At 59.7% G+C, this 137,916-nt stretch overlaps 4 protein-coding genes across 10 annotated transcripts; 2 read left to right on the top strand and 2 right to left on the bottom strand.

The window, feature by feature from the left end:
• The first annotated feature begins 13,310 nt into the window (after positions 1-13,310).
• On the top strand, positions 13,311-20,693 carry PLA2G3 (phospholipase A2 group III). The gene is made up of 7 exons (XM_048822024.2): positions 13,311-13,907; positions 14,786-14,918; positions 15,570-15,704; positions 17,263-17,798; positions 18,075-18,204; positions 18,572-18,703; positions 19,542-20,693. The coding sequence occupies exons 1-7, from the start codon at positions 13,376-13,378 to the stop codon at positions 19,744-19,746; spliced, it is 1,803 nt and encodes a 600-aa protein (XP_048677981.2). The 5' UTR covers positions 13,311-13,375; the 3' UTR covers positions 19,747-20,693.
• Positions 20,694-21,886: 1,193 nt separating this feature from the next.
• Positions 21,887-52,904, bottom strand: INPP5J (inositol polyphosphate-5-phosphatase J). 3 transcript variants are annotated; one of them, XM_048822015.2, is made up of 14 exons: positions 52,771-52,902; positions 48,278-49,125; positions 45,511-45,621; positions 43,818-43,926; positions 42,115-42,231; positions 41,844-42,019; positions 34,914-35,025; positions 33,682-33,810; positions 28,542-28,651; positions 27,758-27,947; positions 27,495-27,632; positions 25,215-25,292; positions 24,202-24,306; positions 21,887-23,784 (listed from the first exon to the last, which is right to left on the bottom strand). In XM_048822015.2, exons 1-14 carry the CDS (start codon positions 52,873-52,875, stop codon positions 23,107-23,109), a joined length of 3,006 nt encoding a protein of 1,001 aa, XP_048677972.2. In that variant the 5' UTR covers positions 52,876-52,902; the 3' UTR covers positions 21,887-23,106. The 3 variants fall into 3 exon arrangements, with proteins under 3 accessions (XP_048677972.2, XP_048677973.2, XP_048677974.2); XM_048822016.2 differs by lacking the exon at positions 52,771-52,902 and adding an exon at positions 52,342-52,757; XM_048822017.2 differs by lacking the exon at positions 33,682-33,810 and having other exon boundaries at positions 52,771-52,904.
• A 21,207-nt stretch (positions 52,905-74,111) lies between these two features.
• Positions 74,112-78,135, top strand: SELENOM (selenoprotein M). The gene is made up of 5 exons (XM_048822028.2): positions 74,112-74,276; positions 75,878-75,913; positions 76,266-76,300; positions 77,028-77,106; positions 77,474-78,135. Exons 1-5 carry the CDS (start codon positions 74,181-74,183, stop codon positions 77,711-77,713), a joined length of 486 nt encoding a protein of 161 aa, XP_048677985.1. The 5' UTR covers positions 74,112-74,180; the 3' UTR covers positions 77,714-78,135.
• A 1,300-nt stretch (positions 78,136-79,435) lies between these two features.
• Positions 79,436-132,122, bottom strand: SMTN (smoothelin). Of its 5 annotated transcripts, XM_048822018.2 has the most exons (22): positions 132,020-132,122; positions 130,106-130,326; positions 110,966-111,126; positions 110,440-110,533; positions 108,949-109,027; positions 108,745-108,842; positions 107,332-107,431; positions 106,528-106,865; positions 105,764-105,830; positions 102,787-102,888; positions 101,693-102,373; positions 100,789-100,865; positions 93,440-93,598; positions 92,932-93,007; positions 92,221-92,385; positions 90,780-90,842; positions 90,411-90,471; positions 89,616-89,786; positions 89,411-89,534; positions 88,196-88,347; positions 86,324-86,493; positions 80,462-80,602 (listed from the first exon to the last, which is right to left on the bottom strand). In XM_048822018.2, the coding sequence occupies exons 2-21, from the start codon at positions 130,154-130,156 to the stop codon at positions 86,349-86,351; spliced, it is 2,964 nt and encodes a 987-aa protein (XP_048677975.2). In that variant the 5' UTR covers positions 130,157-130,326; positions 132,020-132,122; the 3' UTR covers positions 80,462-80,602; positions 86,324-86,348. The 5 variants fall into 5 exon arrangements, with proteins under 5 accessions (XP_074976274.1, XP_074976277.1, XP_074976276.1 ...); XM_075120173.1 differs by lacking the exon at positions 86,324-86,493 and having other exon boundaries at positions 79,436-80,602; XM_075120176.1 differs by lacking the exons at positions 86,324-86,493; positions 92,221-92,385 and having other exon boundaries at positions 79,436-80,602.
• Between the last annotated feature and the right edge of the window lie 5,794 nt (positions 132,123-137,916).

Genomic DNA, 137,916 nt, shown 5'->3' with positions numbered 1-137,916 from the left:
ATAGCCTCACTCAATGCACACACAGACATTGTGTAAGTGTTAAATACACACCCTGAAAGTTATGTTCTTAACTTCTCTGTTTAGGGGCTGGTCACCAGTAAAGATGTTTATCTAACTGGCGGGGCAAAGAGCAGAGGTGGGGAGAACCTTGTCTTGAGGTGCACATCAAAGTTTCCCTCTGCTACATGTGGGAGACAAAGACAACACCGTCACCCTGCACCTAGGAAGTAAACCAACAGAGCACTTGCTTCATGCAGAGTGTGGCTGCAAACACTGAGGAGAGTTGAGTGAGATGGGCGTCCTGAGACAGGAGGGTAACCAGCTAGTTAAGTTTAGTCTCCAGGAAGTGTGTTTGAATTTTGTTTTATATGTAACCTTTGGTTTCCAGTGTCCTTACTCACCTTTACTTGACACTCTGGTCTTTGAGAACAAACGTATTCTCGTTTTCACTATAAACTTCTCTCAGCGCCGCGGCGCTGAGTGAAGCGCTGGGCCTGGGCCAACTCTTATAAGCTGGTTGTTCTGCTCCTTGGGGAAGACCAGGCCTGGTTGTTCTGTGACCACCCCGTGGAACAGGGGCTGGACTCTGTGTTTAGGACTGGTGTGTGCCTGTCGCTACCCATACAGAGAGAGCGAGGCCTGAGGAGGCGTGTGTGGCAAGCAGTGCTTGTTCCGCCGCCAGAGGCTGGTGGTTTCAGGGAGCTGGTCCACAGCAGGCACAGACAAGGACAGGGGGTGGTGAGGTGCCGCGGCACCCTACATACCCCTAGGGAGCATCAGGGCTGCTAACACAGAAGAAAGCTGCAAAGTCACCAATTATTTCCCAAGCAGGATGGGAGATTTCAGCAGGGTGCAGACATTGCCCGGAGCCGAAGTTCCTTCTGATTTAGTCGAAAATTGTAAGCCAAGCCCAGATCAAAAGGAACTTCAGCTCACCAGGCCATTGCTTTGGGAACAGCGTGGAGTAGTAACTGCCCCTCTGGGCACCACGCCCTGTGATGCTTCGTGGGCACCCAGGGCTGTGAGTCACCTTGTTGCCACCTGCCTCCAGTGCAAGGGAATCTTGCCTGTGCCAGCCGGGTTCTAGCTCCTTAACACAGCCAGCCTGTCAGCCACTTCAGTACTCTCCTCTAGGCTACACCAGCCCTGCCGGGTGACAACAGATGCAACCCAGCTCCTTCAAAGTGTCCCCTGTGGCTTCCAGTCCTTGGTCACTGGATCCCCCCAGAAATCCCAGATCCTCTGTTCCCAAAGGAACAGTATCCCCCATTTTGCCTTAGCCCACTGCTCCTGCCTGGGCGATGCTCTGGAACTGCTCCCCATGAAGCCAGTCAGGACTCTGGGGCAGTCGCCTTTCTGTGAGCAGCCTGTCTTCAGGACACACAGCTCACCCAGCTTCCACCTTCCTGGGTCTGACCTCGGAGCATTCAGCATCCTCTGCCCCTCCGTGCGCTTCCCCCCAGCGAGTCCGCTCAGGCGGGGCTCCTGGGGGGAGCCAGAGGGTCCTGCACCCCAACTTCGCAGTCAGACGTGACTCTCAGCCAGCCAGTAAAACAGAAGGTTTATTAGACGACAGGAACATGGTCTAAAACAGAGCTTGCAGGTGCAGAGAATGGGACCCCTCAGCTGGGTCCATTTTGGGGGGCAGTGAGCCAGACAACCAAGTCTGCACTTCACTCCATGTCCCAGCCAGCCCCAAACTGAAACTCCCTCCAGCCCCTCCTCCTCTGGGCTTTGTTCCTTTCCCGGGCCAGGTGGTCACCTGATTCCTTTGTTCTCCAACCCTTCAGCTCTCACCTTGCAGGGGGGGAAGGACCCAGGCCATCAGTTGCCAGGAAACAGGGTGTCGGCCATTCTCTGTGTCCAGACTCCTGCACACACATGCCCTCTAGGGCTCTGCAATGATCATACACCCTTACTCCACCCCCTAGATACTTAAGAACTGCCTGGGGGAAACTGAGGCACCCCCACACTATTCAGAGGAAACATTAAGAACAGTCCCACTTCGTCACATCTCTCCCCCCGTCGAGATCGAACTGAGCGGGGTCACTTTAGCCGGTGACCTGGGGAAGTTCGAAGCCACCAACATTCCCATGGATGCCCCAGCATCTCTCCCATTCCTTGGTAGGAGTTACACCAGGCCCTTCCAGTTTCACGCCCTCCCTTAGGTCAGGGGTGGTCGATAGCACTTGCAGGCCGCATGTGGGAAGGTTTATGCAGCCCATGCCCTTTGGCCACCCCAAGAATGTCTCCCCATTGACCATCACCTTCTGCTCCCACTGGAGGTCCGGGGGGCCTGGCCCCAGGAAACTCCACACAGACATATAGGTTGGGGTCAGGAGTGGGAGCCTGTCCACATCCCCAACCATCTGGCTGACGGAGTCTAAGGCCTTGGGACCCAGCAAGGGAGCTAGACACCGGGGCTTTTCCGCAGGGTCCCCTTGGTTCAAATCGCCAGCCTGCTCAAAGGCAGTGAGGTGGGCATCCAAACCCCCCCCCTTAACCAGGGGCAGCAATTTAGTCTCGAGGTTCCCTGCGGAACTGGCCCCCCGGGGTCTATCCCCACTCACCCCTGAGGGGTCCCCTAGGCCTCTCCGCTCCCCCACCGCCAGTTCATGCTGCTGCTGCTTCTGCAGCTCTTTCTCGGGCTCTCGCTGTCTCTCACAGTCCTCTTGCTCTCTCAGACTCAGCTCCAATCCCGTCCGTCTCGATCCCCCGATGGGGAACCCGATCGTGAAGACCCTCGTCTGGTCGGGGACAGGAGTCTTGGCGATGCCTGGCTCCCGCTTCAGCTGCTCCCAGATCCTGCTATAGCCCCAGTTGGGGTCAGGAATCTGTTCCTTAGAGCGGTCATCCTCCTCCAGCTGCACGATTAACTCTGCTTTGGTGCACTTTCCAACGCTCAACCCTCTCTTTTTGCACAGGGTTACAATGTCCTTCTTAAGGAGACGGTGACAGGCCATCACTCCGCTCCTCCCAAGTTGTTGTGGACTCACAGGCCCGTGTGTTCTCAGCTCCCCACGGTTTCCAGGGAGAACCCCTAGTGTGCCAGCCCTTCTCGAGGTCACCACCTCTTTGCCAGGGTCGAGCTGCAGACTCCTCCGCCCCTTGGACTGCTTGCTGCAATCCCCAGGGGAACCCTGCTACTGCACAGTCCTTCTCGCTGGTCACACACTCCCAGGGGTTAACCGCCCCCCGAAACCGCTCCTCTCTGAGCCTTCAGCAGGCCTAGTCCTCGGCAATCCCCCTTCGTGTTACTGCTCCCCAGTCACTTACTGCAGGAAGCGCCATCCACGGGGTGCAGTACATCCCACCACTGCCACCAGTTGTCACGGAGTCCCTGGGCGATGCTCTGGAACTGCTCCCCATGAAGCCAGTCAGGACTCTGGGGCAGTCGCCTTTCTGTGAGCAGCCTGTCTTCAGGACACACAGCTCACCCAGCTTCCACCTTCCTGGGTCTGACCTCGGAGCATTCAGCATCCTCTGCCCCTCCGTGCGCTTCCCCCCAGCGAGTCCGCTCAGGCGGGGCTCCTGGGGGGAGCCAGAGGGTCCTGCACCCCAACTTCGCAGTCAGACGTGACTCTCAGCCAGCCAGTAAAACAGAAGGTTTATTAGACGACAGGAACATGGTCTAAAACAGAGCTTGCAGGTGCAGAGAATGGGACCCCTCAGCTGGGTCCATTTTGGGGGGCAGTGAGCCAGACAACCAAGTCTGCACTTCACTCCATGTCCCAGCCAGCCCCAAACTGAAACTCCCTCCAGCCCCTCCTCCTCTGGGCTTTGTTCCTTTCCCGGGCCAGGTGGTCACCTGATTCCTTTGTTCTCCAACCCTTCAGCTCTCACCTTGCAGGGGGGGAAGGACCCAGGCCATCAGTTGCCAGGAAACAGGGTGTCGGCCATTCTCTGTGTCCAGACTCCTGCACACACATGCCCTCTAGGGCTCTGCAATGATCATACACCCTTACTCCACCCCCTAGATACTTAAGAACTGCCTGGGGGAAACTGAGGCACCCCCACACTATTCAGAGGAAACATTAAGAACAGTCCCACTTCGTCACACCTCTGTTCCCAAAGGAACAGTATCCCCCATTTTGCCTTAGCCCACTGCTCCTGTATTACACACAGCCCTGGAGTTCAATTCTAAACCAAAAGGAAATGTATTTAAGAAAGAATCGAGATTTAAATAAAAACCAGCGTGAGAGATGGGAACAAATGTGCACTATTTAACACCTTTATCAGTGACCTGGAAGAAAACATCAAATTATCCCTGATGAAGTTTGCAGATGACACAAAAAGTGGTAAATAATGAAAAGGACAGGTGACTAATTCAGAGCAATCTGGATCACATGGTAAACTTGGTTCAAGCCAACAATATGTGTTTTAACATGACTAAATGTAAATGTATTCACCTGGGAACAATGAATGTCTGCCAGACTTACAGCAGCAATGACTCTGAAAGAGATTTGGAGGTTATGGGGGATAATCAGCTGACGATCAGCTCCTAATGGGACACTGTGGCCAAAAGAGCTGATGTGACCCTGGGATACATGAACAAGGGAATCTCGAGGAGGAGCAGAGAGGTTATTTTACCTCTGGATTTGGCCCTACAGTGACCCCTGCTGGAATCCTGTGTCCAGTTCTGGTGCCCACAGTTCAAGACAGATGTTGCTCAGTCGGAGAGGATTCAGAGAAGAGCCCTGAGAATGGCTAAAGGATTGGAAAACCTGCCTTATAGTGATAAACTCGAAGAGCTCAATTTATTTAGCTTAACAAGGAGAAGGTTAATGGGTGACTTGATCACAGTCTGTAAGTACCTTCATGGGGAACAAATATTTAATAATTGGACTCTTCACTCTAGCAAAGGAAGATCTAACACATCCAATGGCTGGAAGTTGGAGCTGGTCAAATACAGATTGGAAATAAGGCATAAATTTTTAATGATAAGAGTAATTAATATTGGAACAAGTTACCAAGGGCCATGGTGGATTCTCCATCACTGACAATTTTAAAATCAAGATGGGATTTTTTTCTAAGAGATCTGCCCTAGGAGCGATTTTGAGGCTGTTCTCTGGCCTGTGCTACACAGACTAGATGGTCTCAATGGTCCCAGCTGGCCTTGGAATCTATTAATTTATTCTAAAGCTCAAACTTCACTAACACATTCCCCTCCTGGCTAAAGAACTTTTTTCTCACCCAAAGTTCTGTCCAGCAGTTTTAACCAAGCCTGGCTGGGATCCCTTTTTCATGAAGCCAACGCGCTATCCATTTAGTTCCTCAGTGAAGGATGCCAGGGTGACTATTTGCACCCCCAAACGTACCACAACAGCCCTTGGACGTTCACCTCAAGAGAGCATCTCCCTTCCCCTCTTGCTCCTGCTGTTGCCTTTTCCTGGTAGTTGCCTTCTGAAGTCTCCGCCAGCTCTTCATCAGTATTTGACTCCTACTGCATGAGAAACAACAATGCCCACTGGTCCCCTGGAGACAAGTGTCTCCCATGCCCCTGTCTGGAGGAGTTTGTCTCAAGACATCTACCTCTGAGTGACCTGTTTCGAACGAATGACCTAGAGAACATAATTGTTAGTATATGTAGAACTCCTCACATCTTCTCCATACGTCCATCTCAATATGATTATGATGATGAGTGTGTGACGAAGTGGGACTGTTCTTAATGTTTCCTCTGAATAGTGTGGGGGTGCCTCAGTTTCCCCTAGGCAGTTCTTAAGTATCTAGGGGGTGGAGTAAGGGTGTCTGATCATTGCAGAGCCCTAGAGGGCAGGTGTGTGCAGGGGTCTGGACACAGAGAATGGCCGACACCCTGTTTCCTGGCAACTGATGGCCTGGGCCCTTCCCCCCCTGCAAGGTGAGAGCTGAAGGGTTGGAGAACAAAGGAATCAGGTGACCACCTGGCCCGGGAAAGGAACAAAGCCCAGAGGAGGAGGGGCTGGAGGGAGGTTTCAGTTTGGGGCTGGCTGGGACATGGAGTGAAGTGCAGACGTGGTTGTCTGGCTCACTGCCCCCCAAAATGGACCCAGCTGAGGGGTCCCGTTCTCTGCACCTGCAAGCTCTGTTTTAGACCATGTTCCTGTCGTCTAATAAACCTTCTGTTTTACTGGCTGGCTGAGAGTCACGTCTGACTGCGAAGTTGGGGTGCAGGACCCTCTGGCTTCCCCAGGAGCCCCGCCTGAGCGGACTCGCTGTGGGAAGCGCACGGAGGGGCAGAGGATGCTGAATGCTCCGAGGTCAGACCCAGGAAGGTGGAAGCTGTGTGAGCTGTGTGTCCTGCAGACAGGCTGCTCACAGAAAGGCGACTGCCCCAGAGTCCTGACTGACTTCATGGGGAGCAGTTCCAGAGCATCGCCCAGGGACTCCGTGACAGAGTGTGACACAGGCTTTCCTTAGGGACTTTACATGACATTCTTTTAGTGAAGCCTGGGGACCCCTGTATACCCCAGCGCCCTCTGCCAGTTGGCATCCAGGGGTTCTTGGGTCACAGGTGTATGTGGTACCTACGCCTTGGCATGGCCCCTCTGCACAGGGGGAATGTCACCCTCTGCGGGAAGGAAAACTCCACGGCTCTGAGCCCTGGTGCTGGCTGCATTGACCACAGGGTGCTGGTGGATGGGGCAAGGGACCAGAGCCGTCCTCAGGGAGCTGACCCCCAGCTGCTAGGCTAAGGCTCTGCCAATGGCAGGGGGCATATCCCCCCTCTGCTGCCCTGTGCCCAGACCCAGGGGATGGTGAGAGTCCCCACCCAACAGCCACCCCCTGCTGAGGAAGAGGAGGAGCTGCACTCAGGACATGGGACTCCTGCTCCTGAGTGCTAAATGGGACAGACCAGACCAGGCCCTGCTCTAACTCCTGCATGTGCTTCCCTTGAGGAGCACAGCCTGACCCGTTCCCCCCATCCCTGCTGACTGAAATCCACTGTCTCGCCAAGTCCTTCCCACTCCCTTATCAGCAGCATCAGGTTATCTCTCTGAGTGCCACATCACCTGCTCCTTGAACACAGAGCAACCAGCCCCGCACAGCCAGGGCACGGCCTGGGAGGGCACACACAACACCCTGGCAACAGCCCCGACAAACAGCACAATCCCCCTACCACAAGGACAGCACACAAACACAGACCCTCCCACATACAAACAACACCCTCCCCCCTGCAACCTCCCTGTAACAATTCCCCCTTGAGACAACACCCACCAGTATCCGCACATACAGACACAACACCCCCACAAGTAGTGCACCCTCACACAGGGACGACAACCCTGTAACACCCTCCCAACAAACAAACACAGAGACAACACCCTAACAAACACCCCCAACACCTTCCTGGGTAACAGTCCTGTCACAAACTATACAAGCCTGCAACATGAATATCCTGACAACCTGCACAACATGCCTCCAATCACCCTGCCCCCATTGTGCATGCTCACAAACAACAACACCCCCCACACGAACAACACAACCCAGACCCCTGCCAGGAACACCCTCTGAGCTGGTCACAAGCAGGTGCTCCCAGGGGCTGGCTGGCTTGGGGGATCGGTACCAGCGATCGAGCCCACCCAGACCATTGCCTCAGTCTCTCGGGACTTGCTCTTCCTACCACCTCTGGGGAGACTCTGTTTGACGCCTACTCCTGAGCCCTTGATCTTCCAGCCAAGGAAGGTTTCAGAGTAGCAGCGGTGTTAGTCTGTATCCGCAAAAAGGAGGACTTGTGGCACCTTAGAGACTAACAAATTTATCTGAGCATAAGCTTTCGTGAGCTACAGCTCACTTCATCAGATGCACGCAGTGGAAAATACAGTGAAGAGATTTTATTTACACAGAGAACATGAAACAATGAGTGTTACCATACAGACTGTAATGAGAGTGATCAGGTAAGGTGAGCTATTACCAGCAGGAGAGAAGAAAAACCTTTTGTAGTGATCATCAAGGTGGGCCATTTCCAGCAGTTGACAAGAACGTGTAGGAACAGTAGGGGGGGGAAATAAACATGGGGAAATAGTTTTGCTTTGTGTAATGACACATCCATTCCCAGTCTTTATTCAAGCCTAATTTAATGGTGTCCAGTTTGCAAATTAATTCCAATTCAGCAGTCTCTCGTTGGAGTCTGTTTTTTTGAAGTTTTTTTGTTGAAGAATTGCCACTTTTAGGTCTGTAATCAAGTGACCAGAGAGATTGAAGTGTTCTCCGACGGGTTTTTGAATGTTATAATTCTTGACGTCTGATTTGTGATTTTACATAGAGACTGTCCAGTTTGGCCAATGTACTTGGCAGAGGGGCATTGCTGGCACATGATGGCATATATCACATTGGTAGATATGCAGGTGAATGAGCCTCTGATAGTGTGGCTGATGTGATTAGGCCCTATGATGGTGTCCCCTGAATAGATATGTGGACAAAGCTGACAACGGGCTTTGTTGCAAGGATAGGTTCCTGGGTTAGTGTTTTTGTTGTGTGGTTGCTGGTGAGTATTTGCTTCTGGTTGGGGGGCTGTCTGTAAGCAACGACAGGACAGTCCTTTGTTCTCAAGCTGGGGTTTCCGCTCAGCTTTCCTAATGAGAGATGGGGAAATCCTCACCCCACTGGGTCACTGGTTGCTAGGTCTCAGTGTCCTGGTGACTGGGTTTTCCATTGTCTTCTCGGATTTTCCACAGATATCGGTTGGCCTAGGCCAGTCCTTTTTAATAACCCATGGTGTGGAGAAAGTAAATAAGGAAGTGTTATTTACTCCTTCTCATAACACCAGAACTAGGGGTCGCCAAATGAAATTAGTAGGCAGCAGGTTTAAAACAAACAAAAGGAAGTATTTCTTCACACAACGCAGTCAACCTGTGGAACTCCTAGCCAGAGGATGTTGTGAAGGCCAAGACTATAACAGGGTTCAAAAAAGAACTAGATAAGTTCATGGAGGATAGGTCCATCCATTAGCCAGGATGGGCAGGGATGATGTCCCTAGCATCTGTTTGCCAGAAGCTGGGAATGGGCGACAGGGGATGGATCATTTAATGATTACGTGTTCTGTTCGTTCCCTCTGGGGCACCTGGCATTGGCCACTGTCGGAAGACAGGATACTGGGCTAGATAGACCTTTGGTCTGACCCAGTGTGGCCGTTCTTATGTTTTTATGTTCTTATTCAGTCCCCTCAGACAGCGAGGCAACACTCACACACTACGGCCATGTCTATTCTACCACTTCTTTCGGCAAAACTTGCGTCACCCAGGGGAGTGAATAAACAGCACCCTGAGTGACATAAGTTTCGCCAGCATAAGCAGCAGCGTGCACAGTGCTCTGTCGGCAGGAAAGCTGCTCTCCTCAACGTAGCTACCGCCGCTCACTGGGGGTGGTTTAATAATGTCACCAGGAGAGCCCTCTCCTGTCGGCACGGAGCGGCTACACGGGAGATCTTACAGCGGTGCAGCGGCATTGGTACAGCTGTGCTGCTGTAAGGTCCATAGTGTAAACATGGCCTTAGTCTCTACACCTGTCAACTTAATCCTTTTTCCCCAACTGGGTAACAATGCAGAGTATGGGGGAAACCGAGGTACACAAAGAGTTCATACAAATATTACCGAAAATTCCCACTTTGTCACATCTCCTTATTCCGAGTACTTTCCATTTGTACAGCTGTCTCCTGCTCTCTTGGGACTGGTCACGCTCCTTTGCCCTGAATGCATGTCCCACAGAGCTCATCTCATTCAGCCCAACTGGGCATTAGCTCCTGTTGAACACAGGTCCATCTCTTTGTCCCACAGCAGAACACTTCATACTATTGCCCCTTTGACCCAAGCCGTTCACCAATATTCAGGGTCTTGCCAGGTTGTTTCTATTAGGATGAGGAATTGGTGAGATGAGAAAAGTCTATTCTTTGTACAGTCCTCTTTATTTACAAAGAATGTGCACAAGGTCCCACTGCCCTGAACCCAGTAGGAGCAAACACCAGCAGGCAGCTTCCTTGCTCAGAAATCCTCATGTCTGCCCCTCCAGCGAGCTCTGTGCCCAAGCACACGAACTGTTCTGGAATAAAGCAATTTCTCTTTTGGAACAGAGTGCAGGCTATTGGCGCCAGCTTCCTCACATAAAGAAGCCCCAAGGCTCTGCAAGCAATGAGAGAATAAGACCAGGAAGGTTACTCATGAAGAAGTTCTGGCACTTGTATTTCTGCAACAAGCTTCATTTTCTCTGTACTGCACTTTTAAACTTCAAAGAGTCGGCCCACCTGCAGGGAGAGCACACACCGCGCTCTCTCTCCCCTGAGGACTTTGCTTTTGGTCTTTCTTGTTGCTGTTTTCCCTATAAAAGTCCTTCCACTGACAGCACAGGCTGCTCCAGAGGAATGGGAAGCAGAGGTAGGCTTAAACCCACCCCTCTCTGAGCAGGGGAGGCGGCAAGAATCTGAGCTCATTTTGCAGAAGCTAAATATCCAGCATCTCATGGGACACTCTGGCACCTGGCAGCGCCCCTCCCAGCTCTCCCATCTCCCCACAGCCTGGTTGGATCCTCACACATGGCTGGGCTGAAGGGATGATCTTCCAGTGGCTCCTTATGGCCACTTGGGGTGGTGTGGGGCTCTGTAGGCAGCCAGGTGCCCCTCTGCCTCCCCAGTCACAGCCCCCCTGCTGCATCCCAGCAGGGAAGGAGCAGCCAGGAGGAGGCAGCGGCAAGGGGAGGTTGCTGGGGGTGTGGGCAGAAAAGGGAGGGGGAAACAAATGCTGGTCCCAAGCTCCCCCTTGTCCCAGCTGCTTCTCCAGCCTCTCCTGCAGGGGCCACTCACCCTCCTACCCCAGTTTTGTGCAGGGCGTGGGGGAATCAGGGACATCTGCATTCCCATGGGGGCGGTGAGGGAGGATCAGGATTGCTCCCAGCCCTACAGCTCCATTGTGCTGGCTATGCTGAGGAAGGGGATCCTAGGGCAGGTGTCAGCCCCCTCCAAGGAATACCCTGGCACAAAGGCACCCTAGGAGTTGCAGACCCTGGCACAGGGCATGGGCAGGGCTGGCACATCGGTGATCCTGCCTCATGTGCCCCAGAACAAGGGAGGCCCAAGCCACCTCCAGTTGTCATGGAGTCCCCGGGCGATGCTCTGCAACTGCTCCCTACGAAGCCAGTCAGGACTCTGGTGAAGCCTCCTTTCTGTGAGCAGACTGTTTTCAGGGCAAGAAGCTCACACGGCTTCCACCTTCCTGGGTCTGACTTCAGAGCATTCAGCATCCTCTGCCCCTCCGTGCGCCTCCCACAGCGAGTCCGCCCATGCAAAGCCAGAGGGTCCTGCACCTCAACATCGCAGTCAGACATGACTCTTAGCCAGCCAGTAAAACAGAGGTTTAATAGATGACAGGAACATGGTCTAAAACAAAGCTTGTAGGTACAGAGAACAGGATCCCTCAGCCGGGTCCATTTTGGGTGGGAGTGAGCCAGTCAACCATGTCTGCACTTCACTCCATGTCCCCAGCCGGCCCCAAACTGACTCCCCCTCCAGCCCCTCCTCCTCTGGGCTTTTCCATTTCCCGGGCCAGGAGGTCACCGGATTCCTTCGTTCTCCAACCCTTTAGCTCTCACCTTGCAGGGCGGAAGGGCCCAGGCCATCAGTTGCCAGGAGACAGAGTGTTGGCCATTTATTGTTATTGTTGGAGGGCCCTTTGCTCTGCAACAATGACACCCCCTCATCCCACCACCTAGAGACTTAAGAAATCCATAGGGGAAACTGAGGCACCCCTACAGCATTCAGAGGAAACAGTAAGAACAGTCCCACTTCGTCACAACCTCCCCTGCCTCCCACTGGCGCAGGGGTGAATCTGGCCCTGAGTCAGGTTGCTGGCACTCACAAAGCCCTGGCTGGGTTTGTTCAGCTTCAGCTCCCCGGGGAAAGGGAAGGACTCGTGTGTCACAATCTCCAGGCCTGCAGGGTCAGGGTCCCGGGCTTGGACTGTTTGAATGCCAAGTTCAGGCTGTCCGATCTGCCCACTCTGGATGCAATGCCTGCACCACCAGCCCAGACGAGCAGAGACAGGTGCTGGGCAGGGAGTTGCGAGCAGGTGTCCTTGGAGCCCCAGAACTCCCTGGAGTCACTTGCACTCAGGCAAGTTTTATCTTCTAAATAAAAAAATTAAATCCTGGGGCAGGGACTTGTCTAGTGATTTACTGCTTAGACAGGGGAGCGGGTGATCTGGGAGCCAGGACTCCTGTGTTTTGTTCCCAGCTCTGTAGTAGCTAGAGAGCTGGTCACTGTCACCCTGGACAAGTCCCATCCCTGCTCTGTGCCTCAGTTTCCCATCTGTATCATGATGACACTGACCCACCTTTATAAAGTGCTACGCAAGTGCCAACTATTAATATCATAGATGGGGACACTGAGTCACGGAGAGGGGCCTGCCCGTCATACAGAGCCCATGGTACCGATGAGCACAGCCGCCCAGTCTGATGGCAAGTCCATGTTCTCACCACACTAGACAACTCTCCCTGTGCTAACGGCAGCCATTGCATCCTGCCTCCTTATCTCCCCTCCTCCTCCACTCACCTGCCCACGGGACTCCTCTTCCCTTCCTGCTCTCCCGCGCTGGGGCGTTGCTGTGTGCTGTCCAGCAGCTGCCACGGTGCACCCTAGAGGTGACTGCACCCCAGTGCTGGTGAAGGGGGTAACTTGCAAAGTACGCCAGGAAGCTGAGAGACAGACGGGGCTAGGGAAAGGTCAGATAGTGGCCACTGGCTGACCCCACTTCTCCGGCATCGTCTGGCACCTGCTCCCCGGAGGCTCTGAGGGGCCGTTAATTGCTGACACAGCCCTGTGCGCCCGGGGCCATGCGCAGCCCGGTGCCGCAGCCTCCGCGCGCTGGTGCGGCAGGTGCCCTGGGACCTGACCCAGAGAGGAGCAGCTGGGCAAGGCCCATTGGGTAGGGCACCGTGCCAAGGGCCCTGCTGGCTCCTCCTTGCCTGTGCTGAGCGTGGGGCAGCCCACCTGAGTCCCCCCCCACGGGCGCCGGAGAGGAGCCAGGAGACCAGCGGGGGCCCGCGTGCGTGATCCCGGCGGCCAAGCCACATGCTGCCGCCCCAAGCACTGAGGGGGCAGGGATCCGCCTCTCCGGGCCCGGCCATGGCCCGGCGCCTGCAGCGCCGAGCCCGCCGGGGCAGCTCCCCGCCATGTGCCGGGCCGGAGGCGGGCGTGGCCCAATCAGCGGCCGGCCGGCGGCCCAGCCCTCCCAGTGCTGGAGTCGCCGCCTCACCCCACGCGGCTGCCGCGCCGCCTTAAAGCCGGGCAGGGCGCGGGGCTCAGCTTCCTCCGTCCGCCGGCTCCGCGCCCAGCTGCCAGCGCGCCCCGCAGCCCCGCCGGGCGCCCCTGCGCTGGCCGCTTCCCCGCACTGGCCGGCGCCGGCTGGGAACCATGTGGCCGATCCTCTGGGCGCTGATCTCTCTAGCCGAGCCGGGGGCCTGCGGGTCCCCAGGGTCCTTCAGCAGGAGCGACACCTTCTGCTACATAGAGGCGGCGGGCACCGCCGGGGCGGCGGGCACCAGATACCTGAGCTTCCTCAGCCAGCGCTCCGGCGCCCTGGCCCTCTTCCAGAGCGCCTGGGATGGGGATGGGCACCTGCTGGCCTGCTCCATCCAGGAAGAGCCCTGGCTCACGCGCCTGTACCAGGAGTCCTGTGCCAAGCGCCCGCAGAGCAGCCTCTTTGCCAGCCCCTGGAGCCCGACGCGCCAGCAAGCCCTGGACAGCCTGGCCCAGCACGTGAACACCTGCAGCAGGGCTGAGCCCTTGGGGGCTGGCAGGCCCCGGGTGAGGAGAGCGCCCGTGGGCAAGTGGGCAGGACTGGCCCAAGAGGAGCGTGGGCGCAGGAGGACCCGGCGGGGCTGGACGATGCCAGGGACGCTGTGGTGTGGAGCTGGGGACTCTGCAGAGAACCTCACCGAGTTAGGTAAGAGCTGCAACATCCCCAGTGCCCCCAGCTCCCCCGGGCAGAGCTGGGACCCAGCTCCCCCGGGCAGAGCAGGTCCCAAGCTAAGGCCAAAGAGGCTGGAATGAGTTGAAGGGGGTTAAATGAGCTTCCTGCCTTTGCCCTAGTGGTCACCCTATGGCAAACGCCTGGGCCCAAATCACCATGGGGCCTGGCAGGTCTGGGGACAGGGAGACAGCCCCTCGTGGGGCTGCCCAGTCTCCTCACTATGCTGCCTGGAGGAGCTGAAGGGGCTGGATTTGCTGCAAGTCAGTGACTCTGGCCTAGCTGTGGCTCCAGTGGGACCGGGAGAGGTGGGCTCCCAGGACAGCTCAGTGTCCCTCAGTTTGTGTCTTTTATCATCTTGGTAGATGGGGCTGGTCCCTGGTGACCCCAGGGCTGGCTGGCCCTGCTCCCTGGGGAATTCACCCACCCCAACCTGCGAGCCTCTGTGTGTGACCCCTGCAGGAGGGGTGTAAGTATCTGCGGGAGCTGATTCGAGGCTGCTGCATTCCTGAGCATGGTGTCAGTGGGCCAAGGTGCCCCATGGGGCCAGGACATTCCACAGGCTACTGAGGGAGGCCCTAGAGATACCCTAATGGGGCCAGACCTTCAGCCAGCACAGAGCCACCGCCCCTGCATGTCCAGCCTGAGTTGGGTGCTCTTCCCTCCTGGGGATCGTGGCCAGTGTGTGTGACAATAACCCACCCTGCAGGTCCCCTCCTGCACTGCCAATAGGTGCCCCACCCATCGCTCACAGGGGGCAGCAGCGAGGGTGCTGCGGCCTCTGCAGGCTGTTGCTTTGCTTTGCTGGGCAATGCTGCGCCAGTCCCCCTGAGCCACCCACCCCTTCCCTGCAGGAATCTTCCAGGGCCCAGACTTGTGCTGCCGGGAACACGACCAATGCGCAGAGCAGCTCTCTGCCCTGGAGTACAACTACGGCATCCGCAACTACCGCCTGCACACCATCTCGCACTGCGACTGCGATGCCAGGTGAGCGGGCTGGCATGGGAGAGCCTGGCACGGGCCGTAGTAGCCTGGTGCTGCACCAGCTCCCCAGGGCAGAGAAGTTGGGGGCTGTCTGTATCGCAAACCCACCCAGGCACCAGCATTGGCACTTTGGGCTCAGGAGATGCCTAGAGTGGTGGGGCTCTGAGTCAGGATTGAGGAGCATCAGCAGAGCTGGGGGCAGTGAGGCCTGCAGGTCCCCTCTGCCCATTTTGCACAGCCTGGTTGGGAGCCCCCAGCCCCACCCACAGCTGTGCGGCTCCAGAGGGCCCACCCCTGCTCCAGTGTCCAGGGCCAGCGGGAGGCTGGCTGGAAACGACTCAACTCCCCAGGTCCCATGGAGACACCGGCAGACCCCGACTGCCCCTTTCCCTGGCGACTCCTGGATCACGGGCTGTGCGGGGGCCTGTCGCTGTCACCTCGCATGCCCAACAGAGCCGCTAACCAGGGGTTCAGCGTGGGAGGGGGCTGGGATTGGACAGCAGCAGGGCTCCTCTGCAGTCCCTTCTCTGCCCCCGCTGCCCGCCTTGTGCCCTTCGTCTCTGAGCCAGCCCTTCCTCACCCGCCTGCCAGCATCCAGGCTGGCTCCCTTGTACTGCGCAGCCCGCGGCTCTGACACCCCTCGCTGGGTTGTAGGTTCAAGCAGTGCCTGCTGGAGCTGAACGACACCATCTCCAACATCGTCGGCATCACCTTCTTCAACCTGCTGGAGGTCCCGTGCTTCGTGCTGGAGGAGAGCGAAGCATGTGTGGACTGGCACTGGTGGGGAGGGTGAGTACCCATGCAGGGTCCTGAGCCCCTGACCCTGCTCACAGAACCATGCCCAGCTTCTCAGGGGGGCTCTTTGACACCAGGGCCGTCAGGCGGGGCAGGCTGGAGTTGCAGCCGATTTCCCCAAGCCAAGGTTCAGGGAAGCGTCTCTGGGCACTGCGCCCAGCAGGCCGGGCTCCTGACTGCGTCACTGGAGAGGGGGCTGTGCCAGGTTTCTCACTGGTGTGTCCCTGCAATGCCCTTTGCTAGCAGTGCTGAAGGCACTGAAGGTAGAACCGGAGCTGGGCAGCATTCCCATCCACCCCTACACCGCGGGCTCCTCTCCAGGGTGCTCCTGGGGTTGAGAGCCTGCTGCCACGTGATGGGGCGCAGAGATCAGCTTCCCAGGGGCTCTCAGGAGGTGCCCCATGACTCCACGTCAGCTCATCAGACATCCCGAATCCTGCCAGACCGCATGGAGCGGCCATGGGCGTACCGGCGGGAGCAGGGTTGGCTCAGGTGTGGGAGACAGCGCAGGAATAGGACGGACACTGCCTCTGGCGAGCTGTGGAGCAGAGACAGGCCTGGCACCGGCTGGGGATGGCGGAGCCGCCACCTGCCCTGGCAGTGCGGTGAGGTCACTGAACTCAAGACATCTCTAGAAGTGATTCTCCAGCCAGGCAGGGTCTCAGCCAGACTGCTCGCGGCACCGTGCCAAGGTGGTAGGGAGCCCCAGGACTCGGGGCGGGATGGGAAGGGAGGGACAGACTCGCCCAGCACAGGGTGTCCCCTGCGGTTCTGGCTGGTGGTGGGGTGCGGGGCACATGGGGACTCTACCAGGTGACTGTCCTCTAATGGTGGAGGGGAACGGGGGAAAGACAGGTCAGCAGGGGGCAGATAGTGGGCAGGGGGCCTATGGTGGAACCCAGCCCTGCCGGTGGGGGTCCTAGGCTCTGCTGCCATCCAGTGTGTGGGCGATCGCTGCAGAGCTCGCAGGGCTGCCGGGCTAGCGTGCCCGGCAGAGAACCTGGCCCTTCTCCTGCCCTGGGCTGCCTCTTTCATAGAATATCAGGGTTGGAAGGGACCTCAGGAGATCATCTAGTCCAACCGCCTGCTCAAAGCAGGATCAATCCCCAATTTTTGCCCCAGATCCTTGAGTGGCCCCCTCAAGGATTGAACTCACAGCCCTGGGTTTAGGAGGCCTCTGTCACCCCATCTCTCCCGCTGGACATAGACTGCCGGTGTCCATGGCCGTGTACTGGCCCCAGGCTGTGGCTCCCTTGCTCGGCCAGGGCAGGCTCTGGGAAGGCTGTGGGTTGCCTGGCTGGCCCTGGGTGGGGGAGGGTGTGCTGTGGCCAAGCAGCTGGGCACCGGTGGGGTGTGTCCCGCTCCCTGACTGGCTGCTGCAGGTGGCACGACTTGGCAGGTGGGACGGAGCCAGTCAGCTCCGCCCCGGCACTCCCACATGATGGGGGCACGGTGCCAGCCAGGACATGGCTGTCAGGAGCTCCAGCAGCGCAGCCCTGGAGGGAGTGGGAGTTTGGGGGATTGCCTTGTCTCACTCCCCCTCTGCTTCCAGGTGTAAACGCTATGGCCCCGTAGCCATGGCCCGGATGGTGCAGCAAAGCCAGTACCACTATGGCCTGCCCCAGGGGGAGACGGCCAGCCCTGCTCCGCACCCGCCGGGCAAGGGCAAGAAGAACGCCAGGCGGGGCAGGAAGCACCAGAGGAAGAACAGGAAGAGGCCTGGGCAGGATGATGGGGCCCAGGGGTCACAGAGCCCCAGAGAAGATCAAAGGCTTGTCACGCCCCCCCCACGCAGGGGCTTGGGCACGCTGCCCCCTGCCCCTGCTGAGGATGCGGCCACCACCCCACACAGGCGTGTCCCAGCCCGGGGGGGGCAGGAGTCACCACCCCTTACAACGAGGGCCTCCGAGCAGGGCCCCACACCAGAGACTGAGCACCCACCCCCTGGTGGGGCTAGAATGGAGGGGGCAGGGCAGCCCCAGGACAGGGACTCAGCGCGCCCTGCCCAAAGGACTAACTCGCCACTCCCCCCAGCCTTGGAGCCACACCGCACCCCCACACTGCACCCGCCCAAGCTGAGCCACCGGGGTGAGTGAGGGCTCTGGGCACGAGGGCGGGGGAGCAGAGGGGGCTGGGGGGGGGGGGGGCTGCCATGGGTTCTCGGGGGTGGCATGCTCTGCAGGGGAACGCCCAGAGACTGCCCATGCCCATGGTGTGTGTGCGCAGAGCTTGGGTGCCCGTGGCACTTGGCACAGCATTGTGCATACCGAGGCCCTGGGTAGAGTTTCTGGGCCCCTGACCCGCTGGGGGGGGGGGCCGAGTGATGTGCCTCAGTTGACCCCGAGCCCAACTCCCTCCCCCCAGCCCCAGGAAGGAGCTGTGGATGCTACCGGCGCCTTGACCAGTGTGAGCACAAGATCGCGCCCCATGAGGTCAAGTACCAGCTGCGCAACCCAGACTCCCGCACCCTGTTCCACTGCAACTGCACCCGCAGGTGCGTACCACTTCCTCAGGCAGTGGGGCCCCCTCTAGAGCCCCACGCCCTTTGGGGTGCAGCTGGGTGGGTGCCCGGTGCTGGGACTGGCACTGGCTAGCTCTGCTCTGATTGGTGTACGGAGTGAGGGGCCAAGGGCCTGACACTGGGCCTGTTCCTTCCCACGGTTGCCCAAGCTAACCCTGGCTCCCAGGGACTGGGCCAGGCGCTCTCTGCAGCGGGTGAGGGGGAAGGATGGGGTGGAGGTGCTGGGGACTCTGCAGGAGCAGGGGCGCTTGGTGCATGTCTGGAGGGGCGCTGGCCCCTGCCCAGCATTGCCTCTCTGCCCCCAGTGGGGTCCCGCTGTGAGCTGTGCCTGTCCCCACAGGTTGGCGCGGTTCCTGCGCAGGACGAAGGGCCCCAATGAGGTGGAGGAGGAGGTTCTGTCCGACTTCATCTCCACAGCCTGCTTCGTGCTGGAGCCGCCCAGGGGCTGTGCCGATGGGGAGCAGCAGCCCAAGTGAGTGCAACATCACCACCAGGCTCAGAGCCTCCGTGCCCTGGGCTGGGGCTCAGAGTCCCAGGGTGGGAGAAAGGTGGCATGGAGTCCCCTGCAGCCTGGGCTCCCAGTCTGGTGTTGTGGGGAGGTCCCCTATGCTGGTACGTGGGTGCTGCCTGGTTTGGGCTCTACATCTGCTTGAAGATCCCCATGGAAGTGCTGGAAGGGGGCAGCCCAGGCTAGGCTTGCAATGTGGCTTTCTCACCACCGGGTGGCAGCACAGGATCACCCTGCGCATAGAGAGGGCGGGAGGGTTTGGAGCCTGGATCCCCTGTGTAGTGGAGGGCCAGGCTGGGGGCACCGCTAGCATTGAGGGCCCCCATGCAGTGCCGTGGGCATTCGGGGCCCTTTCCCCACCTGGAGCAGGGGCGAGGGCAGGTGCTCACTTGGAGGAGCCCCTTCCCCTGCCCAGCCCCCTGCCCCTCGCGGCTCCAGTTCCCTGCCCCAGAGCTGCCTGGCAGCACTCCGTCATTAACAGCGGCAGTGTCATGGTGGGATCTGGCAGAAGGCACAGCCTGAGTGGGGCACATGGGGCAGGCTGGCCAAGCAGGGGGGCTGGGAGGAGTGCCCAGGCTTAGAGGCCATGGGAGGCTGGAAGAGAAGAGGCTCAGTTCAGCTCCCTACAGCATGCCCCTATGGGCCCACGGGAGCAGGGTGGAACTGGGGGATCTGGGCCCCTGCCTTCCTCCCTCCTCAGCCCCATAGGGGTTGATTCCCCCATGGGCCGAGGGCTGGGATCCTCCCATGGTGCCAGTGGCCTGGCGCTCCCTGGACTAAGCACGCTCCTGTTCTCTCCCAGCTGTATCGGGTTGGGCCGGGCCGTCCTGGCGCCCGCATGGCACCTGAAGAACACGCTGGGGCGGTGGCAGATGTGGCCCGCGGCCTCCGTCAAGGTCAAGCGGCAGGAGTGGGAGGCACAGGGCAGCCCCCCCAGGCTCTACGACAAGTGTCTCCAGCTGGCCAGGGCAGCCCGGAGGTCAGACCATCACCCCACGCCCCACTGAGGCCAGGGCACAGCCTGGACGTGGGACCGTGGAGCCGGCCTGTCTGCAGGGGGAACGTGGAGCTGACGCTGCGGCCAGCCCGCCCCTGCTCACTTCCGGCAGTGCTGGGAGACTGACTGTGCTGGACATGACCGGCTGGGCAGCCTGTAGCCTCCAGCATGGACACTGGGGGGTGGGGGGGAGCATCTCAAGGAGACAGGACCCTCCCAGCCTGCTCTGGGACAGAGGCTTGGCTGTTCCCTCCCTCTCCTTCACCTGATGGTGCAGCTGCCCCCTGCCTCACAGTCCTGTGGGGTGGGCTGGACAGAGCCCAGGCAGGAGCTGTGATGCTTGTGGGGCCAGGCCACGGCACTGTCTCCACTCCATGTTCACCCCTGGGGAGCATCCTGTCCTGTGCAAAGGTCAAAGGAGCCCTGTCCGGGGGAGGGGCTGTCTGCCCTGCTTCAGGGGGCAACCCCCAGGGCTGGGTCCCAGCTGGGTCCCTTGAACACGCCCTCTGGGGAGAAGGTCCAGGATGCTACTTCCTGAAGCTCTGCCATGGGGGCAGGCGCGCCACCTCCTCAGGACTGCAGCCCCGGGGTGGGCAAGACACTGGAAACCAGCCCCATGCTGCAGGGAATCCCCTGCCGGTGGGGGGGCCCTGCCACTAGCAGTGCCCCCCACCCCGACAGGCAGGAGGACCCTCCTGTACCTCCCCGAGGCTATGGGGAGGAGGGAGGTGAGTCAAGAGGTGGGTGCTGGTCCTAGCCTTGCTGAGGGAGCCTGTTAGTGCCCTGCCTGGGGGGGGGCAGTGCACCCCGGCCCTGTGGCAGAGCCGGCCCCTGGCAACTGCAGGGACAACTTTTCTACAGAGCCTGTTTTTTTTTTTACATCTTTCCCCCCAGTGCTGCAGCCCCCCCCCGCCCTCCCCCAGCGCTGCCCCTCCTCTGGCCGGGCATGGGGCAGAGGGGGCTGGGCCCGAACGTGCTTGGGCTGGGGCCATTGCTCTGTAAATAAGGCTGCAATAAAGGGTTCCCTTCACACCGGCTGTGTGCTGGGGCTGGGCTGGGCTGCTGGGGTCCAGGCCGGGGTGGGTCGAGCAGCCCCCTGCTCCTGCGGGGTCTGTGGGGGTCTACTTCTGTCCCATCAGCCTCTTGTGCATCCCGCCTCGTTCTGTACCCTCCCCCTCCCATTCTGCAGTACCCTAGCCTGCCCAGGCCCCCAACAGAAGAGGAGGGGGGGGAGGGCTGCCTGCAGGGGACCGTGGCCCCTTCTCCCACCCCCCAGCTCCCCGGGAAGGGCAGGTGGCCCAGTCAGCTGCTCGCCCTGCACATTTCTTATGGCCCTGGGGGAATGTTGCTAATTTTATCCACAGCAATAGCACAGAGCAGGGGAGCCAGCATGCGTGGGGCGGGGGCAAGGGGACCCAGCGTGCGCATGCAGCTGGGGGGGCTATTTTGCACATGGGGTGAGGTGACCGGACCTAGAGAAAGCACCTAGGGCCCAAACTGCGCCGGGGAGGGCGGGAACAGCACTGGCTTCAAGCTGCCAGCCACTCATTGAGCATCTTCCCCCCCCCCCCCCGAGAGCAGCACAGGGTGGGGGCACCCAGCTCAGGGGAGCCTCAGCAGTGGGGCAGCAGCTGACCTTGGTACATCCTTGTCCGCTAAGAGGCGGGAAGTCATGGTCCCCACACCTTGCCTGGGGCCCCTCCTCCTACCACTACTCTGCTCTGCCAGCTCCAGTCCCCCTGTAGCTCCTGTGCTGAGGGTGGGGCCCACTCAGGGTCCCCCCACATGCAGCAAGTGGCAGACCCAGGGGGCATGGCCACCTGCCCCTACACTCCCAGCACAGGGCCAGGCAGGGCAAGCGGGTGAGGCGGAATGGAGTGACCCACCAGCACTAGCTCCCTGGGGCGGAGCCTTCAGGGACCACCGGTGACTAGCACCATGCTTGGACAGGCACTCTCTGTGCTGAGCTGGGGCCTCGGGGCTCCTGGCAGCATGGCACCCCTTGGTGCTGCACGGGGGCTGGCATTGAGTGCTAGGGTAGTGCCCCCTCCTGAGCCATGCCATCCAAATGCTGAGCCAGCCCCAGGCCTGCCATCCCTGCCCCAGCCCCTCCTGCACATACCAGTTCAGCAAATCAAAGCACAGGGGGGCACCTGGGGGTGGGGCATTTATTCCATCAGCAGCAATGTGGTAGGACATGGTGTGTTGGCTCTGACCCTTGCCGAGCCGTGGGCCCCAGGGCAGCCAGGCCCATGCACTCCCTGGCAGCTTTGGTTTCTTCCCTCCCTCGTGGGCACTTGTGCTGCAGACCCAGGCCAGGCTCTGTGGAGTGAACAGCTGTGGGTCAGTGACCCCCCTCTCCTTGTGCTGCACAGCTCCATCCTGTCCCCCTCTGCTCTAATCTGCCCTGATGCTGTCCCTGTGCCCCCAGCACCGCACCGTGCCCCAACCACCCCTTCGCACCCAACGCCAGCTGGAACCTCAGCTGGGCCCCCACCACTACTGCCCCGAGTGACCCTGACACGCTCCCTGTGCAGCCCTGGGGCCAGCGCTCAGCCCTTCTGGGTGTCTGGCACCCTCCCCCTTGGAGACTGTAGCTGGGCCCCCAGAAGGCTCCTCAGCATCCACCTCCCTGTCCATGACGTTGTCTGGGCCATGGGGCCAGTCCCACTGTCTCTCCTCTTCCTCAGCCTGCTCTGCGTGGGGGTGGGCAGCAGGCTCAGCCCAGCCGTGCGGCAAAGGAAAGGAGGACTTGGATCGCAGCTTGGTCTGTCATGTCAGCCGCTCCCAACCAGCTCCCCCAGTCACATCCTCTTGGCCCCAGGCTGCCAGCCCTGCCCACATCCCCCTGGCATAGCCACTGACTGCTGCCATGGGCTCTGCCATACCCAGTGTCCCGACTCCCTGGCCCTGCTCATGCCCTATGGACTCCGTGTTCCAGGCTGCCCAGGAAGCGCTGGCCAAGCCCAGCCCCAAGGCGCCGTCTCTCAGCTGATGGAACCGGAGCTGGGGCCCAAGCACACAACCTGGGGCGGAGGGTTTCACGACTGGAACAGCGAACAGGAGGAATGGACCCAGCGGCCCTGCTGGGGCCTCACTACACTCACACTACAGGACCCGGCGGGCAGATCACAGAGTGTGAGTGGGGAGTGAGTGTGAGTGAGTGTGTGTGGGGAGCAGTGTCCGTGCAGTGGCCAATGCCTGGACCTGGGCAGGGCGTGTGGGTCGCTAACGGCCGTTGCCTACATCACACCAGCAGGGACGGATCACAGAGCACCTGGGGTGGCCCAGTTTGGGCAAGAGAGGCAGCACACGGGGAAGAACGCGGCAAGCTCTACACGGGGTCACTGCAAGTGGCCAGGCCCAGCATTCACTGCCCAGTGCCAGCTGCTCGGCCCTGAGTGACTCCAGTGGCTGCAGCTGGCAGAGGGTCCTGGCTGTCCCTGGAGCTGCTCCCCTCCTTGGGGGAGGTGCTGAACAGATTGGCGGCCCCAGCGGTGGGGCTGGTGGGGCTCATCCTCCTGGCAGGGTAGCCCTGGTCTGCGCTCGCCCTCCTTGGGCCCATGGCCTGGTCGACAGTCTCCAGGCGGAGCGCGGGCAGCAGGCCGAGGTTCCTGGGCTTGGCTCTGGCCAGGGGGTTGTCGTCAGAGAGGCACCAGGCACCGCAGGGCTCCCCCGCAGTCCTGTAGCCAGGGGCACGGCTGTTCTCCTGGCTCTCGGCAGCCCGCGCTGGCTCCTTGCTCTTGGCGTTGCGCCAGGGCAGCTCCTCCTTTGGCAGCTGGATGCTGGGGATGTCGCCCTTCAGGGGGCGTCGGCTCTGCGGGGACGGGCTGCGGCTGGCCCCCCGTTCGTGGCTCATCGGCCTCAGGATGAGCCCCTGGAACTTGGGGAGGCTGGGGCTGCGGCTTCGGTGGCTCTTCATCTTGCCAGGGCTGGGGCTGCGGGACTTGGGCGCCAGCAGGACCAGGGTGCTGTTGTCCTCCTCCTCGGAGCTGGTGCTCGAGCTGTCTGTCTGGCTGCTGCCATCCTCCGACGTGGGCAGCGAGATCTGCACGCCCACAGAGACAGTCAGTGGGGAGACAAGGCTGGTGCTGCCCCATGGGGAGTGCGTGAGGAGAGGGGGTGTCTCGGGACAGTCCGCCCTCTCTCCTGCCCCTCACCTCCCCACACCGAGGGTTCAGCTGCCGTGGAAGGGGGGGGGGCATAGACATGTCACAGCGCATTTGGGGCAAGGCCAGCCCAGCTTCTGGGCAGCAGCTGGCACCATGAGGCCCCAAGAACCCCCATGTCATTCAGCTCACACCCCCAGAACTCCCCTCCCTGTCACCCTCCATCTCTTCTCCCCCACCGTGATGCCCTTGTACCCTGCACAGCAGCCCCTGCCCTGCACTCCCCATCCCCACCTGCATGGTGCCCCCCAATGTGCCTTGCCCCCTGCGGACGTGCCCAGCAGGAAGCTGCTCACCTGGAAGGGTTCTGTCACCCCAGTGATGCTGCTGTAGTTGTTGCCGTAGTAACCGAGAATGTATTCGCCCTTCCCTTTGGGTAGCGCCTCCTCCGAAAACACCACCTACAGCCCCGGGGAGAGTGAGGGGGCATCAGAGGCCCTGCCAGCCACACAAGATGGGCCCTGCAATCCACCCGTCCCTCCCCCACCCCTGGCATGGCAGAGCACCCAGCGGGGTAGCTCAAATGTGGGCCCATCACAGTGCCCCTGGCATACCCAGGAAGGACATGTGGTGCCCCAGGGCGTTTCTAAGGGGACAGGCGAACGCAGAGCTGGCAGATGGAGAGGACGTGGCACTAGTCGGAGAGCCGGCGCTCCGAGAGGCCAAAGGCTCGCTGGAAGCAGGGCATATTCCAACAGGCGCAGGGAGCCTGGCACCCAGGCAGATCACCGCCACCGGCAGCCGTTGGCAACGGCCTGGCTCCTGCTGTGGCATGGAGTCCAGGCTCCAGGCCGTCCAGTGGCTTGCATGGGATTGTGTGATCATCTACCCACATGGCAGGGGCTGTCTCCATGCTATGAGGGGCTGGTTCAACTGGGCATGTGGCTGTCTCTCTAGTCACCGATCCAGCCCCTGGACTGTCCTACAAGCTCTAAAGCCCCACACCTGGCCTCTGGCCGGTGCTGGTTCTCCAGCTCCCCCCTCCCCACACACACACCTGGTGGCCCCCAGCACAACTCCCCTCTGGTGCAGGATGTCCCGCTAACAATGGCTGCCTCCCACTGGGCTGCATGCTACACCCAGCCTGGAGGGAGGCTGCCCTAAGACGCCATGGGCTGGGAGATCCCGAGAGCCCCAGGCTCTATCGGGGGCTGACCCTCACCTGGCTGGCAGAGCAGGGAGGGCTAGCTCACTGTTGTGGGGGGAAGAGAGTGGGGCTCAGTGGAGTACTTGGGAAGCAGAGGCAAAAGGAGCAGCCAGCGGGGGCCAGCTGGGTACATGGCCATGAACGGGGGCTGGGCTCACACACCTGGTACACACTGCCCTCTGGGTCCTCTTGTTTGGCCCACACGTACGCCACGTAGTCCTTGTAGTGCCTGAAGCCTACCTGCAGGGAGAGAAGTCCCAATGGAGAGCTAGATGGGACCAGGCCCCAGCCACCCAGAGAGTGCCCAGTGCTGACCCCTGCTCTTGCCCACACCACTGGGCCTCACACTGACTCCTAACCCTGCCCACCACCCCTATAACACTCACCTACACGACCCAACCCCCACCAGTGTGCACCTAACACTGACCCCCTAACCCAGCCACACTAGAATATGCTCCATTGACATCAACCGCAACCCCATCACTGGACCATGCCCAACTCTAATCCCTGACCTCTAACCCCAAGGTGCTCGATTCTGACCCCTAACCCCAGAGCATGCTTACCCTAACCCAGCCTGGTCGTACCCCCCGAGCCAACCCTCAGCTCCCAGCCAGCCTCTGCCAACAACCCGGCCTGATCTGGGGGCTCCATTTAAGACACACAGGGTCAAATTTTCAGAGGTGCTGAGCACCTGCAGGCACCCACTGGTCACCCCACCCACCACCACCAGCCACAGCCCCAAAGTCCTGAGCTTTCTGAACGCCCCAGGGCTCGTCCTGGATGCACCTTCTGGGCTCGGAGCTACGAGGGGCTCTCCTCTCCAGCCCTGGGGGCTCCCAATCCATTTACAAATAGTGCACTGTGAGACACCCCTTTGGGCACAACACGAGTCACCGGAGCCGGAGGCGCTCGCCCCCCCAGCCCACTCCCCAGTCCCCGGCTGGGCATCCAGGAACCGAGGATGACCCAGGTGACTGCCTCTTCTCCTCACCACAGGGCAGGTCAGGTGCCCCTGGCCAGCCCCCCAGCCCCGAGCGCTAGCGGGGCATGGGCTCGCCCAGTGGGCGTTGGGGGTGGGGGGACGCATCCCCTCTGTCACTTCCATCCAGGCTCCTGCCATAGCAGCAGTGCCCCAATTTGGAGCTGTTAGCGAAGACCAGGCTCTGCCCCAGACATGTCCCCCCAACCCTCCCGGCTGCATGGCCCCATCGCAGCGGCACCCAGGGCGGGGCCTTGGCACGCAGCAGCTCCCGGCCAGGCAGCTATAACCCAGGGGACCCGCAAGCCCCTGGGGAATCCAGTTAGCAGCAGGGGCAAGGGGAAGAGGGATGGCCCCTGCTAGGAAGAGGGGCCAGATTCCTCCCTGGGGTGAACACACTGAAGCCAGGGGAGTTACCCCAGGGGAGAACCTGGCTCAGTGAGCCTAGGAAAGCCGGGGGCCTAGACAGCAGGGCCCAGGGAGCAGAGGCTGGCCCCACATGGGAAACAGAGATCCTGGAGAGGGGTGTAGGGCGACGCGTGATCCCTGCAGGCTGCTGGAGTCTCTCTGCCAGGGGATCAGGTTTGCAGCGCAGCACATGGGAGCCTCCCCTGCAGCCCCAGCTTGGCACAGGGGGATCTGAAAGTCACATTGCCTGGCTCCTGCGCTGGAGGCCCTCCCTCCCTCCCTCAGCTGTAAGGAGACACCCAGGTGAGATGCAGGCTGCTCCAGAAAGGCTTACCCTGTGAGCCGATTGCACAGTGCCAAGGACACCTGCAGCTCGCCGGGGCTCACCTTGGGTCCATGCTCGCAGAGCCCTGGCACACACTGCAGCTGGCTGCCAAGGGGCGGTGGCTCGCCATGTGGTACAGAGCAGCACTGTAGCTAGGGATGTCAGCACCAGGGGAGTCGGCTCTCCCACTTCAGGCCATGGGCAGCTCGCCCCATCAGGAAGGGAAAGGGCAGCAGGCAGTAGCCGCTTAGGAAGGCTGGACAGCCTGGCTCAGAGTGGCAAAGCCGGTGCTCCCACAGGACAGCTCTGCCCCTCAAGAGGGAACTAACCCCAGGGCACCCCTGTAACAGGCATCTAGCCTTGCAGCGCTCCCCATTCACCTGCTCAAAGATTGCTGACTGCACAGACATGGGGTGGGAGCTACTGCCCTGAGCGGGGAGAAGGGGTAAGGATACAGCTCTTTTGTGGTGTGGGACTCTGGGGGCTAGGGAGGGAGGAGCCCCGTGGAGCCCGCACCCTCCATCTCCACTTCCAGGGGACACCTGCCTGCCTGCTTGCCATCCCCCAGCCATCTGGACCTGCTCCCCCTCACACCGCCAGCCACCCCCTCCCCCTGCATGCCCAAGCAGCAGCCAGGGAAGGACCCAGCCGAGAGGCCAGGAGCACCCACAGGAGGGCCCCACACCCTGCCCCTCTGGCACTCAGCCCCAGCTACAGCACAGCCCCTTACCCGGTAGAGGCCTATCCAGTCCCAGGAGCTCCTGTGGAAGACGGTGGCCATCTTGTATCGGACAATGGCTTGCTCGGGTCTTGACCACTCGTCGGCCACTTGAATCTCAACCAAAGGCTTGTCGGTCTTGGAGGCAAACTGCCATGGAGAAGCACAGGGCATCAGCGGGGGCAGCCGCACCCCTGCAGGGGAAGCTCTGCCAATGCTGTCAAGCACCTCTGTCGAGGGGCTGGGCCCTCAGGACCGTGGCCAGACTGACTCACCTGCACGGCGAAGATGGCAGCCACAGGCTTATGGTCGCTCACCACATACTCCATGTGGCTGCAGTAGCAGAGCTGGGTCACGGCCAGGACAGTCCTGCTGGGCCTCCGGCCGCCGGGGTTGTGCGGGGCGCCGCAGGACTTGATCTTCCAGAGGATGCGGTCGGTCCAGGCTGGTTTCCGTTTCTTGGCGCTGCGTGGCACAGGTGGGCACCGTTCAGCTGGCACAGGGCAAAGGGGTCTCCCCGCAAACCGCCCCCCTCCCCGGCGCAGGCCCTGGGGGAGGGGAACGGAGCACATCTTGGGCATGCTCCCTGGTGCAACTGCAGGGACTCCCTGGCAACATGGCTACTGCAGCCTCCCCCATAACAAACCCCATGCCCCCCGCGCTGACACGGCAGCCCATCCCTATGCCCCCCGCACCAACACGGCCACCTGTACCCTCCGCCCATCCCTATGCCCCCCAAGCCGACACAGCCACCCATATCCTCTGCCTGTCCCTATTTCCCGGTGCTGATGTATCCTGCCATATCCTCCCCCCCACGGGTGTGCCCGCCCTATGCCTCCCATTCTGGAGCCCCTTTCCCAGCCCCCATGCAGAAGCTGCTTCTACTCCCTGCTTGTATTGTGTCCCCCAGCCAAACGCCAGCAGCCTGCAATGAGGAGAATGGTACCCCAGTTCCAGAGTTCAAGACACCCAGTGCCCACTCTCACAGCTAGGCCCCCCAGTCTTCTCCTCAGCCTCTCCCTCCCCGTGGCAGGCAAGTGACTCGCGCTGCACCCCTACCTGGTGTCATACTGGTTGGTCCCCACGTCAAACTTGAAAGTGGGCGGGAAGTTGAGGGGCCCCTCCTGGAAGCCGCTCAGGATGGGCCAGGTGCCTTTGGCAATGTTCAGCTGGGAGAGGGGATCAAGGGGAATGGACAGACATTGGCAGGGTCAGCCCGCAGTGCAATTCACACAGGCCTCCCTTCCAGCCCCTGCAGCCCCCCAGCTCCTGACCCACTCCAAGGAAGGGAACGCAGCTGCTGGCCCTGGGCTTTGGGATAGGGTGACCAGACAGTAAATGTGAAAAATCGGGACGGGGGTGGGGGGGGGTAATAGGAGCCTATATAAGAAAAAGACCGAAAAATAGGGACTGTCCCTATAAAATCGGGACATCTGGTCACCCTACTTGGGGAGGGGCTTGGGGTTGGGCGTTGCTGGAGTTGAGCTCTGGGCTTCAGTGGAGCCATGGCCCTGGTGATTCCCCTCCCCCCTTCATCCTCTTTTGGGGGCAGCCCCATTAACGCCTGCCCTGGGGAGCCCCAGTGGCCATTCCCTGGAGTGCAGGGGAGGACCGGCTGAGCCGCTGCAGACTCAGGGTTGGGGATCTCAGCCAGCACCTGTTCCTGCCCTTGGAGCCCCAGCTGAGAGCACGGACGCAGGCGGCAGTCCCGGGTTACAATGGCTCCAGTGGCTCCATGGAGCCGGGCCCATGCTCAGAAGGGCTCCCACCACTTGCTCCTCTTGGCCTTCCCACCTGCGGCCTCCTCAGCCCCACCCCCCTGCTCCTCTCTGCCCCCTGCCCGGACCCCAGGGCACCTCCGGCTCCGGGCAGTCACTGCTTCCCACCACCAGTGGGGCCCCCCGTCTCCCCAGAGCTGAGCCATCTGGGACTAACAAGGTCAGCTCCCAGACTGCTGCGCTGGGCATCACAAAATGGGGAAGAGATGGCCAGCCCTCTGTGGAGATAGAGGTGGTTAGGGACTATTTAGAAAAGCTGGACGTGCACAAGTCCATGGGGCCGGACGAGTTGCATCCGAGAGTGCTGAAGGAATTGGCGGCTGTGATTGCAGAGCCATTGGCCATTATCTTTGAAAACTCGTGGAGAACGGGGGAAGTCCCGGATGACTGGAAAAAGGCTAATGTAGTGCCAATCTTTAAAAAAGGGAAGGAGGAGGATCCAGGGAACTACAGGCCAGACAGCCTCACCTCAGTCCCTGGAAAAATCATGGAGCAGGTCCTCAAAGAATCAATCCTGAAGCACTTGCATGAGAGGAAAGTGATCAGGAACAGCCAGCATGGATTCACCAAGGGAAGGTCATGCCTGACTAATCTAATTGCCTTTTATGATGAGATTACTGGTTCTGTGGATGAAGGGAAAGCAGTGGATGTATTGTTTCTTGACTTTAGCAAAGCTTTTGACACAGTCTCCCACAGTATTCTTGCCAGCAAGTTAAAGAAGTATGGGCTGGATGAATGCACTATAAGGTGGGTAGAAAGCTGGCTAGATTGTCGGGCTCAACGGGTAGTGATCAATGGCTCCATGTCTAGTTGGCAGCCGGTATCAAGTGGAGTGCCCCAAGGGTCGGTCCTGGGGCCGGTTTTGTTCAATATCTTCATAAATGATCTGGAGGATGGTGTGGATTGCACTCTCAGCAAATTTGCGGATGATACTAAACTGGGAGGAGTGGTAGATACACTGGAGGGGAGGGATAGGATACAGAAGGACCTAGACAAATTGGAGGATTGGGCCAAAAGAAATCTGATGAGGTTCAATAAGGATAAGTGCAGGGTCCTGCACTTAGGACGGAAGAATCCAATGCACAGCTACAGACTAGGGACCAAATGGCTAGGCAGCAGTTCTGCGGAAAAGGACCTAGGGGTGACAGTGGACGAGAAGCTGGATATGAGTCAGCAGTGTGCCCTTGTTGCCAAGAAGGCCAATGGCATTTTGGGATGTATAAGTAGGGGCATAGCGAGCAGATCGAGGGACGTGATCGTTCCCCTCTATTCGACATTGGTGAGGCCTCATCTGGAGTACTGTGTCCAGTTTTGGGCCCCACACTACAAGAAGGATGTGGATAAATTGGAGAGAGTCCAGCGAAGGGCAACAAAAATGATTAGGGGTCTAGAACACATGACTTATGAGGAGAGGCTGAGGGAGCTGGGATTGTTTAGCCTGCAGAAGAGAAGAATGAGGGGGGATTTGATAGCTGCTTTCAACTACCTGAAAGGGGGTTCCAAAGAGGATGGCTCTAGACTGTTTTCAATGGTAGCAGATGACAGAACGAGGAGTAATGGTCTCAAGTTGCAGTGGGGGAGGTTTAGATTGGATATTAGGAAAAACTTTTTCACTAAGAGGGTGGTGAAACACTGGAATGCGTTACCTAGGGAGGTGGTAGAATCTCCTTCCTTAGAGGTTTTTAAGGTCAGGCTTGACAAAGCCCTGGCTGGGATGATTTAACTGGGAATTGGTCCTGCTTCGAGCAGGGGGTTGGACTAGATGACCTTCAGGGGTCCCTTCCAACCCTGATATTCTATGATTCTATGACTGGTGCAAAAGCCTGGCCCGTCTCAGCTGGGGACCGTGTGGGAAGCTTGGCTGGGTCCCTGAAGGGGAAGTGCGTCTTGAGGAGCCCAGCCGGGGCAGGCCCTGGCCTGGCTGATCACACCACTCCTGTGGGGCCAGAGCAATTCCCCACCCCAGGACCAGCCCTGGCTGCACTGCCGGGGGCTCAGCCCGGCAAACACAGTCGCCTCCCAGCAGGGCCAGTGAGTGCGGCCAGAAGGCAGGGCGTGGGGGAGTGGGTTACTTGCGGGGGCACTGCTGGGCTGGGAGGGGGCAGGGAAGAGGTGTATGTTGGGGCACTAGGGAGTGGGGGTTCTGTGGGGGGGTGCTTGGCAGTTGTGGGGGGGCTGTGGGCAGGGGGGCACTGGACAGGGGTGGTGTTGTGCAGGGCGCTATGCATTTGTCTGGGGGGGCGCTGGGCACAGTGGGTCTGGTGGGGTTCTGGCCAGAGGGTGTTGGTGTGATGAAGTGGGAATTTTCTTTATGCTTTCTCTGAATACTGTGTGAGTGCCTCAGTTTCCCCTATGCATTTCTTAAGTATCTAGGTGGGGGGATAAGGGTGTGTGATTGTTGCAGAGCCCGAGAGGGCCAGTGTGATGGTGTCTACATAGAGAATGGCCGACACCCTGTCTCCTGGCAACTGATTGTAACAAAGTGTGGGGGAGTCCAGGCCCTGCACCCCTCTTCCTGGGATTCACCATGACTCTCAGCCAGCCAGTAAAACGGAAGGTTTATTGGACAATAGCAACACAGTCTAAAACAGAGCTTTTGGGTACAACCAGGACCCCTCAGTCAAGTCCTTCTAGGGGGCAGGGAGCTTAGACCCCAGCCTTGGTGTTCCCTGCATTCAACCACCCAGCCCAAAACTCTCTCCACCCCCTCCTCCTCTTGGCTTTGTCCCTTTCCCGGGCCAGGAGGTCACCTGATTCCTTTGTTCTCCAACCCTTTAGCTCTCACCTTGCAGGGGGGAAGGGCCCAGGCCATCAGTTGCCAGGAAACAGGGTGTCGGCCATTCTCTGTGTCCAGACCCCTGCACGCATCTGCCCTCTAGGGCTCTGCAACGATCATACACCCTTATCCCACCACCTAGATACTTAAGAACTGCATAGGGGAAACTGAGGCACCCCCACAATATTCAGAGAAAACATTAAGAACAGTCCCACTTTGTCACACTGTTGTCCTGGGCCCCTCCCCTGCAAAGGTGCTGACTGAAGGTGCTGTAGAACAAAGAGATCAGGTGACCTCCTGGCCTGGGAAAGAGAAAAAGGCCAGAGGAGGGGCTGGAGAGTTTTCAGTTTGGAGCTGGCTGGGGAAATGGAGGGAGGCCCAGATGGGGTTCTGGGCTCCCTGCGCCCCAAGATGGACCTAATTGAGGGGTCCTCGTCTCTGTACCTACAAGCTCTGTTTTAGACCATGTTCCTGTCATCTAATAAACCTTCTGTTTTACTGGCTGGCTGAGAGTCACGTCTGACTGTGAAGTTGGGGTGCAGGACCCTCTGGCTTCCCCAGGAGCCCGCCTATGTGGACTCGCTGTGGGAAGCGCACGGTGTGGACGGGGATGCTGAATGCTCCGAGGTCAGACCCAGGAAGGTGGAAGCTGTGTGAGCTTCTTGCCCTGGGGACAGGCTGCTCACAAAGAGGAGGCTCCCCCAGAGTTCTGACTGGCTTCATGTGGAGTAGTTCCAAAGCATCGCCCAGGGACGCCATGACAGTTGGGCGGGAGGGGGGCTGTGTGGTGCGGCATGGGCCCGCCCCCCAAGGGGAAGGGGCATGTTGGCAGCACAGGGCGGGGCGGGCCACTGTGTGTCTGGCAACTACCAGTTTGTAAATAGTGCCCTCGCACTGGGCTGGGTGGAGCTGGGCCGCCCCTGCCATGCCATGCCCCATTGCCCCTGGTTGGCCCCTGGCTCTGGGGACTGACCTCCCTGTGCCATGCTCCACTGCCCCCCTGGGGGCCCACAAATAAGTTTGGCACCGGGCCCACAAAAGGTCAATCCGGCCCTGGCAGGCGCCAAGATCCAGATCCTCATGCAAATATGTCCCCGCAGCTCCCGGCAACACAGGCCAGGCTGGGAGGACTTTGCCCCAAGCACAAACCTCTAGGAGTGCCAGGCGGCTCCTGTGCTCTCTGCCCAGCCTTAGTGCAGCCCCACGGGGCTCAGGGCCCCCGTGCGGGCCGCATGCCCAGAGCCCAGCAATTACAGCCTCGCATCAACCTTAGAGCCCATCAGTGCAGAGACACGTCTCCCCTGTCTCAGCCCCCACGCTCCCTCCAGGCTCTGAGAGTCATGCTGGGCTTGTGCATCAACCACAGAGATTGTGCACTGGGAATGCAGGGAGCAATTCCCTTGTCGATGCACAAGCCAGGCTGGGCCCCAGCTCCCGCACACCCCACTGGCCCTGCAGGGCGAACGGGACGGGATTAAAGTAGCTGTGAGCCACACCCCAGGGAGCAGACAGAGAGGGAGGAACGAGGCACTTTGCACATCGCTTTCCTGAGCAGCCCCAGAACCCAACCCTCTTACAAACCCCCTCCCAGCCTCCCGGCCCCCGTCAATCTCTTCCTAAGGGGGATTCCGCACTGTGACTTTACCTTGTTCATGGAGCAAGAACACAGGGTGGCCACATCACTGCAGGGCAGCGTGACAAAGTGGAATGTTCTTAATGTTTTCTCTGAATACTGTGTGGGTGCTTCAGTTTCCTGTATGCATTTCTTAAGGATCTAGGTGGGGGGATAAGGGTGTGTGATTGTTGCAGAGCCCTAGAAGGCCAGTGTGATGCTGTCTGCACAGAGAATGGCCGACACCCTGTCTCCTGGCAACTGATGGCCTGGGCCCCTCGTCTGCAAAGGTGCCAGCTGAAGGTGTTGGAGAACAAAGAAATTAGGTGGCCTCCTGGCCTGGGAAAGAGACAAAGGTCAGAGGAGGGGCTGGAGAGTTCAGTTTGGAGCTGGCTGGGAAAATGGAGGGAGGCCCAGATGGGGTTCTGGGCTCCCTGCCTCCCAAGATGGACCTGTCTGAGGAGTCCTGGTCTCTGTACCTGCAAGCTCTGTTTTAGACTGTGTTCCTTTCGTCTAATAAACCTTCTGTTTCACTGCCTGGCTGAGAGTCACGTCTGACTGCGGAGTTGGGGTGCAGGACCCTCTGGCTGCCCCAGGAGCCCCACCTGGGTGGACTCGCTGTGGGAAGCGCACGGAGGGGCAGAGGATGCTGAATGCTCTGAGGTCAGACCCAGGAAGGTGGAAGCTTCTTGCCCTGGAGACAGTCTGCTCAGAGAGAGGAGGCTCCCTCAGAGCGCTGACTGGCCTTGTACGGAGTAGTTCCAGAGCATCGCCCAGGGACTTCGTGACAGGCAGTAGGCGGGGGAGCAACGCTGCCCCACTCCAGGGGACTCTGCGGCGGGGTCATGGAGGCAGCTGGGCTCCAGGGAACCTCTCTCCCAAGCTCAGGGGCACGTCTGCCCTTCATGCCCCATGGGCTCTGGGCTGGCAGCAGCCGGGTTAGGAGGAAGGAGCTTTTCTAGCCTCTTGCCCTCCCCGTCCCCAAGAGCTGTGGGCCCTAGCCGGGGATTTTCATTCCCCGGGGGAGCAGCTCTCCCTGCCCCCCCAGCGGGGGGCACAAGGGATTGGATTTTCATATCTGCCCCAGGGAGGTGCTGGCTCCTCAGCCCCATGTCGCCCTCAGCACCTAGCATGTGGGGCTGCAGGAAAGCAGAAGAGTATCTGCCGGCCCCCCTTCAGCACCACCGAGCGTTAACTCAGAGCCGAACACGCACAGGAAGCAAGCACCTGCCACGTGGGATGCACCTGCCCGGACGGCCTCTCACCTGGTCCTTCTCCCACAGCTGGCTCAGGATGCTGTTGTCGATGGCGTACTTCACAAAGCGGATGTCTAGGCTCTCGATGCGGAAGTTGAGGTCCCCAAACCAGAAGACGATGCTGGGGAGAACGAGGGTGAGAGCAGGGCCAGGGTGAAGAGGGGACTCTGTGCCCCCCACACAGCACAAATGCAGCGTCCCCAGGGGCGGGCCAGCTGCAGCCCACGGAGACGGGACTAGACTCCCTCCAGAACTTGCAGTGACTGAGTGACAACCCGGGGAGAGCACTAGGAGTCCTGGCTTCCAGGCCTGGGATCCAGCCACTGGGCTGTGCTGCCTCAGAGAACTGAGGCCCAGGAAAATGTCCTGGTTAAGGCAGTGGGGAGGGAAAATCCCTGCCCCAGACGCCAGCTCCCGTAGCCCTGTCCAAGAAGGCTCCCCTGCAGCACCCAGCACGATGGGGCACGATTCCCAACAGGTCGCTGTCAGAGACCCAGCGTCACAGGGTCTCGGGGAAGTTTAACCCGGGCCGGAGAGAGAGCTTCGGTCTAGCAGTCAGGGCCCAGAGGACAGGGAGAAAGCAGCTGGGACTCTGGCAGCCTTGCCAGGGCCTCCCCTGGGCCCTCCAACCAGCTCCAGGGTGACAGGTTGGGTGACAAGCAGTCCTGGAGCTGTCCTCTGAGCCCCAATGCGACCTGGACTTGAGGCTGCTCCCAGGCAGGCAGGAGCCAGGAGCCCTTTGCCTGCTAGCGTCTGAGGAGCTGGAGCACGGCTGCGGGCTGGCAGGGTGGGTTCTGGGCTGTGTCTCAACTTTGGCTTCTGGGAGCTTGTGGGCTGCAGAGGGTGTGACAAACTGGGACTGTTCTTAATGATTCCTCTGAATAGTGTGGGGGTGCCTCAGTTTCCCCTAGGCAGTTCTTAAGTATCTAGGTGGTGGGATAAGGGTGTATGATCGTTGCAGAGCCCTAGAGGGCAGGTGCGTGCAGGGATCTGGACACAGAGAATGGCCGACACCCTGTTTCCTGGCAACTGATGGCCTGGGCCCTTCCCCCCTGCAAGGTGAGAGCTAAAGGGTTGGAGAACAAAGGAATCAGGTGCCCTCCCGGCCCGGGAAAGGGACAAAGCCCAGAGGAGGAGGGCCTGGAGGGAGTTTCAGTTTGGGGCTGGCTGGGACATGGAGTGAAGGGCAGACGTGGTTGTCTGGCTCACTGCCCCCCCAAAATGGACCCAGCTGAGGGGTCCAGTTCTCTGCACCTACAAGCTCTGTTTTAGACCATGTTCCTGTCGTTTAATAAACCTCTGTTTTACTGGCTGGCTGAGAGTCACGTCTAACTGCGAAGTTGGGGGGCAGGACCCTCTGGCTTCCCCAGGAGCCCCGCCTGGGCGGACTCGCTGTGGGAAGCGCACGGAGGGGCAGAGGATGCTGAATGCTCCGAGGTCAGACCCAGGAAGATGGAAGCTGTGTGAGCTGTGTGTCCTGCAGACAGGCTGCTCACAGAAAGGAGACTTCCCCAGAGTCCTGACTGGCTTCATGGGGAGCAGTTCCAGAGCATCGCCCGGGGACTCCGTGACAACTGGTGGGAGCGGTGGGATCTACTGCATCCCATGGAGGGCACTTCCTGCAGTAAGTGACTGGGAAGCAGTAAAACGAAGGGGGATTGATGGGGACCAGGCGTGCTGAAGATTCAGAGAGAGACAGTTTCAGGGGGCGGTTAACCCCTAGGAGTGTGTGACCAGAGAGAAGAACTTTTGCAGTAACAGGGTCCCCCGGGGGATTGCAGCGAGCGGTCCTAGGGGCGGAGGAGTCTGCCGCTCAACCCTGGCAAAGAGGTGGTGACCTCGAGAAGGGCTGGCACACTAGGGGTTCTCCCTGGAAACCGTGGGGAGCTGAGAGTTCACAGGCCTGTGAGTTCACAACAACTTGGGAAGAGCGGAGTGATGGCCTGTCACCATATCCTTAAGAAGGACATTGTAACCCTGTGCAAAAAGAGAGGGTTGAGCATTGGAAAGTTCACCAAAACAGAGTTAATCGTGCAGCTGGAGGAGGATGACCACTCTAAGGAACAGATTTGTGACCCAAATGGGGCTATAGCAGGATCTGGGAGCAGCTGAAGTGGTAGCCAGACATCCCCAAGACTTCTGTCCCCAACCAGACGAGGGTCTTCACGATCGGGTTCCCCATCGGGGGATCGAGACGGATGGGATTGGAGCTGAGTCCAAGAGAGCAAGAGGACTGTGAGAGACAGCGAGAGCCCGAGAAAGAGCTGCAGAAGCAGCAGCAGCATGAACTGGCGGTGGGGGAGCGGAGAGGCCTAGGGGACCTCCCAGGCATGAGTGGGGATAGACCCCGGGGGGCCAGTTCTGCAGGGAACCTCGAGACTAAATTGCTGCCCCTAGTTAAGGAGTGGGGTGATGTGGATGCCACCTCACTGCCTTTGAGCAGGCTGGCGATTTGAACCAGGGGGACCCTGCGGAAAAGCCCCAGTGTCTAGCTCCCTTGCTGGGTCCCAAGGCCATAGACTCCGTCAGCCAGATGGGTGGGGAGGTGGACAGGCTCCCACTCCTGACCCCAACCTATATGTGTGAGGATGTGACGCAGCAGGGAGGGGGGAGTGTTGACCTGGGAATGTGCCCTGGGGATGGGAGACCTGAGAGCCTGTAACCTGAGCCAGGAGGGGGAGGGGGAGGTAACACCTCTGCCCAGGAATGTGAAGACAGGCTGCAGGAGAGAGCCTGCTTGGGGTGTGTGTGTTAGTTTCAGTTTGGGGCTGGGTGGAGGAACGCAGGGAACCCCCAGGGCTGGGGTCTAAGCCCAGGACTTGACTGAGGGGTCCTGGGTGTACCCACAAGCTCTGTTTTGGACTGTGTTCCTGTTGTCCAATAAACCTTCCGTTTTACTGGCTGGCTGAGAGTCTCAGTGAATCCCAGGAAGAGGGGTGCAGGGCCTGGACTCCCCCACACTCCGTGACAATATGTCTGTGTGGAGTCTCCTGGGGCCAGGCCCCTCGGACCCCCAGTGGGAGCGGAACTTGATGGTCAATGAGGAGACATTCCTGGGGTGGCGAGACCGTGGGACAGAGAGAACTGTTGTCAGGCCCTGGGTGGTACAGCCTCAGATACTGAGGGGCTGTGTGAGCTGGGTGAGGGTCCCAGGGATGAAGCCCCTCGACCTGCCTATGGCCCAGATCCCTGTGCAAACCCAGGAGGGGTCGGGCTGGCTGGCCGTTGGGGTGCTCCAGGACACCAGCTGCGAGACCCTGTTGTGGGGTGACTGTGTCTCTTTGGGACAGGATCCAGGCCCTGTTCCTGTAACTGCCAAGGGTTTCAGAGTAATAGCCGTGTTAGTCTGTATTCGCAAAAAGAAAAGGAGTATTTGTGGCACCTTAGAGACTAACCAATTTATTTGAGCATAAGCTTTCGTGAAGTGAGCTGTAGCTCACGAAAGCTTATGCTCAAATAAATTGGTTAGTCTCTAAGGTGCCACAAATACTCCTTTTCTTTTTGCCAAGGGTTTGAATTTGAATCCAGGGAACCAATTGGTGGAGAGGGAAATGGTCAGTGAAAATGCAGATGACCTGGCTGGCAGGGGGGAGGAGCCGCTAGGCTCAGGCTACCTGCCTGCTGGTAACCAGACCCCTGGGGCTGGGTGGGACAGAGAGATGCTCCCTGCCCCCTTGCACACCGGAGAGGGGGCTCATGCTGGCTCTGATGCAGTGAGGAAAGCAGCAAGCTCGCTGCCTACCCCCACTGGGACAGCAAGGGCAGCGCTGAGCACAGTGGGAGCTGAGACCCCAGCTGAGTGGGGGGAGACACAGGCAGGGTATCTGTTGGGAGTGGAAGGTGCTTGGTAAGGAAAGTTTGGATGAGCCTAGGCAGCCTTGTGAGCTGATGGCTGTGTCTAGTCAGCAGGGTGGGAAGGCGAGGAGAGTGGAAGATGAGTGTCCCTGGACCTTACCTGTTAGCTGGGTGGAGAATTGGGACAGTGAAGGAAATGTGCCTGTGTCTGTCGGGGGTAGCCTATGGAGGCAGCTACCCCGGTCTCCAAGCAGTTGTCTGTGACCAGCCTTGTGTGCTGAGACAAGGGGAATGAGATCCCAAGCTGTGTGTCTGGTAAAGGAGAAAGTGTGTCTGGCTCTTCTTTGTCCGTGGAGCAGACAGAAGGGGCCTTTCAGCCTGTGATGGTTGAGGGTCGTGCAGTTGTCTCAGAGTTGGTTCTGGATTCAGCTAAAGCCCAGGAAGGGAAGGGTCCTAAGTTTGTGTCTGTTCGGGAGAATGGCCCTGTAACTAGGTTGCATCCAGTTAGTGTCTATGCAAAATCCCAGAGACCAGACAATTCTGGTGCTTGTATTTTGCCTGTTGCTAGTGTGTTGTTGGGAAACAGTGTAGCAACTCTGTCTAATCATGGTGAAATCCTAGCCAGAGCACAAGGAGAGCATGAAGGTGATGTGATTGTGTTACCTACTGAAGGGGTGGAAACCTGTGGCAAGAAGGAAAAGATTCCTGAACTTGTGTGTGGCAAAGGGAAGGAGAATGCTTCTGACCTTTTCTCTAGGAAGTCTGTAAATTTGCCTGAAAGGGGATTGTGTAGGAATCCGCCGGATGGGCCAGAGGTAATTCTGGATGTAAGGGAGACCCGGAAAGAGTCTGTTGTTGCTCAGGAAAGTGTTCCTCCAGAGCAAGCCCTAGGTAAAGAGGGTAAGAGCAGATTTTCTGAGAAGTGTGAATTGTTGCATAGAAAAGCCCTAGGGAAAGGAATCCTCATGGAGTCTTTGCAAGCAGTTTACTGCAACTGAAGGGTGTGAAAGTGATTGAATCAAGAAAGTTTCAGGTCCTAACAGCCAGAAATTTTCTGCTGTGAATGGATCCACTGACTTTCCTGTTGAAAGATCCAGTGTGGATAGCTTTGAGAAGGTCTCAGATGAAGTGAAAGCTGTTAAGAAAGTTAAACAGTCCTATAACCAAGTGGCTGTGTTTGGCCAGCTTGTTGGGGAAAAGATCCAATCCCAGTTTGACCCCCTGGGGTTTTGGAGTGGCCAAAGGGCACTGGCCACATAAACCTTCCCACATGTGGGCTGCGAGTGTTATCGACCACCCCCAACCTAAGGGAGGGCGTGAAACTGGAAGGGCCTGGTGTAACTCCTACCAAGGAATGGGAGAGATGCTGGGGCATCCATGGGAACGTTGGTGGCTTCGAACTTCCACAGGTCACCGCCTAAAGTGACCCCGCCCAGTTAATTCTTGAAGGGGGGAGAGATGTCACAAAGTGGGACTGTTCTTAATGTTTCCTCTGAATATTGTGGGGGGTGCCTCAGTTTCCCCTAGGCAGTTCTTAAGTATCTAGGGGGTGGGATAAGGGTGTATGATCATTGCAGAGCCCTAGAAGGCAGGTGTGTGCAGGGGTCTGGACACAGAGAATGGCCGACACCCTGTTTCCTGGCAACTGATGGCCTGGGCCCTTCCCCCCTACAAGGTGAGAGCTGAAGGGTTGGAGAACAAAGGAATCCGGTGACCTGGTCCGGGAAAGGGACAAAGCCCAGAGGAGGAGGGGCTGGAGGGAGTTTCAGTTTGGGGCTGGCTGGGACATGGAGTGAAGGGCAGACGTGGTTGTCTGGCTCACTGCCCCCCCAAAATAGACCCAGCTGAGGGGTCCCGTTCTCTGCACCTACAAGCTCTGTTTTAGACCATGTTCCTGTCATCTAATAAACCTTCTGTTTTACTGGCTGGCTGGCTGGGAGTCACGTCTAACTGCGGAGTTGGGGGGCAGGACCCTCTGGCTTCCCCAGGAGCCCCGCCTGGGTGGACTCGCTGGGGGAAGCGCACGGAGGGGCAGAGGATGCTGAATGCTCCGAGGTCAGACCCAGGAAGGTGGAAGCTGTGTGAGCTGTGTGTCCTGAAGACAGGCTGCTCCCAGAAAGGAGACTTCCCCAGAGTCCTGACTGGCTTCATGGGGAGCAGTTCCAGAGCATCGCCCAGGGACTCCGTGACAGAGGGCAGGGCAGGAGCCTGGTCACATGGGGAGCCTAGATGCACAGAGCGCTGTTGGGTGGGGCCCTGGATGCACAGGGGTCCTGGGATGGGGGGTGTTGGGCAGGACCCTGGACGCACAGGGGAGCGCCCGGGCAGGCGGGGGCAGAGCAGGAGCCGGTACACGTGTCTCTGACACAGGGAGGCCTGGGGACAGGAGTCAATCTCACCCAGTTGCGCAGGCGCTCTCAGCAGCCCAGCTGTGCGAGCGAGGGAATGTAGGTCAGTGCTTTGCCGATAACGCGCTGGCCAGCTGCCAGCCCCGCTGCGGGAGCAGCTCAGGTGCAGGGCCCGGCAGCCCTGGGGATAATTAGCTGAAACCTTCTGCTCAGATCATCCGACTTTCCATGGATCAAACGGGAGAGCGCGAACCCGGGGTGGAAATTTCCACTGCCAGGCGCTAGCTGGTGGGGCTGTCCCGGGGCCTGCAGCCCTGCTAGCACTGAGCACGAGAGCATGGTGGGAAGTGGGCAGAGCAAACCACAACCTGACAGGCCTGAAGCAGACTCCCTGCCCCCCAGCTAGCCTGGAGGAAGCCATCTGCCAGCACAGGAGAATGGCCGTGTACACACAGCCCTGTGCCCAGCACACATCCAGAGGGGCCACAGATTCAGATGGGTGCTGCTGCAGAGCAATCCCAGCTGGGTTTAGGACTGAAGGGCCAAGGGAGGCCCAGGACCCAAATCCACGTGGGGACCACACAGCACTCCCCAGGCAAGGTGCTGGCTTGCAATTCCCAAAGCAGAGCCCCCGCTGGGAACCCTGCTGGATGCAGGGGTTCAGCACCTGAATCTGGCTCCTGGGGGCGGGACACGGCCCGTTTCAGAGGGGTGGAGCTGCAGACTCAGCTCCAAGCCCCAATCAGAGCCGGTGGGTGGGGCGGGCAGGGAGTGGAAGGAGCCGGGGGGTACATACTCGTGGTCCAGGATGCCGCTGGCTACGTGTCCCTCAAACTGCTGCATGTTGAGGATGGTGGTGAAATCCTCCTTGCGCTGCTCGGCCTTCTCCAAGTGAGCTGGCAGGTGGCAGTTCAGGAAACAGACCATGTGGCCAAAGATGGAGAGCCGCACGCTGACCCCGCCCTTGTTGCCCTGCTCCAAGAGGAACCCAAGCTGTGTCATCGGAGGAGGGGAGCCCCCCCCCCCGGAGTCACATCCCCCCACCCCTGCCAGAGCACCCTCCTCACCCAGTAGCCGCCCAGCCCGGTCCTGGTGCAGTCCGTCTGGATGTCCTGCAGGAAGGGGAGATGATAGTACTTGGCAAACACCAGCAGGATCACACCCTGCATCCGCACCGTGCTCACCTGCAACAGGGAGAGAAGGGCGTGAGGCAGGGCAGCCATTCCAGGGCTTTTCCCCTGCATGGCAGGGGGCATGGGGCTGAGGTGCAGGGCTGGGCCAGCACCTCAGCTAGAATCCCAGCTCTGCCCAGGTGCCCCCCCCCACTCCCTGCCCCTGCCTGCCTCAGTCTCCCCATCTGCGAGACAGGGCTGATGGCACTGACCCACCTTCCCTGGGGCAGGCCTGGCAGGACTGGTCAGCGTTGGCACATGGCACAGCACTGAGGGGTGTTTATGCGCCAGCCAGAGCAGATGGCAGCCACCCCAAGCATGCAGATCTGCAGCTTGCTGTGACCGGGAGCACCCACCCTGTCCTGTGTTTGGTACCCAGCCGGCTCCCTGATCCGCAGCATCCATTCCCAGGCAATCCTTATGCAGCCAGGCTCACGCCAGCATGCCACTGCCCCAGGAATGGACCCTGCAGAGCACGCTCTTGGCAACAGGCGCTATCCCAGAGTCCCAGCGGGGCTTAGTTCCCTGGATGGGGGTGGGCACTTAGGCCCTCGGATCAGGCCAGAGTCCGGCGGCTGCTCAAAGCCCAGGGCTCCACACGCAGTGCGCTGGGGGCTGTGCTAGCCCCCCAAGGGATGGGGGCGGTGGGCCAGCAAGGGACCAGCAGGATGGGGAGGTATGCTGGGCTGGCCGGGCAGGCATGGTGGGGAGTACTGTGAGCCGCAGGGCCATGGGATGGCACAGGGCAGCTCCATGGGCTCCAGGCCACAGGGTAGATCCACTGGAAATGGGGTGGGCTCAGGCCCCCATGGCAGAGCAGCCCCCACCCTTGTGCTTCTGGGGAAGACCTGCCCTCCACTCCTGGGCCCAGGTACAGTTACACCCCCACCCCTCTGGCAGGGGAGGAGCCAGACACAGCACTGCCCACCCAGCATTTGGGGCCCCCATTAGAAGAGTTTAACTGTGCTTGTGACCTCACAGTCTCAAGTTGCCATGGAGACAGCTGTGAGGACACACACAAAGGGGGCCAGGGGGCTGGGAGTGTTCAGATCACAGGCAGAAGCCCATGGAAGGTGCCTGGCACCAGATACCACTGTCATGAGCTTTGTACGTTCTCTGCGCTCCCCGACTTGCCAACCCCAACCCCACTCCTGACTCTCCACCAGCTCCCCTCTACTCTTTGACCTCACCCCAAACTTTAATTCAAAGAAGTAGCCCAAACGGCACTAAGGAGACACCCATGGGACAAGAAGTGCCTCATGTCCCAGATTCTTAGTACCTTGCAAAGGTGGGGCAGGGTGTCACTTCTCCGTGGTGCAATGAGGGAAACTGAGGCAGAGATCAGGGAAGGGTCTTGCCCAGAGTCACCCAATTAAGTGGTGGCAGGGTCTTGCTCTCCCTGTGCATTGTTTAGGCGTTAGAGCAATCTCCTTCAAATCACCACCCAGGGAGACCTGGGATGGGGAACTGTGTCAGCTTGCCAGGCTGGGGGGGCGTAGGGAGGCCCTGGCTGCCTGCACTGCTGGGTGGGGTACCCAGTTTGATTTAATCAGATTTTTGCTCAAACCAAGCAGGCCTTCGAGCCCAACCCCCCCTACCAATACAAAGTTGAAGGGACTCAGCACGTCCATGAAGAGCTCACTCCACTGGTCTGTGAAGAGGGCGTCCTTCAGGCGCTTGTTGATCATGGAGTTCACTTCCTGCAGCCTGGAAGGGAGACAGACAGGTCTGACTGCAGGCTTGGAAAGACTCCCCAGCAGCCCTCCAGCCAGCGGGCACTCCTCCCTGCCAGGAGACTGCCCGGGCGTCAGCTAGGGGCAACTCCCTCAGACAGGGGCAGAGGCCCAGTGCTGGAGGGAGCAGGGAGATGGAAATCCCCCCAGGAGAGTCCCTGCCGCTGGCAGAGGAGGGGGCTTCTGCACTGTGCCCGGCTGGCAGCTCAGGGTGAGTCAAACACTACAGCCAGCAAGGCAGGGCTTAACCGCCAGACAGGGGTCTTGGGGACCCCGCAGGGGTTCTGTGCCCCTATTCACACTGTAGTTCTGCCAAGGTTTGCACCACCCGTGGCTTTGCATTATTAACAGCCTGCCCTAGCTCAGCCCAGGCAGCTGTTAACAAAAGCAAAGGGCGGGAGACACTGCCTCAGGGATAGAATCATAGAAATGTGGGGCTGGAACAGAAGGGACCTCGGGAGGTCAGGTCCTCAGCCCCTGTGCTGGGGCAGGACCAAGTTAACCTAGACCAGCCTTGACAGGCATTGTCCAACCTGTTCTTAAACTTCCAGTGACGGGGATCCCACACCCTCCCGAGGGAACCTGCTGGTTGAAGACGTCGCATCAAAAAGCAGAGAGGAATTTAAACAGTGCCAGGCCCCTGGGCACCATGCCTGTGGGGGCCAGGCAAGTGGGCCAGAGGTGTCAAGGAACCTGGAGAGCCCTAGGAATGGACAGTGATCATAAACGGGTACAGGGAATTGAATCTCCTGTGCTGTGTGCGACTCCCAGCCTGGATGGGGGAGTCCAGCAGGAGAGAGAGCAAGCCCACAAGCAGCCTCATTTGGACTGGAAGGTCTCTGGGAGAGGGACTATCTCTGAACAATGGAGCCCTGATCTCAGTTAGGGTTCCCAGGTACTAATGTAAACCACTACAATAGTACCCAAAGGGCCTGTCTTTTTCTTGCACTTTGGCAACACTCGTCTGGCTTGTCGTGCCAACAAAGTCTCCGTGCGTTGAATTGGAAGCTGCCTCGTTGGTAGCTAAGAACTGCATTAAGTGTTACCAGGGGCTGGCTCCAATCCAGCTTGAACAGAACAATGGATCCATGCCCTTGAGGGCTGCTTACTATGGCCAAGGGCTGATCGCAGAGAGAGAGACTCCTACGAGGCTTTGGAGGGGATGTTGAACTGTCCATGGCCCAGTCCTGAGAGGTGCAGGGGCATTTGTATGGGCTGGGCTCTGCCATGTATAGCAAGCAGGGATCGGGGGAGTGAGGAGGGCTGGAGGGTGGATTTGAGGGGGTTAAAAAGTGTTTGGGCTACATTTTCTGTTATATCTTTATCGTGTGTTTTATTCTGAATCATCTTCCTTGCTGTCGTACGCCGTATGCAGGAGCAGCACGCACACTTGGGGAGCTGGGACTAGAACCTGGATCTTTCTGCTTCAAAAGAGGCTCTATTGCTTGGGCTAGTGGACGATTCCTTTTGGTGACCACAGAAGTAGGTCTCCTGGCCTCTCTGGGACCCACCTACCGCAGGGCAGCCTCCTCCAACACCGGCGCATGGCGCCCCTTACCCAATGGCGATCATGTCGGTGTCGTTTGTGTCACCCGTGTTGAGGTGCAGCAGGGAGGTCACATCGCTCGGGGGCATGGCTGTGCCAACGTTCCACGTGACCACGGTGATCCTTGGAAAGATAAAGGGAGCCACGCTCAGGTTTTGGGACAAGGGTGCCCCTCCCCCACAGTCTGCTTACCCCTCTGCCTCGGAGCTGCTGCCCTGTGGGGAGAGAGAACCAGCCATGGCAAAGGCTAATGAATGAGGTCGGGATCTGGCAAGGCTGTGCCCGAGGAAGAGGCTGCTGGGCACCCCGCCCTGCTGCAAGCGGAGCTCAGCTGGGCTAAGAACACCGCACTGGGCATGCTACGCACCGAGTGCACTCAGCAAGTGCTAGCCCCTGGGCGCGTGGTCCATACCAGGGCGTGGCAGGCACAGGGCTCAACCCTGCCTCGACACCCACGCCTCAGCTGGACTGTCACACACCCGGCTGGGCGGCAGGAAGGCCTTCACCTACAGCAGTGTCTTTTGACACTAGCAGCCTCTGTGGAGCTTCTGCCCCTTGCCCTGTGGGCTCAGGGCCGGGATAGCAACACCAGGCTGGCCCCAGGCTCCCTGCAGCCCCCCACCCCCAGGAGCCTGCTAATCCCCAGTTGTATCAGCAGTAGGGTGACCAGATGTCCCGATTTTATAGGGACAGTCCCGATTTTTGTGTCTTTTTCTTATATAGGCTCCTATTACCCCCCACCCCCTGTCCCGATTTTTCACACTTGCTGTCTGGTCACCCTAATGAGCAGCCACCCACCCCAACAAGCTGCCTGGGGTTGTGCAGCCCCATGATGACTCCTTCTGCCCCACTGCTCAGGGCAGGACTTGGTGGTTCTAGTGACATGCAAATTACTTGCAAAATGTAACTTGATTCATTAGCTTATTTGCACAAGATGACAGAGGTGGGGGGAGGGCAGTGGCTGCATCTGAGTCCCCAGGGACCATGCCGCAGCCATGGGTCACACACAAGGCTGCAGCTGACCCCAGCCAGGAAGTTGGTGCAGAAATGGGGTCTCTCGTGGGTCTCTCCCCTCATTAGGGTGACCAGACAGCAAATGTGAAAAATCGGGACAGGGACTGGGGGTAATAGGAGCCTAAATAGAAAAGACTCAAAAATCGTGACTGTCCCTATAAAAGCGGGACATCTGGTCACCATACCCCTGATCCAGGAGCTTACTGGATTCTGGGTGGTGTGGAAGGGGTTGGGTTTGAGCTCGGGGGAGACATTGGAACCCAATTCCCTCCCCACGGTCTGCCTGAGTTTGCTGCCCTGCCTTAGAAGCATGTGGCAGACCTGGGGGAGGAAGGGAGGAGCAGGGAATGCCTTGGCATCGGGTGGGGGGGGAAGCTGGGCTGTTTCCTCTGGAGCAGCTGCTGGCTCTCTCTTTGTGAAGGGCTGGGATTGGTAGAGGGGCCCGGAGCCCAGGGCATGTGTGTGCTGTCCTCGCGCAGAGCTGCTATCAGTCACGCCATGGCACTGAACGCCAGCCTTGCTGGACAGTTGAAGTTGCTGAAGAAGGTGGGTTCCAGCTGCAGGGTAGATGTATGGGGCAGTGTGACGAAGTGGGACTGTTCTTAATGTTTCCTCTGAATAGTGTGGGGGTGCCTCAGTTTCCCCTAGGCAGTTCTTAAGTATCTAGGGGGTGGAGTAAGGGTGTATGATCATTGCAGAGCCCTAGAGGGCAGGTGTGTGCAGGAGTCTGGACACAGAGAATGGCCGACACCCTGTTTCCTGGCAACTGATGGCCTGGGCCCTTCCCCCCCTGCAAGGTGAGAGCTGAAGGGTTGGAGAACAAAGGAATCAGGTGACCTCCTGGCCCGGGAAAGGAACAAAGCCCAGAGGAGGAGGGGCTGGAGGGGGTTTCAGTTTGGGGCTGGCTGGGACATGGAGTGAAGTGCAGACGTGGTTGTCTGGCTCACTGCCCCCCAAAATGGACCCAGCTGAGGGGTCCCGTTCTCTGCACCTGCAAGCTCTGTGTTAGACCATGTTCCTGTCATCTAATAAACCTTCTGTTTTACTGGCTGGCTGAGAGTCACGTCTGACTGCGAAGTTGGGGTGCAGGACCCTCTGGCTTCCCCAGGAGCCCCGCCTGAGCGGACTCGCTGTGGGAAGCGCACGGAGGGGCAGAGGATGCTGAATGCTCCGAGGTCAGACCCAGGAAGGTGGAAGCTGAGTGAGCTGCGTGTCCTGAAGACAGGCTGCTCACAGAAAGGCGACTGCCCCAGAGTCCTGACTGGCTTCATGGGGAGCAGTTCCAGAGCATCGCCCAGGGACTCCGTGACAGGCAGGCAGGCTAGGCCCGGATCCCAAGCTAGGGAGCTGAATGGACAGACAGCTACACAACTGACCCCGCTGCCCTTTGAGCCCCGCACGGGGATCACATCCCCGGCCGCTGCCAGGACTAGGAGCAGTCGGCAGGCAGGTGGCACACACCCCACCTGCCCCCATGTGCTCCAGCTCCCGAAGGGGCTCTGCCCATCCACTCTGGGCTGGCCTTTGAGCTGGGCAGTTGGCCCTGACTCTGCTGAGCATGCTGCGGCCACCTGCAGAGAGCACCGGAGCGGGGCATTACTCTGCTCCTCCATGCTGGCACTCAGCCAGAGCCTCTCCCGGTTCCTCCCCCTGCCCAGCCGACCGCAGCAGGGCTCTGAGCATGCCCTGGCCCTGAAATAGGCTTCCCAGCCCCCCAGGGATCAGACTGATCCCCCCCTCCCCCAGCGCTGCAGCTCACGCTCACCAGAACGCGCCGTTCTCCTTGGCCTTGCCCAGCCGGCTCACGGGAGCCTCGGGGGGGTCCATGCAGCCAGGCAGGGCGAGGGACGGGCTGCTCCTCCCGTAGGAGGGGAACTCCTCAGACTCGACCTTGGCCAGGGCCATGGACTTGGAGGGGCCGATCCTTCCCCCGGAGAGGAACTCGCTGGAGATGGCTTTGGGGAGGCTCACGGGTCTGGGGGACGAGCTAGTTCTGCCCCCGGAGATATAGTCACTGGACTCTGCCTTGGGGAGTGCCTCTTTCCGCTCCACAGGGAGCATCTGCCCAGAGGGCCCTTGATCCAGGGGGCAGAGTTCGGGGTGTGTGGATCGGCTGGGCGACTGGCTGAGCTTCCCAGCGGGCGCCGGGCTGGGGCGGGAGGAGGGGCTGCCAGTGCCCGGGGACAGCGGGCAAAACTCCACCGGGGACAGCAAGCTGAACAGCTGGGCCCCACCTGAGCCGTCGGGCTGGGCTCTGCTGCTCTCCAGCGCCAGGGACTGGCTGTGCCTGCCCGGGGACCTCTCCTCCGGCCCCACGTGCTGGGAGCCCTCGGGCTGCGAGCGAGGGGAGATGGGATGGAAAGGGTCAAAGAGGGTGTCGGGCCTGGAGCCGCTGTGCCCTAGGGGGAGGTTCCCCCCGGGGTACGCTGCTGAGATGGGCCCACTGGAGCCCTCCGGCTGGAACCGAACTGAGCCCTCCGCCCCGAACGGGGCCATGAGGGGAGCAAACAGTCCCGGGGAGGTGGCGGTGATGGAGCCCCTCGGCGATAGAGACGGGGCCCCCATGGCCGAGGCCGGTCCCTGGTCCTTGTTCCCACGGTGAGCCGGCTCCATCTGAGAGAGAGAGAACAGATAGGGTGCGCATGAGCCCCTGCCACGTTCGCGTCCCCTGGCCTGGATGCTGGCCCTCGCCCATCCCTGCACCCCGAGACGCACTCATGCTGGGGACGCCACCCTTCCAGGGACACCCCGAGATTATCTCCTTCCAGGGACACCCCCTTCCAGAGATACCCCCCCTTCCAGGGATGCCCCCGTATCCTGAGATGAGCTCCTCCCAGGGGCGCCCAGCTTCCGGAGATGCCCCCACCCCGAGACGTGCACTTTACCCACCCATCCTGTGCCCAGCACTCATGGGCCCACTGCCTATGAAAGTGCAGCCCATAGGCCCCAGCGGGCCAGACTCCATTTTGGTGTGGGACCAAGATGCAGCAGTGCATGCTGGGACCTGGATCCTTTGCAGGCCATACCTTTGCTTTCAAGAGGCGAGTGTCTGCCCTGTTTCAGGCCAAGCCTGCAGTAGCCTAGGAGGGCCAGGGCCCATCCACTGGAGCTAGAGGCTCCCCCTGACAGTCACATGGAGGCCAAAGGCCCTTGTGCGGGCCAGAGGTCTCTGCACCAGGTTTGTCCTCTGCCTGTCCTCCCCAGGCTCACCGGGGCTGCGCTGGGACACCAGGCAAGCAGGCACGTACCCGCAAGAAAGCTCCAGGGGTATCTCTGGAGCACGTGGGGGTGGGGAGGGTGGCTCCAGATCTGCCACATGCACATTAGCACACCAGCAAAGCGTGCCCCTGCCCGGAGCCATGTCGTGTGCTCGGGGCTCTCAGGGCCTGGGGTTCACAGCAGCCTGTCTCCACCCTGGGGAAGGGAAGTCAGGGACCTTCCTCAGAGCTCCTGCTGCCTTCCCAAGTCTGCATGAGGGGCTATGGCCGCAACAGCCCCCCCCCCGTCTCCTGCCTGTCCCCTGGGCTCAGCACTCTGAGAGGGCTAACTCTGGGGTGCAGAGGACGGCAGCTGGCAAGCACATCGCAGCTCCTAGGGGTCAAAGCCCTGAGGCCAGGGCGCACACAGGGCTGCACAGTGGCACAGTTTCTGCAGTGCATGGTGCCAAGCGAGTGCCCGGAGTCCTGCCTCTGCAGGGCTGGGCCTGGCACCCAGGAGGGAGCAGCGGGTCCCCTCTCTGGCTGCTCCAATCTGATCAGCAAGCTCAGCACACGGGGAGGAGAGAGGAGAGAGCGCCTGGCAGGCCGGTGCCCTGCCCACTCCAGCGAGTTACCAGTGAGATCCTGGGGGCATAGAGGCTGGCAGGTGCAGGGCCTGCTACACAGCATGGGGCAGCAGATTCATCAGAGCCCAGAAAAACAGAGGGCCCGGCTGCCCACTCGCGTGCACCCCCCGGGGGTCAGGAGAGATGCCATTGGCATCAGGGTAGTCACACCCAGGAGCTTCTTGCTGCCCCGCCACATGCCACTCACTGCCATGCTCAGAGTGTCCAGCTGGGGCGCCAGGCTGGTCGGTTGGAGCTATGCATGCTGGGAACACCCGTCTAGGGCAGGAGATGCTGGAGAATGGTGCCGCTGCCCTGCTGCATGGGGGCAAGGCGTGGCCAGCAGTGCCAGTGCGAGGCATGCCAGGGAGAATGGGGGTCACGCGAGTCCAGGAGCCAGCTGAGTGAAGGGACACCCCCCATCAGGGGGATCCCCAGCTCGTTCCCCCACACACACACACCCTCTGGCTGGCCTGGCCTGGGGCCGGGCTGGATTAAGGAGTGGGGATGGAGAGACCTGGCTGCACCCAAAGCCGGCAGCCCCTGGCACAAACCCCACTCTGCCAAAGCCCCCCCCCCATCCCCCATCTCTGCCAGCCCAGCAGCATGACACAGCCCGGCCATGCGGTCACCTCGCTCCTGCTGCTCTGCCCAGCCAGCCTACTCCTCCCTCGGGAGTGTTCCCTTCCCAGCTAACAGCCTGGAGCCCTGCTGCTGGGGGTCTCCCCCCCCCCCAGGGGCTTGTCCTCTCTGGCAGCGCTTGGCACCGGTGGGCAAGGGGCTGTGCCTGAGCTGCCCACCCATCTCCCCTGTACCAAGGCACCCGCCTCCCCTCTGCTACTAGCCATTAGAGCAGAGGACTAGCCCGAACTCCTGGGTTCTAGCCTCTGTTCACTTTAGCACAAGGTCAGCAGCCTCGGGGCACTGGCTGTGGGGTGGGAGCATCGGGGGGCCGAGCCCTCTGCCCCTGCTGGTACAACAGGCCACAGTACCAGTCCCCCAGCAGGACTTGGACTAGCAGTTCCGGCCACCCCGCCCACGGGGGCCAGGCTCCCAGCTCTTAGGGACGATCAGGTCCCCTCGTGCTGGGACAACCAGAGCCACTAGCCCCTGGGAACAGCTTGGCCTCGGTGTCCGACGTGAGGCCCCTTTGTGTGAAGAGCATTGGCCTTGGGGACCCAGTTCCTGGCTGGCTCTCCCTGCCGTGGGGCAGACGGGACGTCCCACCTGCCGGCAGGGGGCTGGGCTGTGGGTAGCTAGTCGCTGGCACCTGGGGAGCTAGGCACCGTTCTCCCTCCATGGATCCCTGCGCTCACATGGCCCCTCCATGCCCTTCATTTCCCCTCTCCAGCCCAGCTCAGACTTGCTGACATTTGCACCGTTCCCTTAACCCTTCCCATACCGGGGACCCCGCTTTGGGGCTGCTGGACCATCGGGCATGGGACGCCTCGGCCGCTTGGCTCCCTGCAAAGGCAGGGGCTGCTTTTCGCCCCAGGAACGTCCCCGTTGCTAGCAGGAAGGGGAAGAGGAAGCAGCTGACTGGCTCTTGGGTAACACAGGGGCTGGGTGTCAGCTCGGCCAGTGCTCGCAGGGGGGTAGGGGGCAAAGCATGGCTGGGGGCACCAAGGCAGGTGCACACACAGCAGGCCAAGCTACTAGAGCTGCCAGAGTCTGGCGCAAACCAATGAAATCCCCCCATGGGGCTCAGAGATGGGGGGCACTGGACAGCGGAGCCAGCCAGACCCGCGCCCCTCCACCTCACCAGGCTCTTTCCTGCCCCGGGCAGAGCTGTCCCGCTGGGAAGCCACAGGCAGGTCTCCTGGGTTCTACTCCGGGCACAGAGCAGCGCCCAGCTCCCTCCGGGACCCAGCCCCCCGCAACCTCCCCCGCCTCCCCCGAGCTCCGCTCCTCCACTCACTTGCCATGAAAATAGCTCAGCCCAGGCCCTCCAGCGCTCCCCGGCCTGGGGCGGAGCGGGAGAAACCACCAGCCATTATTTGACTCACCTGCCAAAAGCAGCGACTCTGTCACCAGGTGGGCGAGAGGTCGGCTGGTGCTGCCAGCGTGAACCAGCTCCCCCCGGGCCACAGGTGCGTGGGACCGCGGCCAGGCCCCTCGCGCAGCTGGGCGAGGGACGTGGGCCGGGGGGCAGCCTGGGGTCATCGGACTAACGGATCCGTGCCCCGTCCGGGCAGCTCTGCCAGCCCCGACCCCTGGCATCACTCGCCCCTCCGGGGTCCAGGCTGCCCAAGGGGCAGGGGCAGCCGGTCACCAGAGCTCACAGCCGGTCAGAGCCGGGGCCGGGCACGTGGGGAGCAGCCGGCCCGGCACTCGGGGCACCCCGGGGGGCAGCGCTGCCCGGCTCTCGCGGGGAGGCTCCATTTTCCCTGGCTCAGGTGTGCCCGGGCTGCCCGCGGGGCCGGCCGGAGCCTCACCTTGCGGGGGCCGCCGCAGGGCTCAGCCGCAGCCTGCGGGGCAGCGGTTCTGCTCCGCCCCGGCCCCGGCCCCGGCCTCCGGCTGCTGCGGCTCGGTTGCTCCATCGCTGCCTCCCCGACGATGCTTTCAGCTCCCTCCCGCAGCCCGGGGACTCAGTGATGTCACCAGCCCCGCAACCTGCTGGAGGATTTAAAGGCGCAGGAGCCCATCAGGGTGCCACTGAGCGCTGCCAGCTGGAGGGCAGCAGGCTGGGCAAGCAGAAAGCGGGGACTGGGAGCCCTTTGCCCTGCCCCGGGATGGCAAGGGTCTCTGCTCCCTGCCTGCCCTGGAAAGGTGCTCCCTGGGTGAGGGCACCCACTGCCGCTCTGCCCCACTGGCATGGGACTGTCGGAGACGCTGAGCTGAGCAGGCGTGCACTGGGGGCCCCCTGTGGGATTCTCAGGGGGCATCTGCATTTAACAGAGCAGGTCCAGGTCCTGGCACTGTTGGCAGGATGTTGGCAGAGCTCGGAATCCCACATGGGCCGGGAGGTGGGGCCTCATCACACACCAGGGTCTACGCAGGACAGGGCGTCGGGGGCAAAAGTCGGCCCCATCAGATGCACGTGGCACTAGGGGGCGCTGTGCTGTAGGGAGAGGGGTGGGGGCTTAGTAGGGGGCACTCTTCCCTTGCAGCCAGTGCTGACCCCAATTCCCCAGTGTGGCACTAGGGTGTGCTGTGCTGCAGGGAGCAGGATGGGGGATTGAGGGCTGTTGCTACACTGGGACCCACTCGCTGCAGCAGATGGGGCGACTCCAGCACCAGGAGAGCTGACAGCAATTTCCCTCCAGGGCCTGGAACCAGACCGTCTGGGACAGGCCCCCTGGGCACTGGGAGCTGAGCTTCAGGCAAGTGCGAGAGGCACCCAGCATCCACACTTCCAGGCCTCTGCCCAGCTGCTTGGCACTGCCCCCAATGGCCTGCTGAAAGGATCCCTGCTCCTCTCCCCCTGGGAGCTCGGCTGTGTGACTTGGCCTGTGACTCAGAGACAGACTAGCCCTGCCAGTCACACCCCTGCTCAGGTGCTGTGGGGAAGCAGGATCAGGGCCATCCCAGATGGGAGATGGCAGGCAAGGCTGTCTGGGTGGCTGTGTCTGCCCAATGGGGACTGCTTGACGAGGGGTGACCTGCACAATATTGTGCCCGTGGGGGCAGCAGTGTGGGGAGTGAGCCTTGCTTGGGAAGGAGAGCCATGGTCCTAGGGCAGGCCGAGGCTCTTGGGTAGCCCCAGAGGAGAAACTCTTACAGATCTGTGCCTGCAGGGATGTGCTGAGGGCCCACGTACAAAGAGCAGCATGTGTTAAAGTGAGCAGGGCTGGGGCACATGGGGAAGGGGGCACAAAGACCTTGGGGTCCTGGCATAGAACACCCTGAGTCCCCTACAGAGTATGGGCCAGCGTGCCCCTGTGGGGGATGCCCCATCTCAAACCCATGCTCCCAGGTAGAACAGTATGACCTGGCTCTGGCCAGACCCACCTGTGAGCAGAGAGGTGGCAGGCGATTGCCAAGCTGGCCACAACCCCCCTGGGCCCACTCCAGAAGGGGCAGGGAGACGCTGTTGTACCAGCTGAAGCAGGAGCCCCTGGTGCCCCTGGAGATGGGGGTGAAGAGGCCAGCACCCAGCATGTCCCATTAGCACCATGTGGGTCAGGAAGACCCCATCCAGTTGGTCACCTGAACCTTCTGCCTGGGGTCCCCACAGCAGAATCTGACATCTGTGTCCCTGGCATGTGGCTCCCGTGGATTACCCTGCCCAGAGAGTCAGCTGCACTCCTCGAGTTGGAGCCCCAAACAGAGCCCCCACCCCGCACCAGCCCCCACCCTGTACCTGGCCCACCTGAGCGCTGCGCTGCACTGCTCCTGGCATAGGTAGCAGCTGTGGGAATGGCCTGCCCTCTGGTGGCCACTTCTAACAGTGCAGCCCGGCCACTGCTGCCAGACACCGAGCCTCCCCCTGGTTCCCGCCAGGAAGCAGCCTGGACCCTGGGCTTGCCGTGGGCAGGGGGGCTGGAACAATGTGTACAGTGGGGGTGCTGAGAACCATTGAACCAAACTATAAGCCCTGAACATGATGGAAACCACTTCAAGCCAGGAGGTGCGGCAGCCCCCCCCAACACCCCTGGTGCTAGCACCCATGATTGTGGGGCCAGGGCTGTCAGCTCTGGGGCATGGGATTCTGCAGGCTCCTCTGTCCCTTTGGGACTGCCACTGTGCAGCGACCTGGGCCTGTTCCTCGGGGTGTTGGGGGCTGTTAACGGGGTGGCTGCTGGCTATCGGGGGCCTCATCTGAACCTTTCCTCCCTTAGCCTCCAGACCATGGAGCCGGGAAATGTACCAGTCTCCTCCCTTTGCCCATGACTGCCCACTGGCCCCATCACACCCTTGGCCTCAGCTTTTCCCCATGTCCCGGTCCCTCCCCACGTCCTGCCATCCGAGTCCATGACCGTCTGAGCCAGCACCCCACCCCAGTCCCTCCATTGCCGCCTCCCCTGAGATGGGTGCAATGGTTCTCGGGAGTGCGGTGAGATTCCCAGGCAGGAGCCTCAGGTTTGGTTAACAAGATGCATTAAGAACAGAAGTGACATGCAGAGGACAAGGAGGGGCCCCCAGTGCCCAGCCAGGCTGGCTCACTGAGCTGTCCCACCAGGCAGGCGTGCTGTGGGGTGGTGAAAGCCATGCCCCTTTCTGCCTTGTGCCGAGAGCGCATTTCTCATCTCCCCTCCTGTGACCCACTTAGCCTCCCAATCCCAGCTCTGTGCTGAAAGCTCTGAGCTCCTCTCGTTCCTTCCGCTCAGGTTCCTTTGATGTGCCTGGCTCGGCTCAGTGCAGACAGCCGGCATCTCCCCCAAACTCATGCAGGAGACAGGGCAGGTTCCATAGGGCTGGCTCCTCTGCAGCTGGAAATGAGCAACGCTCCTCTGAAATCTTTGCACCAGCCATGGGTCTGGCCCCCAGTCTCGTTAACCTCCTGTCAAATGTCGCTGCTCCCGAGCCTGGTGCCAACCTGCACCCATGCCTAGTCCAGCTGTTACAGAGAGTTCTCACGAGAATCCCTCCTCAGCTGCATTTCTCCTCGCTACGAAATACTCACCACCGAGAGCTGATCAAGCAGCCACACACCCTGAGCCTTCGGCAGCTCTGCCCAGGGCCTAAGGCTCTGCCAAGCCGCAGACTGGGGGGGGGGGGGGGGGGTCAAAAAGGCAATTGTAGGGGGGTCATGAGATCACAAAAAATATTGTCAGGGTGATGGGGAGCTTGAGGGGGTGAGGGGGTTCAGCAGCTGCCACCCAGCTGTAAAGGCAGGGCCGCCACCAGCAGCAGCAGAGAAGTAAGAGTGGCAATACCGTGAGTATGCTCCTAGGAGCATGTACAGAAATTTGTTATCTTTTTTTTTGGCTGGGGGGGTCGCCACATCCTTAAATATTTTCCAAAGGAGGCCCAGAAAAAAAAGGTTTGAGAATCCCTGGCCTAAATCATCATGGCCCTAAAACAGGGATTGTTCTCAGACTACAAAGGTCTCCCCCTCCCCTAGCTCTCCCGCAGCACAGCACCCCTCGGGGCAGAGGTGGAACAGCACCCTGCACTGGGCCACCTCCTGCTGCCATCAGCATAGGGCTCCCTGGGACCATCCTGGGGCACTGGGCTCAGCACTGACTCAGGGAGGAGAGCGCCCCTGCTGAGCCCCACACCACTCCCTGCAGCACAGCACCCCTTAGCGCTGTCCTGGGGCACAGCGGTCAGTGCTAACACAGAGGGGAGAGTGCCCCCCCATGAGGAAGTGGGAATTTTTCATAATATTTTGGATGAATAGTGTGTGTGCCTCAATTTCCCCTATGCGGGGCACGGTTAACTAGGCTGGGGAAAAGGTTGCTTTGCTCTTTGCAGAGACCCAGAGATACAGGCATGCCTGGGGGCCCATGCCCATGGAGAGTGCCAGAAGACAATGGCCACTCCAATTGCCCAGAGATTTGGCACCTAGCAACAAATGACCATGCATGGCCCATCCTCCTTAGGAAGCCAGTGGGATGTGACCAGCTGAAGAACAAAGGGCTGGGGACGGGTTGCTAAGTGTGGGCTGCTGGAGGCAGGAGAGAACTGAAGCTTCTGGACTGGGACTAAAGAGGGTGTCAGAGGGCTCTGGACGGACCCAGATGGACCAGGCTGTAACTTTCTGTTCTCCATGTTAACTAAGGACTTTCTACGCTGTGTTCCAGACATCTAATAAACCCTTCTCCTGCTACACCGCTGACTGAGAGTCACTCCACAGTCAGGAAGTTGGGGGTGCATGGCTCCTTCAGCTATCCAACTCTGGTGGACTCGCTCTGAAACCTGTCGCTAAAGAGAGATTTCTGTGTGACATGGGAGTGCTGAGGGCTCTGAAGTTTGGTCCCAGGAGGCGGTGAGGCCAAGGAACTTCCCATAGTGAAAGGGTGTGAGCCTAAGGGGCTGACACACTGTTCTAGAGCCCATCAAGGGTCTGTTCTAGAGCCGTTCAAGAGCACCAGACCTATGGATCCATGACACCCCCTACTGAGCCACCCACACAGGAAAGTTAAGAACAACATAAGAGTGGCCATAGTGGGTCAGACCAATGGGCCATCTAGCCCAGTCTCCTGTCTTCCAACAGTGGCCAACGCCAGGTCCTTCAGAGGGAATGAACAGAACAGGCAATCGAGTATTGTCCACTCCCAGGTTGTGACGAACAGAGGCCAAGGACACTCAGAGCATGGGCTTGCATCCCTACCCATCCTGACTAATAGCCATTGATGGACCAACCCTCCAGGAACTTACCTAGTTCTTTTTTAAACCTGTTATAGTCTTGGCCTGCACAACATCCTCTGGCAAAGAGTTCCACAGGTTGACTGTGAAGAAATACTTCCTTTGTTTGTTTTAAACCTACTGCCTATTAATTTCATTGGGTGACCCCTGGTTCTTGTGTTATGTGAAGGAGTAAATAACATTTCTTTATTCACTTTCACTACACACCAGTCAAGAATTTATCCCATTTTAGTTGTCTCTTTTCCAAGCTGAAAAGTCCCTGTCTTTTTAATCTCTCCTCATAAAGAAATGGTTCCATCCCCCTAATCATTTTTGTTGCCCTTCTCTGAACCTTTTCCAATTCTAATGTATATTTTTTGAGATGGGGCGAGCGGATCTGTATGCGGTATTCAAGGTGTGGGCGAACCATGGATTAATATAGCAGCATTCTGATATTTTCTGTCTTATTATCTCTCCCTTTCTTGATGATTCCCAACATTCTGTTGGCTTTTTTGACAGCCGCTGCACATTGAGCGGATGTTTTCAGAGAACTCTCCACAATGACTCCAAGATCTCTTTCCTGAGTGGTAACAGCTAAATCAGCACTGAGCGTTTTGCAAACCCCCCTCCCCACTGAGTCACAAATCCTGGTTTTACCCACATTGGCCGTGACTCATCCATTCTTTGCAGCATTGCCCACGACAAGCCAGCAGCCCTAAGTGTCATATTAATATCACTGCTGTTATCAGGGGGCTGTCTCCAGCTCACCCACAAACTAGCACACTGCTTTCTGGCAGTCACACTCGCTTGGCTCGCTTACTCAGACTGCTCCCACTGCGCGGGTCTGGATTCCCCAACCCTGCAGCCAGGGAGCAGAGACTGGCCATTGTCCCTGCCCAGGAGCACAAACGCTCTCAGATGCCATCACTGGGGCTTGGCATGAGCTCCAGTCTTTTCACCTATCCCAGACCATCTGTGCAGCCAGGGGTGGGCCCAGGGGCAGTACAGGGGAAGGGATGTGCCTGGGTGCCAGTAGCTCTGGGCAGCAGGTGTGTATTCTGCAGCCACTGGGCTGAATTCGCCAGCAGGGTCCCAGGATTCCTCCCCCTTCAGAGCCCAGCTTGGGCATCTGCAGCAGCTTCCTTTACATCCATTTGTGGCTCTTGGCAATGAATTCAGCCTGCACCTGAGTGGCCCATCCCTCTTGGCACCATTTCTGTTTCCTCTGCTATTAAATGCTATTGATTTTATGTGGTGCCCACATGCTCCATGGTGTTGGTGCCAAAGAGGTTGCCTTGCCAGAGCAAAATCCTTGTTGGGGGATGTCATAAATATAAAGGGAAGGGTAACCAACTTTCTGTATACAGTACTATAAAATCCCTCCTGGCCAGAGGCAAAACCCTTTCAGCTGTAAGGGGTTAAGAAGCTAAGATAACCTCACTGGCACCTGACCCAAAATGACCAATGAAGGGACAAGATACTTTCAAATCTGGAGAGGGGGTGGGGGGAACAAAGGGTTTGTCTGTCTGTGTGTGATGCTTTTGCCAGGAACAGATCAGGAATGCAGCCTTACAACTCCTGTTAAATTAGTAAGTAATCTAGCTAGACAGGCATTAGATTTCCTTTTGTTTAAATGGCTGATAAAATAAGTTGTGCTGAATGGAATGGATATTCCTGTTTTTGTGTCTTTTTGTAACTTAAGGCTTTGGCTAGAAGGATTCTCTGTGGTTTGAATCTGTTTACCCTGTAAGGTATTTACCATCCTGATTTTACAGAGGTGATTCTTTTACCTTTTCTTTCATTAAAATTCTTCTTTTAAGAACCTGATTGATTTTTCATTGCTCTTAAGATCCAAGGGTTTGGGTCTGTGTTCACCTGTACCAATTGGTGAGGATTCTTATCAAGTCTTCCCCAGGAAAGGGGGTATCAGGTTTCAGCACAGCAAAATTTTACAAGCCAGGGTTTTTTTTGTTTTTTTTCTAACTCTCGGGTGTAAAGTTAGTTAAAAACAGAGAGGTTAGGATGACAGTCTGCACTGTTCAACAGAATCTGGAATTAGCCAGATTTGAGGCTGAGGAAAAACAAAAGGAACATGAAAGACGGGTAGAACTCTGACAGTTGGAGATGGAGGCAAAAGAAAAAGAAATGGAGGCTGCCCACAGGAGAGACATGGAGGAAAAAGAAAAAGAGAGGAAGCATGCACTGGAGACGGAGAAGGCAAAGGCTCAGCAGAATATACCGAATAACCCTAACAATCCTTCCCCAACAATCCACAAATGGGAGCGACTATGTCCACAGTAGGATGAAACCAGTGATATTGCTGAATATTTTCTCACCTTTGAAAGACTGTGCACACTCCATCACCTCACAAGATGACCACATTGGTCGCAAAATTGACTGGAAGAGCTCTGGACATATTCAATAAGAGGAGGCTTCTGACTATGGTAAATTTAAGGATTTGGTTTTAAAGCAATTTCAAGTTACACCTGAAACTTACAGAGTAAAATTTAGAGCCCTTATGTAAACCAGATGAAGGATCTGTTAGATAAATGGGTCAAAGGAAGGGGTGTAACTAGCTTTGAAGGAATGTGTGATTTGATGACTCAGGAACAATTCCTGAATATGACCAATCAAAGAATCATAGAATATCAGGGTTGGACGGAACCTCAGGAGGTCATCTAGTCCAACCCCCTGCTCAAAGTAGGACCAATCTCCAACTAAATCATCCCAGCCAGGGCTTTGTCAAACCTGATCTTAAAAACATCTAAGGAAGGAGATTCCACCACCTCCCTAGGTAACACATTCCAGTGTTTCACCACCCTCCTAGTGAAAAAGTTTTTCCTAATATCCAACCTAAATCTCCCCCACTGCAACTTGAGACCATTACTCCTTGTTCTGTCATCTGCTACCACTGAGAACAGCCTAGATCCATCCTCTTTGGAACCCCCTTTCAGGTAGTTGAAAGCAGCTATCAAATCCCACCTCATTCTTCTCTTCCGTAGACTAAACATCCCCAGTTCCCTCAGCCTCTCCTCATAAGTCATGTGTTCCAGTCCCCTAATCATTTTTGTTGCCTCCGCTGGACTCTTTCCAATTTTTCCACATCCTTCTTGTAGTTTGGGGCCTAAAACTGGACACAGTACTCCAGATGAGGCCTCACCAGTGTTGAATAGAGGAGAACGATCACGTCCCTCGATCTGCTGGCAATGCCCCTACTTATACATCCCAAAATGCCATTGGCCTTCTTGGCAACAAGGGCACACTGTTGACTCATATCCAGCTTCTCGTCCACTGTAACCCCTAGGTCCTTTTCTGCAGAACTGCTGCCGAGCCATTCAATCCCTAATCTGTAGTGGTGCATTGGATTCTTCCGTCCTAAGTGCAGGGCTCTGCACTTGTCCTTGTTGAACCTCATCAGATTTCTTTTGGTCCAATCCTCCAATTTGTCTAGGTCCTTCTGTATCCTATCCCTCCCCTCCAGCGTATTTACCTCTCCTCCCAGTTTAGTGTCATCTGCAAACTTGCTGAGAGTGCAATCCACACCATCCTCCAGATCATTTATGAAGATATTGAACAAAACCGGCCCCGGGACCGACCCTTGGGGCACTCCACTTGATACCGGCTGCCAACTAGAGCCATTGATCACTACCGGCTTGATACCGGCTGCCAACATGGAGCCATTGATCACTACCCGTTGAGCCCGACAATCTAGCCAGCTTTCTACCACCTTATAGGCCATTCATCCAGCCCATACTTCTTTAACTTGCTGGCAAGAATACTGTGGGAGACTGTGTCAAAAGCTTTGCTAAAGTCAAGGAACAACACGTCCACAGCTTTTCCTTCATCCACAGAGACAGTTATCTCATCATAGAAGGCAATTAGATTCGTCAGGCATGACTTGCCCTTGGTGAATCCATGCTGACTGTTTCTGATCACTTTCCTCTCCTCTAAGTGCTTCAGAATTGATTCCTTGAGGACCTGCTCCATGATTTTTCCAGGGACTGAGGTGAGGCTGACTGGTCTGTAGTTCCCAGGATCCTCCTTCTTCCCTTTTTTAAAGATTGGCACTACATTAGCCTTTTTCCAGTCATCCGGGACCTCCCCCGATCGCAATGAGTTTTCAAAGATAATGGCCAATGGCTCTGCAATCACATCCGCCAACTCCTTTAGCACTCTCGGATGCAACGCATCCGGCCCCATGGACTTGTGAACATCCAGCTTTTCTAAATAGTCCCGAATCACTTCTTCCTCCACAGAGGGCTGGTCACCTTCTCCCCATGCTGTGCTGCCCAGTGCAGTAGTCTGGGAGCTGACCTTGTTCGTGAAGAAAGAGGCAAAAAAAGCATTGAGTACATTAGCTTTTTCCACATCCTCTGTCACTGGGTTGCCTCCCTCATTCAGTAAGGGGCCTTCCTGATTTCACTCCTGCATGCCCGAGCAATATTTTTATACTCTTCCCTTGTCCAATCTTCCACTTCTTGTAAGCTTCTTTTTTGTATTTAAGATCAGCAAGGATTTCACTGTTAAATCAAGCCAGTCGCCTGCCATATTTACTATTCTTTCTACATATCGGGATGGTTTGTCCCTGTAACCTCAATAAGGATTCTTTAAAATACAGCCAGCTCTCCTGGACTCCTTTTCCCCTCATGTTATTCTCCCAGAGGATCTTGCCCATCAGCTCCCTGAGGGAGTCAAAGTCTGCTTTTCTGAAGTCCAGGGTCCGTAATCTGCTGCTTTCCTTTCTTCCTTGTGTCAGGATCCTGAACTCGACCATCTCATGGTCACTGCCTCTCAGGTTCCCATCCACTTTTGCTTCCCCTACTAATTCTTCCCAGTTTGTGAGCAGCAGGTTAAGAAGAGCTCTGCCCCTAGTTGGTTCCTCCAGCACTTGCACCAGGAAATTGTCCCCTACGCTTTCCAAAAACATCCTGGATTGTCTGTGCACCGCTGTATTGCTCTCCCAGCAGATATCAGGGTGATTGAAGTCTCCCATGAGAACCAGGGCCTGCGATCTAGTAACTTCTGCGAGTTGCCGGAAGAAAGCCTCGTCCACCTCATCCCCCTGGTCCGGTGGTCTATAGTAGACTCCCACCACGACATCACCCTTGTTGCTCACACTTCTAAACTTAATCCAGAGACTCAGGTTTTTCTGCAGTTTCATACTTGAGCTCTGAACAGTCATACTGCTCTCTTACTTACAGTGCAACTCCCCCACCTTTTCTGCCCTGCCTGTCCTTCCCGAACAGCTTATATCCATCCATGATTTGTGCTGGAAATGGCCCACCTTGATTATCATGCACATTGTAGGGAGAGTGGTCACTTTGGATGAGCTATTACCAGCAGGAGAGTGAGTTTGTGTGTGTGGTTTTTGGAGGGGGATGAGGGGGTGAGAGAACCTGGATTTGTGCAGGAAATGGCCCACCTTGATTATCATGCACATTGTGAAGAGAGTTGTCACTTTGGATGGGCTATCACCAGCAGGAGAGTGAGTTTGTGTGTAGGGGGGTGGAGGGTGAGAAAACCTGGATTTGTGCTGGAAATGGCCCAACTTGATGATCACTTTAGATAAGCTATTACCAGCAGGACAGTGGGGTGGGAGGAGGTATTGTTTCATGATCTCTGTGTGTATATAATATCTGCTGCAGTTTCCACGGTATGCATCCGATGAAGTGAGCTGTAGCTCACGAAAGCTCATGCTCAAATAAATTGGTTAGTCTCTAAGGTGCCACAAGTACTCCTTTTCTTTTTGCGAATACAGACTAACACGGCTGTTACTCTGAAACCAGTCATGTGAGTTATCCCACCAAGTCTCTGTTATTCCAATCAAATCATAATTCCTTGACTTTGCCAGGACTTCCAGTTCTCCCTGCTTGTTTCCCAGGCTTCGTGCATTTGTGTATAGGCACTTGAGATAACCTGCTGATCGCCCCTCTTTCTCAGTATGAGGCAGGAGCCCTCCCCTCTCACGCACGCCTGCTCGTGCTTCCTCCTGGTATCCCACTTCCCCACTTACCTCAGGGCTTTGGTCTCCTTCCCCCGGTGAACCTAGTGTAAGCAGTGTCAGGATGAGCTCCACCCTGACTTCTGGTGGTGAGGTGTGGCAAGTTGTGGAAAAGAACTTCAGGGGCCGATCTCATTTGCATAGGCACACCCACCGCGCCTAGAATGAGGCCACAGCTGCCCAAATGGTCACTTTGGCTGCTGTGGGATCCCCAGTGTCTCTGTTATTGGGGCAGGTAGAATAAATTGTTATTACCCAGATTATGGGAACTGTGCTTGGAACTGTACTTGGCCTTTTGTTATGATGGAGGGACTCACCATCAACTAAGTAGCACTCGCTAGGCAAGAGTCATGGTTTCCAAAACTCTGTGAATTGAGAGAGGCTGGGGACAAGTATTAATACTTGGTGGCATGGGCCCCTGGGTGAGGGCCTTACATGCTAATTGCACTTCTTCCTCTCTCCATTGTGGAATATCAGAGCTAATTTTGATTCTATTAGGAGTCTAGTTACAGGCTGCTGAGCTCACTTTAGGCTAATGGAAAAGGAGTACTTGTGGCACCTTAGAGACTAACCAATTTATTTGAGCATAAGCTTTTGTGAGCTACACCTCACTTCATCGGATGAATCCGATGAAGTGAGCTATAGCTCATGAAAGCTTATGCTCAAATAAATTGGTTAGTCTCTAAGGTGCCACAAGTACTCCTTTTCTTTTTGTGAATACAGACTAACACGGCTGCTACTCTGAAACCTGTCTTTAGGCTAATGGTGTGCCAGCACTGAGGCGTCCCTACTACAAGCTGAATTCACCAAAGAGCTGAACTGACTAAGAGCTGAAATCACTGAGCGTTGTGTTAAGTAGTGGGGGAGCCTGAAGATATATTGTGGAGCAGTTTGTGGGATGGCTGGAGTGCCTTGTGGACAGGCTGGTGGAGCAATTCATAGGACGGCGGGAGCTGCTTGTGGGCCGCAGAGCAGAACCAAGCGAAGCAGTTTGTGGGGCGGCAAGCGGAGCAGAGCGGAGCGAAGGCCTATGGAGCTGTGGGGCGGTCAGCTTCAGATCATGTAAGGTGCCCCTTACCCCTCCCCCCCCATCTCCACCCAGGTTGGGAGGTAAAGCTCTGCAGATAAACTTTCGAACTCTGGGGCTGCCCTGACCAGGGACAGAGACTTTTGGGTCACTGGACTTTTGGGACCTTGGGTGATTTGGGGTTGCTGGACTCAAGAACCAAAGGGAAAGGGCATGCTCCAATTTGCTTGGGGTGGGTTTTTTGCTCATGGGTTGTGTTATGAATCCTGTTGGTGGTGTTTCCCCAACATAATGCCACATTATTTCTCTGTTATTAAAAGGCTTTTTGCTACACTCAGACTAGGTGCTTGCGAGAGGGGAAGTATTGCCTCTTGGAGGCGCCCAGCGGGGGTGGTATGTATTTGTCCCAGGTCACTGGGTAGGGTTCGAGCCAGTTTGCATTGTGTTATTGGAATGGATCCCCTAGATATTGAACCCGGCCCTTGTTGCTGCCAACTCTGACGGGCAGAAGGGTTACACTAGTTTAAAGCCCTCCTCACTAGGTTAGCCAGCCTGCTGGCGAAGATGCTCTTCCCTCTCTTCGTTAGGTGGAGCCCATCTCTGCCTTCCTTCTTGGAACACCATCCCATGGTCAAAGAATCCAAAGCCTTCTCTCCGACACCACCTACGTAGCCATTCGTTGACTTCCACAATTCGACGGTCTTTACCCAGGCCTTTTCCTTCCACGGGGAGGATGGACGAGAACACCACTTGCACCTCAAACTCCTTTATCCTTCTTCCCAGAGCCACGTAGTCCGCAGTGATCCACTCAAGTTCATTCTTGGCAGTATCATTGGTGCCCACGTGGAGAAGCAGGAAGGGGTAGCGATCCGAGGGCTTGATGAGTCTTGGCAGTCTCTCCGTCACATCACGAATCTTAGGTCCTGGCAAGCAGCAGACTTCTCGGTTTTCCCGGTCGGGGCAGCAGATAGATGACTGAGTCACCCTGAGGAGAGAGTCCCCGACCACCACCACCTGCCTCCTTCTCTTGGGAGCGGTGGTCGTGGAACCCCCAATCCTAGGACAGTGCATCTCATGCCTTCCAATCGGTGGAGTCTCCTTCTGCTCCCTTCCCTCATGATGGTACAAAACAATGTTTATGGGTTAAAAAAATGGACTCAGCAGAAACTCTTGCTTCTTATGCTGATCAATACAAGCAGTCCCAGACCGCCAGAGAGGCGGGGCAAGCCGGAACAAAATGGGTGGAGGGAGGAGAGAGGAACAACCCTGGTCCCAGTTGGAGTGGATACCAGAAGGGACACCCTCAGACCACACCCTACTACCGGGGGCAGCCCAAGGCCCCAACTACACCCCAAGGAACACTCCAGACACCTTATTGTCCCGCCACACTGTTCTCCAGCAACCCACCTGGCCCCAATGACCCGTCAGCTGGACGATGTTTTAAATGTAATGAGCTGGGGCATGTAAAGGCCAACTGCCCCAAGAACCCCAACAGATTACAGTTCATTGCACCGGAATCACATCAGAGGTCCTCAGGCCCAGATACCTCCCAGATACCCTCAGAGCAGAGGGAAACTGTGAGTGTGGGAGGGAAGAAGGTCATCACATGGAGGGACACCAGAGCACAAGTGTCAGCTATCCATGCTTCCTTAGTGGACCCCAATTTAATCGATCCAGAGGTCCAAGTGATGATTCAACCCTTCAAGTCAAACTCTTTTGACTTGCCTACTGCCCAAATTGCTGGTCCAGTACAAGGGCTGGTCAGGAACGTGGACTTTTGCTGTCTATGATGATTATCCCATCCCCATGCTGCTGGGGGAAGACTTGGCCAACTATATAAAGCTGGCCAAGAGGGTGGGAATGGTCACCCGCAGCCAGGCTAAGCAAGCTGTCACACCTAGCTCTGTTCCGGAACAGAGTCCCAGTCGGGGTGATGGAACCGGACCCCATGCCAACGTCTGCAATAGCAGTAGTGGATCCAGTCACAGAGACCCAGACAGAAACAGTCCCAGAACTGGAACCGGTGAAACAACCAGCACCAGACCCATGGCCAGCACTGAATCCAGGACTTGCAACCCCAACACCAGAGGGCCCCACCGAACCTGAACCGGCAGCAGCAGATAACCCTACACTAGAGGCTCAGCCGGAGCCTGAACCCCAACATAGTTCCCCCGCGGAGAGCGGTTCACAGTCAACGGAAACAGCCCCATCAGCTGCATCGCTTCCAGAGGGACCAAGCCCAGGTCCACAATCCAATGAGGAACTGATATCTCCAGCATCAGGGGAACAGCTCCAGACCTAACAGGAAGCAGATGAAAGCCTCCAGAGAGCTTGGACGGCGGCACGGAGCAACACCGTGATCAGCAATGATCAGCAGTGAAGGAGGTAATGGCTGTGCCAATGAAATGGTCCCCATGGGGGCACTGGAGCTGACCCCACTCCCACAGAGCGGCAGGAGACCACTCTCCCACTCCGAGCTGTGGTTGCAGGATCTATGCTGACCGAGGCCAGAGTCGTCCACTCACAATGGGTTTGTTTTTCTCTCTCAGCCAGGAGGGCCCCACATGTGTTGCCAACCCCAAATGTTCAAAAATCATGAGATTGGCTTTAAAGTCATGAAATCAGCACTAGATTCGGCGTTCTTGTTATTGGTCTTCTGCCTTTGTGGGCCTTTCGGGAACATGGGGGTCACATTTGGAAGCTTTCTCCACAGCCATGAGGGCTAGAAACTTACCTTTTCTTTAAGAATGAAGGCTGAAATCACCACATCTCCACAGGACTCCAGGAGCTGGGGCTTTAAGGAAAACAATAATTATCCTGAGACTCATGACAGAACATAAGAACGGCCAGACTGGGTCAGACCAAAGGTCCATCCAGCCCACTGTCCTGTTGTCCGACAGCGGCCAGTACCAGGGGTCCCAGAGGGAGTGAACAGAACAGGGAACCATCAAGTGATCCATCCCCTGTCGCCCATTCCCAGCTTCTGGCAAACAGAGGCTAGGGACACCACCCTTCCCATCCTGGCTAATAGCCATAGATGGACCTATCCTCCATGAACTTGTCTAGTTCTTTTTTGAACCTTTTATAGTCTTGGCCTTCACAACATCCTCTGGCAAGGAGTTCCACAGATTGACTGTGTGTTGTGTGAAAAAATACTTCCTTTTTTTGTTTTAAACCTGCTGCCTATTCATTTCATTTGGTGGCCCCTAGTTCTTGTGTTATGAGAAGAAGTAAATAACACTTCCTTATTTGCTTTCTGCACACCAGGCATGATTTTATAGACCTCTATCATATCCCCCCCATTAGTTGTCTCTCTTTTCCAAGCTGAAAAGTCCCAGTCTTTTTAATCTCTCCTCACATGGCAGCCGTTCCATACCCCTAATCATTCTTGGTGCCCTTTTCTGAACCTTTTCCAATTCCAATGTATCTTTTTTGAGATGGAGCGACCACATCTGCGTGCAGTATTCAAGATGTGGGCGTAACATGGATTTTTATAGAGGCAATATGATATTTTCTGTCTTATTATCTATCCCTTTCTTAATGATTCCCAACATTCTGTTGGCTCTTTTGACGGCCGCTGCACATTGAGTGGATGTTTTCAGAGAACTATCCACAGTGACTCCAAGATCTCTTTCTTGAATGGTAACAGCTAATTTAGACCCCATCATTTTATATGTATAATTGGAATTGTGACATTGCACTCCACAGTCTTTATTAAAATATACTTATTATATGAATATGATATAACTGAGATGTACTAGATGGGTCTTGTAAGAGATCATTGGAAAGGTTATGATTTACTGAATGTGATTATCCAATGTGTATGCCTGTATCATTTCTGTATCTGAAGTTAGGAATAGTGACTATGTATCTGTATATCAACTGGGCTACTTTCCGTGACACCCACTGCTAACACTTCAGGTACAACAATGGAAAAGCCAGACAGGGCGGAAGGCCCATCAGGGAGGACAATGGACTGTGAAAAGCTTGGCCTGCCTGTGGACACTCCATACTGCCATGACTCATGGACGCTGTGATACTACAGAGTCAGGTAACCTGGTCAACCGATATAAAAATTTTATTAAAGCTAACGTTAAAAAATTATATAATACGGGAGGGAAAAGAGGTTGGAAAAAGAGGACTGTACAACTGGATTTAGTGCTTAGATTGTCCACAAATATAAAGTTAGGTTTTAGAAGCATATGATACACAAAGTACGTAATCAGCAATAACCCAAATGTAGGTGAATACCTTTAACAATACAGTTCAGCTATTAGAATCCGAATACTCCGGTACATCACTCATGAAAAGCTGGACTGCTGAACTTTTTCACTGGGAGGTGGGGAAATCAAACAAAGGATTCCCGCCGTATGGAAATCCTATATAAGGTGGGGGAGGAAAACAATCAAGGTCTTCAGTTCATTCCTCCTCTGCCTCTCTGCCCAAAGAGATACTTGAAAACTCCTGGAAACAAAAGGACTGGAACTGAGTCGGGGGCAGGGAAGAACTGCTTGACCCAGGCTGGAAAGATATCTGGCCTGTGACGGAATCTAACTAAGAGAATATCTAGGTTGAGCAATTACTATTTGTAACCAGGTTTCAAAGTAGCAGCCGTGTTAGTCTGTATCCACAAAAAGAAAAGGAGGACTTGTGGCACCTTAGAGACTAACACATTTATTTGAGCATAAGCAATTTCTTTAGTGAATCAAGCTTAGTTTGCGTGCTTTGTTTTATTTGCTTGGTAATCTGCTTTGTGCTGTTTGCTGTCTCTTTACCACTTAAAATTCACTGTTTGTAGTTAACAAACTTATTTCTTGTATATAATATAACCCAGTTTATGTAATTTCTAACTGGGGGGGGGGGGCAAGAAGTTGTGTATATCTTCCTCCACATTGAGGGAGGGGGAAAATTTCATAAAACCTTTGGGTTTGTACTCTGTAAAGGGAGTGGGCACCACAGTGCTGGGGCAGGCCCCAAAGGCTGAATCTTTCCAGAGAGGATCTCTGTCTCTCTGTGCAGCTGGCTGTGGCCCTGCCTGTGTGCTTGGCTGGCAGAATAGCCTGACTCAGTGGCATCCCAGCACATAGAATCATAGAATATCAGGGTTGGAAGGGACCTCAGGAGGTCATCTAGTCCAACCCCCTGCTCAAAGCAGGACCAGTCCCCAATTTTTGCCCCAGATCCCTAAATGGCCCCCTCAAGGTTTGAACTCATAACCCTGGGTTTAGCAGGCCAATGCTCAAACCACTGAGCTATCCCTCCTCCCATCGGAGGGAGCCATCCCTCCCTTCGTCGGATGAAGTGAGCTGTGGCTCACGAAAGCTCATGCTCAAATAAATTGGTTAGTCTCTAAGGTGCCACAAGTACTCCTTTCCAGTTTTGAGAGACCATTTTGTAGCTCTTCACAGCCTGCCTGGGACTTAACTATCTTGAGTAGTTTTGTACCATCTGCAAATTTTGCCACCTCACTGTTTACCCGTTTTTCGAGATCATTTATGAATATGTTGAATAGGACTGGTCCCAGTACAGACCCCGGGGGCAGGGCCGGTGCAAGGATATTTTGCACCCTAGGCAAAACTTCCTTCTTTCACGCCCCCGCCCCCCACCCCACCGACAACCTCAGAAAACTTGTAAACTTAGCATTATACACAGCCTGTCAGAACGGGTAATGGCTGTTGTAATGTTTCTTTTTTACCTTTAAGGCATTTCAATTGTTTGCCATTGCCTCTGATGGTGTCCCATTCAAAGTCTTACTATTGTGCAAAGCTAACAATTGAGCCTTGCATTGCATCGCCAGCCAGGTTAGGGAGGGTGACAAATCCCCCTTGCCCCAAAGGACCATTATCCCGCAGTGACTAATTTCTACTCCAAGTCTGTAAAGCAGACTTTTAAGGTAAATACGTTATTCCTTCAATAAGAAAAGGAGGACTTGTGGCACCTTAGAGACTAAAAAATTTATTTGCGCATAAGCTTTTATCACTTGCATCCGATGAAGTGAGCTGTAGCTCACGAAAGCTTATGCTCAAATAAATTTGTTAGTCTCGAAGGTGCCACAAGTCCTCCTTTTCTTTTTGCGGATACAGACTAACCCATGCACACATTTCACAAAGATTCTCACTCTTGACAAGTTACCAGCCTTGTGTAGATACCTTCCACGTTCCTCTTTGTGGGTAAGTGCCCTGTAAGACATGTGTGGGGTGCAGTGAGTTTGTTAGGCCTGTGGTGACAGCTGTTTGTGAAGATCAGGGTCCCTTTGCCAAGGGGTGCTGCTGTCACAGTGAGGTTGGGGTGGCTAACAGTATGGGGCAGAGCACTGAGGCTGGTGGGGCAGGTAACACTCACTGGGCTGGGGGGCAGGCGGTGCCGGGATGGGGCAGGGGCAGGTACCTGTCAGTCTCAAGCCCAGGGTGGCAGCAGCCTCCGCAGGAGCAGGTGGGGAGCATAGGCGCCCTGGGCTCGGGCTGCCCAGCTCCCCTGAAGTGGCGCCCGGTTCCTGCTGCTCTCAGCTGGCAGGTGAGGGGCCCCAGCCAAGCCCGGCCCCTTGCGTCTCCTCCGCAGCGGCGCCCCCCGCCCACGCCCTCCCCGGCAGCTGCAGCGACAGCGGCCAGGGAGCCTGAGAGGAGGAGTGGCCCCCGGGCAAGCAGGGGAGTCTCCAAGGTGAAGAGGCTGCTGGCCCTGGCATGGCCCGAGTGCTGGAGACTGACCGGCAGCTGCCCCTAAGCAATAGTGTAAAAAAAATAATAATTGGGGGGCACCGCTTTTTGGCACCCCCAAATCTTGGCGCCCTAGGCGGTCGCCTAGTTCGCCTAGTGGTTACACCGGCCCTGCCTGGGGGACACCACTATTTACCTCTCTCCATTCTGAAAACTGACCATTTATTCCTGCCCTTTGTTTCCTGTCTTTTAACCAGTTACTGATCCATGAGAGGACCTTCCCTCTTATCCCATGACCACTTACTTTGCTTAAGAGGCTTTGGTGAGGGATCTTGTCAAAGGCTTTCTAATAATTTGGTGAGGCATGATTTCCAGTTACAAAAACCATGCTGACTCTTCCCCAACACATTATGTTCATCTATGCGTCTAACAATTCTGTTCTGTACTATAGTTTCACCCAGTTTGCCCGATACTGAAGTCAGGCTTACCGGCCTGTAGTTGCCGGGATCTCCTCTGGAGCCCTTTTTAAAAATTGGCATCACAATAGCTATCCTCCTGTCATCTGGTACAGAAGCTGATTTAAATGACAGGTTACAGACTACAGTTAGTCGTTCTGCAATTTCACAAGTACTCCTTTTCTTTTTGTGAATACAGACTAACACGGCTGTTACTCTGAAACCTGTGATGTTATTGACATAAACTATAACTGTCTAGATCATTGTTGCAACCACTGGCATATATTTGCAGCAAATATTGTACAAAGGTTGTCGTGTGAGGTGTCTATGGAAAGGTTATGATTTGTTGATTATAATTATGCTAGCTGAAGTTATGAATATAGGCTATGTACTTGTATATCAAGGTGTTTTGATTCTAAAGTAGCCTTAGTAAAGCATTTGGTCAGCTTCTTGAGTGCAGTTTCCACGGTATGCATCCGATGAAGTGAGCTGTAGCTCACGAAAGCTCATGCTCAAATAAATTGGTTAGTCTCTAAGGTGCCACAAGTACTCCTTTTCTTTTTGTGTATATAATGTCTTCTGCAGTTTCCACAGTATGCATCCGATGAAGTGAGCTGTAGCTCACGAAAGCTCATGCTCAAATAAATTGGTTAGTCTCTAAGGTGCTACAAGTACTCCTTTTCTTTTTGCGAATACAGACTAACACGGCTGTTACTCTGAAACTTAACTGACAATGGATCTTGGAAGACTCCAATCAACATAAGAAGTCTTCCTGGGGACGTTCAAGATAACATATAAGGAATGGCTGCTGCCTGTAAAGAATTAAGTCATGCATGGACATGTGACTTGCCCATGTGACTCTAAACTCCATTTTTGCTGTAATTTTCCACAGGAAGAACAAAGAGGTGTTCTTACACCTGGAGGAGACTATAAAAGTCTGATGCCTCATCTCCATCTTGTCTTCAATCCTGCTTCTTGCCTCTGGAGGGACTTTTCTACAAACTGAAGCTCTGAACAAAGGACTGAATGACCCATCCCAGCTGTGGATGTTCTCCAGAGACTGGATTTGAACCTGCAGTTTATTCCCTCATTGCTACAAGCCTGAATCAAGAACTTTGCCATTACTGGATGTCATTGATTCCATTTAACCAATTCCAGCTCTCATCTCTATCTTTTTCCTTTTATGAATAAACCTTTAGATTCTAAAGGATTGGCAACAGCGTGATTTGTGGGTAAGATCTGATTTGTATATTGACCTGGGTCTGGGGCTTGGTCCTTTGGGATCAAGAAAACCTTTTTGCTTTTACTGGGGTATTGGTTTTCATAACCAGACATCCTCATAACACATGGCATTGGTGATGATACTGGGAAGCTGGAGTGTCTGAGGGAATTGCTTATGTGACTTATGGTTAGCCAGTGGGGTGAAACTGAAGTCTTCTCTTTTTGGCTGGTTTGGTTTGCCTTGGTGTGCAAAGGAACCCCAGCCTTGGGCTGTAACTGCCCTGCTTTAAGCAATTTGTCCAAATTAGTACTCTCAGTTGGATCCCACCAAAGCCAGCATCATTACAGTTCCTTCAGAACTCTTGGGTGAATCATGTCCGGTCCTGGTGACTTATTACTGTTTATCAGTTTGTTCCCAAACCTCCTGTAATGTCACCTCAACCCGGGCCAGTGCCTCAGATTTGTCACCTAAAAAGAATGGCTCAGGTGTGGGAATCTCCCTCACATCCTCAGCCATGAAGACTGATGCAAAGAATTCATTAAGTTTCTCCGCAATGGCCTTATCGTCCCTGAGTGCTCCTTTAGCATCTCAATCGTCCAGTCACCCCACTGGTTGTTTGGCAGCTTCCTGCTGCTGATATAATTAAAAATATGTTTACGATTACTCTTGGAGTCTTTGGCTAGCTGTTCTTCAAAGTCTTTTTTGGCCTTTCCTAATGATATTTTTACATCTCATTTGCCCAAGTTTATGCTCCTTCCTCGCTAGGATTTAACTTCCACTTTGCAAAGGAGGCCTTTTGCCTCTCGCTGCTTCTCTTACGTTGTGGTTTCGCCTCCGTCCCACTTTTTTGGTTCTCAGACTATGGTTGGTAATTTGGGCTATACATTTAAATTGAGCCTCTATTATGGTGTCTTTAAAAAGTTTCCATACAGCTGCTTGTAGGTGCAGAAAGGAAGCAGCAGGTCCCCTGTGCTTATGCCCCTGAGTTAACATGGGGCTACTTTGCCCGTGTGGTAGTGGGGAGGGAAGCGGTGCCTCCCCCCAGCTCCAGCCGGGGGCTGTCAGTGCCTAGGGGCCCGCTCTGTCCCCCAGCCCCATGCCCCGCGAGCCACGGTGCCATAGGGAGGGGCCGGAGCCCCCCCTCGCGGCCGGACAGGCGGGGCTCCCAGCTTGCACCGCCGCCCTCCCACCTACGTGGCAGCGGCCCCAGCAGCAGGCTCCGCTCCGAGCCCCCTGCACGCCCGGCCCGGCCCCATGCGCCGCCTGCTCCTGCTCCTGCTGCTGGCGCCGCTGCGCGCCTACGAGCCGGACTGGGGGAAACTGCAGGGGCTGGCCCGGGGCAAGGTGGAGGTAACGGCGGGGGCTCGGGGAGCCGAGCGGGGGGCAGGCCGGGCGCTGGGGGGGATCGGGGGGCAGGCCGGGCGCTGGGGGGGATCGGGGGGCAGGCCGGGCCCTGGGGGGATCGGGGGGCAGGCCGGGCGCTGGGGGGGATCGGGGGGCAGGCCGGGCCCTGGGGATATGGAGAGCGTCCTGCAGGGACCTGGGGTGTTCAGGCAAGACGCGGGGAGGGGCGTCCTGCCTCCCCGGCCCGTGTCTTGGGGCAGCCCTCTCCCCAGGCTCTCCCCGCCCCAGCCAGGGGGACCCCGTGAGCAGGCTGCTGTGGCAGTGCTTGGAACCCGCGTAGCCGGGGTTGGGGGAGGCTGATCCCCGGGGGGCTGGAGCAGGACCGCCCGCAGCCGGTCGCTCGCACCGAGCAACGAAGCCAGGCTGCTGCCTGGGGCGAGGAGCACGGGCCGGGCCGGGCCGGAGGCAGCAGGGGCAGGAGTGAGAGCCCAGCTGGACCCAGAGCCTGCCCCTCCCTGTGCCGCGGGGGTCTGCCTAACCCCCTGGGCGGGGTACCCCAAATCCTTCTGCGGGGAGATGGGCTTGAACCAGAACTGCGATCTGAGCGCCCCAGACTGTGTGGGAGACGAGCTACCCACTGGGTCCAACATCCACCCAGCAATTAACCAGGGGCAGGTGGCCATCGGCTTCCCCCACCCCCTGATCCCAGAGAGGGGTCCCCAGGTCGCAGGGAAGCTGGGGAATGGCGGGGGTGGGTGTGTGGATCACCTGGGGCAGGGGTTCCATTTATCCATGAGCAGCAGTCAGTGCTATGGGGCAGCTGGGTGGAGACCACACACCAGTGGAAGGTGGGGAGAGGCACAGCCCAAGCAGGGATGAACCCCCAAACTCTGCTTTGGGGAGGGGATGGAGCATCCCTGTGAGTTCCCCTGGAAACCATTAATGTGACCTGTTACTAGGACAACCTGATGTGTGCTTCATTACCATAGCAACCAGGCATTCTGCTTCTCCTGGCGACCTGGCGGAGCCCAATGTGGGGCAGGGGCAGGCGGGGAGGGGCCGGGTCCAACTAGGAGCAGTCCACCATGCCCAGGGGAGGAGAGGAAGGGTGACCCCATGGCTGGGGCCGAGAACTTGGGGACCCCTGCTCTGCCACAGGCTCCTTGTGGGACCCTGGCAATTCACTGTCTGACCTGGGGGTGTAAGCCCTGCCCAGCCCCAACCCATTACAGCCTGGGAGGAGCTCAGATACTCTGCTGATGGGTACCATAGAAGGACCAGCTGGGTCTGGGTGGGGGTCAGTGAGATGGAGTAGAGGGCAGGGTGGGGCCTTGGGATCTGGGGAAGAGCCCTACAGAGGGGTGGTGGGGATGGAGTGGGTGCAAGGGGATGGGGGAGGGTTGAAGCCAGATTGAGGCGGTTATAAAAGGGATTACTGGGGGCAAAGGGCACGTGGGGCTGGGGAAGCAGGTTACAGGTGGGGCTGCAGGGCGATGCGGTTGCTGGTGCAATTGCAGGGGGGATAGTGGGGAGATTGCAGTGGGGTTAGGGGGTGGCGTGAGGAGCTGGGGGCAGCTCTCACTCCCTGTGCTCTCCCTTTCCTTCAGACCTGCGGAGGATGATGGCTCAGCCGCCTGAAGGAGGTGAGTGCTGCCACGCCCTGGCCGGGGACACAGGGAACGAGCTCCACCCCCTCCACTGGGCTGCTATGCAGGGGACTGGGACACCCCCTTGGCCTCCTCCTGGGGTCCTTCCTCCCCCAGGCACTGCTCGTGTTGGTGCCAGGCCTATCACCGTGCTTTGCCAAACCCCTCTGCCAGGGTGGTGGGGCAACCCCTCCCCCACAGGGGTAAGGGCAGCTCTGGCAGGATGGGCAGGTGCACAGGTCTCATGCAGCCTCCTGCTTTCCCTGGGGGTTCTGCGGTGTGGGGGAGCCCTCCTGGCCCCTTTGGGGTGTGTGTCTCGGGGGCAGCACTCATCTCTGCTCCCTTCCAGGTGAAGGCCTTTGTCACCGAGGACATCCCTCTGTAGTATCCTTTTCTGCTCCAGGGCTGGGCCAGGCTGTGGATGGGGAGGGGGCTGGCAAACCCAGGATTTGGCTCCAAGATCCAAGCTCACATTTGCAGCCTGCAGGGCTGTGAACCCCTGTGCATATCAGTGGGTCTGTGGTGCCTGCCTGAGTCTGCAGACAGCCTGTGCCAAGAGCTCCCATTCACCCCAATTGGATGTTGACTTTGGAGCCTGATGACCGTTTGCCACTAACCTGCCCAGCACTGTGGGATGCGGTGGTGGCTTCTGGGGACAGCTGGCTGGTGTCCAGAGCTGCGGGGGATGGGGGATATGAGATCAAGCTCCCTTTACCCTCAGAAATAGCATCAAGTCCCTGTGTCTGGGGGGGAGGGGAAGCAGAGATGCTGTACCCCAGAGGCAGATGCTCAGCCACCTGCTGGAGGCTAAACCCCAAACTGCCTCCCACCACGTCTGGGGCCAGAGCCCCAGCCCCCTGCTTCCCCAGCCCCCAGGCCCTGCTGGACACTGTGCTAGGGCTGGTGTCATCCCAGGAGCTAGCCCAGGGAGTATCACGTCAGCCAGGGGCCCATGCCCTGCTCTCCCAGCCCAGCGGACACAGAGGACCCTGCAACTTCCAGGCATGGGACTCCCCCAGGTCCGAGTCACCCAGGCCATGATCAGTGGGATGCTGATGCCAGGCCAGGGCCCTGCCTCCTCACTGCCAGGATCCTTAAGGGCACCTTCCAGCCACAACCTGGTGATGAAGCATCTCCCCGGAGCCGACCCTGAGCTTGTGCTGCTCAGCTTCAGATACGAGGAGCTGGAAGTAAGGGCTGGGTGGGTGTGGGGAAGGAGGGGTGCTCCTGGGTACTTTTGTCCCAGCCTCTCCCAGCAGGGGGCACTGCGGGGAGCAGGGTGGGAGCTCTGGCTGTAGGGGAGCTCCCGGCTGCTTGTCCCAGCAGGGGATGCGTTCTACAGTCAGCTTATAAAGCCAGTGGGAGGCTGCCTGCCTGTGCAGGCCCAGCCGTAGGTGCCCATGGTGCTGGACGGACAGGAGCCCTGGTCCTAGCTGTGGGAGGGAGCTGAGCTGGCAGGGGCATGAGTTGCTGGCCCAGCTGTGACTAGCAGCAGGCCAGTCGGTGCTGGGCCGGGGCTGCTGGTCATCCGGCACTGCAATCCCTGTCTTTTTGCAGAGAATTCCCCTGAGTGACATGAGTCGGGAGGAGATTAACCAGCTGGTGCAGGAGCTGGGATTCTACCGCAAGGAGGCACCTGATGCCCCAGTGCCTGAGGAGTTCCAGCTCGCCCCAGCCAGGCCTCTGCCCACCCTGCAAACGAAGGAGCAGGGCCCTGGAACACCCTCCCCACCAGCTCCCGCAGCCAAGAGCAAGCCCCCCAGGAAGCCTGACAACCAGGAACACCCAGATCTATAGCCAAAAGTGTGCATGGGGGTGTGTGCCTGTGGAATGAGTGTACATGGGGGGGTGGGTGTGCATGCTCGGAGTGTATGGACTGTACACCCACCTCACTGGTAGGTGTGACACAGCTTCTGCCCCCCACAATATGTTCTATACCAGCCCTGGGTCAGCTGCCCAGCCCCATGGCTGTTAACAGGCAGTCCCGTGGCACCCAGACCAACCTGCTAGTGCTTCTGTGCTGTGCATCAGTGCCCCCTGCCTGCAGGGACAGAATGAAGCCCTCAGCTGAAAGCTCTGGGTGCTGAGGGTGGATGAGCTGAGTCCCAGAGGGCCCTGGGTCGCTGCATGCTGGGCAGCATGGGCAGGCTCCCTGCCATCTGTGCTGTGGTCCAAGGGCTTGTGTCCAGAGCTGGAATAAAGGCCCCTTCACCCCACAAGTTGCAGTGTGTCATCTTCTTCCTGGGCGGGTCTGTCAGAGCCCTATCCCCCGGGTGCATTAGGAGGATCCTGTCCCATGCAGCTGGCTGGCCCAGCACAGCTGTAGCCAGTGGGGGATGGGAGCAGCTGGTGGTCCTCGCAGGCTGGGCCAGCTTGGGGGGGGAAGCGACACAGCCCCTCCCAGCTCATTACAGCAAACACCACCCCCACCCCCTGTCAGCACAGATGAGGGCTCTGGGTGGAGGTTGCGGGGAAACCAGCACTGTAGTCAGGCTGTGGCTGGTGGCTCCAAGGGGCAGGGCTCAGACCAGACCTGTGGCTTTTAGGGGCTAGTCCTGGCTGCCTGGACCCAGTTGCCCCCTGCTGGCTCCCCAGCTGCAGGGGAGGAAAGCCCCCTTGCTGAGGCTGGCCATGGGGCAAGGCCAGGGCCCTTGCTGATTGACAGAGCAGGAGCTGCGGCCTGCAGAAGAGCCAGGGGCCGAGGTGGGGTCTGCCTTATGTCCAGGAAATGGGTTGGGGAGCCTTGCAGGGTGCTCCTCACCAGGAACTGGACAGCAATCTTGCTATCTACACAGCTCCACTCCCTCCGCACTGGGAGATGCTCTCCCAGCCTGTGCTGGGGATCTCGGCCATGGGCTTTAGCCAGTGAGGAGGGGGAGGACGAGTGTCTGAGCTGAGAGCCAGAGCAGAGGGGATGGGAGTGTGGCTCAGCCAGGAATACACCCAGCATTAAGACACCCCAGAAACAGTGCAGCCTCCTCAGGTGCAGCATGGCTTCAGAAGCCCCCCATACCCCACACTTGGCCCCTGCAGGAACCTGGACACCAATGGGGCAGTGGGATGGTGCAGGTGGAAGGACCTCCTACCCCTAGACTACAGCCCTGCTGGTTGTTCCAGGAGGCCCCCATCCCTCTCATCCCACCGGGATCTACTTTGCAGTCATAGCCACGGGGGTGGGAGAGGGGATGGAAAATAGGGGGTAGGGCTATCACAGGCGAGCTGGTGGTGGAGAGGGGAGCAGGGCAGAGGGACTGGGGCCACCCACACCTGCCTGCTGGCAGGGAAAGGAGCTGGCCAGGCCGGAACTGGGCAGAGCTGCAGATGAGAGCGTGCAGGGCCCTTCCCCTAAAGGAGAGGAAGGCACACTGTGTGCAGGCCCCATGCCTCCCCCCACGCAGGCAACGGGACAGTAGCAGTGCTAACCCAGGCAGCCTGCAGAGCCAGGGCAGTGGGAAAAGGGCCCCACTACATCACCACAGCCAGCCCTCTGCCCAGGGCAGGCAAGGAGCAGAGGCCAGGCCCTGTATAACAGAACTTTATTGTCTGGCTGGTGCTGATACAAGTGTCTATGGGGGTGTAGAAATGGTTACACAATTGGCTAGTGGCACTTGGTGCAAAGGGCCCAGAGCCAGGTCGGAGGGCTAAGGAAACAAGTGGGAGGTGCCAAGCCCCGGGGGGCTGCCCCACTGGGAAAGGCCTGCCCCAGGAGCCCACCCCCTCACCGGGTTCCAGTCCATCTCCCCAGGGCAAAGGGAATGTGGGTCCCAGCAATGGCGGTGCCTCCTAGGGGTGGGGGTGAGCAGTAGGGCAGCAGCGTGCCAATGTGGGAACTGCCCCCAGCTGTGGGCACAGTGCTGAGTGTGGAGGTCCCCAAGGGAGAGGGCTGCAAGCAGGAGTGTGAGCAGCACCCTTCTGGAGTGCCAAGGAGGGCAACTCCCCCCAAGGGCAGCGAACCCCCCCCCACACACACACACACAGAGACCAGCTACCCAGGCCTCAAGCCCTGGAGGAAGCAGGGCAGTGGGGGACACTCACCTGCCCATGTAACTCCAGTGACAAACCCCTGGGCCAGGTGTCTACAGCACCATGCCAGCCCATTGCCACTACGCAGCACACAGGCCCAAACAGCCAGCCTGAGACGTACACAGGGCTCTCCCAGCCCAAGTGGGGTCGGGGGTATTGCACAGCATAAAAACAATTCCTTTAAAATGAATAACTTAAAACAATATAAAGCACAGGACAGAGGGGTGAGAGCCAAGCTGGCAGGGGGACCAGGCCAGGGACCATGGGGGCTCAGCTTGCCATGGAGAAGATTGAGGGAGCTCGCAGCATGGCCAGGGGGCAGAGCACAGACAATGCAGGACCAGTCTCAGCCTCACCCAGGCCCTGCGGGGCAGCCTGGTGGCTGGGCAGGTCTGCTGGGGGTGGGCAGCACCCCCTCTGCACACCTGGGTCCCTGCAGGGGCAGTGTGGGTCTATTTACTCTGCAGCCGTGCCCAGGACGGGGGGGGGGGCGGGGGCAGGACGGGGGGGCTCTAGAACTCTTTCTGCCGCAAGCGTAACTCATGGCGCCGCAGGTGGTTGTAGAGGGACTGCACGTAAGTGAAGACGCACTTGGAGTCCGGCCTCTTCCCCATGATCATCATGTCTTCCACCTCCACCAGGGGCATGCAGTCAACCAGCATCCTGCGGGGAGAGGGCAATGAGCATGGTACACAGGACCACAGGCATGACTGCCTCCTGCAGGCCAGACCCTGCCCTGCCAAGAGCCCTTGCAGCCCCACTGCTCACCCAGCCTCCCCTCTGCTGAAACCCCACACATGCCTGGTCCCAGCCCCCAAGCTCCAGGCCTTGCTCAGATCCTGCCTGGCCCCCCGCTCACAGGCACTAGCCCACCACCCAGGGCTCCCTCCACAACCAGCAGCCCTCTGGGCCCAGCTGGCATGGGTAACCCTGGTGCATCAGCCTCTCCTTTCAGGTAAACATCTCAGACAAATGCACGCCCAGGCGGGTGGTGTGCCCACCAGCCCAGCTTCTCCCTAGGTCCTGCCCACACGACCCACTGCCCAGAACCTTGGCCCTCACCAGCCAGCCAGGGCCTTGGCCCCATCACCCCCACAGCTGGCACCTGCCACATATCCCGCTCTCTCTCCTCACAGCCCTCCTTGCCTCCCCCCCCCCACATCCCCACCCCTGCTCCTCTCCATCTGAGCTGTGACCTGGCCCCATGCCCACTCACCTCAGCTGCCTGGCTCCAGGGGCCTCCTGCTCAGCTGCAGGCCCAAGGCTAGGGCCCGTTGCCTTTAAACTTTGGCCCTGACTTGAGGGCAGCTGTGCTCACAGAGCCCCAGGCCATCCCACACACCCCTGGCCTCTCGGCTCACCTCCAGCCTGTGGTGCCCAGAGGGGGCCGTGCCCTCAGCCTGTGTGTGAACCTGTGCTTGGGATATGCCCACAGAAAGGGGAGCTCCCCCCAACCCATCTGGGGAGCTGACATGCCACCCCTCCCTGTCGCTGACCTGTCTCCCTCCTCAGTTCCCACCCCTTGGGTCCCATGGCAGCCTCCTCTCTCCTCTGGCCCCCCTGACAGGAACGGGGCAGCCTGCAGCTTTAGCTCCAGCACCAGCATGGGGGTGGCAGGCACCCGGAATAAGGGCAGATGTTTGCATGAGCCCCTGACCACACACCGCTCAGGACTTGCCCTATGTTTGAGCTGCATGTCAGCACTCGCCCCCTCCACCCACAAGAGCCTCCTCCCCCACACTTCCTCCCTGTGCTCCCTCATCCCCTCCCACCCTCTGGCCAAGGGCAGGCTGTGCCCAGCTGAGAACACAGCAGCAGGACCTGCCACCAGCCTGTGCCCCCATTGCATGCCCTGCTGCTGCCACCATGTCCCCTTCGCCCCAGGATGGGCGAGTTCCTTTCTCCACAGGCCCAGCCTATCAGCCCCCCCCCCCACCATGTGCACAATCATCCCACCGCAGCAGGTGCCCTGGGCAAAGAGCCTGATCCGGCTAGTGCCCTCAACTCCTATCCTCATGTCCGCAGGCTGAGGGCTTGGGCAGATCGCAGGGTTAGGTCCAGGGTAGCCCAAGGCCTCCAAAGGCCTCAGGCACTGCTTCCCCACCCCTCCCACTTCCCCAGCTCTGGAAGTCAACGGTGGCTGAGGAGGCTGCTGGTCTGCCCCCCAACACTCCTGATTGCAAACTGCCCCGTTGGTAACCAGTGCAGCTGGCTGCCTGCTGGCCTGCGTGCCAGGCCTATGCCATGCTGCCTGGGGCCTATGGGTACACTCCAGCCTTCCCAGATTCACCCTCCTCTCCCAGGCCCAAGAAGCCAATTTCTTTGCAGCTCCCCAGCAGAGGCTGCGACTCCATCAGCCCTGGGTTCAGGCTCGCCCCTGGTGTCCCAGCAGGATTTTAAGACCTGCTGGGATACAAGCTAGGGGAGTGAGTGGGTGCAGATGGGCAGACTAGGTACTGCATGGGCAGAGGCAGGCACATCCCACACTGCCAATCCATACACCTCACCGAGGCCCAGCCAGGTGCCCTCCATGGCTGCTCAGGCCCCAGAGCCCATTCAGTCCTCCTGCTCTGGGAAGGATGCTGGCGGGTGGGAGCCCAGGCAGGCCGGAGCCCAGGCAGGCCTGGGCTTGCGACCTGCAGCACCGGAATATGTGTAACAGCAGCACGATTACGAGTGCTATACCAGCCCCTCACCTGCCACATGGGCACATAGCGCCTCTCACCTCCCCAGGAGAGGCTGCAGGGGGAAGCTGCAGCAGAGACAGATGATGTTGTAGCAGTGTGGACAGACAGACCAGGCTGGGCATGGCCCAGACTCTGCACCCAGCAGGACCTTGTTGGCCCATAGCCCCAGCACAGGCTCCCGGAGTCAGATTCTGCTGGGAGCCATTGGCACTAGCCACAGGGCCACAGCAGCTGTTGCAAGCAGTGCAGGTAAGGGGAGGTGGCAGCTTCCCCGCCGGCTGGCCAGGCTCTGCTACCTGGGACTGGAATGGGGGGAGTGGATTTTAATGGGGCACGTGGCTAAATCATGAGGCAATAGTGGGGGAGCACTGGGGCTCTGCAGAGATGCCAAGCCCCCCAGCAGAGAGCAGCCCTGCCCGGAGCACAGGAGGGGCAGGCCTGAAGGAATGGAGTTGACGTGGTAACCCAGTGCCACGCCTTGCCCAGCTCACACTCAGGGGAGATCTGTGCCTTCAAGTCCACTCAGGCCCATCTGACATCCCAACTGCAGAGGGAGCAAGGGCTGGTGGGGTGAGCACAACCTGGAGCCAGCATCCCCCTCCCCCTCCCCAGTGCTGGCACAGACTTCCCGTGCAGCCAGCGGCAGTTCACAGGCCTGGTGTGTGCTGAGGTGAGACCGAGGGCCCAGGTGGCTTGTGCCTGTGAAGTGCTGTGAGATCCCTATGTGGGAGTGGTGGAGGGGGACAAAGGATCCCTCTAGCCCCAGACATCAGCCCCTTCTGCTGAACAGGCCTGGGCCCCCGGTGCTCTGAGGGCATGGGGCAGCAGGCTGGGAGACACCTAGCAGCAGGAAGGAACAGCGCCCAGCGGTGGCAGCTGCAGGTACAGCAGCAGGCTGCTGTGTAGCCAGAACCCAGGACCCCATCCATTCACTGGGAAAAAGCCCCACAACACCAAAGCCCCCTTCCCACCCCGTCTGTCTGGGCACTGGCGCCCCTTAGCACTGAGCAGCGAGGGCACGGCCTGGAGGCTGGGAGAGCCTGGCCCATGCCACCAGCATGTGCGCAGCACAGCCTGGAGGTGCTTGGCCCAGCCAGCTCCCTGGCAGGGGCTGAGGCAAAGCCCAGCTGACCACACCCCTGGTGCCCAGGGCAGGCGCCCTGTCAGCAAGTGGCTGATTCCCTAGGAGCCAGGGGCCAGGCCTTCCCTGCACTGCTCAGGCCCGGGGCAGAGCCCAGAGCAGGAAATCCCCCCAGCTAGCCCTGCAGGGGGAGGGACCTGCCCCCAGGGCATCAGAGAGCCCATGCCTGACTCCCCTCACAGAGGCAGGGGAGCGCCTGCTGCTGGCAGCAGAGTACCTCTCACCTGCAGCATTAAAACAACAGCACCACGCAGAGAGTAGGTACCAGCCCCCTCCCCCAAGCTCAGCCCCACAAAGCCTTAGAGGGAGGAGCCTCACCCCCCCAACCAGCCCACCCTCTTCCTGCACAGTGCTGGGAGCTGGGCCGCAGGACTGACACCACCCAGAAACCTTCCAGCCAGGAAGCTCCACGTGCTGCCCAGCCACTGATTAGCCCCTTCAGCATCCTCCCACCTCTGCAGGTGGGGAAACCGAGGCACCGCTTGCCCAAGGTCACACAGTGAGCCATGGCAGAGCTCCAACCACCAGCCGTTTGCTGCCGACAGTTCCCAGCATGCACCCCTTGCAGTGTGTTATTCTGCCAGCCCAGGCCGCCGGGGCGGGGCAGCCAGTCAGTTGTGGGCTGCTGAGATGGACTCGGGGCCTGCACTGCTGGGACAAGAAGTGAAGGGACGCTGGCTTGCGACAGAACAGAGGGGAGCGGCTGCGCACGACTGCACCCAGCTGCAGAGCCCGGCTCCCCCTCAGCCAGGGACACAGCAGCCAGCTGGGGCCCACACAAGAACCTGTGCTGAGCTGGCTGCCCCACGGCCCTGCAGTCCGGGCTTCCCACCCCAGCCTCCTGGTCTCGCCCCCACCTGCTGATCTGCACAAAGGGAGGGCTCAGCAGGCGGGCAGGGCTGTACACCCGGAAGGGGGGCAAGGGCTCGGTGTACACACGGTACCCAGCCCTCTGCCACACCCCGCTCGGCACCCCCTGCCAGGATGCTGGCGCTGGGAGTGAAAGGGGCTTGCTGGCCAGCGGCTTCCAGGCATTTGGCCGAAAGTGCCAGGAGGGGGCAGGCACCTCCTGCTCCCCTCCCTCAACAGTGCCTGCTTGCTTCCACCAGCACGGGCATGGAGAGGGGATGTGAGAGCCAAGACTGGCACAGGGTCTGCTGGGCACTCAGCACAGAGCACCGGTGCTGGGGGTAAGGGCTTCTGCCCCCCCATCCCTGCCCACTTTACGCCAGGGGCCCTCTGCCCTGCAGCTCCCCACTCATACAGCTGTGGTGATGCCGTCCCATCCTGCTCCAGGCCAAGGCCCCGTACGGTTCTTTCAATGCACTGAGTCCTGCGCTGCAGCAGAGAGCGGGCGATCACTGCAGTGACATCTCCAGCCTGGGGGGCCCTCCTGGATCTGGCCGGCTTGGCGCCTAGGTGACCCCGGCCAGCACCTGCTGCTCCCCTTGCTTCCAGCGCCTCTGGAAATGCAGCCCCAGGCAGCTGGTTCGCCCCCTCCCCTCCACGGGGCACTCAGGCACAGGCCCGGCTGGGTTTGTGATGGAAAAGCTTGAGGCAGCCTCAGGAGAATCCCTGCCCTTATAAAGACATAGCTGAACCTGCAACGTGCTCAGCGCAGCACGGGGCCCGCGTGCCGGGGAGGCTCCAGCAGGAGCAGAGATGCCCCCAGACAGGCCCAAACACTAACAAGGAGCAGCGTGATGGACATGCCTGAGTCACACTTTCCAGGCTCCCTGCTCCCATTGCCTGCCCATATATGACTAGGAGGGACTTTGCAGCGGGAGGGCTCGCTCACCTCGCCTGATCCCCGGCTCAGCCTCTGCTCAGCCCCGCAGCCTCACTGCCCTGGGCCGGGGGCTGGGAGCGTGTGCTGGGGACGAGAACTCTGCTCTTGCGGGACACAAAGACTGAGGAAGCACCAGGCCCAGGAGTTCACTGGCCCCCTGGCCTTGCCAGAGGGGAGCCAACCCAACTCAAGCATGAGCAATGGGGCATGGAGGGAGCCACTCTGCCAGCCCTTGATCCAGCCACAGGCTGCTCCAGCACAGTGGGAAGTGTAATTAAAGCAGCAGTTCGGAACAGCCACCCCTGCCCCAGATCCCGGGCTCAGAGAGCTGGGGAAGGAAATCTCGTCAGGGCACCCCTCCTCCTGGCGGGGAGCAGCCGGCCAGGGTCCAAGGCTAAGGCTCAGCCCGAGTTTTACGCTGGGGTGCGATGTCCTCTTCCCCTCCCCAGTCCCCATTCTAGATGCTGACACTCTGGCAGTGTTTCTGGACAACCCTGGCTGAGGTCAGAGTCAGTCTGGCGCCCTGACATCTGGCCTGCTCTCTGGGAAGAGGGGTATGCCCCCTGGACCCTCACCCCACGGATGGCAGGACTCACCCCCTCTCCCCTCACCTTCTGCACAGATGCACCCAGGCCTTGCCAGGTTCACCCCTGCCCTGCCCACTAGCCCCCAACTCAGCACAGCACAACCAGGCCCCTCGCTGCCCCCTCCTGCCAAGGGCACTGCCAAGCCGGGGCTGGACGGTAGATTGAGAGGAAGATTCTCACCATCGCTCCCGGGGGTGTAAATAGGCTACGACTTTTTGGTTTTTACCAGCCCCTTCTGGACCAGGCAGCGATAGAACTCCTGAATGTATGTGTACACACACTTCCAATCCGGCTCGCGCATCCGGACCATGTCCTCCACGTCGAGCAACTGCGGACAGTCTGCGTGCTTCCTGGGGGCGGGGGGAAAGGGGGAGCGAGTGATCACAGCCCAGTCCGGGGGAGGGAGAGGGGGGAAGAGAGAGAGAGAACAAGAGAAACGTATCAATCCAATTCACATTCCCCTGGTGCCATAACAACGCTCCAGTTCACACATGCTCTGGGGAGGGTGCGTAATGCGGAGGGGGGGGCATTCCCAGGTACCGCTGCACTAATGGCACTGTGAGACTAACAGGAATCGGGGCTACACAAGCACAGCCAGGGGAGTCATAGGTGCGGGAGCGTGAGGTCCAGGCGTGAGGAGATCCAGAGCGGAAGAACAGAGTGAGACAGAGGAGGAGAGGAAGGGAGTGAAGTGCTCTGGCGCCAACCAGTGGTTGAGGAGCGGATTCCAGAGCGGAGCAGCTCTCTATATAGCTGCGTATATAGATGGGGTGGCAGAGGGGAAGGCCCAGCTCCTCCTTGCCTGGCTCCGCTTGGAATCGGTGCAAGAAGCTCACCGAGGGCTAGAGGGGGAGGAAGGGGAAGGGCCACCTGGCTTCCAGGCCGGAGGGATCGATTGCTCTCATGGTCCACTCACCGGTCCCCGTTAAGGCAAAAGGTATAATTAATAGGAAGGCGGAAGTCCCGGCACACGCACCTGTTTGCTGTACCCTGTGCGGACTGGAAAAAAGAGCACTTGGGCCCTGGGGAGCTGGCACCCACGCTCCGTCTGGGGCCACCTGGCCCCCAGACATCATCCCCGGCAGGGCAGCCTGCACGGGCCAAGGGAACTCGGAGATCCCCTCCAACACACACACGCACATCCCCAGCCTGCGGAGACACTGGAGGAACTAGCCTGCCGCTGAAGGGAAGGAGGGATAGGTGGGTGGATGGATGGAGAGACAGAAGGAAGGAAAGGGGCTGACAGCCTCCAGCTGGACCGGCTCCCTTTTCTCAGCACCTCAGGAAACCAGAAGCAAAAAGGGGGCGCTCAGGAAGCTGCAATAGCGCCCCAGCCCCCGGGGCAGGCCCCAACCCTCGGGGCGGGCTCCAGCCCCCAGCCGCCCGGGCTGCAGCGCTGCACCGCACCAGGGCCCCCACCAGCCTTACCATCCCCTCCCTACTCGACGCCAGTCAAGCCCCAGGCAGCTTGAGGGGCCTCGGCCTGCACAGGTTTTGCTCCAGCGTTCAAGCAGTTAGAAGAGGGGGACGGAGGCAGGGGAAGGGGCTCCGTGCGCCCAGGGTTAGCCAGGGAAGGCCAGCCACTGTTGGTGCTCAGCTGCATGGCGGGGCAGCGGCTGCCGGTTATGGGGAAGGAGCTCTCTGGGGAATCATTCGGTCCCTTGCGAAGGCTGCTCCAGGGCCATCTCAGCGATGCTTGGGGCTCTGAGTGTTACGGGGCGAGAGGGGTTTGGCCCAACATCTCTGCACTGAGCACTGGGCTGCGTTGGCTTCCTATGCACCTGCACGGACGTCGCTTTGCCCAGCGTCAGGCCAGAGCAGCCACGCACGGCATGCTGGGAAGCAGCAGAGCCAGCCTGAGAGCCCCAAGCACGTGGCAGGGCAGCAGGGAGCTGGCTCAGCTCAGAGGAGAGGCAGCCCTAGGGGCACTTGCTGCTTCCCTGCGCCAGCCTTAGCAGGGCAGTGCCATGCTCCTGACCCAATGGAGCTGAGCTCAAGGCAGGGACCCAGCCCCGGCCCGCATTGCACACTGGGGAGGGGAGGGGGACGTACTCTGCCGAGGAGAAGGCCACCTCAAAGTTGCGGCGGCGGTTCTGGGGCGTCAGCTGTGTGTAGTCGAAGGCCTCGGGGAAGAAGTTGTGGACGAGGGCACAGAAGGCCATGCCGTCGCTCCAGCTGGAGGAGAAGTTCTGGATGTCCACGTGCTGTGGGACAGAGGCAGGGTCAGGAGAGGGAGCAGGCCCCAGCCTGGCTAGAGGCTGGGAGGAGAGCAGGCCCTGGCCAAGAGCCGAAGGGGATGGGGGAGCGGGGTGGGGACTAGAGCCTGATCCAGCCAGGAATCGGGGTGAAGGGCAGGGGAAAGGAGAAGCCAGCCTGGCCAGGAGCTGTAGGGGAAGGAGGGTGGTGGTGAGCAGGGCCTGCTGCTGCTAGGAGCCCTGATAGGATTGCCAACTTTCTAATTGCAGAAAACTGAATACCCTTGCCCTGCCCCACTCCCTCCTTCACCCTCCCTCCTGTCACTCGCTCTCTCCCACTCTCGCTCACCTGCTCAGTTTCACCAGGTGCAGGAGGGGGTGAGGGCTCCGACTGGGGATGCAGGCTCTGGGGTGGGGCCAAGGCTGATGGGTTTGGGGTGCAGGAGGGGGGCTCCAGGCTGAGGCAGGTGGTTGGGGTGTGGGAGGGCTGGCTCTGGGCTGGGGGTGCGGGCTCCGGGGTGAGGCCAGAAATGGGGGGTTCAGGGTGTGGGAGGGAGCTCCGGGCTGGGGAAGGGGGTTGCAGTGTGTGTGTGGTCGGGGGGGGCCTCTGGGGGGAGGGGGAGGTCCCGATGTGGGCTCTGGGCAGCGCTGACTTCAGGCAGCTCCTGGAAGCGGCTGGCATATCCCTCCTGCTCCTAGGTGGAAGGGCCAGGTAGCTCTGTGCCCCTGCTCTGTGCTCCCATTGGCCACACAGTTCCCAGCCAATGAGAGCCAGCGCCTGCAGGCAGGCACAGTGCACAGAGCCCCCCGGTGGCCCCTCTGCCTAGGAGCAGGTGGGACATGCCAGCCACTTCCGGGAACCACGCAGAGCCAGGCAGGGAGCCTGCCAGCTCCACTGCACCGGCACCACCACCAACCAGACTTTAAACAGCCTGGCCAGCGGTGCTGACCGGAGCCTTCAGGGTCCCTTTTCAACTGGGTGTTCCGGACCTGGCAACCCAAGCCCCAGAGGATGGGGGGCAGGGAGTGGGCCCAGCCTGGCCAGGAGCTGCAGGGGAAGGGGGGCACTGACCTCATAGCCCCGGGTCTTCGCTCTGCACCAGTCCAGCAACATCTGCTTGATGCTGTTGGCGTTGGGGACACCGAAGCTCGAGGAGCGCTGCACGGCGACCCGCGACATGGCCGGGCTCGAGGGGCTACGGGGAGCACACACAGCATGTTGGTTGACTTCCCACGGTATCGGCCCACCCCAGCCCAGCCGCACCCAGCGCCCTCACCTCCCGCTCTCCTTCTCCAGCTTCTCGATCATGGCCTTCCGCGCCTGTGTGGCCGACGTCTTGGGCAGGCTCTGAGCCTTCAGCAGCTCCTTCTTCTTCTCAGCCTGGCGCCGCTCCAGAGCAGCCAGACTGCCCTGGCGCGAGCTGCTCTCGTCCTCGCGGTCAAAGATGCTGGGAGAGGGAGAGAGACAGACTCAGCATGGAGGGAGGTCTCTGTTCAGCCAGGTCCCAACAGCACCCGGGGAAGGGGTGCAAGGATCTCTTCAACTCCGCCCAGGGGGGCCGAAGGAGCAGCTGCAGCTCCCCAGACTCAGCTGCAGGCGAGGGTGCTCAGCCCAGGAATGCAGGCCCAGAGGTCTCAGCTGGGCCCCCCAAACCGGGGGAGAATCTGCCTTCATGTGGCAGCGACGACACTACTCAGGGTTGTGGGAGCCTTAAATCAGTGGGGTCCGAGATCCCCAAGTGACAGGCACCGGGTTCTCCTGGCCCTCCAACAGTGCAGTGGACACTCCACCACATGGGACATCACAAGACCCCCAAAGGCTGACACCCCGCAGGACTGCTGGAAGGACAGGTAGCAGGCTGGGTGACAGCAGCTGCTCTGGGGGGTGGAGGGTAGCCAAGGTCGCTGACCTTTGAGGACACCGAAATACAATGGGTAAAGGCCTGTGCCACCCATGGATCCCAGCAGGGGGGGCAAGCGGCCCACACTGAGCTGCCATGCCTTTCTCCACCTTCCCCAGGGCACAGGAGCTCTCCCAGAGGGCACTGCCCATTCAGCAGGGGGTCACTCACCTGCCCACCTTCTTGGATGAGGAGCTGTAGGAGGATTTGGTCTGGACGAACGTGCTGCCATCTGCAGAGGCAAGGAGAAGAACCTCAGACACTGAGGGAGGTAGTGGGAGCTGTCTTTTCCCTGTGTCTGGCGCTGCCCAGAGGCGCTGCAGCCTGCTTCCACCAGGGCCCAGCACCAACGGGCAAGTGGTTGCCCCTCCCGCCCATCCCAGGACTGAGCGCCCAGTGCCAACGGGCAAGCGGGTGCCTGCCCCCCCTCCCCCGGGGCTGAGCGCCCAGCGCCATTGGGCAAGCAGGTGCCCCCAGAGGAAGGGGGAATTGCCACCAGGCGGCAGGAGAGCAGGCCAGAAGGGGGCAAAGGGCCCTTACTCTCTGATCGCTTTGTGTAGCTCGACTCCACTGTTGTCATACGGGAGGTTCTGGTGCCGTCGTCTGCAAAGGGAGGAAAAGACAAAGAAGGGTCAGCCAGGGTGGGGTGAGGCCAACACCTACAGCACCCGCCCCTGGAGAGGGCAGGGCCAGACGGACGGCATGGCTGCAGAGAGGCAGCTGAGCAAGGCCAGCAAGCTCCACAAAGGCCAGGCTGATGGGCGTGTGTGCAGCAGGCTCCAAAGACAACACAGAGTACGGGGCAGAAAGAGGCAGGGAGGCCCAGCCTGGCGGCAGGAGATGCAGAGAAGGCTCTGCCCCAGCCTGGAGAGAACAGGCCAGTGGCAGTGAACGAAAGGAGCAGAGGCAGTATAAAGCCAAGGCAGGCTTCTCCAAGGAGAGCGCCACCCAGCCAGAGCCTGGCCTGGCCGGGAGCCAGAGCAGTTGGTGGAAGGGCCCATGTGGCCAAGCTTCCTTGTATGCCTGAAAAGGCAGGTGGCAACAGGAAGGAACCGTAAGAGCCAGGGCTCCTTGAGCCACAGGCATAGGAAGGAAGGTGCAGCTGATGGCAGGGTGCACAGGCCAATGGGGGAGAGAACAATCCCAGCCCTGGGGAGAGGAGGAGGCTGTGCTGGACAGAGCCCCTTGGGCAAGGCTTGCTGGAGGAGCTGGCCGCCTGAGTTCATGCCAGCCTGGGCAGCGGCTGCTGGCAGGTAGAGGAAGCGCAGGAAGGGACAGGTGAGGCCAGGGATGGCTCCAGCCAGCCAGGGAAGCCCAGCTTTAACCAGGGGCCCAGTTACAGACCCATGACCACTCCAAAGGCTCCATGCCCACCATGCCATGGGCTGTGCTCGCTGGGGGCTCCCCATGCAGGCCCCATGGTTGGTGTAGTCCTGTGCCCCAGGCTCCACACTGGCCTACTCCAGCTCTCCCTGAGCTGGCATGTCCCTGGAGCCATCCTGGGAAGCAGGGAATTCTTGGCACAGAGGCTGCACCTCCAGAGCCCAGCAGACTCACAGCAAGGCAGAGCACATGCGTGCTGGATGCTCTCGGGGGTGGGGAGCCAGGCCCCATGGCTGCCAGCTGTCCTGGATGGCTGGGCCCAGGAGCCCTTTTTCAGAGTGAAGCCCAGGCAGCCAAGCACCGTCTTCACAGGGACAGCGAAGGACAGAGAGAAACAGAGAGAGACTCCAAGAGCAGGGGCTGCACCTTGGGAGATGATCGAGAAGAGGCCAGCAGAGACTGGCAGGCACCCAGAGACAACCCTGTGCCAGGGTGGCAGAGAAGAGATCAGCAGAGGGGGCCCCTGCCAGGGTGGCAGAGAAGAGATCAGCAGAGGGGGCCAGTGCTAGAGTGGCACAGAGCGGGCTGTGCTGGGTGTGAGCGGGACCAGGCTGAGAGATCAAGCGGTAGTGCTCAGTGGCCTTGCAGGGCCCCTTACTGGACTGGACGAGGCGCTCAGTTTTGGTGAGTGTGTGGCGGGCTGAACCATCAGCCGACTGGGCGCTCTGCTGGGTGGTGGTCTCGGTGGCCTGGGCCGCCTTCCCCGCCGCGGCCTGGTTCTTCATCTCCTGCAGCCGCTGGCCCCGCTCCTTGTCCCGCTGCTCTGCAAATGCACGCGGGCGATGGCGTTAATGCGGAGATGAGGGCACAGGGGGCAATGGATGCTGCCCGGCATTGAGCCACCACAGCCTCTCTGGGGTGCCCAGCCCAGTCCATCCTCTGCTACACGGTCCAGGAGTCAGGGCCCTGTGGGGAACTCCTTGCCCTGACAGAGCAGGAGACACAGCAGGAGGGATGGGGACGTTCTCCCAGCCAGGCCCCTGCTGCTCCTCGCCCATGATGCTGCCTTGCCAGATGGCGCCATGGCTATGGCACTGCAGAGACTCACACACAATGATCCGCAAAGGCTACAGAGCCTGCCTGCCTCCATGGCCAAGCCCCTCCCTGGGGTAGGGCCCAGACATCCCCATGCCAGCTCAGGTTTCGGTAGCACGGCTCCTGGCTCTCTGACCCCCCGTCTGCTGCTTCCATTCCACAGCCCTGCCAGCCTGCTGCCAGGGTCAAGGTGCCCACCCCCAGCCTACACAGGCCCTTGGGTGAGCCCATGGCTCCCCCAGCCACCAAGACCCGGGGACCCATGAGCAGCTACCTCTCTTCCTCTGGCGCAGCTCCCGCATGGCAGTGCGGATCAGCCGTCGCTCCTCGAAGTCCGACGTCTGGTCCAGCTGCCAAGGCAAGCGCGACACCAGCAACCTCAGCAACCGTGGCCTCATCCCCTGCCCCACAGCCAGCCCCAAACTCCACCACGGCCTCACCCCCCAACCCTGCCCCACCGCGGCCTCAGCCCCAACTCCACCACAGCCTCGCCCCCACCTAGGGTGACCAGACGTCCTGATAAAATCGAGACTGTCCCGATTTTCAGTTCTTTGTCCCGCGTCCCAACCAACGCACGATCCGGACGCCATTTGTCCCAATATTGCGGCTTTGACTGCTTGGGCACTTTTTTTTTGGGGGGGGGGAGCTTCCCCCATGTGTCCCGATATTTTGTCTGTTTCATCTGGTCACCCTACCCCCACTGCCCCCTCAAACCCAAGCCACCGCCCGGCTGGGGTAGCTCAGACAGAGGCAGAGGGCAGGCTCAGCCAGGCCCAATGTACCATCTTATCCAGCACGTCCTCCTCCTCGATCCTGCTCAGCTCCTCAGCGCTCAGCTTGCTCCTCTTCTCCGGCTCCCTCGCCTGGGCCTTCTCCATCCCATTGGGCAGCTCCGGCTCTGGAACCAGCACCTGGGGCTGCTCTGCCAGCTCGGCCTCCATCTGCAACAAGAGGGGCCAACGTCGAGAACCTCCTCCCCGCTCCAGAGCGCCCTGCCCTGCCGAGGGCCCGGGCAAACCCCCCGCATACATCCCCCGGCCCCACAGGGAGAGCAGCTCCGGATGCTTCCCCCAGCCAACAGGCCCAGCGCTGGGGGGGGGCATGTCCACGAGCAGCGAGGACTTGGTTTTACACCCCTAGTAAAGGGTAGCTCCAGTACTACCGTGCCCTCAGCGCCAGGCTGGGTATTAGCTATGGGCTGACGAGAGGGAAGAGCGCCACCTACTGCATTGCCAATGCCACTGCCCGACCATCCGTCCAGCTCCCGCTACCCACCGAGCCAGGCAGTACCAGCAAGCCCAGCAGAGGCTCCATCTGCCAATCCTCTACACCCACACAACAGGCTGAACTGTCCTGCCCTTCTCTAGCCGCCCCCACCCCACTCCATAAGTAGAGCTCTGTTGGGGGGCAGCCCTGACTATCTCCATACACAGTGGGGATGTGACAGACCAGAGGTCCCCCAGCAGGCCAGTGCAGGAACAGAACCCAGGAGTCCCGTCTCCCAGTCCTGGGCTTTTGCCACTGAGCCACATGTGACAAAACAGGAATATTTCGTAAACTTTTTAGGAGATCTATTTGTGCCTCAGTTTTCCCCTATGTGCTGGACTGTCACTAGCATGTGGAAAAGGGCTGCTTGCACTCTGGGCAGGCAAAGAGACAGATATGGGTGTTGCCTAGCTGTCTGGGCCCTAGGTTCAAGTTCATGGTGCTCTGGAGAATACAACAGCAGATCCAATTACCCAGACGCTGACAAGGACCCAGAGGCATATGGACTTCCCCACCTCCCAGCAAGGGGGCTCCCCAGCATTTCCCCAGCTCGGAAACGGGTCTGGAGAGGTGTGAGCTGGGGGACAAGCGTTGGCTGCTAGTGGCTGTCAAGGGGGCTTTGACCTGAGATTTGGACCAAGGTCAGACGGACGGAGAGCCAGAGTTCACTACAGCTTGGCTGGGCGCCCCAGAATGGACAATGTTTTACCCTTCCTTCCTCTGGGCTACCCCAAGGCCGTCCTGTGCTGTGCTCCGAGTGACTAATAAACCTGACTGGCTTGACAACACTGCGAGTATCACTGCACAAGCTGGACGAGGTGCATGCTTTCCCCAAGAGCAGACAAGTCCCCCTCGGCTGTCTCAGCGGGACTCGCTGACCAGAGCTGATGGGGTGGAGCAGGGGGGCTGCAGGCCCAGAGGTCCAGTCGGAGGAGGAGGGGAAGCCACGTGGCTTCCCCTGGAGGAAGTGAGAGACGCCGGGGATCTGGCCCATGGAAGGGTTCCCTCCCAGATGCTGTTCCAAAGCTGGCCCTAGCTCCAATCCTGTGGCTCCATGACACCACGGACATCACCCCACACCACCAGAGCCCAGCAGCCTGGTGCAGTCCAGCCTGTGGGGCAGACATGTACTGCTCCTGTGGATGGGCAATTCCTTCCCTACCCTCAACTCCTGCTCTCCGCCTCAAAGGGCACGCGGAACCCTGCAATGGGAACGGAGGAGTCAGGGACAGGGCTACTGTCAAGTTTCATGGTAACCCTAACACAGGCATGAGGGTCCAATCAGCCCATCCAAGATCCGCAGCAGTGAGTACACATGTCAGGCAGCCCAGATACACCCAGAGAGCGACGGCTGCCCGCAGCAGGCAGGCCCCACTGCCCAGTGAGCAGGGGCGCTGCCTGGGGCAGGCGGGTGGGCTAGGCAGCAGGCACCGTGGAGCCAGGGAGGTCAGCGCCCGCCTCTAGCTCCAGCACAGGCTTTCCAGGGGGATTAAGAGGCTTATCGGAAAGAGGATCCTGTGCTGGGGATCAGGAGCTGCCCTGGCAACGAGGCCAGGCCCAGCCTCTTCTGAACAATCATGTGGTGCCAGCTCCTTGTCAACACAGCCCCCAGCTCGGGCAGCCGGCCAGGCCCACAGTAGCACCGCAAAGGCCTGCGGGCAGGGGCTGAGGGGTCAGCTGTGGGGCTGAGACCACACCTGCTTGGCTCCATTCGCACACCCCCAGCAGAGCTTGGGCACCCCGGCGCTGGCCTCCTGAGGGGCCAGCTCTCAGTAGCCCCGTTGGAGCAGGGTGCCCTCCATGGCAGGACAGGATGGGGCAGGAGAGCCAGGCAGGCCAACCTATACAGCACTGCTGCCCTCTGGCTCTGCTTGGACCCAGCCCCCCAGGCTGGGCGTGACGGCCAGCAGCGCGGCCTCTCTCTCTGCCCAGCTGCTTGCTGGGGGTCAGTTCTCTTTGGTTAAAACACCAGGGGACCAAGGGCTAGGACTTCCCACCAGCCCGGGGGGCAGGGGTCGACCAGATGCCTAGCGCCCTTGGCAGGAGGCTGGCCTCTGTGGCCAGGGCTAGTGGTAGGCAGGCAGCGATGGGAGGAACCAACCCTAGGGCAGGGTCTAACGCCTTGTCAGCCGGGCCCGCTGGGCTGTGTGCACAGCAGCCCCACTAGCCCTGGTGCTCTGGCAGATTATCCCTGCAGGGGCCACACCCAGATCCAGGCAGCCCCGCGCCTCCCTGCCCAGCGGCCAGGGGAGACCCCGCTCACAGCGACAGCCTCGAGCAGCTCTGACACGGCACAGTGCCCCAGCACTCGCCGGAGGGCGCAGCTCCCTGGCTGGGCTCGGAGCCGGTGTAAGGAGACCCCAGGCCAGCTGTTCCTGCAAACAAACACGGGCAGGCAACAGCACCCACCACAACAGGCTGCTCCAGATGGCATGTCGGCAATGCGAGGCAGGCGGCCCGGATTGGCTCCGGGTGATGGGAGCCTCGGCTGGCACAGGTCTCCCTCAGCTGTAATCTCCTGCCACAGCCACAGTTAATCCCCCGTGAAAATGCACCTGCCTGGGCCAGCAGCAACTGGCGCCAGCTCTGGGGCTCCCCCGCAATAGCTTCCCTTTCCCCAGGAGCCAAAGCTCGGGGAAGGGCCGACAGGAGCACAGGGGCCTCACCCAGCAAGCTCCAAGCTGGCCGCCTGCTGTGGCCCTAGCAGGGGGAAGGGTATGGAGGTGCCGGCACTGGGTACCCAGAGCAGTTTTGCAGCTCAGCCAGCAGGGGCAGGCCAAGGCTTCTGCCCAAGCAACATCTGCCCACCCCTGCCTCCTTCCCCCTTGGAGGGAAGAAGGGACCCAAGACACAGCCAGCCAACGCTGCCCGTGGGACGGGCTCTCGGGGAAGCTGTCCACTGGAGGGAGTGGGCCTGCCACCCTGCCTTCCCCTGCCCAGAGCCCGCACACTCACAAGGCTGTTGCCCCTGGAGAGGTGCACAGATGACTGCCTGCGGGTGCTGGAAAAGGTGGGCGGATGGGCCACGGGGCTGCTGGGCTCCTCGGTGCCCGCAAAGTGGGCACATGGATCTTGTGCCTCCAGGAAGAGGGTGCTGGGGTCTTTCTCCTCCAGATCCTGGGCTCCCAGCCAGAGCGTGAGCACCTCCAGCTGCCGGCCGAGGCGCGCCTGCTCTGCCCGCAGCACCAGGTGCTCCTCCTTCAAGTCGTTGAGGGCGTTGGCCAGGGGCTGCAACTGCTGTAGAGCCTCCTCCAGGCGCCTCTCAGTGGCCAGCTGGAAGGCCTGGAGGTCCAGCCGGATCTCCTCCACCGTCGCCTCCCGGGCATTGTCCAAGCTGGGGAGGTGCACCCCCGGCATGATGCTGGTGGGGGATGGGATGCGGGCACGGCAGGGCCCCTCGCTGCCACGCCGCAGGCTCCCGGGGTGAGACACAGTATGGTCAAGGTCCTCTCGCTGCCAGCTCCGGGCGGTGGGCTCTGCAAGCTCCCAGCTCTTTATAGGGGCTCTTGGGCGTTGCCCCTCCCCGGGGCTGGGCTTTGTGTTCAGCCCCGCTATTCTTATCGCACAGGCCGGGGCCGGGCAGAGGGGCCGACACAGGAGCCGGGTGGGGAGGTGCTGAACTTGGAACGGTTCCCAGAGCAGGCCGGGCAGTGATGGACTCGGGCCAGGTGGCCAAGCCAGGGGGGCAGGCAGCTGGGCATGGGGCAGTCACTGAGCATGCTGCCTCCCCACCCCAACGCACAGCATGGGCTCCCCCTGAGCTGCCTCCCTGGGTCTAGCCCTCAGCAAACGGGGGAAGGGGTCAATCAAAGGTAGAGCAGGGCTTGGATAGAGCAGCCCAGCCCCTGCCATGCTGCCCCCACACCTTCACCTCACCACCCCCCATGCTGCCCCCCACCACACTCACCCCCAAATCCCCCAGCCCCAGCCATGCTGCTCCCCACTGCTCCCCCAACTCCCCCAGACCAGCGCCCAGCTGTGCCACCCCCTGCACCCCAGCTACCACAGGCCAGCACTAGTGTCCCCTCCCAACACCCTAAGGAGGGGGAGGCAGGGCCCTTAGCCCGTAGCCCTGCAGTTCCTTTGGGGAGGGGCAGACTCCTAGCGCCACTCATGCCCATCCAGGCAGTGCTCCCAGCCCCCGTCCTGTGCCCTGACAGAGCCAGCTCCTCACCCCCGCACCAGCCCCGCCGTGCACAGATCTCCCCCGCAGGAGGGGATGCCTCCACCTGGACCGGCGCTGCCCAGCCTGTGGGCAGAGAGAGCACAATGCAGAGAGGAGCTGGCTGCAGGTCCAGGCTAGGCCTCCATGGGCCATAGGGGCAGGATTTCCTCTGGAGCGGGGTAAAAGACACAGTTCCCCAGCGGGGCTGCCTACTCCGCTTGGGAGTCCTCAGTGGGTCCCCGTCTTCACCCTATGCCCTCCCACACCCCACAAAAGGCTCTCCCTCCCTCCCCACCCCCCCCCCAGGGCCTCGGTGTGCACAGCCCAATGCCAGAGTTGGCAGGGACGCTATCCCCGTCCCACCCCCACACCAGGCCTGCTCCACCCACCGGAACCAAACCTCTCTGCCCTACCAGCTGTTGCCCCCTCTCCGGGGGCTCCATGGCAAGCAAGCCAAGCAGGCAGCTCCAGCCCCACCAGCTGACTCTGCTCTGACACCAGCTCGCCTGGGGGGCGCTGAGCACCTGGCACGGCTGGTAAATAAAGCATCAGCCAGGCAGATCAGGTTCCCAGGCAGCAAGCGGCAGCAGGAGTGAAGTGCCCCCCCTCAGCCCGCTCCCTCTAGGGCCCAGGAGCACGCAGCGCCCTCCGCAGGGGCCCCTGGAATAAAGCACCCCCCAGCAGCCACATTGTTCACCCTCCGCATGGGCACCTGAGAGCACGGCCCCCCTGGTCCCCCGCCCAAGCGCCTGCCAGCCCCACAGTGCACTCCATGGCCTTGGCCACCCGTACCTGGAAGAGGTTGTGGGCTGCTCCTCCTGCCCTCTCCCCTGCGGACAGCCTCAGCGCACACCTGCCAGCTGCACTCTCCCACCGGGCAGACCCAGCTCCCCAGCCCTGTGCCGGCCACGCTAATACCTTAATGAGAGCTGACGGGCCGCAGCCGGGCCACGGGGCCGCGTTAGCTCATTAGTGCGGGAGAAACCGCCGGCCCCCCCACGCCCAGCAAGAGCTGTCCCTGCAGAGCGCACGGCTCCCAGAGGTGCTGCCCTCCTCCCTCAACCAGCCCTGTGGATGCCGCTCAATCCTGACCCACAGTCCCCCTCTGCTCCCTCAGGGCAGGGTGCAGGAGCCCCAGGGTTGCATGTGGTGGCTGGGCCAGAGCCCATGTGGCTGCTCCTGCAGGGCGGCCCCCCGAGCGTGGCTCCCACGGGGGTCCTGGACACAGAGTGGCCGAGAGCCGCAGACTCAGCTAGAGCCGGGCTGGCTCAGCCCCTCCTCCAGCTCCAGGGGCCAGGTGGGACATGACTCTGGTGCTGCACCTCCTGGGGAAAGGGAGATGCAGACAATCCTGCCACAAGGGGGAGCCACCCACAGGGGCACGTGCCAGGCCTGGTGCCATCCTGGGCCCCACGGCCGCTGGACCTCGAACACCACTGCAGCCTGGCCCTGACGCCTTTGTTTTTCCTAAACACTGCAACATGCCTGAGTGCTCAGCATTACCCTACATGGCCAAGAGCGCCAACCATGCCGGGCCAGCTCAGGGCCCAGCCACACGCACCCACCCCCGCCCCTCTCTTCCCACTTGGAGGCACGCGCCTGGCCACACACACCCGCCCCCCACCCTGGGGACACGTCCAGCTGCACAGGCCTGCCTCCTCCAGGGGTGTGCGCCCGGCTGCATGTTTCCCTTAGCTGGCTCCGCTCCAAGGGCCACCCCCCCACACACACACATCCCCCTACCTGGGTCACATGCCCGGTACACACACCTCCCCCCATCATCCCCCCAGGTGCACGCCTGGCCACACACAGGAATCCCAGCTCCAAGCAGCTGCCTAGGGGCTAGATGGCCACTCCCTGACGCCAGCCAGCTCTGACCCCTAAAAGGAAGGCAGGGGGGGAAGAGGTCCGTTTTCCAGTCCTTCCCAAGAATCCCCCTCCGGAGCCATGATGGGCAGGGTCCGGCACGGGCAGCTTCTTGCTGCACCCAGCGGGGTCTGGGGCAGAGGTACCACCCCGCACTCTGCGGGGCTCTGGGGTCCTGTCCCGTGGTTCATGGGGTCACCTGGCCCCATGTGACCCCAGAGTGAGGCCAGGATCCCCAGAGGGTATGGGGGGATGGGGACACTCCTCACACTGGGCTGCCACCCCTCACACAGACCACACCATCACAGAGCTCCTGGAGTAACACTGCTCTGACCTGGCCACCAGGGAGGGCAGCCACAACAGCTCCCCACCAGGAGCTCGCCGGGCTCAGTTGCAAGCCCCCAAATACACTGGGGGGCTGGGGACAGGCCTGGGCCAATCCCAGCAGGGAGCCACAGGGCCCATGGATCTGATTTCACAGCAGAGCCAGTGGAGGCCCAGGGATTTGTTTCCCTCCCCACCTCCTTGACACAGCCAGAGCCCCACAGTACCTGGCACCGGCTCTGTGCTCCCTGCTCCCCCGGACCCAGCCAGCCAGGGCTGGCAAACTCCTGCACCTGCCGGCTCAAGGGCTGAAGCATCCTTCCCTTGCGCAGGACAGGGCGACCGTGCTGTTAAAGAGCCCACCCCCCCAGGTACAGCCTGCACCGCAGGAGGTGCCCAGGTGGCACCTGGCATAGAGTGCGGCAGGGCAGGACTCAGAGGCCTGCAGGGACAGCAGCGCTGGCTGGATCCATAGCCCTGGCGTGCACGCGGTGTGGGTTGGGGGCTCACCTTGCTGGCCGTGCTGACCCTGCCGGTGCCGGTGCTGCTGATCCGGATGGGCGAGCTCCGCAGCCCCAGGGTCAGCTCTAGGAAGGGAGGGCACAAGAGTAGAGGCTGGCAGCCAGCAACGGCCGCGGCTATCTCAGCACTTCCCCCACCCCCAACAATCGCACTCGTGCCAGCACCCCACGGAACCATACAGGACTCAGATCCAAGCCCCCGGCCCCCACCCCATCAGCTGCTGAGCCATAGAGGACACAGCCCCCAGCCCTCTCAGAGCCCATGCAGGATCTGGGCAGAGTCCATTCCCCGAGCGCCAGGGCTCACCATGCAGAGCGAAGCTCACCCTAGCTGATGGCACAGCTGGCCTCTGCACAGGGAGGGTCCAGAGTCACAGGGATCCCCCAGCCCTGGCAGGGGACTCCCCAGCAGGGAACCTGCCTGCTCCACAGTGAGGGGAGCTGAGGTGCTCCCCAGCTCTGGGGCAGGACTGGGAGGGATCCCTCCCTGGGGGTTAGGAGCAGAACAGCCAGAGGACCCAGTGCCCAGGGAGCGTCCCACAGCCCTTCAGCTGGAGCCGAGACTCCCTTGGCTGGGACAAGGGGCAGCCAGCCCTGGGGCCATACAGCCCAGCTCCAAGAGCGAGTAAAGGCTCTGTTGATTTCCCGTGAGCCCCACTGATCTGCCCTGGGGAGAGAGGGAACTGTGGGGCATCCTAGCGTGGCAGAGGGACCCCAAGCGGGCAGCCAGGCGGGGGCCAGGGCTAGGCTGCACCCCCAAGGGCTGCAGAGCCAGCCCCACCTGGGCATGCTCAGCAGCGGCTGTCCCTTGCTCCCAGCTCTCCCAGGAGTACAGCTGTGAGACCCACACGTCGAGAGCTCAGCCTGGCCGCCGTGGCAGCTGTGGAACCTACCTGCCCGCTGGCTGCCCGGTGCGCCCACGACGCGGCTGCTGAGGGGCTGGGCCCTGCCATCCTTGATCTCGATGGTGAAGAGTGTTTTCATGGGGTCCTCGTCCCTGGCGCTGGCCTTGGTGCCGCAGGCAGGAGGCTGGGGCCGGGCCGGGCGGCTGGGCAGAGAGGCAGCGTGCTGGGCGCCAGGCTCCTCTGTGCCGGACGAGCTTCCCTCGGCGTTTTCAATGGGCCTCTGGTGGGACGTCAGCAGGCTGCCCTGCGATTGGCCAGCCTGGCTCCTCCCCACAGAGCTGCCCTCCTCTTTAGGGCAGGCTGGGCCCCCGGCAATCGCAGCCTCTGCCTCCGAGGAGGAGGTGCGGCGCTCCGCACGACTGCTGGCTGGGGGGCCCCCCGAGCCCTCCTTGACTCCCCGGAGGGCAGCATGGCCCAGTGGCGCTGGGCTGAGTCCGCACCGGGGACCGCTGGGTAAGTCTGCTGTGCACTGGGCACCGCCTGCCTTTGAGCCCCAGGCACCCTGGGGGCGCAGAAGTTGCTGCTGCAGGACCCAGGAGCCTTTGCCAGGGGTTTCCCACTTCTGGCTGCAGGACCTGGGACCAGGCTGGGCCAGGGAATCTGAGGTGAACTTGCGGACGCGCTCCCGCACCGAGTTGGCTCTCTGGAAGGGCTGCTCCCGTGCGGGCTCTGGAAGGGGAGACAGGAGCCGAATGAGGACTTGAGCGATTCACCCTCCCTTGGGCACAGAGCCTGACTGGCACTCGTGCACTTTGCCCGGGAGGGGCCGCGTGGCATCCTCACCCCCAGCTCAGTCAGGTTTCAGGAGGACCCTGCCAGCCCATTACCCCAGGATGGGGAGTGGAGAGGCAGCCTTGCACCAGCTCTCATGCCACCAGGGCAGGTGCCACATCCCGTAGGGCAGCTGGCATGCTCTCTAGAGAAGCCAGGGCTGGGGTTCCTTCCCACTGCACCCCTAGAGCAGCAACGGGCAGTGTCACAGAGAGCCCCTCCCAGGGGCTGCTTCTGAGGGAAGGATATGGGGTAGAGCAAAGGCCAGGGAGCAAGGAGGGCACGCTGGATGCAAGGGGAGAGGGCATTACCTGTGCTGTGGGCCAGGAGCGGGGAAAATGGCGCAGATGGCATGTGGGTGTGGCGGGAGAGATCCTGGGGGGCAGGGGTTCCTGGCACATCATGGGTGGGCGCTGCCAGCCACAGTGTTTGGGAAGGACCAGTCCAAGGTAGCATTTTCAGAGATGCAGAGAGCCCAGTCAAGGAGAGCCATGTTAGAACAGCAGCACCAGGCATCACCTCCGAGCACAGCAACCTGAGGCCCGCCCCACGGCCAGGGCAGCCGGGCCCCCCTGTCGCAAAGCCAGGCAAAACCCCCATGGCTGCCCTGCCCCACAGGTACCCAGCTCTCAGCCAGGGGTGAGTTAATCTGGGCCAGCGCAGGCCCACGGCCAGCAGAGGGCACCAGACTGCAGCCCTGCCCCCCAGCTCTGGAGCACACAGAGTCCCCAGGTGGGGCAGCCTGGGGCAGACTCAGGGACAGTGCCCACGTTCCGCCCGCCGCCCCCCTCCAAGGGCGCTGCCAGGCTGGGGGAACCTGGCCAACTTCCTGCAGAGGCGCCCAAGGAGTGCAGGGTTGGCTGCAGAACCAGCCCCTTTGCACGGACTGCATTCGTGCCCCCACTGCCTGGGCCTCCAATGAGCACCCCGCCTCACCAGCTCGTGGCACCAGTCCTGGGCACTGCCCAGGGAAAGCCCACCTGCAGGGGTAGTCGTGAACGGCTGCCCTGGGAACCTGGCTCCAGGGGTTACACTTGGCCAAACCAGGGCCCCTGCCCCTCCAGAGCACAGAGAACAGCGCTGTGCCGCCAGACACCAGCGCCCCCATGCCCTCCGCTGCGACCGGCCGCGCCACACAGACTGGGCTGGGGGCTAGTCCAGCAGGCCACGCTGCCAGGGCGCAACCCTGTGGGGAGAGCCAAGGGGAGGGGCTGCCATGGGGTCTGCGGAAGTTGTCCCCCTTCCCAGAGCAGCGATCACAGGCGATCTCTTGCTCCATGCGCTGCCCTGGCACTGTCATCCCCAGGACCCCCTGCTCTCGGGCAGGGACACGGGCACCGCAGCACCTGCCTGGCACCACGCAAGAGGCTCACACAGCGGGACGCTGAGCCCACCTCGGCCAGGCCCCAGCCCAGCCAAGGAGTCACCCTCTGTTTGGAGGCCTGGGGGCTTGACCCACTTCTACAGGAGTCCCCATCACAACCATTAGACCCCTCTTGGCCATGGAGAGGGGCCTGCCCTCCCCTGACCGGAGTCAGGCATGGTGTGGTGCCTGTCCCTGCTCTGGGCAGACCCCAGGACTGTAGGTCTCCAGGCCTTCTCCCCGCCCCTCCTGCTCACCCCCTTCGCTCCCGCTGCCAGGGAGTCTGCACCCTACGCCCGGCCTTGCTCAATGCCTGGGGGCAGCGCTTGCTGGGCCTTATCCCCCTGCCCCATTAGCGAGGGCCCCTGCCTCACTCCCCTGGCGCAGGAAGCTCAGGGGTGCTGTCACAGAGATGATCCCCCCGGGAGGGCACTGGAGAAGGGCTATGCCCAACGACCCCTGCTCCACCTGTCCTGCAGGGAACTCCCGGCTCATCTCAGCCCCTCCCTGGCCTAGCGGAGACCCTGGCAGGCTGAGTCGGGGGGCTGCCCAGGGCCAGGATCTCAGCTATTTCCTCCAGCTCCCTGGGCTCCCCAAGCCGCAGCAGCCGGCGCACAATGGGGAGAAGCCTCGGAGCTGCCTGGTACAGCAGGCCTGTGCTATGAATCGAAGCGCAGGGCGGTCCCCCGAGCTGGGAGCCTGGCTCCCCCGCTAGGCCCGCTAAGCCGCCTCCAGCCAGCAGTGCGAGGTGGAGGGCCAGGAGAGCACAGAGCAGTGCTGAGCCACCAGCCTTATTGGGCTAAAGAATGTAAAAGGCCGGAGTTTGCTGCACACACAGATTCCCTTTCATGGCCCTGCAGCAGCCCAGCGAGCAGCCAGGAGATGTCAGCAGCACCAGCCCAGCCCGCTCCCACATCAACCGGGGCCAGGGGCAGCTGATGAGCAGGGTCAGGGAGGGGCCACAGGCCTGAAACCCCCATCCCGTCCCCAGGGGCAGGAATGCAGGGGGCACCCCCTCAAGGACTCCCACGCAGACATGGACCAGTCTCCCAAGGCACTGCCATGTCTGTGCCCCCTGCCTTCACTCTGCACCAGGAGTGGTTTGGTTTTGCCAGGGACGCTTGTCCCACCCCAGGAGGCGGGGGGGGGGGGGGGGAAGAGGAGAGAAGAGGGCATCCTCCTCCTCGAGCACAGACCCGGCCAGGAGCCCAGAGGTTCGTCACAGAAGGCTCAACTCCTTCAAACAGCCAGACTGGAGCAAGGAGGACACAGGCTGTCCAGGAGTGCCAGCAAGGCCACTCTGCCTCCCCCGGAGGGCAGCACTGAGCTGGGAGCCCACAGCGCCCCCTACTGAACTACCTTGGCACTGCTGCAAGAAAGCCCACAGCTCCGCCCACCCACACCACCCACCTGGAGGGTGGCACCGCCGCAGGGAGTGCCGAGCAACTCTGCAGCCAGCCCAGGGGGAAGCACTGCTGTGGGGTGGGGGGCGTGCAGCATCCCCGAACAAGGCAGTTCATGGCACGGCCACACTGGAAGGGGCACTTCTGTGGGGAAGTTCACAGCCCCAAGGGGGAGACTGGCACAGGGGAGCTCCAAGCACCCCCCAGCAGATGCATTGCTGGGTGTCTGCAAAACACCCCCAGAGAGGGGTCCCGCCAATGGAACAAGTCAACATGGCCAGCAGGGAGCTACTGTGGAGAAGCTCGCAGCGCCACTGGAGAGGGGGCACTGTTGCAGAGAAGCTCGCAGCCTCGGTGCCCCAGCATACAAGGAAGCCCTCACTTGGTGCAGGAAGGTCCATAGACACTAGTGACAGCACCATCTACCGGTGCAACTCCCGGCAGGGGCTCCCCGACCACAAGGCCCCAGCCAGGCACAGCAAGTGCTAGGGGGGAGGGGATGGCGCCGCGCTTGCATCTTACCAGCTCGCGTCTTGTTGGCAGTGCTGGCTGGCTTCTCGGGCGCTTGGCTTTTGACACAGGAGCTGACCTGGGGAAAGGGAGAGGAGGAGTGTAGGGTTAGTCCCAGCAACTCCTCAATCTGACAGGTGCCAGATGGTGCTGGTGAGAGGTGCTGGGTAGTGCCTGCCCTGCCCCCCTCCCCTGACTCTGCCCATCCCCCTGCCCATCCAGCCCTACCCCTCCCACCCCCGGCTCTGCCCACCCCCCTCGATCCCACCACGCAGCTCCCTGCCAATCCAGCTCTGCCTCCCTCCCCTGGCTCTGCCCACCCCCCCTCGATCCCACTGTTCAGCCCCCTGATAATCCAGCCCCAGCTCCACCGATGTGCCTCACTCCTGATCTGCAGCCCCCTGCCATGCCACTCTGGGACCTGGAAAGGCGAGGGCTGACCTTGCAAGGCACAGGGTAGTTTTGTGTCTCTGATAAAAGGGGACGTGTTAAGACCCAGACTCATTTCGCTCACGTCCTGTTTCAGGCCTGGAAAGCGGGTCCCTGTGGCGAGCGGCTACCGGGCTCCCCCCATGTGCCGCCTAGCGGTCAGCATTGGTAGTGCCCGGCTCAGCCCTCCAGTCACGCCTGCCACATACAGCCCGTGGGCTCCGCTAGGGGGAGCGGCAGGTGCCGCACTCTACCCGCCAGCCCGCAGGCCCAGCGGAGAGGGCAGCCACAGCCTGGTCCTGGGCACCGTTCCTCAGGCCCCCCGGGTGGGGCGGCTGTCTCGTTACCTGGCTGCTCTGGCTCCTGTTGCTGGGCAGCCTCCGGCAGGTCTCCTCCGCTGGGCAGCTGTCGCCCGTGGTTGCAGGTGCCTCTTGCTGCTCTGGCTCCCCCTGGCTGGGCTCCCCACTGCCCCCTGCCTCTGGCTGGCCGAACCCCTCGCCGTCCCCCTCCTGTGCGCAAGGGCTGGTCAGGCTCGCGCAGGGCTGCTCTGCCCCTGGGCTGGGCTCAGGGCTCTGGGAGCTGCGCTCCGGGGGATCGGCTCTCTGCTGTGGCTCCAGCTCCGAGGACGAGGAGCAGTGCGGGGGAGGCAGCGGGTCCAGGAGCAGCAGGGTCCCTGAGGCCGGGTCTGCAGGGGAGAGAACCAGCTTCTTATGGGGAAAAGTCCCCCCACCCTCCTCCACAGCTAAACAGCCCCCACCAGCCCCTCCTGAGTGCGACCACCGCACTGGGGCAAACCCTCTCCCACGGCTCTCTGCCACACACCTTCTGCCATGCCCAGTCCCTCCAGGGCAAGACCCCTACTTAGGACCCAGCAGCAAATTGGGTGCTGCCCCGACCACACACTGCAGCCTGGGAAAGGGGCTGCTGCCCCAGTCCAATGCTCCCTGCCAGAGAGAGAGCAGGCAGGGCCACTGCTCCCCACATAGTGCAGCCCCTACAGGCCACAACCCCATTGGGCAGGGCATAGTGGGGTCCCACTCACCCCATCCCGCTAGGGGAAGTAGGCTGTGGGACGGGACGGACGCGGCATTCCGGGGCAGGACTTTGCCTACGGAAATTGGGCCCCGGTGGCAGGATTTGCATGGACTTACCCTGGGCATCCGGTTTCTGAGGCTCTCTCCTCTGTTCACTGCGTAGCTCCCGGATCTTAGCCCGGATCTGCTCCCGCTCCTCCAGGTCCTCTGGCTGTGTCTAGGGGACAGGAGAGTGAGCACCAGGACAGCCAGCCAGGCTGCCAGCCCCCGCAAGAGGGAGCACCCAGCTGAGGGCCCCTTTCCAGGCTGTCCCTGCCCAGTCCCCAGCACTGGGCATTTGCGTTAGCCCTGCTTTGACCCTCCCTCTGGAGAGTTCCCAAGTTGCCCCCAGGCGGGCCTGAGGCCTGCAGTGGGTAGCCTGCACGACTCCTGAATGAAGACAGAGATGCTGAGAACCTGGCCAGCCCCGAGTCCAAGTGGGGGACATGGGCTTCCCCCGGGGAGGGCTCAGTGCTCCCCACAGCCCGACCTGCCCTGTTGGCAGGGACATACAGGCCACCCTCTTATACATCTCCTCAGGAGCCTGGAGCAAGCCCTCAGCAGCTTGCCATGCTCCTCTGGGGGCGCAGGTTCGAATCCAGCCCAGGGAGAAAGTGGCTGGAAGTCCCCAGGGCGACAGAGAGAGGGCTCAGCCCAGCTCCCACCACCCAAGCCAGCCCTTCTCTCAAAGAGGGGGGGGCCAAGAACTGAAGAGCCCCAGGAGGCTGATCTCTCAAGTGCTCTCTGCAGGGCTGGCGGGGGCCGGGTATGCAGGCAGGACGGGTACGTGGGCAGGGGAGGGTACGCAGGCAGGCCACTTGGGCAAGGCTGGACCTGCCCCTGCTGCCCTTATCCAGCAGGAAGGGAGCTCCCACCAGTCCCCAGCGCTTGGGTCACACAGACAGCGAGCATGCAGGGCAGCTCTCAGGCTAATGCTGGCAGGCCCAGCACCTCGGGCAGGAGCAGAGCAGCTGCAGGGGCAGGCACGGTCCCCCAGCCTCCCACAAGCCCTGGCCAGGCAGAGGAGACTTCAGCCTCAGCTAGTCTCTCCCCACGTCCCACTCCTGCTTTCAGGAAGAAAGCTTCAAGGTCCCCCTGGCACAGATCCCCTTCCCACGTTGCTGCCTGGAGCAGCTGTGGGAAACCCACCTGCCCCAGGGCCAAAGCCCCACCCCCCAGGGCTCAGGGATGGCAGGGTGGGACCGTGGTGATTACCCATGGGGCTGTGGGGTCCCAGGGATGCAAGAGGGAGCAATGGCACCCAGCAACACTGGGCACCCTAGAGGGCACTGAGGATGTGTGGGGGGAAGCCTGGGACAAGATGGAGCCAGCCCAATGCCCAGCACGTGGGGGAGACTGCCCCCAAGTGTATTGATAGCACATCTGGGCGTGGGCACATCCCCCGGCTCACTGCAGAGCCCTGCACTAATACACTGCACAGAACCCTCTGCCCCAGGCTTCCCAGTTCCTGCAGAGCCCCCCACCACTCACCACAGAGCTGCCCCCGTCCGGGCTCTCCTTCTCCTTGGAGGCCAGGGGCTCATTTTCCCCTTTCCGGCTGCCGTGGGTTCTCCCTGCCGAGGCTGCAGCTGGAAGGGAGGAAGGAAGGAGCCGATTAACGAGTAGCTGGCTCGGGGCAGCGCCAAGCTAGGCCTGTGCAGAGAGCCAGGGGAGGGGGGTGCGCCAGGGCCGTACCCTCAATCTCCTTGGCCCGCAGCTTGCGGATGGCGGCCCGGATCAGCTTGCGCTCCTCGTACTCGCCGGCTCCTCGCAGCTGTGGCAGAAAGGGACACAACATGGGCTCTCACAGCTCCACGGCCGCCCCAGGCTCCTGGCACGATGGGGGAGGGAGCGCCCAGGCTCGGCTGCAGCCCACTCCCACACGGGCCAGGTTGGCTCAGCAGCCGCCAGGAATCCTGTCCAGGCGTATGATCCGCCGGGCACAGTGCAGGTTCCCAGATGACCCTCTGCAGCTGCTCCACGCATGGGCACCAAGCTCGCCCTGCCATACCAGGGCCAGGAAGGGAGGGAGCACAGAGCAGGTTACAATGGATGGTTGGGAGCCAGGACTCCTGGGTTCTAGTGACAGCTCTGCCACAGTCTCCCCATGGTACCTAGGGAAGGCCTTGCCTCAGTTTCCCCACGGTTAGGTGGTCAGGCGCCACCCCTGGGGAACAGAGCTCCAGACGCTCTCACTGAACGCTGCCTACTGGGTGCAAGAGTGGGAGGTGCAGCACCTGCTGGGGAGGAGCTCACACTCCAGGCAAACTAGCCGGCAGCCTCTTCCTCCTGCCCACCCCCCCACGCCAGTGGGAGACTAAACCATCTGCATCCTCCTCACCTCCCACCCACCAGGGCACTGGAGCCCTAGACTCAGGTCCCCTTGGCGGGACACCCTCCACTGCCCTGCTCCTTCAGCTCTAGCCCCCCAAGAGGCAGACCCCAGAGCATGCTAGTCAACAGCTGGCTCTGCCCACCGCGTGGCCATATGCACAGCTCTGCCCACCAGCCTTGCCCAGAGGCAGGGGCTGTGGCAGTGGTAGGCCTGGGTCGTGAGAGGTCCCAATCTCAACTGCTCCATTGGCACTATGGCAAGTACCCACCGTGCTCTTGGCACCAGGGTCTCCAGCTCTCTGCGCCTTGCCAGCAGCCTGCCCGGCACTGCTCAGGAACTGCCTGGCCACGGCTCCCCTGCACACTGCTCAGACAGGGTAGCTGATGGGAGCGGAAGGCAAAGGGACATGGAAGATGTGGGAACGGAGGAGAGTGAGCAGATGGGAGAGGGCGCTGAGGAGACCAGGGGACCCCTAACCAGAGCGTGCGAGCAGTAGCAAGTGTACAGCAATGGACCCGCCCCCTGGCCTGTTTTACCAAGGGGAAACTGAGGCACAGAGAGGGGCAAGGACATACTCGCTGTGTGACCTTGGTTCAGGTTAAGGGGCACAGCTGGGAACAGAACCCTGGAGTCCTAGCTCCCCATCTCGTGCTTGCCTGCTCTTATTACAGGAAAGGAGAGGGAGTGGCAGGAGCTGAGCTGGAAGGCAGCAGGCACCCTGGCTGGCACCAGATCCTCCCCACTCCATGCCCAGGGCATAGTTCAGACCTTCCTCCAGGAACGGAGCCAGAGCAGGGTCAATCCCTCCCCTAGAGGGCAGCCAGCAGCCCACGCCCTGGAGGGCAACTCACCAGAGCCGTCAGCTCCTCCACGTCCGTGATGGAGTCGAGCTTCCCAGAGAGCAGTGCCAGGGATTTCTGCTGCTCCTCCTCCAGCCGCTGAGACCTGCAGAGAGACAGTCTGACAAGGGGCACGCAGGCTGCTGGCGGGGGGCAAGTGCCCCACCTGGTGTAGGCTGGGGAATGGGGCTGTCCCCCCAGTGCCAGAAATCAAAGTGCACCCTCAGCTTCCTGGTGGTGCACGCAGGGAGGGGCCAAGACAGTATGATGCCAGGATGGGGGCACTTCCCCTAAGCTGAGCTGTAGCTTCTCCTCTGAGGGGACCAGGGGCACACACAGGTCCCACAGCAGGAGGAACAGGTATCCAGGGAGCAGCATTCAGCCAGCACCGAGCTGCCTGCCAGGAGCACTGCCATCCCCACTGGGAGAGGCAAAGACTCTGCTCCATAAACCTGGCCCATTGGGCTCGAGAGGGCAGCTCAGCCCTGCCCACAAGGTGTGACAGGGCCCACAGCCCATGCCCTGCCCCTGCACTCACCGCAGCCAGTTCTCCTTGTTCTCCTGCCGGTGGCTGCCGCGCTCCGAGCGGAAGCGCTTGGACGCCAGAGCCTCCTCGTCCCGCTCCAGCTCCTGGCGCCGCAGCTCCCGGATGGCCGAGCGGATCTGGCGCCGCTCAGCAAGGTCCAGCGTGGCCTCCAGCTGGGGAGCAGAGCAGAGCGGGGAGGTCACCCAGGGACGGACAGAGCCTGCTATTCATCCAGCCCCCTTCTCCCAAGGGAGCTACGCTCAGTGCCACCACCCGCCGTGCCACCCCCGCCTGCACTCAGCACAATGGGGCTGTTTGTGACGCTGCGCGAGCTCCACAGCAGCATCACCACACACACGGCCGGGCACTGTCCTCACTAGGCAGCTGTCACGGAGTCCCCGGGCGATGCTCTGGAACTGCTCCCTACGAAGCCAGGCAGGACTCTGGGGAAGTCTCCTTTCTGTGAGCAGCCTGTCTGCAGGACACAGCTCACACAGCTTCCACCTTCCTGGGTCTGACCTCGGAGCATTCAGCATCCTCTGCCCCTCCGTGCGCTTCCCACAGCGAGTCTGCCCAGGCGGGGTCTTGGGGAAGCCAGAGGGTCCTGCACCCCAACTCCGCAGTCAGACGGGACTCTCAGCCAGCCAGTAAAACAGAGGGTTTATTAGACGACAGGGACATGGTCTAAAACAGAGCTTGTAGGTGCAGAGAACTGGACCCCTCAGCTGGGTCCATTTTGGGGGGCAGTGAGCCACACAACCCTTTCTGCACTTCACTCCATGTCCCCAGCCAGCCCCCAAACTGACTCTCTCCAGCCCCTCCTCCCCTGGACTTTGTTCCTTTCCCGGGCTAGGAGGGCACCTGATTCCTTTGTTCTCCAACCCTTTAGCTCTCACCTTGCAGGGGGGAAGGGCCCAGGCCATCAGTTGCCAGGAAACAGGGTGTCCGCCATTCTCTGTGTCCAGATCCCTGCACACACCTGCCCTCTAGGGCTCTGCAACGATCATACACCCTTATCCCACCACCTAGATACTTAAGAACGGCATAGGGGAAACTGAGGCACCCCCACACTATTCAGAGGAAACATTAAGAACAGTCCCGCTTCGTCACATCTCTCCCCCCTTCGAGACAGAAGTGAGCTGGATCACTTTAGCCGGTGACCTGGGGAAGTTCGAAGCCACCAACGTTCCCATGAATGCCCCAGCATCTCTCCCATTCCTTGGTGGGAGTTACACCAGGCCCTTCCAGTTTTACACCCTTCCAGTTTCACACCCTCCCTTAGGTCAGGGCTGGTCGATAGCACTCGCATGCCGCATATGGGAAGGTTTATGCGGCCCGTGCCCTTTTGCCACTCAAAAACCCCCAGGGGTCAAACTGGGATCGGGTCTTCTCCCAGTGCTCCAGTCTGGAGGGCTGCAATTCGGGCTCTCTTGGTTAAGAGCCCCCATTTTGATCTGGGCCACATAGTGTTCACTTACAGAACTAGCATGGAGACATTCCTTTCTCAACAACCTTGTCTCCCCAACAAGCTGGCCAAACACAGCCACTTGGTTATAGGACCATTTAACTTTCTTAACAGCTTTCTCTCCATCTGAGACCTTCTCAAAGCTATCCACACTGGATCCTTCAACAGGAAAGTCAGTGGCTTCATTCTCAACAGAAAATTTCTGGCTGTTAGGAACTGAAACTTTCTTGATTCAATCACTTTCACACCCTTCAGTTGCAGTAAACTGCTTGCAAAGACTCCATGAGGATTCCTTTCCCCAGGGGCTTTTCGATGCAACAATTCACACTTCTCAGAAATTCTGCTCTTCCCCTCGGGCTTGCTCTAGAGGAACACTTTCCTGAGCAACAACAGACTCTTTCTGGGTCTCCCTTACACCCAGAATCACCTCTGGCCCATCTGGTGGATTCCTACACAATCCCCTTTCAGGCAAACTTACAGACTTCCTAGAGAAAAGGTCAGAAGCATTCTCCTTCCCTTTGCCACACACAAATTCAGGAATCTTTTCCTTCTTGCTACAGGTTTCCATACCCTCAGTAGGTAACACAATCAAATCGCCTTTCTGCTCTCCTTGTGCCCTGGCTAGGATCTCACCCTGATTAGACAGAGTTGCTACACTGTTTCCCAGCCACATACTAGCAACAGGCAAAATACAAGCACCAGAATTGTCTGGGCTCTGGGGTTTTACATAGACACTAACTGGATGCGACCTAGTTACAGGGCCATTCTCCCGAACAGACACAAACTTAGGACCCTTCCCTTCCTGGGCTTTAGCTGATTCCAGAACCAACTCTGAGACAAATGCACGACCCTCAACCATCACAGGCTGAAAGGCCCCTTCTGTCTGCTCCACGGACAAAGAAGAGCCGGACACACTTTCTCCTTTACCAGACACACAGCTTGGGATCTCATTCCCCTTGTCCCAGCACACAAGGCTGGTCACAGACAACTGCTTGGAGACCGGGGTAGCTCCCTCCATAGGCTACCCCCGACAGACACAGGCACATTTCCTTCACTGTCCCAATTCTCCACCCAGCTAACAGGTAAGGTCCAGGGACACTCATCTTCCACTCTCCTCGCCTTCCCACCCTGCTGACTAGACACAGCCATCAGCTCACAAGGCTGCCTAGGCTCATCCAAACTTTCCTTACCAAGCACCTTGCCACTCGCAACAGATACCCTGCCTGTGTCTCCCCCCACTCAGCTGGGGTCTCAGCTCCCACTGTGCTCAGCGCTGCCCTTGCTGTCCCAGTGGGCTGCTTTCCTCACAACATCAGAGCCAGCCTGATCCCCTTCTCCAGTGTGCAAGGGGGGCGGGGAGCATCTTTCTGTCCCACCCAGCCCCAGGGGTCTGGTTACAGGCAGGCAGGTAGCCTGAGCCTAGTGGCTCCTCCCCCCTGCCAGCCAGGTCATCTGCATTTTCACTGACCATTTCCCTCTCCACCGATTGGTTCCCTGGATTCAAATTCAAACCCTTGGATGTTACAGGAGCAGGGCCTGGATCCTGTCCCAAAGAGACACAGTCACTCTCCAACAGGGTCTCACAGCTGATATCCTGGAGAACCCCAACAACCAGCCAGCCCCACCCCTCCTGGGTCTGCACAGGAATCTGGGCCATAGGCAGGGCGAGGGGCTTCATCCCTGGGACCCTCACCCAACTCACACAGCCCCTCAGCATCTGAGGCTGCACCACCCAGGGCCTGACAACAGTTCTCTCTGTTCCAGGATCTCACCACCCCAGGAATGTCTCTCCATTGACCATCACCTTCTGCTCCCACTGGGGGTCCAAGGGGCCTGGCCCCAGGAAACTCCACACAGACATATAGGTTGGGGTCAGGAGTGGGAGCCTGTCCACCTCCCCACCCATCTGGCTGACGGAGTCTATAGCCTTGGGACCCAGCAAGGGAGCTAGACACTGGGGCTTTTCCGCAGGGTCCCCCTCGTTCAAATCGCCAGCCTGCTCAAAGGCAGTGAGGTGGCATCCACATCCCCCCCCCTTAACCAGGGGCAGCAATTTAGTATTGAGGTTTCCTGCGGAACTGGCACCCCGGGGTCTATCCCCACTCACCCCTGGGAGGTCTCCTAGGCCTCTCCACCCCACCACCGCCAGTTCATGCTGCTGCTGCTTCTGCAGCTCTTTCTTGGGCTCTCGCTGTCTCTCACAGTCCTCTTCCTCTCTCGGACTCAGCTCCGATCCCTGGATGGGGAATCCAATCATGAAGACCCTCATCTGGTCAGGGACAGGAGTCTTGGGGAGGCCTGGCTACCACTGCAGCTGCTCCCAAATCCTGCTATAGCCCCATTTGGGTCACAAATCTGTTCCTTAGAGTGGTCATCCTCCTCCAGCTGCACGATTAACTGTGCCTTGGTGAACTTTCCAATGCGCAACCCTCTCTTTCTGCACCGGGTTACAGTGTCCTTCTTAAGGAGACGGTGACAGGCCATCACTCCGCTCTTCCCAAGTTGTTGCGGACTCACAGGCCTGTGTGTTCTCAGCTCCCCACGGTTTCCAGGGAGAACCCCTAGTGTGCCAGCCCTTCTCGAGGTCACCACCTCTTTGCTAGGATCAAGGTGCAGACTCCTCCGCCCCTTGGACTGCTCACTGCAATCCCCAAGGGACCCCTGTTACTGCAAAAGTCCTTCTCTCTCCCAGGGCCAAGCCACAGGCTCCTCCACCCCTGAGACTGTTCATCGCAATCCCCAGGGGGACCCCATTACTGCACAGTCCTTCTCGCTGGTCACACACTCCCAGGGGTTAACCACCCCCCGAAACTGCTCCTCTCTGAGCCTTCAGCACGCCTGGTCCTCGTCAATCCCCCTTCGTTTTACTGCTCCCCAGTCACTTACAGCAGGAAACGCCATTCACCATTCACGAGGTGCAGTACATCTCACCTCTGCCACCAGTTGTCACAGAGTCCCTGGGCGATGCTCTGGAACTGCTCCCTACAAAGCCAGGCAGGACTCTGGGGAAGTCTCCTTTCTGGGAGCAGACTGTCTCTAGGACACACAGCTCGCACAGCTTCCACCTTCCTGGGTCTGACCTCGGAGCATTCAGTATCCTCTGCCCCTCCGTGCACTTCCCACAGCGAGTCTGTCCAGGCGGGGTCTTGGGGAAGCCAGAGGGTCCTGCACCCCAACTCCGCAGTCAGACGGGACTCTCAGCCAGCCAGTAAAACAGAGGTTTATTAAACAACAGGAACATGGTCTAAAACAGAGCTTGTAGGTGCAGAGAACTGGACCCCTCAGCTGGGTCCATTTTGGGGGGGCAGTGAGCCAGACAACCCCGTCTGCACTTCACTCCATGTCCCAGCCAGCCCCCAAACTGAAAACGCCCTCCAGCCCCTCCTCCCCTGGGCTTTGTTCCTTTCCCGGGCTAGGAGGGCACCTGATTCCTTTGTTCTCCAACTCTTTAGCTCTCACCTTGCAGGGGGGAAGGGCCCAGGCCATCAGTTGCCAGGAAACAGGGTGTCCGCCATTCTCTGTGTCCAGACCCCTGCACACACCTGCCCTCTAGGGCTCTGCAATGATCATACACCCTTACCCCATCACCTAGATACTTAAGAACTGCCTAGGGGAAACTGAGGCACCCCCACACTATTCAGAGGAAACATTAAGAACAGTCCCACTTCGTCACACTCCTCTGAAGAGACAGAGATCTGTCCAGGGGGCACAGGTGATGGTTGGAGGGGAAAGAAAATGGATGGCCCAAGGGCTGGGTAAAGGGAGCCTGCGGAGATTTTGATGGGATGGGGTCCGCAGACACCCCTGATGCACCAGTGCAACTCCCCCCAACCACCACAGCCCTACCCCCACAATGCCCCTCCGCTCCCTTCCCCACCCTCAGAGTTTGCTCTGCTTCACTGCCTGCAAGGGGGGGGGGCGGGCCTATCCTGGATGCTGCAGCAGCTGGAGAGAGACGCCGGATCGGGGAGGGCAGCGTGCCAGGGAGTGGGAGGCTTCATTTCCTGATGTCCCATCTCGCAGCAAGCTCTGATCCCCACATCCCTTCCTTTGGGAGGGCTACGGCTGGGAGCAATATTCAGCTACCGCCTCCCCCCCCCCCCCCCCCCCCCACACACACACACACACAGCCAAGGCGGGAGAGCCACACTGGGCTGCCCAGAGAATGGGGGAGCAGGGGGCACAGTGTAGCGACCAAGCACTGGGCACAGGTTCCTATCAGCGACTAGGCGCCCCAAGGGAGGACCTTGAGGAGAAGCAGCTCCCCCTTGCCTCGGGCAAACAGAGGAGCCTGGTCAGCCACTGTCTGCAGCCACCACACTGACCTGCCACAAGACGAGTTCTGACTCATGCCCAGCAGTGCCAGCCCAGCAGGTAGGGGAGGGGCAGCACCTTGGATATCAGGTGGGACAGGGGACAGGGCAGAGATTTGGGAGTGGTTGGAGCTGGCGGGGGTGACTGTGAAGAACCTGGGCTCTGAGCTTCACAGAGCATTCTGGGGGGCAGCGTGCTCAGCTCAGAGACCTCAGCTCCAGCAACCCTCCAAACGCTGGGCAAAACAGAATATCTCCCTCCCCCCCCCCCAGCATAGCCCCCGCCCTCACATGCCACAGGGCTTCAACTGCAGCAAAGTGGCCTCAGCCACCCCACCCCACAGGACACCCTGAGCAGCCTTCCCCAGAATGGCAGCCGACAGGTCTGCAGAGCACTGCCATGGGCAGCGCCACTCACGCAGGAGGAAGGGCACCGCAGGCTCCCCGCGGGCCCAGTGCCCTGGGCCTGGTTGAGCAGCGGAGGGTGGCTCACTTGCTGTTGCTGAGGCAGCACGCCTGCCTTGCTCTGCACAGGGACTCCTTTCCAGGGATCAGCCTGGGACCCCACGGCTGGGCCAGGTGCGAGGAGCCAGGCCCAGGCCTAGCGGGAGTCCAGCGCTCCAGGGGCAGCCCAAAGACCCCCAGCCCCAAGGGGTGGGGACCCAGGAGACCCCAGGAAGCGAGGGCAGGAGCACAGCCAGCTGGGCCCCAAGCAAGCCAGAGTGCCTCTCCGACTGCAGTGTGTCAGGGCTGAAGGAGCCACTGGCTCCAGCAGCTATTTCTCATGGAGTTTGTTAAAAATAAATTATTTGACCCAAACCAGCTGCTGTTTGAGATGGAGCCTTTGAGGGTTGGGAGCAGTGATGCCAGATCCAGCCTGGGCTCCTGCTTCCACCTCCCCCCCCCCGAGCGCATGGAGCCAGACAAACACTGCAGCTCACTGACCAGGCCCAAGGTGAACCCGCATCCCCCCCAGGGGCAGGCAGCTCCCATCCCGGCAGACCCAGCCTTTGTTTCTTGGGGGACTGGGAGAGGGTGGAATTAACATCTCCAGCCATCTGTAGCCTGGGCCCATTCCCCATCAGCCCCCCAAGCAGCCAGCTAGGGACACCGCTCCATAAACCCTCTAGGGGGACACCCCACTCCAGATTCCTGGCCACACACCACAACCACTCAACAGAGGGTAAGTCCCACAGCTGCTCGCCCAGCAGGCGAGGGCCCCAGGCTCCCCCCAGTCCCCACTTCCCTCCTGGCAGCTCCTGGCCTGTCTCCCACCTCCAGCCTGGACAGAGCAGCACCAGCTTGGGACTGGATTTCAGCACCGAGCTGGATGCAGCCCACATATGATGCAGCACTTGGCTGGGGAGGAGGGACTATGGAGCACGGTGTGGGTCGGGTCAGCCACCAGCTCTCCTGTTTCCGCAGCCGAGAGCTTGCTTTGCAAACATGCAGCATCATTCCGGGAGGTGCCAGGCCAGCTGGACCCCGCCCCCAAGAAGCCAGTGCCCTTTGGTGCCTCTGCCCTGGTGTGGGCTCTGGAAGCCCAGGCACTCACAGTGGGGTAAACATTGCCTGCCCCAGACCCCCTCCCCTCCACTAGGGTGCTCAATGGTGGAGTCCCTAGGGAGCGGCTCTGATGCACCAGGTTGGGGAGCTGGCAGGCACATAGGGAGGGACCAGATAGCAGGGTAGCTCAGAACTGTGCCAGGTTCTGCTTCCTAGATGCTAAAGCATCAGGTGGAGCTGCTATTCCATGCCTGAATCCCAAACCCCTGGCCCGGAACAGCTGCCATGCTGCAGCCCATGGCCATCCAGCTGCCCACAGCTATCCAGAGCCCCCAGCGCCGGGTCGGAGAGCAAGAGAGCCTACAGTGCTGGCGAACGTGGGTCATCAGTGCTCTGCGCCATGCAGCCGGGGGCATCCGCTGGCCTGCCAGACACTTTGCCCCTGATTCCCAGAGAACAGGAGGGATCCCCCTCCCCCGAGCTCATCCCCACAGTCTGTGAGTGGATGGGGTCAGACAGGAGAGCGGGGAAGGAAAAGGCGGGATGGAAGGGATACCGAACAGAGATTAACTGGTGAAGGGGGGAGGGGAGATAGCCAGGCACCAGCCACAGGGCCTCTGGTGGGACCAGGTGGCAGATCCTGGGCATCCCTCTCCCCTTCACTCACAAACTGCCCTGGAGCCCAGGGCACGTACGCCAGTGCAGGAAGTGGCATTTTGCTGGCTAAAAGGCACCTCCTGGGAGAGCATCTGAGCCCTGGGGACTTGCCAGTGGGATCCCACTCTGAGATGAGGCTGCCAGAGACATCAGGGGGCTCACACTGGACAGCCCGATGCGCCGGAAAGCACAAGCGTGGCAGATACCTGCTTCCTTCTGGAGCCACAAGCATGGGCCTGTCTGGCTCCAAGTGTGTACCCCCTCCCTCTCATGCACTGCCCATCAGCACAGTTGCTATCAGCCACACTGTGGCTGGTTATCACATCCTGCAGCAACTGGTGCCCACATCCTGCAGCAACTGGTGCCCGTTCACCACAGCTGGGAATGGCCCCCAGGGCAGGGGGGCTGCCAGCCAGGGTCCAGCTGGCTCTCTTCTACACAGCCCCGGGCAGGGCTCTCCCACAGGGGCTGTAAGCCAGGATCGGGCCCTGCCTCTGGCCCCTGGGGCAGGGAAGCTGCTCCAGAACCCGTGGAAGGAAGGAAAGCGAGGCAGTTCTGGAGAGACGCACAGGGAGAACAGCTAGGAAGAGACAGGGCCTCTCGCTGCTCCCCTCGGATGGGCTGCTAATGAGGAAATTACCCCTTCCATGCCCGGGCCTCCTCCCAGCTCCTCCTCAGCAGCTGCTCCAGCTCTCCAGTAAAGGGGGGCGGAGCACTGACTAGCCAGGGCGGCTGCTGCTGTCCCCACGAAGCAGCACCAGGCACATTCCCCCCCACAGCCCTAGGTCAGTCATCCAGTGCCACGCATCATGCTGGCACACGGAGCAGGAAGGAGACACCACATGGGGCAGGCGGCCCACCCCACCCTTCCACAGACAGGAAACCCTGCCTGGCAGCATTACCCTTTCCATCTGCTGACAGACTGCACAGGGATCAGCCAGGAGGCTGGGAGGCCTCACACCTCCCATGAGCCAGCTCCATTGGGGTCTCTCAGATTCACAGCCTGATGCCCCCAACCCCAACACAGCCCGCCCAGGCTTGTACCCTGCCCCGTTCTCCCCGTGGGCTCTCCCTTCTCCCTGCCATCCTGGTCCTGAAGCCGAGTGCTCATGCCTGCACTCATGTGACGAAGTGGGACTGTTCTTAATGTTTCCTCTGAATAGTGTGGGGGTGCCTCAGTTTCCCCTAGGCGGTTCTTAAGTATCTAGGTGGTGGGGTAAGGGTGTACGATCATTGCAGAGCCCTAGAGGGCAGGTGTGTGCAGGGGTCTGGACACAGAGAATGGCCGACACCCTGTTTCCTGGCAACTGACGGCCTGGGCCCTTCCCCCCTGCAAGGTGAGAGCTAAAGGGTTGGAGAACAAAGGAATCAGGTGCCCTCCCGGCCCGGGAAAGGGGCAAAGTCCAGAGGAGGAGGGGCTGGAGGGAGTTTCAGTTTGGGGCTGTCTGGAGACATGGAGTGAAGTACAGACGTGGTTGACTGGCTCACTGGCCCCAAAATGGACCCAGCTGAGGGGTCCAGTTCTCTGCACCTACAAGCTCTGGTTTAGACCATGTTCCTGTCGTCTAATAAACCTTCTGTTTTACTGGCTGGCTGAGAGTCATGTCTGACTGCGGAGTTGGGGGTAGGACCCTCTGGCTTCCCCAGGAGCCCTGCCTGAGCGGACTTGCTGTGGGAAGCGCACGGAGGGGCAGAGGATGCTGAATGCTCCGAGGTCAGACCCAGGAAGGTGGAAGCTGTGTGAGCTGTGTGTCCTGCAGACAGGCTGCTCCCAGAAAGGAGACTTTCCCAGAGTCCTGACTGGCTTCATGGGGAGCAGTTCCAGAGCAACGCCCAGGGACTCCATGACAACTCAGCAGTCCCACAGAGCTGGGATTCTGCCACCGCCCACGCTCCCCCATGGTGCTGCCAGGCCCTGAGGGATGGAGGAGTCAGGCTTCCAGAGGACAGGAGCTTGTGAGGGGCTCTGGGGAGGAAGCAGAGCTCAGCATGGGGCCCAGGGCCCTTCGCCCTGCCCAGGATGGGGGCACAAGCTCTGCGCTCCTCATGCCCTGCTCAGCCCAGCCCAACCAGGAATTGGTGCTCCTGCCTGTCCCTGCCCATCAGCGCGGAGCTGGACTCTTCACCTTGGGAGAGGCTACGGGGCACTGCAGGGCATTCTGGGCCAGGGGGCTGCCTGCCCTCCTCTTGGTAGACCCAGGCCTCTCCTCCTGCAGAGCCAGGTGTGCCCTGCTCCAGGGTAAACCCCTTGTGGGCACCCAGCAATCGTCAGCAGGCCAAGGCAAAGCTCCCAGTCCCACAGCCAGGGCAGGCCATTCTGTCCCCCAGCAACGCCTCTCCCCGCCTTGGGGCTCCAGCATAGCCAGCCTGGGACAGCATCTCGCTCTGCCCTTCCATGGCCCAGCCCTGCCTAGTGCCGCTGCCTGCTCTGCAGGGTGAACTCACCACGCTGGGCCCCTCAGGCTCTTCTCTGGAGCTTCCCCAGGACAAAGAGATGGTGGGGTGGGAAGCAGGAGCCCTGGCACTGGGCTTCCTCCTGGGCAAGCCTGGGCCACAGCCCCTGGGCCGTTCAGAGTCAGAACAGTGCTGGGCCTAGCAACGGCTGGCTTGGTGACCTGCAAGTAGCAGCTATTCCACCCCAGGGCAGGGCAGGGCCAGGCCGCACAGCACAGAGAGCCGGGCATGTGCTGCCCTTCAGGAACCATCACCCACAGGAGCAGGCTTGGGTGCTTCCCCCTCAGCTGCCAGCCTGCAGGATCAGCTGCCCCAGGCAGCAGGAGCACTCAGCAGACAGACTAACTCCTGGGCGGGTTTCAGTCTGGCAGGGGCAGGGCAGGTGCCTGTGGCCAGAGCCCTGGGGCAGGGGCTTCCCTGTGCAGCATCAGCAAGGACGTTCTGGGGGAGGGGAAGATCAGAGGTGCCATGCAGAGTGAGTGGGGGGCACGCCCCCCAGCAGTTCCTGCCCCTCCCCCTCCCATCCACAAAAGCCGCCTCCACGCGCTGCCTCTGGGCCCCGGTGGCTGAGCCGAACTGGCCCGGCGTCTGCCTGAACAGCCCTCTCCAAATGCTGCCTTGAGGTCACCCCATCAGCACCCAGCCTTGCCAGGCGCCGAGCAGCACTCCAGCCCCACAGCGGGAAGAGGGGGCATGTCCACACCAAGCTCAAGGCTCCTACCCCTGCACAGCTGCTCCAGCCACTGCAGATGGGCCACCAGCCCTGCCACTGTGGTGTGCAGACCTGCTCTGAGGGGGGGGGGGGGGGGGAAGGAAGGGGGAGAGAGCAGCCCAGGGACCCGTCTGCAGTGCCCCTGCTGTGCGGAAAAGCCTGGTGTGGACGCAGCTCGGAGACACCCACCCCGAGGAAGCAAACCCGCCCCCGCAGGCAGAGAGACCAGCTGGAGCCCCAGCCCCCTCCAAGGGCTCAGCTGCAAGACACTGCTTCCCAGGAGAAGGGAAATCTGGGGGTGGGGTGGGGGGAGGTCTGGGGAAAATCAGATGGACTCTCCCCAAGGCAAGGCAGAGGCATTGCCGGCTAGCCACGGGCAACAGGCCCAGCACCCCACTGTGCAGGGGCAGTTGGCTCAGATGAGCCCTCAGCCCTGCAGACCTTCCAGCTGCTCCCATTGAGACCCCCAGGCTGTGACCAGCTGCTGTGCGAGCATCAGCACCCCAACCCCCAACTCCCCATCCCACTGGATGCAGGTACAGCGGGAGGCCTGCCCAGCCCCCAGCATGGCACATCTCCATAGAGGGGACAGACATTGCTGTGGGCATCACTCCTACGAGATGGCAGTGCAGGGATGGGGGCAGAGTAGGGATGGTGGGAGTGGACATGGAGGGGTTTGGAGCCTTTCCCCTCATGGTGCAGACAGGAGGTGCCTCTCCACCATCCCTGTCCCTGCGTTTTGGCACTGCAGTTCTTTATCGGAGCAGGAAGGAGGGAACCCCTCCCCCTGGCCTAGCACCCGCAGCGTGCCTCCCTCCTTCACCCTGCTGACAGCGCTTGGCCCCAGCACCATTTCCTGGACACTGGGTCACGTTTGCCTTCGTTGTCACCTCCGTTTCCTGGCAGCCCCGTGTCCCGCTGCGGCGCGCCTGACCCCCGGGCCATGCAGGAAGGGCAGAGGGCCGGTTGCGCTGGGCTGCTGGGAGCAGGACTGCCTGAATCAACACGGCTGGCGCACACGCTCCCAGAGCGGATGGCCAGGAGCGCCCGTGCCCCTTCCCTGTGGAGACATGGCCTGCAGCCCACCCCACCACCCCACATGGCCTTCCTTGCCCAGAGCGCAGGCCAGGACCCCAGTCAGCCAGGAAGAACGGCACCTATCATGCTCGCCCAGTCCTGGCAGCTCTGCCCCCTCAGCTGGCAGTTCTGCGGTCGCAGCTGCGCCCCTCAGCCCAATGCCTCCTGGGGGAGCAGCCCAGCCAGAGACCAGGCTTCTCTTCCAATATCGGGCCTCTGGAGCCCTCTTGCTCCCAGACAGACAGAGAACGGAGAAAGGGAGAGAAGCCAGCCAGGGTCTCCAGCTCTGCGCTTGGTTCCCTGGAAAGCATTCCCTCCATGGAGGAGAGATTACAACAGAGCAGGCGAAGCATCCACATCTCTGACCCACGTCAGCACCGAGCCCAAGACAGTGAAAACAAACAGCCCTCGATGCTCTGCGGCCAGCTGCGCAGGGGAAACAAATGTGCTGGAAACCACAGCCTGAGCCGATCCGCAGGGAAAGGACTAAATGTCCCACCCTGCTCAGCTGAGCCGGCTGGCTGGGAGCTCCCAGAGGCCCTCATGCACCCCCTCCCCTGCCAGGCAGTAAATTAATGGTTACAAGCTAACGCCTGCCTAGCGAAACATACCATGTGGCCTTGTAAACAGGGCTCCCGCAAGTCACAGGTGGGCGGCTTCCCTGGCAGTGCCAGGCCCCCTGCCATTCACAAGCCTGTCCCCAGCACTGGGATGGGGCAAGTTTTCCATTTATAGGCAGCTGCTGCTAGGAAGCTATAATTACCTCCAAACCCGCATGGCTTTGGGGGCAGGCAAAGGACCCAAGGGAGCCAGCACACAACAGAAAGAGGGGCATCAAGGAGCCAGACACGGGCACATGGATGGACTGACTGAGCAGACAGAACTACGGACAGTAGTCGGGTGCACTTCTCTCATGGCCTGCATCTCTAAAGGCTCTACGGACCACCTGTCTCTTGAAGCCATCCACCCCAGCCCCAGGCAGCCATCTCTGGGGTGGGTCATGGCAGCTGTTTAACAGTGCAGAACTACACTGCACAACAGTTCAAAGGAAGGACTGTAGGCAGGTGGAGGAGGGGGATCAGTGGGAAAGCGAGAGCCAGGGCTGGGAGAGGGATTGAGTGAAGGTAAAGCAAGGATCCAAAGAGGTGGGGGGAGACAACCCTTCCCAAAAGCCAGCATCAGTGAAGAAACAGGTGGACCCTGCACCTGCATCCCTCCAGCCCTGGCCTGCCCTTCGTCTGGCCCCAGCTGGGAGGGGATTTGCATTCTGCCTCTCTAATGAGCCAGACTGGAATGTGGAGAGGCCGGGTCGAGCTTTGGGTCAACCTGGTGCAGAGGGGGCTCAGCATACCCACCTGAAGCTTAACAGGCTGGGCTGGAGTCCACGGATGCATCCGGCTGCGTGTGAGAGGTGGGGGTGTCCAGGCGACAGCATGGGCCCCTGTGACCCAGGCCTGCCCCAGGGGCGAAAGACTCCCCCTCTCTCTGGGAGGATTTTGGTCCATGTTACTCAGAGACATTTACAATCCCCCTGATCGCACCACAGCCCTGCCAGGGGGGTTACCCATTTTCCCACAGCTGGGGCTGCCAGGGCAAGTTCTCGGGGCTGGTGCCACCCCATGCAGGCTGAAGGACCTGGGGGCTCCGTCTCCCCCATGACCAGACTTGGCCACACTTCTCTTATTGCTGCATGGGCTGAGTCAGCCCCAGAACTGCCCGGCTCCCTTTCAGAAGAGAAGGCAACAGTGTGAACATTCAAACCATCCAATCAGCTGCCAGCTGGGCACGGCAGTGGCCCCCTGGCCAGAGCTCAGCGCCAGGGAGCCTGGCACACACCCAGCCCGGGGGCAGGAAGGCTCCGAGCAAGCCAGCCTGGTGAGCACCGAGAGAGGCAGCGCCTGCATACAACGGAGAGATCACTAGTCCCCCCACCCACACGGTGCCCCCTAAGAACAGGCCAGCCCCCCCACCCCATTGCAGACCCCTCAGGAATGCATGGGGTGGAAAGCGGAAAGGCTGGGAGGGGGCAAGAACCCACTGGTTTAAAGGGAGCTAGGGCAGAGGGGAGCAGAGGCAGCTGGGCGTGGAGAGCCAGCGCTGAGGAGAGGGGGAGGAAGTACAGGGAGAGGCAGGCAGTTTTTCCTTATATGGACTAATCCTCTTCCAGCACAACAGAGCCAAAAGCCAGCAGAAAAATCCCTCCTCCCATGCCAGCTAGGAAGGGGCCTCTCCCAGCCTGCCCAAGGCAGAACACACAGCTAGGGGACAGCCCCTGGGAAGGGGGCTCCCCCACAGAGCGCCTAGCCCCCTCCAGCCCCACGCGGGAGACATCGGGGGAGTGACACGCCTCAGAGAAACCTAACCACCACACCCGGGCCCAGCCCCTGCTGCTCGGCCCACGTGCCCTGTCCACCAGGCGCCGCAGCCATTGCCAGGCCAGACGAGAGCACAGGTGACAATCCGCATTGGGAGGGAGCAGCTTGGCCCCGGAGCCCCTGGAGGGGCAGAGAGAAGGAGACAGAGCCATCCCGGGACCCCAGCCATGCTTCTCCCCCTCTGAGTACACCCTCCAGCAGAGGAGCTCACGGTGCTGCTCCATCAGTAGCTGAGTCAAGCCCCTGGTTCCCCAGGGTATGAGGAGAATTAACGGAGAAACTGAGGCACAGATGGGGCGACCCCTATCTACACATGGGTTTCTGGCACAGCTAGGGCACCTGTGGTCTACACCAGGCAACAGAAAGAAAGCCCCTCTCTGCCATGCCCTCGGCAAGGACTCCGCACCTCCAAGCACTCAAACAGGTCGAGCTGGGCACCCCGGCTCTTCTGTTCACCCTCCAAGCACACAGAAGGGCAGGGCCCAAGTAACTGCCCAGCACCAGGCTCTAGCAGGGCAGACGCTCTCCTCACAGGGCCACTCAGGTCACGCAGCCAGACAGCACCAGAGTCCACACGAGAACCTGTGTCTCCGACTCCAGCCCAGGTCCTTGGCCACAAGAACCAGGCGCCAGGACAGATGCACCTGGAAACCCTTCAGCCAGTGACCCAAACAAGAGCTCAAGAAGGGCCATAGGCACTGAGAGGGCAGTCAGGTGCTGGGCAGGGGAGGGTCACAGGACTGTGCTGGAGAGAAGATAAGGCTCCCAAACAGTCATCCAGCACCAGCTGCTGTCGCTGGCAAGTCCCTGCCCCACACTGGGCAAGGGGCTCCCACACAAGCCAGGCATCACATGCGGGCCCCCCTACCTCCCCACACTGCTGCCCTTCCCAGTAACCCTCCAATAGCTGCCACCACCCTGCCCCAACACCATCCCCTGCAGGCCTCAGCAGAGCCCCCCCTCCTCCCACGTCCCCCTGCAGGTCTCGCTCCGGGCATCACCTGGAAAGCGCCCTCCTCCATGGAGCCAGGGACGAGCGTCTGACTGCAATCGCTCCCCTCCTCATCCTCCTGGCATCAGGCAGGCTTGCTGCTCTCCCGACAGCTGTGCGCGGGCCTGGTGCCTTCCCAGCACAGCCTCGCTCCTACCTAGCAAGCCAGGCGCCCTGGCTCGCCCCATGGCTGCTCCCTCCACCACAACTCTGCTTCAGCGATGTGCCCCCCAGCCCCCTTCTCCCTCCAACCCAGGCTGTGCCCCTGATCCCTTCCCACTCTCAGCACAGGCTGTAACACTGGCCTCATCCTGAGCTCACCTTCTGCACCCACACCTCCTATGCCTCAGCCACACTGCTCCGGTACGTCAGAGCACCTGCTCCCCCTCCACCACGGCCCATCTCCTCTGGCCTGGACGACTGAGCCCCGCCAGCTCTCCATACTGTCACAGCTTCTCACCGCCCCGAGAGGATCAGTCACACCCTCCAGCCACACCCCGGGCTCCCCGCTCCCCGCAGGATCTCTCACTCCAGCTGGCTGCTCTATCCGCTGTCCTGTGCCTTCCTCTCTGCTGATCTAGTGCCAGCTTCCTCCATCCCTTCACCCAGCTCCCCGCCGTGGGGGCAACAGTCTTCTTCGCTGCAGCTCTCCGCTCTAACGCTCTTGCTGCCCTCTCCCCCTGCCGAGCCTGGGGGGTGCGGGGAGGTCCCCACATTGCCACCCAGAGCGCACTCCCAAGGGCTGGCTCCCAGACACATGCAGGACGGACAGGCCAAGCACCGGCCCCCCGAGTCCCAGGGGGTGCAAGGTCTCCTGTCCCCCTGCCTGCTGAGACAGGACGTTCCTTCCAGGCTGACTCAGCTTCCTGCCGTTAACCATTTCCCAGGATTCACGAGCAGTTTGGCCTTTGGAGAGCCAGAGCCAAACCCTCCAGCTAGAGGCCAGCAGCCAAGATGAGGGAAGGGGTGGTTAGCAGTCCAGCTGTGCCTGGCCCCACAGCAGAGAGGGCAGCATGGGGCCTTTGACCCCGGAGAACCAGGTTCTCCGGGCCCACGCTGGAGGCCTTTGACCCCGCAACAGCCCCAGTGTGTCACCCCAGGTGATTGGCCATCAACTGGCCGCAGTCCCAATCTCCAGTGCGTCCACTGCCAACTCCCTGCTGAGCTGCTCTGCTGGGGGCAGCTGGCGGGCCAGGACTGCCCACAGGAGGGAGTCTTGGTGGGGAGGGAGGGGGGAAATCTAGCCTCCCTGCTGAGGGCAGCAAAGCTCAGCTACATGGGCTGCAGCCCAGCCTGCCCGACCTCGGCCCCAGCAGTGTGCTCTGGAGCAGACCACTGGCTGGCACCCACTCAGGAGTCCCCCCCACTTCCTCACCCTGGTGTTGGGAGCTCTCTGACCACTCCAGCAGGCAGGATACACTGAGCAGGGAGGGGGGCTCTGCCCAGAGAGGAAACCAGCTAGCCTGGGGGGGAGGGGGGGAGTATTACTGCGGGGGCACTGCAGACGCCTTGCCCTGGGACCCAGTGTGTGTGTAGCAGGCCGGGTGAGAAACTGGGCAGGAGGAGGATGGGAGGTTTCTGCCCTAGCTCGTGGCGTCCCTTCCGCAGGCACACTAGGCAACACGACGCGTACATTAGGGAGGGAGCTGGAGCAGATGGGGAGCGCTGGCTGCTCCAGGACAGGTGCCCGCAATGCAGGGGCCCTGCAGAGAGCGGGCAGAGTGCTTCCTGCTGTGACTGGATTCTAGCCACAGAAAGCAGGTCCCAGGTGCAGGGCAAGGCCACCTGGGCGGGCAGAAGACAGAGACCAGAGCCAGACAAGCACAAGGCAGGTGACAAGCAACAGCATGAACATCTGGCCCTGGCAGCAGGAGCCCAGAGCACAGGCTGGGAGCGTGTGGCGGCTCAGCACCATAGCTGAGCTGGGCAAGGCAACGGAGCAAGTGGCAGATTGGGTCTGGGGCAGGGGAAGCCCGCAGAAGGGACTGATCCCAAGGCCAGGGATATGGTCAGCAGCAACAGGACAGCGAGCTTGCCAGAGCTACAGTGGAGCCCCCCCATGCCAGGCACAGAGCTGGGGAGTGGCAGCCCTCTCCCCTCCCAGTGACAGAACGAGGGGGTCGGGCCCCCACGCGGCCAACATTTAGGCAGGGAGTGGCAGAGCTCTGCTTCCTCAGAGAGCAAGCATTAACCCTGCTGCTCACTGGGCACCCGCCGCTCTCTCTGCCTATGGATGTGCCCCATCATCAGGCCCTGGTGGTGGGGGCTCGGCATGGGCAGGAGCTGATCCCCCAGGGTCCCTGTGCCCCCCATGGGAGCAAGCAGCAGCAGCCGCCTGAGGAGATTTGGGTCAACATGCTTTGGCGCTCCCCACCTCACTCAGCCCTACGGGGGAAGAAAGGCCGCAAAGAGCCCTCATGGGAGCTGTGGCTGGAGCCCAATGCGTCTGGCTCAGTGGGGAGAGCTCGCAGTCCCACAGACCAGGAAGTGACCCCAGAGCCCCCATTAGCCAAGAGCTCAGCATGCAGCCAGGGATGCAAAGCGGGCACTCACACAGGGCGCTCCCAGGGGTCAGTCACTGTTATCTCCAGTCACTCGTGCGATGGGCAACCGGCCCTGCAGCCAGCGACCGTTTCCAAACACAGGGACCGCAGACGCAGCTCGCTCAGGCCCCACAGTATGGAGCATCCCCACGTAGGCCCAGGCTCAGGGAGCCGGCCAGGCCAGGCTATTCCACTAGACTTGCCCCATCTCATCGCCCCCACCCCACACAGCAGGGGGCTAGGACCGCTCACCCTTCTGTTACGCCCAGGCCTGAGTACAAACTAGCACTGCTTAGCTTCAGCCACGTTCACGCCATTCCCAGGCCCAGGGGGGTCTCTGGAGAGCAGGCAGAGATGTTTTACCTACTGAGTTACAAACAAGCAGCCTCCCAACCCCTCTAGCTGTGCCAGCCAACCTCACCTGATCGGCCTGCCCATAGCGCACAGCACCACCACCAGGCACCAAGCAAGCCAGCAGCTAGGAAACCAGTTTCAAAGAAAGGCCGTCTACACTAACAGCCACTGCATTGATCTGCTTCCGCCATGGGGAGAGAACTGGTCTCAGCCAGATCCCAAACTGTGCCAAAGCCTAGGTGCACAAAGGTCCCATTTACACTGCAAGACCGAAGCATGGCAGGGCTGTACCTGAGTTCTTCCAGCCCAGCAACAGTTACAGTGCAAACAGAAACAGAGCCACAACCCCAGTGGCCAGGGCCTTACCCTGGCAGCAGCAGGGTGTGCATACGTCCTGTCCAGGTTGTGCTTTGGAAATTACAGGAATGGTTTCCATTTCTTCGCCCCATCCTGATTACAGCTGAACACCTGACACATACTCCCAGGCACCCAGAGAGCCCCAGTGCTCAGCCAGCCACCCTGGGCTACAGCTGCCATGCTGTCAGGGGAAAGGCTCAAGCAGAAAGGTGAATTTAACAGTGGTTTCTCTTTTCTTTCAGCAGGGAAGGTTTGAGCGCTTTGCAGAGAGGACACCACCAAGGTCAGGAGCTACCGACGAGGTACACACACACATTCCCATGGGGCTGCACCTCAGGAGGGACTCACCAGTTTCCGGAGGGCTCCCTCATCCATGCTCAGGAGGTTCTCTTCAGACATGCTTGCCTCCCTTCACTCCAAACGCAGGCAGGCAGGCCTGGTCTCAGTCACTGCACTGTTCTGGGCAGCTCTCAGGGCTGGATGCTGCGTGGAAGTGAGCAGATGGGAGCGGGTCGTAGGGCTGGGTCAGGCCCCGTTCTGTACTGGTCTGCCAGCTCACAGAAGGAATTCTGCAAAGGAACAGATTGCAGGCGTGTCAGCGAAGCTGCAAAGGGGTTCCTGGATTTATTAAACCTCTGCTGAAAGGCAAATGGGATCAACCTACAGCTGTTTCACTGGCTGTTAATCCCAGTGCTGGAAAAAGAGTCACTCTGAAAGCGAACCACAGCCTACTCCAAGTTCATCACCAACACGCTGTGCTCTGCCAGAGGCAGAGCCTGAGCTAAATGCATCCGTTCCACTCACACAAAGCTTCCTACTATGTCTCCAGCTCTGCACCCCACATTCATGCATCCAGATCTGCCAGCACCCCTTAACCTCACTTCCTCCCCAGTTTATTTATCCAGAGACACCATCCGCCTGCATCTCCCCACCCATACACACACCACCTACATTCTGATCAAGAGGAGAGAGATTCCCCAAATACAGTTTGATCTTATTAAAACCAAAATAAGAGACATTCCACCTCAGAGAGGTACAATATTTGGGCATCAAAAACTACAACCAGAAAGAGAAGTGGCCATTCACATCAGTTACTCCCAGTTTATTATTGTGGGTTGGCTGGTCCGAGTATACCCACCTTTTTAGTGCTGGCCAACTTCCCCAGCCCTGCCCAGGTGTCTTAATTTACATTAAGAAAAGGAGTACTTGTGGCACCTTAGAAACTAACCAATTTATTTGAGCATAAGCTCAAATGCATCCGATGAAGTGAGCTGTAGCTCACGAAAGCTTATGCTCAAATAAATTGGTTAGTCTCTAAGGTGCCACAAGTACTCCTTTTCTTTTTGCGAATACAGACTAACACGGCTGTTACTCTGAAACCTGTTAATTTACATTGTATTTGTTGCCCTCAGAGTTTAGTGCTGGTGAAAGTCATCAGGCTACTAAACAAAGTGGAGGACTCTGCTCAGGGGCAACAGAGAGCTCAGATACCATCCATGGTCTCTCTGCGGATACAGCCAACTCAGGTCACCAGCTAGCCCCAGCTGTGAGGCGACTATTTGTCCACAGGGGACTGGACAAACGCATTTCACATAAACTACCAAATAGCCATTAGCCGTTTTCAGGCATGCCTTGTCTCAGATCCAAATAAACTAGTCCTGTGGTGAAAGGTTCCATTGCCTATACACCCACTCCTACCAGGTCCTACACTGGGACTGGCCGGGCTCCCAGATTTCCTTAATGCAGATTGGTTCTATGTCCCCACCCATCCAGAAAGGGCTAAAGGAAGTAGGAACTGCCAAACCAGATCAGACAAGTAGCTCATCCCTGGCAGTAGCACTACCGGATGCTTTAAGGAAGGGAAGGAAAAACCCAGAGGGCACAGCTCTGGAATAGTTTGCCCCCAGCGAGCCAGGGATAGGTTTAAATGAGAGACTTTCCCAACTTCTGGGTTTGTTTGGGTTGGGGGGGGAGGGGTTGGTCAGAGTCTTTCCCCTCCCTCTTTAATCTGGATTAGCAAACAGCACCCAATCCAGATTTGGCAGTCTCCCCAACTGTACAATCCAGATTAGAGATCACCCGACCTCCCCCAATTAGCCAGATCCACTAATTCCTTAATCCGGATCAGAGAGCACCACCCCCATGCTCAACTAGGAACGGCCAGTCCTTTAACCCACACCGGCCGCTGCCTCTCCAAACCCTCAATCCGGATTAGTCGGTGCCTGCCTGCCTCCCTCTAATCCGGAGCGCTGCCCTGCGCACCTCACGTAACGTCGCTTCGGCCAGGCCATGAGCTCCGGCCACGTCCCGGCTCCGCTCCGCTCCTGCCGCAGCTGGGACTGAGCCGCAGCCGCCGCACCAGCCCCAACCCCCACCCGGCAGCCCCGCCCACACACCCACTCCCACCAGTCACCGGGCGCGGACCGCCCAATCCGGCTCACTCTCCTTCTCCATTGGCTCATTTCAATTCCTTGACCTCCCCGCCCCGAGCCAGAGCCCCGCCCCACCCGCGGCATTCTGGGGCGCGTAGTTCTGAGAGGCGCGGGGCTGAGCTAGGGAGATGCCGGTGCCCGGGGGTTGCGGGGCGGGGCACGCTGTACTGTGCAGGGAATGGATGTTGGGGGGCGGCCTATTGTGGGGGCTGAGCCCGCACTGGCGGGAGGGCATGGGGGGCTGTCTGTTCTGGAGGCTGAGCCCGCGCTGGGGGAGACGGGCAGGGGCTGGGGGGAGGGAGTCCGCGCCGGGGAGAAGGGGTTGGGGGGCTGCCTGTTCTGGGGGCTGAGCCTGCGCTGCTGGGGGGGACCTGGGGGGCTGCCTGTTCTGGGGGCTGAGCCTGCGCTGCTGGGGGGGACCTGGGGGGCTGCCTGTTCGGGAGGCTGAGCCTGTGCCTGCGGGGACCTGGGGGGCTGCCTGTTCGGGGGGCTGAGCCTGTGCCGGGGGGGACCTCGGGGGCTGAGCCTGTGCCGGAGGGGACCTGGGGGGCTGCCTGTTCGGGGGGCTGAGCCTGTGCCGGGGGGGACCTCGGGGGCTGAGCCTGTGCCGGAGGGGACCTGGGGGGCTGCCTGTTGGGGAGGTTGAGCCTGTGCCGGGGGGGACCTGGGGGGCTGAGCCTGTGCTGGGGGGGACCTGGGGGGCTGCCTGTTCGGGGGACTGAGCCTGTGCTGGCTGCTGCTGGCACCCACTGCCCCACTACTATCTCCTGGACTTGTTGTCCCTCCTCTCTGTGTCGCTGCCCCCTGCTCCACTCCCCAGATGCCTTGTCTTTGTCCTCCGTCCCCTCCTAGCCTATCCCTGCCCTCCGTATTGTCCCTTACCCGGCCCCATGCCACCCTCCAGTGCCCATTGGCATGTTCCCCGCCAACGCCATCGTGCTCTCTCCCATGCTGCCCATGTGTGGAAGGAGCGCCCTGAAAACACCCGCAAGGCTACTCCTTGAAATCACTCTTTAACACCCCCACGCCTACAAACCCCATGCTGATGGCTAGACAGCTGGGGGGCTGCGCTCTGCAGTGGGGAGCACTGGGGAGTGGCTGCCCATAGGCTCTGGTTTGACGGTCTCTGTGTGCATGGCCAGGGGTTGATGGTCTCCCAGGAGATGCCTGATGATTTTTGTACTGGGCTGCCACACCACATCACAGTGCACTAATGGGGAGAAGAGCCTGCCCGTCTGTCTGTCTGGCGATGACGGCATGGTATTGGTACCCGGATACCACAGTGTGGTGAGCAGTACAAATTGCAAGAATCCAAACAGCCGGCCAAGGACAAAACCAAAGAGGAGCAGGTCCAAAGGCAGCAGGGGAAGAAGGGGGGTTATTAGTGGCACGGCATGGGTGGATGCTGTAGAAGATACCAAAAGACAATTTGAAATGTTGAAACAAACCTGTGGCCCCTGAAGACTTTATTGTGCTGCACTGGCCATTTGAAATCACAGGGCTACAACCAGGTATAGAACTCTGCTCCTTCTACCCCTCTGTGTGAGCTAAAGGAGAATCGCCAGCAGCTGTGAGTAAAACAGGGATCATGACACACAGCTGTGGTGCTCTGATTCTACCAATAGAAGGCGATGGGATGGGAGGGGGCAGGGGCACACCTTTGTTAACTGGGTAATTATAGCGCTTTAGTGGCTTGTCAGGTGTTCAGTGTGTTTTAAAACACTAATTAATGCAGTGAGGTCACAGTGTTGGAAGAGGAAGCTGAGATCTGGGGATATCAGTGATTCACTGAAAGTCACGTGCTGAGCTGGGGGCATGAGGCAAGAACAGCTTATGCTTGGACCACCCCATCCTGCTGCCTTTCCCATAGCAGCCCTGCTCTGAGGGCATTCCCAGATCTCAGTGGCCGGGGGGAACGGCTAGCAGTGACAGCCAGCTGGTCTTTACATTCCCTCCTGTACCCCTCCATACTTTGCTGTTGTGAGAGGGTGAGCAAGCCCCAGCAGCCTCTTCAGTGCTAGGCCATGGGGAGGTGCCCTGCTAGGGAGTGGGGTGGAAACTGTCCCTGCGAGAGTCAGGCTGAACAAGGGGCCCTCTTCCAAGTTCTTGTTCTGGCCCAGAACAAGATCGTGGGGGGGGGGGGGGGGGCCGGAAGCAGATTGGCAGCAGAGTGGGGGAGCGCCCATGGCTGGGCAGGCATCTGGGCAGACTGGGCTGGGCCAGCTGCATATCTGGGGGCTGGGGGGCTGTGAGAGGATGGGGGTATGGCTGTGAGGCTAGGGAGGGTTAGTGAGACAGACTGAGATAACCCACTGGGGCTGGGGTTAGGGGTGGGGAGCTAGATCCAGGGCTGCTTCTGTCCTCGTCTCTGTATCGGGGTCAGGCTGTGCAGAGAGGGCGGCTCCCTCAGTGCCGTGGGAAGGGAATGTGCTCTGATCTGCAGGTGTCGCTGTCCCCATGGCAACCTGCCAGCTGCTCACATGGCCTGGGAGGATGCTGCCCCCTCCTAGCAGCACTTGCCCTCTCTCCTCCCCCTGCTCGTGGGCAGGGCAGGACCTGGGGGCTCTGGGTCAGCAGAAGCTACCCAAGGGCCATGGCTGGGATGAGGAGGGTCCCTGTGAGTGCCTGCGGAAAGCCTGGGACTGGTGGGTGCTGTGGTGACACAAGGGCTGGGCGGGGTCTCTTGGCTCAGTCTTGCCTCCCATGTGGGCATCTGGGCTGGGTCTGCACTGGGAGGCTCCAGCCTGGCAGCTCCCTGCTCCCAGCCTGGCCTGTGTTTATTTGGACTAAATATGGAAAGTCAGCCCTTTATTTTGAGCACCAGACACGCCCCAGATTCCAGACTTTGTTTTGAACTCCATTGCCATGATTTTCACCCCTTCACTGCCCTCTCCCTCATCTGCACCTAGAGATCCCAGGCCTGTCAGTATGCTGGCGGGGGGATGTACGGCCAAGACCACATCCCGTGAGCTGCCTGCGTGGAGAGCACAGCGCTCTTGGCTTCATTTCATGCCTTCTTCTGTAGTGCGTGGCCTGGTGACTCAGCTCGAGGTCTGGGGGAGAGGGAGCAGACAGAGGGTCTTGCTCTGTGCTCCTTTCTATGGCAAGGGGTGAAACCCATGTGAGGGAGGAGCCAGAAGCCAGTGCTGGCAGAACCCCTTTGGATGGCTGCAGAGGCGTTGCCTGGGGAGTCATGTCCCAGGTGTCTTGTATCTGCCTGGGGCTGTGTGACTGCTTCTCCATCAGCTTTTCACCTTCATGCCCCAGATCGAAGAAGTCTCTCTCCCGGTGGGCAGCATGGACCCTTGGCAATAAGAGGCTCCCCACAAGTAGGGCCTGATTTCCCAAAGGGGCGCTGGGGGGAGACACAACAGGTGGGCCGCTGCAGGCAGAGCCGTGGAAGTTCATTCCCCTGATGAATGCAGCGACTCATGACCTGAGGGCCTAGAGACCAGGTTTGGGGTCCACATGCCGATTCATGCAGCTATAGAGCATCAGCCAGCAGCATCTTGCACGTTCCCTGCCCCCTGGGTGGGGTGTGGCTCTGCAGCCCCGTCCAGGGATGCTGCCAGGTTAAAAGCCAGGCCCAGATTCTCCACTGCATGACAGTCACAGCATCGATCCACAGAGACGGGACTCGTCGGTCAGTCCAGGACTGCCACCCTGGCTCCTATGCACCACTGCCCCCCGTGGAGGGGGCATGCCCTCCGCATATAACCACTGAGCACCTTTGGCAGCTGGCATAGAGTAGAGCCCCACAGAGGCTGTCAGCCCCAGGACAGGGGCATCCACTGGGGTAGCTGAAATCCCCCTCCCCCTCCCCCTCTGCCCCCACACCAGAGCTGCACTTTGTATGCAGCCCTGGATCTGGCCCTCTTGCCTTAATACTCCCAGAGATGATTAAACCTGGCTGTTTGCCATCGAAAAAACTCCTCCTGGTTCATAAGGTTCTGCTACTTTGTGCCTCTCCCCCGGCCCGGCTGCACAAACACGCTTGTCATTGTCACTGCACTCTTCAGCATATTTCCCTTCCTGGCTCGTCATGCGCTGGCTCAGCCAATGCCACGGGGGACGACTGGTTTGTTTAAAAAGAAACTCTTTCCATTGGAATGAGAAACAAACACTGAACACATCATGGAAATATCGCTGTCCCCTCTGTGTTTGTGACAGCTTTTTACTAAATCCCACATCTGGGTGTAAATTGGACCTGCAAGTGTCCCTTTAAGTGCTGTTATTGGTAACCATTACCCTGCTGCTCCCCAGCAGGGGCAGTTTGCTTAATGCACCCTCTTGCATGGCCTCAGGCTGTCTACACTAGAATTGCTGCGGCTGTAGTGTAATGTTACAGTGGCTGAAGGGGTTCTCCCCTCGCTGTAGTAAACCCTCCTCTCTGAGAGGCAGTCGTTGCATTTAATGGTGTCTACAGTGGGGCTGAGGTCATCTTAACTATTGCCCAGGGCATGATGTTTTTCACAGCCCTGAGCAACATAGTTAAGCTGACCTAACTGGTCTATGGACCGGCCCACAGAGATGTTTAGAGACGGGAAAGATCCATGAAAACCCAAGTCCCTCTCCCTGCAAATACAACAGCATTCCTCATCTGTTCTCTAGTCACTTGTGCTAGGTAGTTTAATGTCCCAAGTAATGAGGATGCACCCCTCTGGATCAGTGCCCAAACTCACCCTTCTTCCTGGCTTTATCAAGAAACTGAAGCCCAAGTCATCTGCCCAGGCATGGCTGTTTCCTAGAGCTTCAGATCCAAGACAGACCCTTCTGGGGCCTGAACCCACTCCCTTTGCTTAGCTAACAACTGCCACCTATGCCCAGGAACCAATTAGCAGCCCCTGCAGGGTTCCAACACCTGGTCACAGGATGGGCCAACTGCAGTATCCTTACATGCTACAGGTGCCCAATGAGGGTTACTGCATTACCTTAACCAGGACCGGGTCCCAAGGGGCTTCTCACTCCGAGGAAATGTTTACTCCCTCCCATGTATCAGCTGAATCTCCTTTTAGCATTCCCCAACTAGGGTTCTAACCTTGCTAGGTTTCTTAGGATCATTTGTCCATCCTCCTGGGTATTCCCATCTCCTCCTCGCAAGTTAAGTCCTGGGTGAAGTTTGCCAAGCTGCTAACTCCCTCCTCCCAAGCACTGGTGAAGATAACCTAATAGGCTGCTGTGTGGGGACTCAGAGGAGACCTGAGTTCCAGACCTGGTACTGCCACGGGCCAGTTGGGTGACTGTAAGCAAGTTGCTTTCCCTCCCCTTGGCCTGTCCTGTCCAATAAATCCTGGATATATTTTGCTTTAGGACATTGAATGCACCATGCTAAAGTGAAGCATGTGCACAAGTGTTAGCAGCATCAGGACCCAAAATGATAAGTTATTTGGGCAGAGCTGTCTCTTGCTATGCACCCGTGCAGCCCCCTGCACAGGGTCCCCTGGCAACACTACAATCTTAATGCCCCTTCAGGCCGGGCGGTTCACGCATATTCAGGGCCTTGCAGGGTTGTTTCTGTTAGGTGAGGAATAAATGATACCAGTCAGCTCTAGTCTTTGTGCAAACCTGTTTATTGACACAGAACGTCCACAAAGTCCTGTTTGATCACAGAAGAAACAAGCAACAGGCAGTGTCCTTGCTGAGAAATCCCCAAGCCTGCCTCTCCAGCAAGCTGTGTGCCCAAGGAGCCCACTGCCTCTGCTTCAATGTAGAGTCACACTTCCGCTG

The sequence above is a fragment of the Caretta caretta genome, chromosome 15 (assembly GCF_965140235.1).
Source record: "Caretta caretta isolate rCarCar2 chromosome 15, rCarCar1.hap1, whole genome shotgun sequence".
In the NCBI taxonomy this organism is placed as follows: Eukaryota; Metazoa; Chordata; order Testudines; family Cheloniidae; genus Caretta; species Caretta caretta.
Note: the sequence above shows the minus strand (reverse complement) of the source record. Positions and strands in the feature narration are given on the sequence as shown.

Coding starts and splice junctions, on each gene's coding strand:
- PLA2G3 (XM_048822024.2), top strand. CDS start 13,376: ATGTGGCCGATCCTCTGGGCGCTGATCTCTCTAGCCGAGCCGGGGGCC. Junction 14,919..15,569: donor CACTGCGACTGCGATGCCAG/GTGAGCGGGCTG, acceptor GCTGGGTTGTAG/GTTCAAGCAGTGCCTGCTGG. Junction 18,205..18,571: donor CACTGCAACTGCACCCGCAG/GTGCGTACCACT, acceptor CTGTCCCCACAG/GTTGGCGCGGTTCCTGCGCA.
- INPP5J (XM_048822015.2), bottom strand. CDS start 52,875: ATGGAGCAACCGAGCCGCAGCAGCCGGAGGCCGGGGCCGGGGCCGGGG. Junction 49,126..52,770: donor CCTGCGGCGGCCCCCGCAAG/GTGAGGCTCCGG, acceptor TCTCTCTCTCAG/ATGGAGCCGGCTCACCGTGG. Junction 25,293..27,494: donor ACTGGATAGGCCTCTACCGG/GTAAGGGGCTGT, acceptor CTCTCCCTGCAG/GTAGGCTTCAGGCACTACAA.
- SMTN (XM_075120173.1), bottom strand. CDS start 130,156: ATGTCTGAAGAGAACCTCCTGAGCATGGATGAGGGAGCCCTCCGGAAA. Junction 93,599..100,788: donor GGGTCAGCACGGCCAGCAAG/GTGAGCCCCCAA, acceptor CTCTTGTTGCAG/ATGGAGGCCGAGCTGGCAGA. Junction 90,843..92,220: donor TGAGCGCCTCGTCCAGTCCA/GTAAGGGGCCCT, acceptor CTCCCTTTGCAG/ACGACGGCACCAGAACCTCC.